Source organism: Varanus komodoensis, unplaced genomic scaffold, assembly GCF_004798865.1.
Source record: "Varanus komodoensis strain SLA01 unplaced genomic scaffold, ASM479886v1 scaffold14_1, whole genome shotgun sequence".
Classification (NCBI taxonomy): Eukaryota; Metazoa; Chordata; class Lepidosauria; order Squamata; family Varanidae; genus Varanus; species Varanus komodoensis.
In genome coordinates this window covers 11159992-11304170 of record NW_025335438.1, presented here as the reverse complement: position 1 = coordinate 11304170, position 144179 = coordinate 11159992, and the positions used below count along the sequence as shown (strand labels likewise).

Genomic DNA, 144179 nt, shown 5'->3' with positions numbered 1-144179 from the left:
TGTGGCAGACCATGTCACCTCTGAGTGTCCTCTTTGCCATTGTAGGGCTTGGAACTCCCACTGGTTCAGTGGGACTTCCAGGTGCTGAAACTGGTCAGAAGATCTCCGGTGCATAAGCAGCCTAAGGCTCATTATGAAGGTGTCTGGACACATGGAACAGTTTCTACTGCATGGTGGTAAAGGCAACAAAAACATAAAAGTGTTGGTAGGGGGAACAAATATCCCTGAAATGTCATTTTAATTTATGGAAATATTTTCAGAATATATTTACAGTTTGCCTTCTGAACCTTAATAATAGTGACTGCATAGACTAAATGCAAGAAGATGCAATTGTGCCCACAGCAATGCTATATTATGCAGATGGTAAAGGCGGGAGTTAGTGCAGTGGTCTGGTTGGCAGCTGTGTTCTGTGGAGGATGCACTGTAGAGTGCATATAAATGTGATGCCTTGGGTAGAGGGCCGCTACTCAAGAGTAGATGCTAACCTAGTCCTGATATTTCCAAGAACCATTACCAATGTAAACCACACTAAGCAATGCAGGTGTGCTACAGGAGGTAATAAACAGGGCACTGTTGACCTGACCCTTTACTGGCAGGCAATGGAATACAGCCTTGAAGCCAGCACCTCTGCAGATTGTCCTGCAGTCAACAGGACATTTTTCTCTGCTCCTCTGGTTAAGATATTGCTTCGTGGCAGTACGACTGGGGTTCTAGCCCAGCTGCCTCTTCATCTTACATCCAAATTATAACTACCAGTAGGACCCCGCTTCTTCAAAAATGTTGAGTTTCCTTCTTTTGAGACTTGACCCCTCACCTCCTTTTCCCCAAGGCATTTCGTTTCCCACATGCTGCTTCCTGTGAGCTGGTTTTTGCTGCATATATTCCTCCTTATCCACATTGCTCCCTACTAATAAGCTTTTCTGCCTCCCCAAAATATAAATCTATCATTTTTATAGATTTATAAAAATATAAATCTATCATTTTTATAGATTTATAAAAATATAAATCTAAAAATATAAATCTATCTATCATGTGCCATCCTATTAGTATTACCTGCAAAAATAATTTGCCCTCCACGACAGCTCAAATTGTTTTATTATTTATTTATTTAAAATATTTATATGCCATCCTAATCGCAAAAAAGCCTCATGATGGCTTACAATGTAATAGCATAAATAACATAAATAAAATTCCCGACCCACACTGGCTGCAATTAAAAACAGAAAAAACAATATTAAAACGTATTAAAATACCGCTGGAATAAAAAGGTCTTAACCTGGCGCTGAAAACAAATAACGATGGCACCAGGCAGACGTCTCTGAGGAGCACATTCCATAGATGGGGCGCCACCACAGAGAAAGCCCTCCTTCGGGTACTTTGCCTCCTAACATCTTTCATGGAGGGTTCCCGGAGGAGGGCCTCTGCTGCCGATCTCAAGGGGCGGGAAGGCAAATATAGAAGAAGGCGTTCCTTCAGGTATCCAGGTCCCAAGCCATTTAGGGCTTTATAGGTAATAACCAGCACCTTGAATTGAGCCCGGACTTCGATGGGAAGCCAGTGAAGCTGGTAGAAGCCTGGGGTTATGTGAGAGTAACACCCAGTCCCTGTCACTGCCTCTGATGGCACAAAGGAAGAACAAAAGGCTGAGCTGGAAGGATGGTCATCAGCTCTAGAGAGCAGTCTGTCCCTGGCTCTCTAAGGATAGGCTTGGTAAGGGTGAACAAGGATCTGGAGAGGCTATTCGAGTGCAGATTGTACAGTCAGTACAGAGGCCAGTTGTTTTGAGGTTGTCAGAGCTCTAGATAAAAAAGGTGGAGGAAGTTGGATGACTGACTCCAGAAGAGGACATGTAGGCACACTTTGGTGTTCCCCATGTCTGTACTGAAGGGAAGTTTTCCTTTGGTATTGAGAGCCATAACAAGCAATCAACAGTTAAAGAGATACTGACTGAAAGGGCAGGAACCCACCGGGAATATGCATATTACAGCATGGGGGAGGAACTGCTGTCAGAAAGATCCTCAGCTGTAGAAGCTTCCTGAAACTAGATCTGAGAAGAGATCACAAAGTAGACCTTGTACCTTTTATTTTGCAACCTATCTATTGAAAAATAAAATAAACATTTTTTTTACTTATTTGAGGATTCACATATTATTCTTCCCACAATAGTTAGATTAGATGCACTATATAATATTTTAAAAAAGAAAGTAATAATGCAACAATAGTCAATAAATCTCTATGCAAAGCATCAGAAAAGGAAAGACAAGCCAGCAACTGTTGGGAAAATTTGGATAAATCCTGTCAGAAAAACATTGCCTCTTTGTGCTTTTGCATTGTGGAATCAATCCTGTACTACTCCTCAAACCAAGCTACGTCACTGTTTAAAATGGCATTGGAATTCACAGTTTACTAGGAAGTATCTTTTGATAGCCCAGAGGGCTTCATGTGCCCTGGTCATTCAGAATGGTGCATTACTTAGAGTCTGAGTCTAGATAAGCTTATGAGTTCATGAATAGTTTCTCAGTAGCTTGAATTTACATATCTAAGCAGACCTGGAGACGGGTTCAAGTTACTCAACTAAAGTGTCAATACACTGCAATTAGAAATATTGTAATCTCTGTACGATTGACTGACATTCCTTTATCTGTTCTGTATGTGATGACCTCAGAATCTTATTGTAATGTCTGCATTCTGTCATCAATTGCCCTGTACTGGTGTACGGGGTATAAAATACCCTGTAGTTGTCTTGAAGCTTTGCAGCGAGTTTACCTCTGCGTGCCGGTAATGCATTATCTTGAGTATAGACCCACGGGGAACCTGGGCCAAACAATAAAGCCACAGATGGTCTGGATGCTTGATCTTTCCCACGAACCCAAGTTTTATTTCCTCCTCATGATCTGAAATTCCAGGATTTTCTGACACAACCAATAAAAAAAGAACTGAAAAATCTTGGGGAAATAACAAGAACTTTGTGTGCTTCTGCAGTTCTCCAGAAAGAAAATACCAAATAATTGTTCTTATTGTCATATTGTAACAATAACTAAGAATTAATCCCAAGAGAAACAAGTGAGAATCTTGATTTCTATGTCATTTTCCTGTCTTTCACATTACTTTTCAAACCACTTGGAATGCCATTGTCCCAAACAGGCAACACCTAACCAACACTCTAAAGAGCCTATTATATTTATTTTAAAAATTATGATTAATTTGTTCTTTAGTTTTAAGCATCTTAGTTTCTTTTTATATATTTATTAAATGTACCTATTACCCCAGCTGGCAGGTGCATGCAGCATACAGTGAAACTGCCAGGTGGGTTTCCCTGCAAAGGCCATTCCAAAGAAGGGGATGGACAGCAATACAAAAAGGGCTTCTTTGGCCCAAAAATGTTTACAATACAGGGAAACATTAGATTCAAAACCAAGGGCAGATCATATAAAAAACACATTTTAGTATTTCATAATGCCTTTGGCAGGTGATCTCAAGTACTACACAAACCAGGTTGTTGTTGTTTTTATGGAAGTTGTGCTGTCAGACAACTCATCTATGAATCACAAATATAAAGATATCCTAAATAAGTAGGTAATGAAATTAAAGTATGATTCAAGATCTACAATTATTACTTATATATGACTTTTACTTCTGAAGTGTTATAAATTGTGCAGCCAACTAAATCGGACAAACATCTTACCACATAAGCCAAAGACTCAGTGTGTCAGCATACAGATGTTCTTAGATGTTCATAATTAGCCATATTTACTATGATAGTAGCATCATTTCACACTCTCTGTTGCATTGTGCCACTGCTGTGATTCAGTAGTGGTATAAATATAGTGTGTTTGCAAGTCAGGCCAACCCAGTACCCACCATGGAAGGTTGATGATCCCCCAGCATTATTCCCATAGTCCTTTCCAGATACCAGAATTAACATCCTAGAATCCTTTGCTTCCTCTTGAGCAAAGCTCATGACAATCTAAAGAAAGCTTGTAAGTTATGTAGTTTCTAATTGCGCAGTTTTATTCCATGGGTAATGGCAACCTACAGATTATTTACCAATAGGGATAATGTAAACATCAGCATTTTGGAAGAGCAGTGGCTGATAGAATTATGCTTGAGAAGGATCGCCTAATGGCATTGCATCTACAGGGCTGTGAAGCCTGACCTTCTGCGTTCTACTTCCTTCATAGTTAGGAGACACATTTCCACATTCCTCTGATCTTCCTCTATAAGAAGCACCTGCTTGTCCCAAATCCAGAAGACAGCTTGTGGATCTTGCATGGTTTACACATGCCACTATTTTTAGTGTTTTAATTCTTTTATTTTTCCCCTAATTTTATATTTTATTATATTTTTATCTTCCGTTTTATAGTGCTTTGGCTTTGGGGTGATATAGAAATAAATAGTTTAGAAACCCTTTTGTTCTGATCTGCTTGAAGGAGGGGCAATAAGCTGGCTGGACTCAAGGACTGAGGTTGTTGTCAGGAATGTGGTGCCTTGTTAGCAGATGTGGGGAAGATGATCGGAACCATCGTAGAGTTGTATTCCTAACTCTACCTTTGCAGAAGAGAAGACCTAGTTGCTTAAGGAGACTTTGTACTGTGAAAAGATGACTAATCTAAATTGCATTTTTCATCTTGAGTACCTGCATGTAAAAAAGCTAGGCAGAGAAAGTCTGTTGCTGAAACTTAATAATTTATTCCCTGGTGAATCCCACAGTTGATTTCATGCTTGTTGCTTACACACGCATGTTCTGATTGATTAGTAGAGACTCTTCCACACTGTGCTACCCTGGCCTCCAGTAGTCATTATAAAACTTTTTTATTGTACAACTTATCTACATGACCTCACAAATATCCCAGAGATATAAACATATATAAATTCCAGCCGTCAGTAAGTCCCAAGCTATCCCTTCAGACAGAGGAGAACATTAGATCCAATTCCCAACAATAGTCTCTCACCACATTCCTGTTCTCACAGAAGGCTGGAAGGTTTCCAGGGTTGTAAACTGTTGTCTCTTACAAAGGCTATGAGAAAATACAGATTTATACACAAGGGAGTGACTTCTATGAAGCACTATCAGCTTTTGGTCCTTGCAGGGAAACCTGCCATTCCACCAGTGGCTACGGCTAACTCAAGGATAGATAACTGACCAGCCTGAGGTAACAAACCATGGTAAGAATCCACAGTTTGTTTGTTTGTAACATTTGTAGGCCACCCAGTTTTACCACAGCACCTCTGGTCAGCTCACAGTCACAAGATAAAACACAGGTTGACGACACGACATCAACCAAGATTTGTGTTCACGGTGAACAAACCAGGACTTGTTAGTGGAGCTGGCCTCAGACAACACAGTAATTCATGATAACAACAAATCATGATGAACCTATACTCAACCTGGGTGCAGGTTACCATATTATTATAACCAAAACTATATAAACCTAGAAAATCTGACCTTTATTCTGATCCAGTAGGACACGTTGTATGTTTTTATCCCAGCAGAACAGATGATTTACACTGCCCTCAATGCTACCAAAATCTTCCACTTAAAAATTTCACCTTCCTGGCCCCTTCCAGCAATTGCTTGGCAATGACATGGATCTAGATACCACATTAGAGAGAATTAGCTTTTTGTAAGAGTAGAAGAGGATTTAAAATACATTAAAAATGTAATCCTACACATGCTAGACAATGTCTACCATTCCCAGCATACCCCAGCCAGTGTGTATCGGTACAAGGTGCTGGAACTCTAGAGCTTTTGTCTATCTAAGCATGCCTGGGACATCCTTAACTATGTGCTAAACAGAATAACCACAACCTTTCCTGTGGATGTAGCCTGAAGTGCCAAAGCCTCTGCCTTCTCTCTGTAACTCTCTCAAAAGAAGACTTGCCCATATCCCTTGTCAATAGCAAGTATGTTGCACACTGGCTAAATTTAAATCTAGGAAACTGCATTACATAATGGCAGGCATACCAAGATGAAAAGTTTAAGTAAATACTGTGCACAAGCTACGCTTTTGTTCACAATCTCACTCGAGTGCAGGTTGAATACAGGTTTATCAGTGTACATCCACGCACAGCAGGTGAGATGGGGGTGGAGAGATGTCACTGGAAAAGAGCAGCAAGCTTCACTGCAACTGTTGTATAATACAAGCTCCAGGTGGAAGGTGCATGCTTTCTTCTCACACACAGGGAGTTGTCTATTCAAGGAGTCATTGCTATGGACACAAAGTTGTGTAATAAGGAAGTGTTTCAGATGTGAAGCTGATCAGGTTTCCTTGAAAGAACACAGGACAATCTACAAAAACAGGTATGCAGCAGTAATCTGTCTGGAACAGTGATGAGATGCATTCCTTACAAGCGAACTCCACTCACCTACTCCCACCCCAAATTGTTTTCTTGCTATTCATTGTTTTAACTGTTCATGGTTTGCTACTCTCCCTTCTGCTCCTCTTTCTTTTTATAAGATGCATGGTTGCACCAAGTAAACTGCAGGCATGCTGTTTGGAAAATAACAGTTCTTTGTTCACCTTTGAGTGCTTCCAGATAGAGGTCTATTACTGGTAACCAGTGTGGTATAGTGCAGGATTGGAAGAGCTGCTTCTAGGCCCCATGAAGCTTCCTGGATGACTTCGGGCAAATCACTGACTCTTAGCCTAATCTACCTCACAGACTTGTGATGATGACAGAATGGTGAGAAGGACTAGCACATAAGCTGGCTTGAGATCATTACAAGAAGAAAAGGAGTGGAATAAAATATAGAAATAAATACAGTTTAAAAATTAAAATGTGTTTTACAGTAAGAAATATTTTGGAAAACACTGTGAGGCATTCCTGGTAGTCTCTTCTGGACTCTACCACATTGCACAAATTTTGTTTTCTTTCTCAAAAATTGAAATGTGTCCTCTAAGGCTCAGTTATTGGAAGTAAGAGCTGTGATGTTGAAGAAGATCTCATATATATTTATAACTGAAACATATTCTTACAGACAAATGATGTGGTAGCTTTCACTCATTCCAAATACCTAGAGGTAAATAATGAATTTATTTGTCACCTATTCAGGGAGAGACCAGAGACAAGAACAGGTGATATTCAGACCTGCTTATCGCACTGAATCTGCCTTGGTTACCCTGTATGATGACCTGTGCAGGGAGAGGGACAGGGGGAGTGTGTCTCTGTTGCTTCTCCTGGACCCCTCAGCAGCTTTCAATACCATTGACCATGGTATCCTTCTGGATAGGCTGGCTGGGTTAGGAGTAGGAGGCTCTGTTTGGCAGTGGTTCTGCTCTTACCTGGCTGGCCGACTCCAGAAGGTGGTGCTGGGGGACTGTAGCTCTGTGCCATGGCAGTTGTGCCATGGGGTTCCACAGGATTCTATTTTGTCCCCAATGCTTTTCAACATCTACATGAAACTTCTGGGAGAGGTCATTAGGTTTGGGTTGCGGTGTTACCAATATGCTTTCATTTACATCTATTCCAGGTGAGGTGGTGGCTGTGCTGAACCAGTGCCTGGTCAAGGCAATGGGCTGGATGAGGGCCAATAAACTGAAGCTCAATCCAGATAAGACAGAAGTCCTGTTGGTGGGTGGATCGAGGTTACAGGTAAGTGATTTTGACCCTGCTCTGGATGGAGTAGCACTCCTCCTAAATGACAGGGTATGCAGCTTGGGAGTACTCCTTGACCCGGAGCTGTCACTGGAAATCCAGGTGGTGGCGGCGGCAAGGAGTGCTTTCCTACAGCTTCAGTTGATCCACCAACTGCATCCTTACCTGGACAAGCACTGCCTAGCAATGGCGATTCATACTCTAGTAACCTCCCAGTTGGATTACTGTAATGCGCCCTACGTGGGGCTGCCCTTGAAAACGGTCTGGGTACTTCAGCTGGTACAGAACAGAGCTGCCAGGCCAATGACGGGGACCGGTTGTTATTCCCATATAATGTTGGTCCTCAACCAGCTACACTGGGTTCCAGTTGAAGTCAGGGCCCAATTCAAGGTGCTGGTTTTAACCTATAAAGCCCTGAATGGCTTGGGACCAGAATACCTGAAGGAGTGCCTCTTCCCTTACATGCCCTCATGCCCCTTAGGATCTGCAGAAGAGGCTCTGCTCTGGGAGCCCACTTTAAAGGAGATAAAAAGAACAACTACCTGGAGCAGGGCCTTCTCTGTGGTGGCACCCACATTATGAAATGCGCTCACCGGAGAGGTGTGCCGGTGCCGAGTTTATATTCTTTTCAGCACCAGGTTAAAACCTTTTTATTTAATTGCTGTTTTAAAAACTAATATTTTATTGTTGAACAGTCGCTCTTTTTGTTTTTGATTTTTTTGTCCTTATGTAAACTTGTATTGAGTTTGTTTTTATAAAGATCATTTTATTGTTTTCATTGTATGTATTGTCAGCCGTCCCGAGATGCCAAGGCATGTGGTGCTGGCATACAAAAGTTTTAAATAAATAAATATTCATTTAAATATAGCAGAATTAGGAAGTCAATTGCCTAACAATGACTGGACAAAATGCAAAAAACAAAATGTGTTTTGGTCGGTTTAAGAAGAAATGAACAAGTGACCATCTTAGTGTAGAATGACAATTCACTAGATAGAATTAAATCATTTTTGTATGTTACCAAAGGAATGGTTGTCAATGCACAGGTAGGGCATCAGAATTTGTGAACAAAGGCTTTACTAGCCAGATATGTCATCAACCTATAAATTAATTAGCTAATGAAAATACAAAGAATGCCCATATTGTTTCTTCTACACTTGTTTACTGTTTTGTTTACTACTTTGCAGCACTGCTAACCAGTGTGAGGAGTCAGGAAGATTGGTTATTCTTATCATTCTTTTCTTGCTTGCATTTCTAAGTTTTTCTCCTGAGAGTTCTGTTGTCTGATTCTTATGATGTACTTCTTAGAAGAGAGGAAAAGGGGATTAAGGAAAATGAGGCCAGTGGTTATATGCATAAGATACAGTTTCACATTCATTTCTCATTTCAGTGGGAGAAATTTTAATTAGTGCTTCATAAAGTGCATGCTCAAGGTTAGTGTTTTAATCAAGCTCAGTACCTTGCCAAAAGCAAGTTACAAAAATAGGGCATGATTCAGAGTTTAAGCACAGAATGTTTTATTTACTTTAGTAATGCTACTGTATATGTGCATTTTCAAAATTGACTAAAGCAGGTAATCAAAGTCAGGTGTTCTGTATGTGCACAAGCAGAAACACTTAAAAGTTTACATTTATTTTGATGATACTCTCATTCACTGCTGTAGAATGAACTATGTGAACAGGCCACTAGATCAATCAGATTCAATTGGTAACTCCTGAGAAATGAATTCTCTTGATTGTTTCTTACAAATACTACATGGAGTTGCTATCCCACATCAAATTCCTTTGTTTGGGGAAGGAGTGGGGGTCAGTTTCCATGAAGAGTCCAACTCTAGCATTTTCTGAGAGCTACAATCTTCCTCCCTCCCTCCTACCCTGTGTGTGTGTGTCTTGTCCAGGTTTCCCATTTTGCTTACCTGAGGAACACAGTCATGTTTATAGGGGAATCCAGAAATTCCTCCTTGGGAATCAGAAGTGCATTGAGGGAGCTGGTGGCACAATTATATTTCTGGTGCTCCAAACCCCAACAGGTGAATGCAAGTTTCCTGCAGGAGAAAACTGACTAGGTGGGATCTAGGACCTCTCTGAGGACTTCTTAAATGAACAGTGCAAAGAAAAAGAAGAAAACAATAGAACAGGAAGGACCAGAGATCTCTTCAAGAAAATTGGAGATATGAAGGGAATGTTTCATGCAAAGATGGGCATGATAAAGGACCAAAATGGCAGGGACCTAACAGAGGCAGAAGAGATTAAGAAGAGGTGGCAAGATTACACAGAGGAACTATACAAGGAAGAGCTTAACGTCCCTGATAACCACAATGGGGTGGTCACTGACCTTGAGCCAGACATCCTGGAATGTGAAGTCAAATGGGCCTTAGGAAGTCTGAGCAACAACAAAGCTAGTGGAGGTGACAATATTCCAGCTGAGCTATTCAAAATCCTAAAAGACAATGCGCTTAAAGTGCTACACTCAATATGCCAGCAAATTTGGAAAATTCAACAGTGGCCACAGGATTGGAAAAGGTCAGTTTACATTCTGATCCCAAAGAAGGGCAATGCCAAAGAATGTTCAAACTACCACATCATTGCACTCATTTCACATGCTAGCAAAGTTATGCTCAAAATCCTACAAGCTAGGCTCCAGCAGTATGTGGACCGAGAACTACCAGAAGTACAGGCAGGATTTCCAAGAGGTAGAGGAACTAGAGATCAAATTGCCAACATATGCTGGATCATGGAGAAAGCTAGGGAGTTCCAGAAAAACATCTACTTCTGCTTCATTGACTATGCTAAAGCCTTTGATTGTGTGGATCACAACAAATTGTGGAAAGTTCTTAAAGAGATGGGAATACCAGACCATTTTATTTGTCTCTTGAGAACCTGTATGCAGGTAAAGAAGCAACAGTGAGAACTGGATATAGAACTACTGATTGGTTAAAAATTGGGAAAGGAGTACGGCAAGGCTGTATATTGTCGCTCTGCCTATTTAACTTATATGCAGAGCACATCATGAGAGAGGCTGGGCTAGATGAATCACAAGCTGGAATTAAGAGAAATATCAACAGCCTAAGATAAGCAGATGATATCACTCTAATGGCAGAAAGTGAAGAGGAACTAAAGAGCCTCTTGATGTGGGTGAAAGAGGAGAGTACACTCAACATTAAGAAAACTAATATCATGGCATCTGGTCCTATCACTCCCTGGCAAATAGATGGGGAAGAAATGGAGGTAGTGACAGATTTTATTTTCCTGGGCTCCAAGATCACCATAGATGGGGACTGCAGACAAGAAATAAAAGACGCTTGCTCCTGGGGAGGAAAGCTATGACAAATCTAGACAGCATACTAAAAAGCAGAGACATCACCCTGCCAATAAAAGTTCATATAGTAAAGGCTATGGTATTCCCAGTTGCAATGTATGGCTGTGAAAGATGGACTATAAGGAAGGCTGAGTGCTGAAGAACCGAGGCCTTTGAATTGTGGTGCTGGAGGAGACTCTTGCAAGGCCCTTGGACAGCAAGGCGATCAAACTGGTCAGTCCTAGAGGAGATCAACCCTGACTGCTCTTTAGAAGGCCAGATAGTGAAGATGAAACTCAAATACTTTGGCCACCTAATGAGAAGGAAAGACTCCCTGGAGAAGAGCCTAATGCTGAGAACAATAGATGCCAAAAGAAGAAGGGGAAGGCAGAGAATGAGGTGGATAGATGGAGTCACTGAAGCAGTTGCTGTGAGATTAGGTGGACTCTAGGGGATGGTGGAAGACAGGAGAGCCTGGAGGAATGTCATCCATGGAGTCAGGCATGGCTTTGTGACATAACATAACATTCATTTTTGGTGTATAGTTACCACTATGAGGCGTACATGCTTGTATGCTTAACACATGGTTCATCCCACCTGAACCACCAAATATTTTTATTTATTTATTTATTTTTTGGTTTATATCCTGCCTTTTTCCTACAAAGGGCTCAAGGCAGCTTACATCTCCTCCTCCATCTTATCCCCACAACAACCACCCTGTGAGGTAGGTTGGGCTGAGAGTCTGTGACTGGCCCAAAGTCACCCAGTTGGCTCCAGGGCTGAGCGGGGACTAGAACCCGGGTCGTCTGAGTCCCAGTCCCATGCTCTTAACCACTATGCCACACTGGCTCTCAGTGGCAGGCTCTCACTGGCATGCCCATTTGTTCCTTTGGGCCATTTATAGCAAAATTCATATTGCTACTGATGGTCATATCCCAATCTGGATTCTTACTGCACATGGCCTGATGGTCAGGCTGCTGGAGCTAATTGGGTTCAATGGCTTTCCCACTGTTTGTCCAGTTAATTCATGGTTCATTGCACAGAGATTTTGTTCCCTGTGATATTAAAAAACATCACCACATACACATGCACTTAATAAAGGACATTGAAATATTTAAGTTCAATTACAATAAACAAAATAAGCATAGTACTTACTATTTCTAATCCTTGAATGTGTAATAACATTTATATTTAGGATCTTCTACTGAGGTCCTTGAAGAAGGTTAGAAGTGTGGCTACCCAGAGAAAGGGCCTTTTCTGCGGTAGCACCCTGTCTCTGGAATCTGTTTCTCAGAGAGGTGTGCCTGATGCCATGCTTTATTCTTTTTGGTGCCAGGCCAAACCCTTTTTATTTTCCCAGTATTTTAAGGGTTATTGGGTTTTTTATATTGGAATTTTATTTCTGTACATGCTATTTTAATGTGCTATTATTGTTCTGTGAGCTTTCTTGAGACCTGCTGCAGGTATAAATGGAGTAAGAAAGTAAGTAAGTAAGTAAATAAAGTTAAAAAAGAGAAACAAATAAAAGGGGGGGGCACTTAATTGCCTTTTTGACAAAGATTTTATCAACCTCCCCCAAGCCACAGCCAATGCCAACAACTCCACTGATGCCCTAGGGCATGTTAGAACAACTATGATTGTGCCCAAGCATCACATTGGAGAGGATCCTAGTGGTTTACTGCCCTGTTTTTTATGAACCCCAAATTAATTTCCTTCTTTAACAAATGGTTTGCCAGAACTGCATAATTTCAGGAGTGTAGATATCTGCATTTCCAAACTGAAAATAGAAAGCTTCATTTCAACAATGCCCTGGGAGGTTTCTACTGCTAAAAATGGAACCAACCAAGATAGGCTTCAAGTTGGCTTGCTAGTTTGTTGTAAGAGGTCTAGAAGGCTCAATGCAAGACTCAAGTATCCCATCCAGATTCTAAGCAGGCCTGATCCTGCTTTCTTTCCAACATTAGGCAGGATCAAGCACTTCAAACTATCTGGAAACATTCTTTGCTTATGAAAAGTAGGTGCAGAAATTTATCCTACCTTGGCATTGGGATCTTCAAGATTGCTTGTGCTTCCCTGATAAGCTTTCAGCACCTCAAACTTTTCCACCATTTCCAGAAGCTCCAGGTGTTTAGGAAGCAGGGAAAATGCAACCCACCTCCTTTTATTGGAACCAGGAGTTTTGAAATATAATTGCTTTTTAAAAGGGCTTTAAAAACAAAAAACAAGACTTCCCATTTTCACACCAGTGGAAACACACAGAATTGCATATCCAGAATTATGCAGTTCCAGCTTTTTAAAATGAAATTTATGCACAAAGAAAAACTAAACATAGGAAACCACAGACAGCCCTTCCAATTGGCTTCTTGGGAACTTTCGAGGGGCAGTAGCTATCAAAACAGACTGAAAAACAATGTCCAGACCAAAAAAGAGGAAAAAAGGGGAAAAGCTACAGAGAAGCAAAATAGCTCCTCACTTGAGCCTGAGCCGCAAAGTCCCCTGGGATGCTGCTGGACTGAAGGAGAAGGCAGGGCATGACAATCTACAGGTGTGTCTGATCATCTGTGAGGCACACCATGGAACAACAACAAACCCACAGTGGTTTTATTGCCAAGTGGATTGATGTGGCATGCAAACCTGCTCATTGAGCTTCACAAGAATGCCAATGATTCTCCAAGTGCAAATGAAACCCATGTTCATATCTACTTCAATTCTGCCTCAATAGTTTGTAATATTGCATTCATAAGAAAGACTAGACTGACAATATGTTTTCAAAATAATATCTCACTATTCGTTATGCATTTCTTTCAACAGCAGAGGAAACATCTACTATTTTAAATGTGAGAGTCAGATAAATCTATATTCTTCCCTGAAAAAGCAAATAGACGTTTGCTGATGCTTAAAATGCATATGAAAACAACTTTTACAGCCCTGTAAACTGCTTTCATGTTTGACAACAAGCCTCCCAGTGAAAAAGTGTTTTTAATGTTACCTCAGAAACAGTCCCCCCATTTTAAATATTCATTGAACCCTATTAGAAATATGGGAGCCCCCCACCTCCCCCAGAACTGCAAACAAGTTCAGAATGATGTCAGACAAGCAAGAGAGGGAGTTTGTTTGTGAAGACAAATTGAAGCATGTATATGAGAGACAGATAGGGAAAAAGTAGTAGAGATGGGAAATGTAAAATTTGAAGCTATGGGAAAAACTGTCTTTTCCTGGGATTTTTAAAGACTTTTTCACTCTCCAAACTAATAAATTAAATAAAATTTATTATTTTCAAAACAACAAAATGTGATATTAGCACCTTTTACAGATCAGAAGTAACTTTGTTACTTAGAAACATAAAAGTACAATTTAGATGGCATAAAATTATCAAGCTTGGCATATTAAAAGCAGAGTTTATTTGGATAATAATTAAAATTGAATTTACTCTTAATTTTTTATTTATTTTGTTTGTGTCCTGAACTGTAAGGAACCTCTTTGGATTTTCCAGTTCATGAGGACCAGGCAAAACACAGAGGAAACCATCAATATTAGTAAAACAAAGAAAATTATGTTGCCCCTAGCTTCTCTTTCACATTGTTAAGCAAATATAAAGCACTAATTTTCAAAGGAGATCCCATATTTAAAACTTCAGCCTGCTGTGTTTTACTACAAAGCTTCAGTGTCACTATTTTTTTCTTTGCATTTTTCCTCTTACTTTATTTGAAGACTGAAGATATGATTTAAGTAGATTGTACATACTTTCTAACTTCTTTTGCTTGTCCATAGATCTTTTCCAGGGTGTCCAGTTTCACGATGCCATTAAAAAGCAGGTTTAGCCAATTGCACTAATATGTAGATACTTCATCTCAATGCTTCCCCATGCTGTTTTCATATTACTTGTACTGTCAGTCAGCAGAGCAAATGCTTTACTATTCAACATTTTCTGTAGGACTGCACATATTCAACAACTGATATATTCTGCAGTATATCCCTTCCCTCCCTTTTCAACATTTTTGTAAAAAAGTTGGTATTGTTACCATGAAGTTTATGGTTCTTCCTTCCTTCCATCAACCTTTAAGTGCTGAATCAGTACTTTGTTGATTTTCCCCCGTACAGATTCTATTATAGGTTCATATTCTGCCTGTAAAAGAGGTTTGCTCAAAGAATGTATGCTGGGCGAACTTTATGATAGTAATTTAATAGGTTCCTACCAATATGCATTTTCTGCTATTGATAGTGGAGTTCAGAAGATCATACTGCATATGCAAGATCTTGGTTACTTTTCTCCTGATCTTCAGCTGTCATCTTATCTACAAATGAAGTTATTAACTATTTCTTTGGATGCAGTTGTTTTCAATCTTCATTTACTTGAGAAGCTGTTGCTGATAGGGAAACTCTTTGTGATGATGTTGGTGTTACGGAAGGAACAGAAAGAGGACTTCTGGAATGAAAACATTGAGAAAAGCTAGTTGCATATTCATCACTATGCACATTCATATCAATTCATAAAGGATATTTTAAGTCTGCAGGACACTTACATGGTACAAGAATATGTTTTGTCATCCTTATAGTATTTGAAAATGCATAATTCATTTGACAGTATTTGAGTTTTTCCTCAGTAGAACTTGCAATGTGGAAATGCCTCCAATATGCTAGATGTTGGTCTTATCATTTTGCTGAGGATGGAGAAAATGGCAAGGCACTAATGTTCTGCATCTAGGAAGAATAAACCATACGAATTGTTACAAGATGGAAGACAGTTGGCTCAGCAATACTGCAGGTGAGAATGATCTTGGAATTGTTGTAGTTCACAAGCTGAATGAGTCAACGAGGTGACGTGGTTGCAAAAAAAGGCAAATGCTATTTTGGGCTATATTTATTTATTTATTTATTTATTATTTTTTCTGTTTATTAACACAAGTAGCACTTCCAAATTGCATGATATTCTAGTTCCCCTATACTCAGCACTGGTTAGGCCTCATCTGGGCATCACAGCTTAAGAAAGATGGAGGCAAAGAGGAAAGGGTTCAGAAAAGGGCAACAAAGATGATCAGAGGGTTGGAAACAAAACCCTGTAGGAGAGGTGGAAAGAAATGGACATGTTTAGCCTTGACAGAAGACTGAGGGAAGATATAACAACACTCTTCAAGTACTTGAAAGGTTGTCACAGAGGTCAGGATCTCTTCAGGATCATCCCACAGTGCAGGGTATGGAATAATGGGCTCAAGTTACAAGGAGCTACACTCCAGCTGAAGAACTTTCTGACTGTTAAAGCAATGTGATAATGCAGCTAATTACCTAGGGAGATGATGGGCTCTTTCATACAAGAGGTATTCAAGATGCAGCTGGACAGTTGTCTGAGAAGGATGGTTTAATTTGAAGTCCTGCATTGAGCAGGGGGTTGAACCTGATGGCCCTTCCAAATCTACTATTCTTTGATTTTATGAAAGAAAAAATACTGCCTAGCTTAAAAGTAAATGCTAAGTTATGAAAATGAGGGTTTGCAACTAAGTATCAGCTTAGTAGGGTTATGGAGACTAACACAGTTAAATTTAAAATCTTACCTTTTATATAAGTATACTTTTTTTTGCTCTGTACTTTCTTCCAGTCCTTTGAGGCCTAGCCAAGAGGACAGAAAGAGTCCCATAGAGAAGGAATGTATCTTGCTCTAGCATTTACAAATAGTCTCAGTTTACAACCTAGGACTTGAGTGTTCTTGTTGCACAAGACTTGAAATGAACCGATAGCATATGTAGTCTTACAGAAACAAATACTGAAAACGTTTTGGAAAATATTTTGAACTAGAGGTTTCCTTCATATAATATGTATACAAGGATACTGTCCCTCACAAAAAGACAAAAATAGAAAAAGGATCCTTCTCACTGAACTTCTGTCCAAAATATCTCAAAAGAGCTTTCCTGGATAGTGGTTTTCATCACCATGCATAGAAAAACTAAAAGGTAACAGTAGTCTGTAATATGTAAGGAATTGCATTTACCCAGCGGTATCTGCACAACAAAGGCTATTCAAATTTAGTTCTCATGCAGCCTTCCTTCCTTCCTTCCACCCACCCACCCACCCACCCACATAAGGCTCTTGCTCTGTTGCAATGTTAACACCCGTAGTCAGTTTCTTTCTTAAGCCTATTCACTGTGGAGATAACAACAACTCTTCCTCTTCTCCATTTTCCACATTGAATACTGAAAGAAAAACGCTTTATGAACTATATTTAATAGAACTTTTGGCACTGGTTTAGACATTCCTTTGCAGTGTTTGTGCTTTAAGTTGTGCAGCTGAAACATTTAAACTTTGCCCTATTATGTGGCATGGGAACTAGAAGAAAAGTGGATCATAAAATTAACCCTGACATAAACATAACTTTTAATCATTAAATGATTAAATATTTTTGTCATTAAAAGTAATGACAAATATTACTTTTAATTATACAACACAAATACTTTGCTTTAGTTTTTGTTTTAACTCAAGGAAGGTGGCAGGTTTTGGAGAAATCAGCCATTTCAGCCTATCTACATGCTATGTGTCATTGTCTCCCATATACTGATTCTCTGTTTGGAAGAGTGAAGCCATTTTAACTCTCCAGGAGACAGGTATCTGGAATTACAATGAGTGTTTACACATTTTGGACAGCGCTGGCATTGCCCTATCAGTTCTCTTAACTGTTCCAGATTTCCAAAATATAGCTCCCCTTGCCCTTTCCCAAAGTTACAGGAAAGAGTAAGAGCTAAAGAGCCAACATTTATGGAAATAATTTTGGTACATGGAAGGTGAAAAGATACTGACTTTCATATATGAAATATTATTAATTCATCTTATGTAGACTACACATTCAAGATAAATACTTATGGCCAGGATAGAAAACAGATCTCAAAGTGAAAAAAACAGCAGTTAGTTGCAGTCCCAAATTAGTTGGGTTACAGTTCCATTCATACAGTTGGGATATGCTTCCAAATCAGTGAAGTCTGACATATTTGTTTTTCTTCAGAAAACAGAATCTATTAAAATAAAAATTCTAACCCTAAAATAGGCTGCCAGTTTAGAACAAAGCAAGATTGTGCACTCTTTCTGCAGCTTTTCATAGAAAGTGGAAATGATATTTTCAGGATAACAAATTCTTATAAATTACCTGTGAAGCATATGCAAGGATATTACAAGCTGAGGTTCACAAGTAGTCTGAGAACGGATGAGCTTGTTCTTCGTTTGGGCAGCAACTATAGTGCCATCAGACAAAGAAAATCGATAGACAGGACTGAATGCTAGTCCCTGCCTCAGCACTGAAAGCAAGCACAAACAAGAAAATATTAGTAAGGAACCCACACTGCTGCAGGAATATTCACATGAAAGCCTGGACTCTGTCCATTAACATCGTCTTCCTAAGAAGCAAGAAAAATCTGCTATTCCTTTTGCAAAATCAGCAAGGGTGTGTTATAGAAAGAGCTAATGTTTGGCAAATTAAGACCAAAGAGCAAACATAGTAGAAAATAAGGGGGGCAGCTTTGGCAAAACTGGGCATTTACCTGTAGATTTTCTTCTGATTCAGGAAGGACTTCCATCCACTGCAAACACAGGAGACAGTGATTCAGAATTAAAACTAATTAGCCTGGCACAATACTAGTTGCAGCATCCAGATGAAGACTGCAAAGCACACTGACCTGTTCTGCTTCCAAAAACAAACACTGTTAAAGACACCAACAAAGATAAAAGAGGTTGACCACCACAGACCTTGATTCAATAGGTAGATTAGGATCCCCAAACACATGCCAACCTGCACCATGACATAAGCAAGAAAAGTTGCATGCTCTGCCTACATCACAGTCAGGCACTCCTAAATGAACTATAGGCAGTCATACAAATGGAAGGTGTTTATAATCACACACAGCACAAAATAATAATTAATCAGCTATAGAATCTTCCTGAATGACTCCATGCATATGTGCAGAACCCATATGTGTGATGCACAAAGATCAAGATGAAGAACTGCATTCTCCTCTATCCTAAATATACGTAGTACAGGAAAATCCAAGGATCGTACTTATGTCCAAAGACTATCAGATTAATATTAAGATGTATTGGCACTTTTGCTCTTTTGCAACACCTAACTTCTTCTGCTAGGTATATAAATGCATTCTGGAGGGATAGTGAGATACAGCAAAGGTTACTATAATGGGATCTATGCTGGGACCAATTGACGGCAAGAGAAGGGGACGGCAGAGGATGAGGTGGCTAGATGGAGTCACTGAAGCCGTCGGTGTGAGTTTAGGGGGACTCCGGGGGATGGTGGAGGACAGAAAAGCCTGGCGAAATGTTGTTCATGGGGTTGTGATGGGTCGGGCATAACTTCACGAATAACAGAACATAATGCCAAGTTGCCCCCCATTCAAATCTCACACTGACTTTGATTCCACTGAGCAGTCTTTGACAAGGCATTAACCCAGTTCTCATGTAACGATGAACCTATTCGCACATCATGTCAAAATACTTCAGCACCTTCCCCTCTCACATTTACCCAACCTCCTTCCCAGGATGTTGGGAGTAAGAAGGATGGCGGGTTTGGGCAATCATTCCCATGGACTGCTGACTGCATTCTGGACAATGATTCAAAATCAGAAAGTGAAGCACATTTCAGAGCGATTGGGCAGCTGGGGGTCACTCAAGATTTTGAGATGCAGGAAGAGGAGGAGGTTATCTCAAGGCCAGCAGTTTGCCAAAGCAGGCAGATCCTGGGAATTGCAAAGATGTACAGCAAGTGGGAGTGCTCCATGAGGAGAAATTCACAGATGCAGAACAGCTTCCTCCTACCCTGTGCTTGACCCTGTAACTAAGTGTCAGCAGAGATAGGAGACTCAATTGAATAAGCAGCATGTGGAGAGGATGTGTCCTTGCCTTCAGAGAGCCTTTCCTGAGGGAATGGGGTCCAGGCTTCATAAGCAAAGGTTCTGGAGGTAATCACTAGAATGGGTTCTACAAACTGTTCTGTGCAAACGCAGAGATCTGTTATGGATTATTTGTACTTTGGAAGCAATAAAGAAAGTTGCAAGAAAAATGCTCTGTGGTTGGTGATTGTTTGAAGAAGGAACCTTGATCTACAACACAATGTAACATTTAGACTGATGTTCATCAAGGTCCATTTATAGCCTATACAGGAATTGAAACCAGTTTTTGTACTTGCTTACAAATGCTGGATTAGAGGTGAACCTTGGCCAGCATTAACCATGCTTGGTGTTGAGGAAAACATGATTTTGAACAATGGTTATGGGCAGTAAAGAAAGGCTGGGGAAATCCAAGGTGGGACAGAAGAGAGGCGCAATCCTCACTGTTCACAAACCAAATCAAACCAGAGAAGCAGAAGTCAGAGTGGCTATTAAATTGCTTATTTCAAACTTTTTCTTCACTGTGAAACTTTATGAACTAGTTTCAATCTGAATTTTCCTGAACTGACTCAAAACTTCTTGCTTATGGCAGGGTTATCCAGTGAAAACATATTTTTGCCCTGGTCTTTCCTACCTGCAAATTCTGAAGGCATTCCAAAATGTTTATGTCAGGTAAAAAAAGGTTATTTTAACGATTTGTTTTCCACATCCTTATTTCCTCTGGTGCAAAAACACCCATTTTTATTGCTGATCTAGGACCTGCTTGCAGTTTTCCTGTATCAATCACGCAGCCTATCCAGTGACATTCAGATGCTGACAATGCCAGACTGGCTTCCCCACCCCCTCCTCCAGACTTGCGACACTGGTATGGTAGGATTCTTTCCCTGTTTCTGTCTTCAGGTTGTACTAGCACGAAAGACACTTAAAAATTATTATTTTGGCAGAAGGAAAACAGGACGCACACATTAAACCACCAGAGGAGTTTATGAAGAGTTAAGAATGTGAAGAAAAGCAAAGCCTACGTTAACTATGCAATAATATAAAGTAAAATTTCAGACTGAAGGTATGTCATTCTTTTGGCCTAACCTTTGGGCAAAACTCTGCAACAACATGCCTTTTAGTAAGGAACAGGGAATTCCAACACTCCTTTGTCAACAGCTCTGATCGCTAAAGTTTAGCCATTTTTAATACAAAAGAGGTTTCACTCTTCTACCATAGGCTTTAGAATTGTGTGTGTGTTTAAATGCTATTCTGATAAATTATTTCTATATAACATTATAACTTTCATAGTTTTATAATGTATACCAATAAAATAAAAATGAATAAATATTAAACAAACATAGGGTAATAATTTAAATTGAATCTGTTCAGAATCTGGGGTTGCAAGGTGGACAATTCCACCTGTTCTGTTTATGCCTCACAGCAGTCCTGTATAAGATTGTTGTTCCAGGATCTATTTAAAACCAAGTAGAAACAAACTTCTAAGATTACCAGGATTGAAAGCATGTTTTGGAAGACATTTCAATTCAAGTAAATTGGTCACTTCCAGCTCACCATCTTCCTTACTCTTCCAAATATTCCAATGTAGATGTCTAAAGGCTATGTACACTTCAGCCGCAGTTTAATAGAAACCTGATTTTCTGAGAGTTCAGTGCAGTAAAGCTCACTGTAATTCTATCTGCATGCCACTTTAAACAAAGACACCTCTTCCCAATTTGGAAGGGAGTTGCAACACAAATGCTAAATGATATGCATCCTGCAGAATGCAATACACTGTAATAGAGAAGGTTCCAATAAGAACCCTACAGTGTTTTGTTTTATTTCTTTTGTTCATCAGCCATGTCCTGTTTTGTTTTGTTTTATTGTATTTAGTTTATTGCATTTAATGGCTTATTTTTATTGTCATGTTATGATATGTTTTTATTAGATTGTAATCTGCTTAGAGGGCCCTCAGGCCAATTTAGTGGGAAATAAGTTAAAGAAATAAAGAAATAGAATTGAAGGGGAAAAAATTCCTCAAACTTATGCCCCAGTTCAAAGACTCCCCTGTACATGTGCATACCAAGCCCTTTCTTATTAAGCATACTGTATGTAACAGCTGTATTGTCCATGCATTCTTTTTTAGACATGCACAACAGATCTCCATGTAAATTTGCATGGCAAATGTAGTTCTTCATCTTAGCAAGTATACCATTTTATAATTAATAGGTACATGTTACTAATCTACAGTTAGGTCCTTCTTATTAAATTTCAAACTATCAATGTGTAAATGATGCTTAGAATGCATTAGATTAATTTACTTATCAATTTATTTATATATAGATAGGCAAATACATAGATGATCCAAAGCTGGCACCTGAAAATGGTGCTGTCACTTAATCCGAATAATTCCTCTTGGCAGGAAAAAATGCACCATTCATTTTTTAACATACATATACTCTCTAAACATACAGTATATCACAGGAGTACACACCTCACATTTTGTAAATATCTTATTATATCTTTTCATGTGACAACGCTGAAGAAATGACACTTGTAAAGTGGTGAGTATACAGCTTGTATAACAGTGTAAATTTGTTTTCCCCTCCAAATAACTCAACACACAGCCATTAATGTCTGAACTGCTGGCAACAAAAGTGAGTACACCCTTAAGTGAAACTGGCCAAATTGGGCATTATAAGTTATTTTCCCTCCCCGGTGTCATGTGACTCGTTAGTGTTACAAGGTCTCAGGTGTGCATAGGGAGCAGGTGTGTTAAATTTGGTGTTATCACTCTCACTCTCTCATACTGGTCACTGGAAGTTCAACATGGCACCTCATAGAAACATAGAAACAGAGCGAGTCAGAAGGGGCCTCCCGGGCCATCTAGCCTGACCTCCAGCACCAGCTGGCTCCGCTCACGACATGCCCACCATGTGGACGTCCAGCCTATCCTTGAACACCTGCACCGATGGGGCCTCAACGACCTCTCGTGGAAGCCCATTCCACACCCTCGGGGTCCTGACTGTCAGGAAGTGCCTCCTGGCATCCAAATGGAACCTTGACTCCCTGAGCTTTGCTCTGTTGGAGTGCATCCTGCCTTCCTCTGCAGGAGAGAACAGGTCTCTACCCATCTCCATGTGACATCCCCTCACATACTTGTATGTCGCCAACATATCCCCTCTGAGTCTCCTCTTCTCCAGGCTGAAGAGACCCAGTTCCCTCAGTCTCGACTCATACGGCATCCCCTGCAAACCAGCCGCCAACCTTGTGGCCCTATGCTGCACTGACTCCAACCTGACTATATCCTTTCCTGGGTAATGAGGGGCCCAAAACTGAACACAATACTCCAGTTGCAGGCGCACCAGAGTCGTGTAGAGTGGTAGTAATACCTCTCTTGATCTAGAATCCGCACTTCTGGCTATGCAACCAAGGGTGGCGTTCGCCCTCTTGACCACCACATCACACTGCTGACTCATATTTAGTCTGCAGTCAACCGGTACCCCGAGGTCCCTTTCAGCCACTTGTCACCTAACCGGTACTTATGACAGCTATTCCTATGCCCCAAGTGCAAGACCTTGCACTTATCCACATTGAACGCCATCCTGTGGTCTCCTGCCCACTTCCATAGTCTGTCCAGATCCTTTTGGATCTGGAGTACCTGCTCCTCAGTTGTGGCCACTGCTCCAGTTTTAGTGTCGCCTGCGAATTTGATCAGCAGACTGTTCACCCCTTCTTCCATGTCGTTAATGAAAAGATTAAACAGGATCGGCCCCAGGACAGAGCCCTGGGCGACCCCACTTGTCACTGGCCGCCATCCCGATGATTCCCAGCTAATGGTTACCTTCTGCTTTTGGTCAGTCAACCATGCCCTAATCCACCGGACAGTACTTTGGTGTATCCCAAAACTCCTCAGTTTCTCCACCAGGATATCATGGGGCACTTTGTCAAAGACCTTGCTGAAATCCAGGTATACCACATCCACTGCATCCCCTCCATCTAGCCATCTCGAAACCTTGTCATAGAATTCCACAAGGTTTGTCTGGCAGGACCTGTTTTTGCGGAAGTCGTGTTGTGTGGCTGTCAGCCTCCTCTCCCTATCTAGCATCACTAGATCTCTATTATGAGCCTTTCCATTGTTTTTCCTGAAATGGACGTAAGGCTAACAGGTGTATAATTCGCATGTCCTTTCTACTACCCTTTTTGAAAATTGGGACCACTGATGCCACCCTCCAGTCCTCTGGAACTTCACCCATTCTCCACATGGTCTCAAAAGTGGAGGCCAGCGGGCATGAGAGAACCCCTGCCAACTCTCTAAGTACTCTTGGGTGTAACCCGTCAGGGCCTGGCGTCTTTGTAATGTCCAATGCCCTGAGGAGCCCCTCGACTTCAAGGGGGGTGACTCTAATCTGTGCCCCTAAGTCCCCAGCCTCATCTAATCTCCTATGCGGATATCCCCCATCCTGCTTTGGGGAGAACACAGAGGCAAAATAGTCATTTAGCATCTGTGCCTGTTCCCTCATATCAGTCACTGGATCTCCTTCCTCCTTATTTAGTGGTCCCACCACTTGTCTCCCCTTCCTCTCACTCAACTCAGCAAATTCAAGTATCTCAAAAGAGCAGCGGGATTGATAGCTTTCCAACCCTAATGTAAAGCTGAAAACAAACCTTCCTGTTGCCAATTACTCTCATGCATTTGGAAAGTTTATGAAAAGGAAGCACACTCAGGGTTTTTCTTTTCTGCTTGTTCTTTCTCCCTGATCTGAGCAATTTCCAGGTCCTTCAACATGCACAAGGAATAATAGTTCCATAACCATAACCCAAATCTTAAACTGAATCCAAACCCTACTGTCACCCTATACCCACCTGCATTTGGAAAGTTTTGACAAAGGCAGCATGCTCAGGTGTTATGATGCCTGATATTTCTTTCTCATTTCAGCAAGTTCCAGGCCTTAAAATGAGCACAGGTATCAAGACTTGCCTAAGCCTAACAAGAACCTGAAGCAAAACCATAACTTTGCTCTTATTCAATACCCCATGCATTTGGAAAGGTTCAATAAAGGCAGCATGCTCAAGTTTTTCATTTCAACTCATCCTTTCCCCCTCATGTCACAAAGTTCCAGGCCCTAACACATGTACAGGGACCAATAGTTTCATAACTAAACCCTATCCTAAGGCAGAACCCAAACCCTACTATTCCCATTTATTTGTAAAGATTTGGCAAAGGAAATGCCCTCTGGGTTTTATTTATTATTTATTACATTTGTATACCACCTCATAGCCCACTGGGCTCTCTGGTTGCTTTACAGAGTAAAAACATTTACTCTGATATTAGGAGGGTGAGTACCCGGAGAAGGGCTTTCTCTGTGGTGGCGCCCCACCTATGGAATGTGCTCCCCAGAGAGGTCCGCCTGGCGCCGTCATTATTTGTTTTTCGGCGCTAGGCTAAGACCTTTTTATTTAAAACTTATTTTAAGTGTTAATTTATTATGTAGGATTTTTAAAAAATTTTAAGCCAAGATGCACCGGGTTTTAGTATTTTTAGTGTATAATTTTTGTATGATTTTGTTTGTTTTTGTTGTGAGCCACCCCGAGGCTTTGTTGTGATGGGGAAGGGCATAGAAATGTTTTAAATAAAATAAAAAATAAAATAAACATTTAACAAGAATAAAACACTGCAAATAATAAATTCAGTTAAAGCCAAATACACAACATTGACAACTTGAGATGGTTAAATAGCAATACATGGCGTAACACAATTTGCATAAAATAATAATAAAATTCATCAATATATTAAAACAATGGTGAATAAATAGGGTCTTTATCTGGTGCAGGAAACTGAACAATCACTGTGCAAGGCACACCTCCTTGGAGAGCATGTTCAAAAGGGTCAAGTCTGATTGTTTTCCTTGTTTTATGGGTCTTTCTCCCTCAACTCAGCAAGTTCTGGGCTCTTAAACATGCACAGGGACTGAGAGTTTCCTAACCCTAATGTGAAGTGTAACCTGAAACTGAACTGAAACCCAGCCATTGCCCCATATGCCCATTCATTTCAACAGTTATAGGAAAGTGACTACTGTTTCTCCATGTCAGTTTGTTTTTTCTTCCTCATCTCAGCAAGTTTGAGCTCCTTAGATGTGAACAGGGACTGATAATTCTTCACTTTGAACTCTAACATGAAGCTGAATGCTAACCCTCCCTGTTAATCTGTCCTCTGTATACAAACCCTAGATAGAGATTTTTGAAACCCTATCATATGGATCCAGAAATGCCTTGGCAGAAACAGCTCTTTTCCTTTTAAGTGGTAATAATTGGTATGTAACACATAAAGTTGCTTTGTTTGCTTTGGCAGCAAAAAGATCAGGAAAAGAGAATTAGACAAAATTGCTATAAACTGCATTGGATACTCAGAGTTAAATCAAATATGAATTTCTGTTCATACAATATTTTAATTTATTATATTTATATTGTTGGCATTCTTCATTTTGTTGTTTATGTGCATTCATTGGTTTATTTGCCAAGGCCTAGCACAATAAACTTTTTGAGTGACTGACTGATTACCCTACCTATGATCCCATGCATTTTGAAAGTTGTAGCAAAGGGAGCATGCTTGGGATTTTCCTTGTCTGATCACTTTTTCTCCTTCATCTCAGCAAGTTTATTTATTAGATTTGTTTAAAATCCTGTTAGCTTCCTGTTAGCACCACATATATGCCATTACAATATAAAACCAACAAATAAAATTAATGGAATAATAGTTAAAATATATAATAAAACAAACAGAATGAAATCACAGTAAAACGATTAAATATAGAACTTACATTAATATAATTAAAAACCCATACATTGATGTAAATAGTCTAGATGGTACCAAAGTTGTGTTTGAAAAGGAAAGGTTTTGCCAGGTGCCTTAAACTCAGTAAGGTGGGCACCTAGTGAATCTGTAGTGGTAGAGTGTTCCAGAATTGGGGTGCCACCACAGAAGTTGTCCTCCTCCTTGCGGCCTCCCCCTTAACCTCCTTGGGGAAAGGCACTCATAGGAGGGCTCAGTTGAAGATCTTAAACAACAAACAGGAATATACGGAGTAAGGTGTTTTCTAAGATACTGTGGCCCCATGCTGTTGGGGCTTTTTATATCATAGGTAAAACCTTGAATTCGGCCTGAACAAGAACAGGCATCCTGTTGGAGAACAAGTGCAGCTGATGGAGAGCAAGTGTGGTATGTTCATGAGAGCAGGTCCTCATCAGCAGCCATGTTGTCCTCTTTTGGATCATTTGAAGAGTCTGGACCATCTTTATGGGAAGCCCCACATATAGTGCATTACAGTAGTCTGGCCTGGAGGTTACCAGTGCATGATTGACCATGGCAAGGCTACTCTCATCCAAATAGGAGTGTAGTTAGTAAATCAGCCAAAGCTGATAAAAGGCACTCTTGGCAACCGAGTCCCCATGGGCAACCAGGGAAAGCTCGGAGTCCAGGAGCACTCCCAAACTATGAACCTTGTCCTTTAGGGGGAGTGCAACCCCATCAGGACAGGTTTACAATCTCCCAGTTGAAATAGGGGTTTATTTGCCAGCAGTACTTCTGCTTTATCAGGATTGTGCTTGAGTTTATTGGTCCTCATCCAACTCATTTCTGAGTTCTGATACTGATTGAGGGCAGAGACCGCCACACCTGGGTCAAAGGCAACTTAGAGACAGAGCTGAGTAGCATCAGCATACTAATGACACTTCAGCCAACATCCAAATGACCTCTCCCAGTGTTTTCATATACATGTGGAAAAGCATGGGTGATAAAACAATGAGGAGATATTCCATGACATAAATGCCATGGTGCAGAGTGATAATCCCCCAAATTGCAGTCCCTTAGATGTGTACAGGTATAGGACATTTCCTAATGCTAACCCTAAACAGAAGGTGAACCCTAATCCTACTGCTACCCTATAATTCCATGCACTTGGAAAGTCTCGGCAAAAGCACATTGCTCAAGGGTTTGCTTGTCAGTTTTCTCTTATTCTCTCATCTCAGCAAGTTCCAGATCTTTAGACATGCCCAGGCACTGATCAGTTCCTAACCTTAATCCTAAACTGAAGCTGAACCCTAACCCTACTTTTGCCCTATATTCCCATGCTTTTGCAAATGTTCAGAAAAGACAGTGCACTTGCAATTTTCTGTTTCATTTCAGCAAGTTCCGGGCATTTGAATGCACAAAGGGACTTATGCTTTTCTAATCAAAACCCTAAGCAGAAGGTAAACCCTGACACTAATGTAGTCTTATACTGCCATGTATTTAAATAATTCTGGGAAAGATTTTCTCTGCCAGCTCTCTTTTTCTCCCTCATTTCAGCAAATTCCAGACCTTTAAAAGTGCATTGGCACTTATTTTTTCTGAACCCTAACCCTGACCTAAAGCTGAAATTTAATCCCAGTATTGCCCTATGCTGCTATGCATTTGGAACAGTTCAGCAAAGGCAGCACACTAAACTATAGCTGTTGCTACAGAGTTCAAAACACAGTTCTCTGCTAGGAAGCAGTTATAACTGTTGCTGCAGTTGTTACCAAAACTTTCCCCTTTTGAACTCTGACTTGCCTTCTGTTCCTATCTATTTCAGGGATGGGAAACATTTCTCAGTCCAAGGGTCATTTTAGAGAAGCTCATTGAAAAGGGGAGTGCATTTCAGTGATTGCTCCCCTGCCCCTACCTCTTCTTCCCTGCAGAGGAAACCTCTTATCTCTGATCAGCAGCTACTGAGAAATAAGGAAGCAATGTTAGAATAAAGCTGCAGCTTTCCCTATAGTTCTTTCTTCTAGTATTTATTAAAATGTTTTTATTCTACATGTTCTATTACAAAAACTGTACTACCATTCTGTTTCAATGAGGTAGATTATTATTTCTTCAACTGGAGTCTTGGATATAAATCTGAAAAACAACTTAAGTCAGCACTTTTCCCTGCTAGGATAGAATGCTCTGATACCTATCACAGAAATGATATGACTGACAAAACAAAAACTAGCAAACATGCACGCATTTTGTTCTTTGCCTTTCAGAGACATTACTATGTCACAGAAACCTCAAAATTCACAGGAGCACACTATGTGCACAATTCTTAGTTGATCATCTGATAAAGTGGATTCTAATACACAAAAGCTTCTGTCATACTAAATGTGTTAGTTTTTAAGGTTCCACAAAGGTCTTTATCACTTTCCTAAACAGGGGCTAACCCTCTGGAGTTCAAATTTCCATAGTTCTAATCAGCAGGATCTTATCAGAACAGTGCAAATGATTCTAAATACAGAAAACTTTATGCACTTTACCTCCTTGTCGATGACACTCCAAATACTAGATGGCACTTCAGCTTTCTGTACTTTATTGGCAACAGCTGCTTCTTTTGCCCAGAAAAAAGGGCACAAGAAAATGCACGCATACACTAACTACAAGGAGAAGAAAGTAGCAGAGTTGTTTAAGAAGCTTATGTTTGCCACTAAGTATAGCAAAGAAGCATTGGAAGCTAGAGTGAATACAGTCTCACTGTCAGAAACTCTCACTATTGTGAGTCTGTCACCTTGCTATTGCAGCTATCTAGGATGTGCCATAAAGGGCCTTCTCATTAGGCTGGCAGGCAGTTAGGAGAGGGCCCTTTCTGCAATGGTTCCACATATAATATAAGCTGGTCCAATGAACTCCATTCTTATAAGTCTGCAGTGAAAGGTTCAAAGGCCCATTTATTTTGTGCCAGTATTACATATGTTTGGCTTGCCTTGTGATTCTCCTTCCCCTTGCAATGATGATGCAGATAGACAGGCACACATCATGGTTAAGTACCATCATTCTATGGACTACACAATAAACAGGTTCATTCATTGTAGAAGTCCCAGGTACAAGTAGAAATCCTAAAAGAAGTTTAACATTTGCTGTTCTGATTTAAAAATAAGATATAGTTGTAAATCCTACAATGCTATGTTATACTGAAATTCCACAAAGGTTTATTTCTTGGTGTTTGGATAAGACCTGGATAAAGAAGTTTAAAAACAAATTATTCCTATGAAAAAACAACTCCTGATTAAAAATAGATGTGAGATTTAAATGCCATTTTAAGAATAACTGAGAAATTCAAACGTATTAGCAGTGTCTTACTTGCATCAACAATTTACACTTCTTATATCTGTGGACAACCAGACGTCCCACACTGATAATTACTGAATAAAATACTTAATTTAAATCAAACATGCATAAAATGTGTTGCTGACAAAAGGCAAAGTGTTCATTATGAAACTAAAGCTATGGAACATACAAGCTATGGCTTTTAGCATATTCCATCTAATTTGAATTATATACCTCCATGATAAACTTCAGAATAAACACAAATCACAATTCTGTTATTGTACTGCAAAATAAACCAACCCGTTTCCACATTTCATGGTTTGTTAAGTTTACAGCATGCATAAAGAAAATGTTGACCTGCCAAAGAGGATGGCAGAAAACATATTCTCAATTTCCCCAACTTCTACTCTACACTGATGAAAAGAGAAATGCTGGTGTGGAAAGTGGCAACATGATTCTAGAATCAGCCACAACTGAGGACTTGGTCTATTTGGACTTGACATAAACTCTAGACTACTGTAACTGAGCAGTACCCTGCCTTCTATCCCTTGTCATGTAAGCTAGACTGACATTTGGTTTCTTTTATTTCTTCTTCATATGAATAGCTTTTTAAAATTCTCCCAAATTTGTGGTTAAACTGACAGTATCATCATAAAACTAAAACTGGAAAACAGTGCAATTAAAACTACTTGCAGGAATATTAAAATAAATTAAAGTACATAGATTTTTTACAGCATTGGCTTTTGCACCACACACACACATTTTAAGTTTCTAAACAAGGACAATTGTGGGAAATTGGTGAGCTTTTATTTCTATCATACTTGGGACTCTTTTTATCATTGGCTAGAGAAATGGGACTTCATATAGATTTAAATATGTTTTTAAGTCATCACAAATGGAAAAAAATGTGGGGGCTGACCCGATAGGTCCAATGTTTCTGATGATTGATGTTGTTTTTAGTTTTTCTTTGTTGTAGGGTTATAATTTTGAATAAAAGTTATTATAAAAAGAAAAAGCAAAGAAAGCCATATTAACTTCTTTAACTATTGCAAAAAATGCATTAAAGAGCAGGATAATGAAAGAAAGAAAATTGGTGAGCTTTTTTTCTGGTTGCAGGAGAAATAAAAGCAGTTTATTTTACCCATTAGCATTCAGGAGTACCAAGTAGCAGATTTTCAATAAATTAATCTTTCAAAAAGTGGAATGCATTTCCACTTGTGTCAAATTCATATATACTGGAAAGTATATAGAAAGATGTTGCAGTAGTACTTCTCAAAGTATTATTAGAAAGCATAAAACCAGTGAGAGACAGGCAAACTTTTGGAAAGCTCAGTCTGTATGTGAGGATTTCATGAAATGAAATCTAGTCTACTAAACTAATGACATGGTAAATATTTTAGTTTTTACAAGATGCCACAAGAGACTGTTTTTGCTGCAACAAACTAGCACACCTTGTGAGAACCTTCAAGTTGTGAAGCCCTTGCAACCTTGTTTCTGTTGTCTAAAAATTGTTACATTTCATCATTTCTTCCATTTGTCTCAGGTTAATTCAGAAGCTCCAACACCCACAGAAGTATCTTGCTAATTAGCAGATTATTGTTGAACAGCAATACAAAAATAACAGATAAGGCTGGTAATATGTGCATTAAATAAAAGACTAGGCACAAAGTCTTATTATTGTATGTACTCCTGTTTACTATCGTTTCAGTTCTTGTGTGTGCCAGTTAACTTCTTCCAGCCTGGGGAGAAAAGGTGGCAACTGCTACAATGAAATTGCTGTCCATGGGAAATCTGGTTAATCTGTTCTCATTTGTATGGGTACTAACAGCAGTATCTAGATCTGTGAAGTCCTATAGACAATAAGAGGTTATGTAAGACATGTACGGGGCAGCATTCGTTAAAAAAATTGTAATACTGAGATGTTCAACCATTGTAATAAAAGTATTTAAAAGTTATTCCCACTGTTTGTTAGCTTTAGTAAGTTTTTTAAGCTCACATGAGCCTCCGATGGCCATGTGCTGGGCCCAACTGAACAGTCATCCATCTCACATAGCAGAGCTATGAAGTTTGAATTATTTAGTATAATTGCAAGTGGCCCACATTCAAACCAGGTCTGTTGCACTACGGGAAGTATGAGTTAAAAAAAGAAAGGCATTCCCACTGAAATCAATTACTTACACTCAAGTAAGTGAGCCAATTCCACATGGCAGTATTTCAATCAGCAGGGAAGCATCAGTCACTCTCACAGGGTTTCCCCCATTTTTCAGAAGCATACTGACTATTAGCTAGCTACTGCTGCAGTGTTAAAAGCTTAGCAGGAGAGCTATGCCATCACCAGCCATGTTTACCTTACAGAAAGGGGAAAGCAAAAAGAGGAGCTCCAGCTACATTTTGCACATACCTTTGCAGATGAAGGTGCCACAAGATCAACAGGCACCTTCGCTGTTCAAAACTAAGAGATGAAGTGCAGATCACCACAGAAAGGTTTTAGGAGGCGAACTAGGAAGCAATATGCATCTGCACTGAACTAAACTTAGCAGTCTGCCATATGGTCGTGTGAGGCCAGCAGCACATTCTTATTCATTAGGAAGCATTCTGCCAGTGTAAAAGCACAAGGCCCATCCTGCGCTCGCCAAATCTGTTTATTTTTTCAACATTAATGCACAATATATCATCAGCTTGCTGAAATCTCCTGCAGTGCGTATTTGAAAAGCGCAGCTGCACTATTTCCTAGCTTGTTTACTCACTGAGACTGAATATTTGCTTCACTCCCTTCTTAACACATGGTCTGTTGTCAGCAAATGAAAGCTACTTATAACCTAGGAGGAGTGACAGCATATTAGCCAATCCAGCATTGCTAGTCGTCTCTTCCTTTTTCTATTCATTTGATGGCCAAGAAAGGAAAGCTGATTTAGTTTCATTTTTATCCCTTATCATGCCCACGTGTGTAAATTAGTTTAGTGAAGGAAAGGGTAAACCCAGACTGTTGAAACTGAACACATTAAGTTCCAAACTAAATTCAGTTCTTGTTGCAATGGCTAATATACCCCCGGCATGTATTTCATTCTATTGTGACACTTAGATTCAACACTTTCTCCCTTGTGATAGCAGAAAGTAACTTTTCCATCAGATGCAGCAGAAGCTTTTATGAGCCATAATAAACCCAGGGATAATTGGGAATGTTTTATTATAAGCATCCAGTTATTCAGAGGTTGTAGAGTGAACACACCAAAGCTCTAACCCCCTCCCCCCGATGTGTAAATATATATATGAGTATGAAAGAGAAATAGATTAGGTTAGATTAAATAAAATAAATTGTGTTTAAGCAGCCTTTGGTTCTGCCTGTATTAGTATTCATTTTGTCAAATCAGGGTTTACAAAGTCATTTCCATGGCTGACCTTCTAAATGTGATTTAGATGCAATCCCTGGACACTATCACCCATAGATGCAATCAGTGCAGAAATAGTGCTATGACATGGTCAAATATGATAAGCAAAGGCAGAAATAATATATATGTATGCATGTCAAAGGCATGAGTAAAGCTAACTGCAAATATGAGATTTATTGGGAACCAGCATTATGTTTGTGCTTGACAAATTTCTAATATTTAATCTTGTAAGATTTTTTTGGGAACTGAATTAATCAATTTTCTGTAATACTTGACTTGATAAACCTGATTCCAATGTTAATTAAACATATCAATTTTTGTTCAACCTTTTCCAAGATAAGGCTATGCGATGGGATGGCATACAAATACTCTAAATAAATAAATAAATAAATAAATAAATAAATACTAAGCAAATCTGTTTTGTCACTCTCCCATAAATTCTGTTATTTTTAAAATATGCCTTTCATTAGTATTCTTTCCCTTCAAAGTTGGTATGATTCACAAATAATTTGTTTAAAGAGATATTTTGATGTGCCTATGAAACTGTATCATACTTTTAAAATCTCACATGAAGAAGGCTTGCCATTTCAGCATAGATTTGTAATTGATTTTAACTGAGAGGACAATGCTCTGACTGAAGAAGAACCAATGGTGTGACACACTGATGCCTTGTTCTTCTAGGAGTGAAACTAATGAATGGAACCAAGATGGGATTAGCTTTCAATATGCCATCTTTCTACAATGGCACTTGATGTTTCTCATAAAATGAGAAATTTCTATTCTAAATTGAACCAAAAAGTCTCTGCTGAGTTTCCAGGAAACACTTCCAGAAACATCAACTTCCATCTTCATATATGTTCTTTGATAGTATCAGCATATATAATTTCAAGTTCTGGAGATGACTGACTTCCTTTGAAATGGCTAAAAACTAAGTCACTTCAATAAAATCCAGTTATGAACTCCAGTTGACATTGATAAAGTACTATTTTCTAGCTTTAGTCACCATCTCAGTGGCAGACACAAACAGAAAAAACATGAATTGAAAAACTCTCTTTTATCCAATTCCAACAGACTGCTTTATCACTTTTCTTTTGACAAAAATGCCTGAGCTGCTTGGAAAATAAATGCCATATCAGATAGAAAGCTATGAAAAAGCCCTTTTAATCAATGGTGCCTTGGTGCTAGTTTTCAAACAACTAGTAGAAACTCTGAGGTGTGAAGATTTTTTTAAACTTTTGCTTTAGCTTCACAGAAAGAATAGCTATTCCAACAAAACAACAGGCAACAATATGGCATGCAGCAGAGCTAACAGAAATGCACATGAAAAAATCAGACCCTACAAATTCTAAGCCCAAGGCAGGGGTAGCTCATTCCAAATGCTCCCCCTACCCTCAGGGTGTTTTAAAAAACTACACTTCAAAACAGAAGGGCTACACACACATCCTACATGGTTTTACAATACATTTATGAGTCCCATGATGCACAGCTGCTACATGCTAAATGTGCAGCTGCCCATACTTCCTTTGTGCATCACACACATAAAGAGAGTCCATGCACTGAAAAGCTGTCCATGATGTCATGTCATTTTCCTGCACACAGCCATGATGTTCACACGGCTGGCACTAAAGTTTTGTTTAGTGAATAAAGCAAGCGCAACACATGGATGTTAGATCTGGAGCACCATGTGGTGATGGGGTGGCACAGTCACAGTGTTCCTTTCAAGGGGATTCTTTTTTCAGAAGATACATGCTATCTTCAGTGAGCTGTAACAAAACAGCAGAATTTAGGCACGCTTCATAAAAAGTTCTCTAAAACGTTCTAACTGACCTGATTCCCAGTAGATCAAGACATTCCTTGCATTTTCTTGACTCAGCCTCACGTGGTTCAGAGGAATTTTCAGCAATCCCATTAATCTTAAATACATATCTGCAACTGAAAGAGAGGGAAGATAATGGAATGCTCAGAATAAAGATATATATTTTATATGCCTTGGTTCTCTCCACACTTAGTATTCCATTAGCCACTTTATTCCACCCATTTATGTAACTCAGGGGCCTTGCAGAAAACAAATATTATGTCATATTTTAATCAACCATTCTTAAGCAAAGACACTTCAGTCCATTTTGAGCAAATGTTATGCACAAAAGTAAATTTAATTACTTCCAGCTTGAGAATCAATACTTTTTCATGTAGGGTTGAAAAAAGTTTCAAAGTGTATAGCACAACAACATAGCACATGGGTGGCAATTCCTTCTTTGGAAGTTTCTTAACTGCAAACTAGGAGTAAGTCAACCCATTATCATAGTGCAGGCAGATTAACATTTGAGAATCTGGTTTTTTAACTTGTGGCTGTGAGCCACCCAGGGGCACTGTGGCATAATTGGGTGGCACACAAATGCAATAAGTAAGTAAGTAAATAAGTAAATAAATAAATAAATGAATAAATGCCAATTGCTGGAAAAGTGTAGGCCTGCAGCCAGATGGGTGACCACATGTGGAAGCAGAGCAAGGGGTTGGATCTGATGGCCTCTGGACTCCTCCCAACTCTACTTCTATTATATCACTGAAGTGCAAACCATGGCAAGTTTCCAAGAGAAGTTCCACACTTCTGGCTCAACTACCAAAAATATTTCTAAATACCATTATGGCACAGATGTGAGATATACATGGCATATTCACGGTTGAGTTACTGGCTGAGTAAAGATATCTGAAGAACAGATGGATGAAAGAAGTCTATGAAATTATATAAAAAGAGTGGGGGAGGTTGGTTGGTTTACCATTCTTCAGTGAAACTATATATGAAACTCTGGTTGGCCAGAGCTACTGACACGTTTGCTCCTAAGTGCCCTCTCCCGCCTGGCAGAGCCCGTTCATCCCCTTGGTATACACCTGAATTACGGGTGATGAAGCAGGTTGGGAGATGGCTAGAGCATTGGTGGAGGGATAAATCTGACCAAACACACTTAAGAGCTCATTATCAAGCCTATGCTGTGGTGGTGAGGGTGAAGAAGAAACGCTTCTCCACTTCCATTGCCTCCTCACAGTGCCATCCAGCGGAGCTTTTTCGGGTGGTACATCCAGGTCCTAAGAAAGATTCAGTACCACCCTCAATAACCCGCTGTGACGACATTGCCCAGCACTTTAAGGAGAAAATCCCTCAGATTTGGACTCCACTAGTGATTCATATTCCTTAGGGGAGGTGCCAATGTCACCATCTAGTCACATATTGTTGAATGAGTTTCAGTTATTGCGGCCTGATGATGTGGACAAGGTGATTGGACCTGTATGTCCCACCACCTGTTTATTTGATCCTTGCCCGTCGTGGCTACTGTCCAAAGCCAAACACGGGATTGGTGCCTGGATCCTAGAGGTTATCAACACATCTTTGAGGGATGGCCGAGTGCCTGCCCCCCTAAAGGAGGCAGTGGTCAGGCTGGCCCTAAAGAAGGCGTCCCTGGATCCAGAGATGGCCAATTATAGACTGGTGGCAAACATCCCGTTCCTGGGCAAGGTGTTAGAACGGGTGGTGGCAGGACAACTCCAAGCTCTCTTGGATGAGACTGATTATCTGGACCCATTTCAGTAGGGCTTCAGACCTGGGTATGGTACTGTATCTGCCTTGATTGCCCTGTATGATGACCTGTGCAGGGAGACAGGGGGAGTGTGTCCCTATTGGTTCTCCTGGACCTATCAGCGGCTTTCGATACCATCGACCATGGTATCCTTCTGGATAGGCTAGTGGGACTGGGAGTAGGAGGCACTGCTTGGCAGTAGTTCTGCTCCTACCTCGACAGCTGAGTCCAAAAGGTGGTGCTGGGGGACTTTGGCTCTGCACCATGGCAGCTATGCCATGGAGTACCGCAGGGGTCCATCTTGTCCCCCTTGCTATTCAACATCTACATGAAACCGCTGGGAGAGGTCATCAGGAGGTGTGGGCTGTGGAATCATCAGTACGCTGATGATACCCAGCTCTACCTCTCTTTTTCAACCGATCCATGTGAGGCAGTGGCTATACTGAACCTGTGCCTGGCCGAGGTAATGGGCTGGATGAGGGCCAATAAACTGAAACTCAATCCAGACAAGATGGAGGTCCTATTGGTGGGAGGTTCGAGCTCCTGGGTAGGTGACTTGGACCTTGCCCTGAATGGGGTTGCACTCCCTCTAAAGGACAGGGTCCACAGCTTGGGAGTGCTCCTCGATCCAGAACTGCCCAAGTAACTGCGGTGGCGAGGAGCGCTTTCCTTCAGCTTCAGCTAATCCATCAGCTGCATCCCTACCTGGAGGATGATTGCCTAGCGACAGCGACGCATGCATTGGTTACTTCCCGGTTGGATTTCTGTAACGCGCTATGTGGGGTTGCCCTTGAAGACAGTACGGATACTTCAGATGGTGCAAAATAGAGCAGCCAGGTTGCTGATGGGGGCTGGATGTTATTCTCATAAAACACCAGTCCTCTACCAGTTCCATTGGCTTCCCATCGAAGTCCGGGCTCAATTCAAGGTATTGGTAATCACCTATAAAGCCCTTAATGGCTTGGGACCCGGATACCTAAAGGAATGCCTTCTTCCATATTTGCCCTCCTGTCCCTTAAGATCGGCAGCAGAGGCCCTCCTCCGGGAGCCCTCCGTGAAAGATATTAGGAGGCAATGGACCCAGAGGAGGGCTTTCTCTGTGGTGGCGCCCCATCTGTGGAATGTGCTCCCCAGAGAGGTCCGCCTGGTGCCATCATTATTTTAGATATTTGTTTTTAAATGTTAGATAATATTTATAGGTTTTAATTGTGCAGCCAGGGTGTTTCTGGGTTTTAATTGTATTTGCATTATGTTTATTTAGTTATGTGAGCCATCCTGAGGCTATAAGCAATGGCATGGTATACAAAAATCCTAAATAAATAAATAATTTCCTCTTACATTAAACGTTTTGCTTAAAAAGAATGATAACATGCAAATGGAAAATTTTTATTCTGCCTGTTAACTGTAAGAACATATTTAGCACAAGACCAAGGTCACAATGCCATTACCTTTTTATTCATTTATAGATTCATCCATCATGCTCAAAGAGGCTTATATTTTAAAAAATGACAGAAGTAGCAGCACTAAAACAAGTTGATTTACAACCATGTATCAAAAGCCACAAATCATAATATAAAACCAGTTCAAAACAAACTCCTAACATAAATCAGAAATAAATCAAGCCAGCTGCCTTTAGAAAGAACTGTGTGAAAGGAGCAAGCCTCCAGACCCAGATATTATTATCAGTTCTTGGATTGCTTTGGAAAAAGGGGAAAGGTGCTTCCAGGAAGCGATTGCTCTCTGCCTCACTACCAAGACAAGACAGTCAAAACAGGCATATTTGTTGACTTGTAGTAGATTTTGGTTGCCTCCATTTAGATTCTTTTCCCTGGTCTGTTTTGGAATCTTCATCTCTGGATTCTTTTTCAAGGTGGACCACACTGGTTTGGACAAAGTGAAATGCATGTTAGTAAAGCAGAGAATGTACCAACTCCAGTTGTGTCAGCTAGTGAGCTATGGCATATACTTTCATGTCAGTAGCAGTTTAACATATTTTCACATGCAAAATTAACTTTATGAGGAAACCCAGATTTTAAAAGTGACAACATGTGTTTGATAGCCCTGGGCAGACAGGCTGATATTTACTTTGGATCAGGTTGCTCGTCTTATTTATACTTTTTCCACTATTTATACTTCTTCCACTTCACAGGCTATGTATAAATTGTCACCAATGGCTGCATGGCAATACATGCAACTGAAACTTCTGTTAAAATCTATGTTTGGTCTTGCTGCTTTTACAGCTTTAGAATCCCTGTTTTATTGGAAGAATTGACTGAAGCTGAAAAACCGCTTTCACCTACAATTTATGCTTATACCTATTTAGTACCAGTGAATGAATATGATAGACAGAGTCTCACACAAGAACAAACTAAAGGACTGAAATATGCCATACTTCCCAGCCAATGGAGTGCCTCACTATGATCTATTTCACAAGGGATTATTGGTACATTCATTCAGCAAAAACGGATGCTTGGAATATACTGAACAAACAATGCCTCTGTAATAAAGGTTAATAAGGCTCCCTGGAAAAGACAATAACGTTAATAAAAGCTGACAGCCGAACAAGAGGAAGAAAACCAAATATGAGATGGATTGATTCCAAGAAGCCACAGCCCGCAGGGCTGTCAAGGACAGGACACTTTGGAGACCATTCAAAGGGTCGCCATAAGCCGGAGACGACTGAACGGCACGGTCCGGAACAACAATAAACAGGCCATGCGGCGAGCCCCGCGGGACGATGGAGGCGGCCCCGCCTCCCCCGGCCAGGCGCACGCAGCAGCAATGCGGCTCCCCAGGCTGCGCTCGCACCCAGCGGCAGGCAGGCAGGCAGGCAGGCAGGCAGGCAGGCAGGCAGGCAGGGCCTGATCGGGGACCGGCAAGGGGGACTCCGAGGGCCGCGCCGCCGCCGCGCAGACACAAAGTTGCAGAAGTTAAAAAGCCTGCTCGGCCGCGGGCGCGAAGAAGCCGCCGCGCGCGCGCCCCCGCCCCGCCCCCTCCGCCCTCGTCTGACGCGATTGTCACCCAGGCAGCCCGGCTCCTCCGCTGGCTCTGCATCCGCCGCCCCTCGCCGGAGGGACCCGCTCCCCGCACGCTCGCCGGCCGCCCCCGGCTCCCAGCGACGCGACGCGCCGCTCACCCTCGCCCGCCGGAAAGAGCGCGCCGCGCCGCCCCGGCCCCATTGTCAGCCACGCAGCTGCCGCCCCCGGAGGCCTCTCTGTCGCCGAGCGGCGGGGCGCGGGGGCGCGACGCTCCCTCTCCGCCAGCAGCCCGTCCCCCGCCGACAGGCCTCGCTGCCCTCCGCCGAGCCCCTGCTCCCTCGCTCCCCCTCCCTGCCCAGCACCCCTCGACGGCCGTGCGCGCCTCCCACCCCTTCCAGCAAGACGGGCGAGGCGCCACCTTCCCCTGGAGGAGAGGCTGCGGGAGGGGGCAAACTTCAAGCGCATCACGGGTCCCTTCCTCGGACTGCATGCACGGGAGCGGGGGGCGGCCGCACCGCCGCCCTCGTGGACCGGCAGCAGGCGCCCGGGCGGCCGCTGACACCGCCGCGTCCTGCCTGCGGGCGAAGGCAAAGCCCGCAACTTGCCTCTTCCCGGAGGGGGGTGGCGGTGGCGGTGGCGGCGGCGCCGGCGCCGGCGAGGACGAGTCGCGCTGCCCCTTGCCCCCGCCCCGGTTCAGACGAGCAAGTCCCTCTCGCCGCCTCCCCAGCGCCCCGCGCGCAACCCGGACATTATCCGGCGCGCCCGGGAGGGTCCCTCGCCTACCCACCGCGGTCTGGCCCGCCAGCAGCCCCGGGGCCCGGGCGGGGGGGAGGGGGCGGGGAGGACGCGCGCCGGGCGCCTTCATTTACCGAGGTCACTCACGTCTCCGGCTCGTGTCGCCCAGGCTGCTGCCAGCGCTGACCTTCGCTTTGTAGGAGGAAGCCGGAGCTGCCGACTCTGCCGCGGCCGCCATGTTCCCGTTTTAATCACTGGCTACTTGTTTATTTCAATGGAGACCCTCCCACAGCTCACCGCCCTCCTCCTCCTCCTCCGCCGCTCCGCAAACCTACCCGGCGCGGAAGGAGGGGCTGGGAGGGCCGAGGCGCAGAGAGCAGCAGCGCCGCCGCGCCACTCCCCGCCTCCGCCAGGCGCAAAAGTGGCCGCAGCGGCGAATCCCCTCGCTCGGCAGGGAGGCGGACGGGGCGCGCGCACGCGCGCGGCTCGCTGCCGGGGGGCGTCGGCGGGGGAAGCTTCCCTCTGCACCGGCCCCCTGCGCGCCCCAAACGCTGCCCCTCCACCTTCTGGAGCAGAAAACAAACGAGCTCAGCTTCAAGCCGCGGACGGTCTCGCACTGAAAGCCAGTCCAGCCAGTCAATTTTGGGGTGCTCTGCTCATCGTGGGTACTTCTTTCGCCTTCGGCCAGAGACAGGGGAAATGAGCACTGTTTACCTTGCCGCCTCGATGCTGCGTCGCTTTCGGATCCCAACAGTTCTTTGACCTTTAAAAAAAGCAAGGCAGCCCCTTCCCCCAAGCTTTAATCTCAAAGGCATTGAGCCAGCGTGGTACAGGGGACTGGGACTCTCAGACTCTCAGTCCAACCTACCTCACAAGGTTGTTGTTTTGGGCATAATATTGGGAGGAAGAGGTGGTGGTAAGCCACTCTGAGTTCTATGTAAGAAAAAAGTGGGAAATAAATCAAATACATAAATACAGCATGTACAAAGAGAAAGTAAGAGGGCAGGATTAAATGTATCAAAGAGGGGTGGAATGGCTGCTTCTCTTCCTCATCTGAACTTGCTGGCGTGTGACAGTAGTGACAACTGAGAAGGCCTTCCACAGAGGCTGATGGGCTGGCACAGCACTCCCTCTTACCTCCTTCAGCTTGTAAAAACTCACAGCCATTCTTTACAAGCCCTTCTGCAATCCCTTGTACCTTCCTACAAGCCATACATTTTGTTGGAGTTCCTACGAGTTACACATCTTTTCTTTAGATGGATAACAAAAGAGACAGTGGCAACTCCTTGAAGAGGGCAGTATCTTCTACTCTGTGCAGGATATTCTGTTTTTTCAATGTCAAACATGTAAAAAGTGAAAGAACATGACAAGTGTTGGGAAAATTTGGGTAAATCCTGTCTGAAAAGCATTACTCCTGTGTGCCTTTGCATTGTGGGATCAAATCCTGTATTCCTCTCAAAACCAAGCTGTCACTGTTTAAAATGGCATTCCCCCGCTCCTTTCTCTCACCTTTTGCTGTAGGTTACAGCAGACAGGCCATTTTAGCCCAAATATACATTACAAATAGTCATTGTTGGAATTCAGTTTACAATAATCTTTTGACAGCCCAGAGGGCTTCATGTGCCCTGATCATGCAGAATGTTTAGAGTCGAGATAAGGGTCTGAGCTTATCATGAATAGTTTCTAGTAGCTTGAATTTGCATGTCTAAGCAGACCTGGAGATGGGTTCAAGTTACTCAACTAAAGTGTCAATACTAATCTCATTGTTACAGTGTGATTGTCAGAATCTTATTGTAATCTCTGCATTCTGTCATCAATTGCCCTGTACCTGTGTACCTATAAATGACCCGTAATGGTATTGAAGCTTTGCAGCGAGTTCATCTCTGCTAGCCCGGTAATGCGTGCATTATCGTGAGTGTACCGCGGGAACCTTGGGGTAAAACAATAATGCCTCAGATGGTCTGGACGCTTGGTCTTTCCCACGAACCCGAGTTTTATTCCCTCTTCTCAAATTGAGATTCCGGGATTCTGACACAAGTGATCTTTGCGGGATGAAATCAAGGGCAGTTTAATTTAACATTCTTTCTTTAACACTGGACAGCCAGAGATTGAAGGCCATCACACTTACTTGTTCTTTGTTTGCAACATCTGATTATGGAGATTTCGTTGGGTTATTACCAACGAAACCATTTATAGACCAGATCCTCCATGAAAATGCTTTTTAAAGCTATTATAGTAGTCCACACATTTTGTTGCAAAACCCAGATCAGAGAGGAAACATGGGCAGGGTCCTACAGCACAGCAAATCACAGTGGAACGAGCTACACAGTCTGCCTTGCTTGCTTCACAAAGCCCCCAACAGGCAAGCGGGCACATTGTGCCTGCGGAGTCAGCCTGCCTACTTCAACAGGTATTCCAGGGGTCATCTCAGGAGCACCAAGACATTTCTCTTCCCTGACACTACTTCTCAGGCTGCATGATGGCTGGTGTTGGAAAATTCAGAATAAATCCTGGTAGAAAAAGGTTGCATGTATGTGCCTCTTTGTTATAGAATCAAAACTGTGCCCCTTTCTCAGAAAACAGCAGCGTTCCAAGGCAGGTTACTGTTTAGCATTGCTGTTACTTTAAGAAATTGGAACGCATGGCTCACCTGTGAAGCTGCCCCAGGCTAACACTATCAGTGGAGAAATACCAGTGCTCCAATCAGCTGCATAAAGTATCCATTTATTTCTGAATGAACCCACTTAATCTGCTCAAGAATTCACAGCCTCAATAAAAAGTATCTGGTTAACTAGAGGCACACGCCAGGATGGGCAACCAATCAGGTGCTCAGAAAGCAAATACTAAGAGGCCAGCCTATTCCACTAGGTGCAACATAGCTGTCTAACCGGTTTTTCCAAATGGTTCCTCAATCAGACACATGTACATGTTTAAACAGACATGGAGGCTGAATAAAACTGCAAGGATTTACTGAATTGACATGCCAATAAAGCTCAATCAATAATATTTTCAATTCCATTGTTACTGCAGGTCTGATTTCAAGTATTGTTCCATGCATGAAGCAATCAAGATGTCCTTGTACTGATATTATCTTGAAACAAAATACTCTGTATTTGCATACATGACTGGCAGTTTATGAAACTCTCTGTACATGGGACCTTGTAGATCCTTTGTACATCTACCTGGTGGCACACTGAGGTTAGTGACTGCCAGAACTGGGGCACTGTTTCACTAAAGCTGCAGAAGTTCAATACAATTAGATCTTTCCTGCGAGTCTGAGAGTTCATTCCATGTTGTTGTTGTTAGTTGCAAAGTCGCATCTGACCCATCATGACCCCATGGACAACATTCCTCCAGGCCTTCCTGTCCTCCACCATCCCCTGGAGTCCACTTAAGCTCACACCAGCTGCTTCAGTGACTCCATCTAGCCACCTCATTCTCTGCCATCCTCTTCTTCTTTTGCCCTCAATTGTTCCCAGCATTAGGCTCTTCTCCAGGGAGTCCTTCCTTCTCATTAGGTGGCCAAAGTGTTTGAGTTTCATCTTCACTATCTGGCCTTCCAAGGAGCAGTCAGGGTTGATCTCCTCTAGGACTGACCGGTTTGTTCCAAGGGACTCACAGGAGTCTTCTCCAGCACCACAATTCAAAGGCCTCGGTTCTTCAGCACTCAGCCTTCCTTATGGTCCATCTTTCGCAGCCATACATTGCAACTGGGAATACCATAGCCTTTACTATATGAACTTTTATTGGCAGGGTGATGTCTCTGCTTTTGAGTATGCTGTCCAGATTTGTCATAGCTTTCCTCCCCAGGAGCAAGTGTCTTTTAATTTCTTGTCAGCAGTCCCCATCTATGGTGATCTTGGAGCCCAGGAAAATAAAATCTGTCACTACCTCCATTTCTTCCCCAGCTATTTGCCAGGAAGTGAGAGGACCAGATGCTATGATCTTAGTTTTCTTAATGCTGAGTTTCAAGACAACTTTTGTGCTCTCCTCCTTCACCAGCATCAAGAGGCTCTTTTGTTCCTCCTCACTTTCTGCCATTACAATATTCTGTCACTGGCCGCTAGCAATCTTGGCAGGGAGGGGTTGACAAGAGATCCTTTCATCTGGGATCTGAGCAGCACTCTATTTAGCATTATGTACAAGACACCAAGCACAGCACACCTCCTCCCCTGCAGCCATAATTACCCCACAACTACAGTGGTAGACTGGTGGATAGGGCCCAAGCCATGTTCTGCTTGGCTCCTCTTTGGCTAGGTGGCATGGTGAGGCTCTGACAGCCACCCTGAAATATTGTTTGGGCACCTCATAATGGCTATCACTAGTACTCAGATGGGGTTTTTTTGTTTGATGCTTTTGCCAGGTGGCTCTATATGCCAGACTTAAGCCACCTGGACAAACCACCCCTCATTTGAACAACCATCACAAGCAAAAGATTAATCTTAGGTAAAATCTTCATTTTGAATGCTGCTAATCTGCCAAATCATGACAAACCAATCTTTTGAAATTCATTCATCTTCTCTTTCACTTCATATTTTAAGTTATCAAAATTGTCCTTTTTTATGCATTGCATTTTTGTAATATTTACTCCTAAATACCTAATATTACATATCTTAACTTCTAACTTTTAATCTCATCCTTTTCCACTTTGTTACAAAAATAACATCTCTGATTTGTCCCAATTTACTTGTAAACCTATTATTTCTCCAATTTCTGTTAAATGTATTTTAATCTGATCCATAACCTTAACTGGATCCTTTATTGTTAATAATGTATCATCTGCAAATAAACTAATCTTAATTATATTCTCAAATCCTATACATTTTTTAAATTAACGTTCCTAATACTATTTGCCAGCAGTTCTGTAACTAAAGCAAACAAAATCAGAGAAAGAGCAACCCTTTCTAGTATCTCAAGCTAGGGATATTTGATCTGTTATACCATCATTTACTATAACTGTTGCAAAGTTTCTTGAATATAATTGCTTTCTAAATTGTGGACCAAATCCCATTGATTCTATTAATGCCTTTATTGTTGGCCATTCCACACAATCAAAAGCTTTAAAATATCTAATGCTATTATACCAGCTTTTTTATTTTTCTTGTATATATTTAGTTATGTTTAATACTGTTCTAGCCAAATCTGCAATCTGCTTTTATAAAACTGCTTTGATCCATGTTCACCTAATTACCAATAAAGCTTCTCATCCTCTTTGCAAATATTGCTGTAATTTTATTTTATTTTATTTTGCATCTTGGTTAATTAAGGATATAGGTCTATAAGCTCCAGGATCCATCAGCACTTTATTGGGTCTTGGGATCAAAACTATTGAAAAGTATTTCCAAGATGCTAGCATCTCATCTTCTTCCAATATAGTACTGAATAAATATTTTAATTTTGGAATCAACATCTTCTTAAAAGTTTTATAATACTTTGGACCTCAACCATCTGTCCCAGAACTTTCCCCTACTTTTAACTTATCACTAATATCTTCTATTTCCTCCTCTCTATTTGTTCCATCAACTCCCTATCCATTTGCTGTAGTTTTTTCTCCCAACATTCTTCTCTATGTAACATCTAATTTTATCCAATCACACCTTACCATTTGAATACAACTTAGAAAATAATCTAAAAAATCTTCCTAACTTGTCTTTTGTTAAATTATACCTTTTACCACTCTCATCTTTAACTGGATCAATTAAATTTTCTTTATTTCCTAATCTACACACTCACAGACACAACCCTATAATCTTATCCGAAGGCATGCAGAGTGACCCTGACCGAAAAGCACAAACTTCATTTTTATGCATGTCATGTTTTAGGACAGAATAATGTTTGATACAACTGGAAGTAAACCAAAACTTATGGGTCAGATTTAGGGGTGCACAACCTTGGCAATGATTCACACTACTATTTACTTGGCCACTGAAACAAACAGTACAAACTGACCATTTTTCTTGCTGATGCTGGTAACGATAACACTGATCTACATGGCCAGCATTCAGTAGCTATTTGTCTGTGGTTTTGCATTTGGGTTAAAAAAAGTTAAAAATGGGAACATGGATTTATTTATTACATTTATATGTCACCTGTATATGTCCCAGAACTCAGGGCAGCTTGCATGGTTTTCTTTTTCTCCATTTTATGACTCATGAACTACTGGCGGTTCTCTCACTGTGTGTTTGGTTATTTTAGTTAGTTTAGTTTGAGTTTATTTTCCATTCTATGGAATTGTCACTCAAGTCACTAACAATAATAAAAGCCAACATTTAAAACAGAAACAACAGAGACGCCTTTGCGTATAGGGCAGGGCATAAATATTTCAAATAAATAAATAAAATATAAAGCAAATATGCTATATTTTATGTTTTAAAATATAATTGTAAAAGATTTAAAACATCTTCAGTGTGTAGATGAGGGATTTAGGAAGGAAGATAACAGACCAACATACATGCTAAAGAATTTGGCCAATAGATAGGCCAAAGATCTGATTGAATAGAAAGACATATTTCCTTAATTATCTTAAAACCCCAGCAGACATGTAAACAGGAGAGGGTCTTCCCCATTTCAGATAGAACTTACTAGTCTGGAGGATTTAAACAGAGAATATATTTTATTGTATATTGTTTTGTCTTCTGCCTCATACATTTCAGAGGATTCCTGCTCATCTGCAGTCACTTCTTCCCCTTCTTGTGTTTGCATTTTACTGCTGTCACGGTTAACTCAACTGAGGCACTGCAATGATTGCTGCAGAGAAAATGACAGCTAAAAGGGCAACCTGAAACTGACAAGATTGGCATTCTGATCTTGTTAGAAGGTGGGTACTCAAAAAGATGCAATGTAACAAGTTTAGCTAATCCTGATTGACAGCTTGTTAAGAAAGGCAATAATGTAACAAGCAAGCCAGCTGACACATACCCTGTTAGGAAAAGAAAATGAGAGACATGGCATGGTTTAGTGGTTAAGAGCATGGGTTCTAGTCCCCACTTCACCATGAAGCCAAATGACTTAGGACCTGCCACAGACTCTCAGCCCAACCTGCCTTATAGGGTTGTTGTTGTGAGGATAAGATAGAGAGCAGGAGAATGAGAATGATGTGAGCTGCATTGATTTCATTGTAAGAGAAAAGAAGAATATAAATCTAATGAATGCACAAATAAACAATGTTGCAAAACTGGTTCTACTGACTCACTACCTACTAAGACAATGTCATTATTTTTTCAGACCAGTTTCCTAGGTTTCAGGACTGCATTCTGATGCAAATCCTCATCTATTGTAAAACCATTTCCTTGGTTTTCCTTTGTAATCTCTGTGTAATAAGAGTCTTGAACATACTTAATCTGCACACAATCTTACCCAACTCTTCCTCTACCTGCTTATGTGGTTATGATATTATAAAAGCATCCTGCATTGCATATAAGTTTGGCTATCTATGTGCTGATTGAATTTCGTGTTTGATTATACTGTCCCAGCATATCTGTTTCTTTGGGGTCTTAACGTAACCTATAATTCTACACTGTTCCTTTCATCTCTCCCTTCTGCTACTTTTAAATTCACTTTATCATATAAAAGATCCCCTGTCATATCCTTTTCCTCTTTAAGCCATCTTGAGATGTTTGTGAAAAGATGGGATAAAAATGTTTTATTAATTTTTTAAAAAATAATAAATTTATTCATAATTTAAACACCCATTTAAAAATAGTGGCCGTGCTCCCTGATCACCTCCCACTTCTATACCTGCCTATACACTCAAAATCATTCAGAGTCCAAATGGGATTCATCTAAGGCATGTGAGACTTAGGTCAGAATAGTCATCTTCAGGAATATGTACAGTTGACAAACTAGTCTCACTTCAGCAAACACACCTTTTATAATATTAGTGCCCATTCAATAAACCAGGGATCCTTAACCTTTCTGAACGTGTGTGCACATCTCAGAATTTGAGAAACTGCTCTGGGAAACAGAACATGCCTAATCAGTGGTTTGGTGCCTTGGGATCGACTTCCTTTATGCCTATGAATCTTAGGCAATAGCTTAATCAGAAACAAACTCCTTTGTGTCTATTGAACAGAGCAGTGTCTCTTTAATAAGGTGTTATAAAGCACTCCCAAATTCTGTTCTTTTAGGAAGAAAGGGATTACATCTGGAAGGGGCTTAGAGTGTTTTGATCTTAGAAGAACTTGTTGTTGCTGACTCTCTCAACTTTGGAGAATAGAGTTCAATGCCAGCAACTCCCTTATGCATGTGTTTGGGTTAGATATATTTAAAATACATGACCATGAAAATTAAAACATACGTTATAACAGATCAGACCAAAATGACTGTAATCACTGCAAAATAAATTCTTTTGATCATTTATCACAAGCATTGTATAGGCCAGCTGTCCTACATCCAAATACCAAACCCATTCTTATTTGTTGGTATGTTTCTTAAATGTTCAGGCAGATCTCTACTCTTGCCCCAAGAACTACTGTCTCCATATCTGAAAAAGGAGAGATACACATGTGTATAACTGACATGAATACACCAACATCATGAGCCAGAAAACAACTCAGGCAAAGCAGAGCAGCATTTTCTGAATGCTTGCCAATTAAGCTTGAAATACTATAACATCTCTAAACCATGCTAAGGGGGAGTTCACCCATCACTAATTGCTTTCAGTGGGATAAGTTCAACAGGTGATTATCCAGGCTATTACAGCTTCCTTGTCTCTAAAAAGCTAACATGGGATATCGTATCCATCTGCTGATATAGGAACTGCAAAAGACCAGGCTAGATTTTGGCCCAGGGAGGCAGCAAGGGCAATAGGTCCTGGAGCTCACTGTCAGACACTGTCTTGGGCTTCAGGCGGTGTTCCTTTGGGACAAGTACCACCTTCTCCTGCCCCTCATTGCTCAGCCTGCATGACAATAAACAAGAGCATATTATACAAATTGTATATATCTTCATTGTTCTCCCTTCTGCAACTTTCTATAGAATGGAAAAAGATGACATGCTAAAGAATATGAATCAAGAGTACAAAAACTCAAAGGAAACAAAGCCTAGTAGCTTTAGAAGGTTATTTCATTATCCATTAAGCCTTCACTGAAATACACTGAAAAGGGTACATCTGTCCATCATTTTCTTTCAAAGAAGTAGGTTTTCAGCACCCACCCCAATCAAAAACTTGGGATGTTACAAGATCAAAATGAGTGTGTGTGACTTGCATGGCCTTCCACCTGTTGCTTGACTTTAATTCCCATCATCCCCTGCTAACATGCTAACTATCATGGATCCAATATTATCTGGAAGGCAGGCCACAGTATTTATTGACAGTATTACTACCAGCACATTCTAGAAATTCCCATAAGCCCTAGCCACCATTGCAAATGTCCAGGGATTATGAGGTTTATAGTAAAAAACAACAATAGGGCACTAGATTTTCTGCCCCTAGTCTACTCTGCCTGGACTTTTCTTCCTGGACTCAAGCAAAGGGACATGCTAACCGCTTGCTCTCTTAACTAGAAATACCAATGACTCGCCTTGCATCTTCTGCAACCAGATCACTTGCTTTGTATGGTTTCTCCCATAGCTCTGCCTCCCCTCCCCCCATATATTTAAGCCTGGGGATGAAGCAATACCTTCAATGGTTTATGTTTTATGTGGCATTCTATTTATATCTGGGCAAGAATTTTTTTAAAAATGCTTTAAAAAGTTCCACTCCACCTCAAATATCTTTGAACAGGATTCAATTTTTAATTAACAAAGGTGGATTTGGCTTTATTTCATTGGTTGTACCAAATTTTGTTGACTTGTAGTAAAAGTTGATCTTTCTACTGCAGTTAGACTCCCCCACTTTCCACACATGAAGTCAGTTTTAGAATCTTCATGTTTGGATCCTTTCCCTAAAGGGCCTGCTTTGGGCCCCTGATACACCAAGATGGATAGTGTAGCCACAGTTATGCTCTTGTGTTATGCATCTCAACATCACAAGAGAGATGTTGCCCTTAGTATTATCTCAATTAGAATTAAAATCTAGTTTCCTCACACAAAATTAACCTTATGGGGAAGCCCATCTTTAAAAACTGTTCACAAACTATTTGTAAGGCTGACTGGGATGGATAAGATAATTTTTACTTTGGATCAGTTAGTGGGTCCTGATGATAATTATCTTTTGTCCTCTGCTTTGCATACTAAATATGATTCATTAGCTTCAGCTGAATGGCAGTACATGCAACTGAAATATTTGCTTGAAACTAGGTTTGGTCCTGATGCTTTTACAGCTTCAGAGTCCTCTTTACTACCAGGAGTATTGAGGCTAAGCTGCTATATTGACCCTCTATTGTAAATATTTATTTTTGGAAAATAAGTATGACACACAGGGTTTTATAATAATGAATAATGAAATAATTATTTGGATTGTCCTACAATGCCTAGTCAATGGATTGCTGTATTGGCAACTGTCTGAGAAGGTTTAAATGATCTTAGGTTATGTCTCATTCAGCAAAAATGTATGTTTGGGATATATTAGATGCCACAACAACTTTTAATAATAGTTTGTTTAAATTAGTTATCTGCTGAAGTTGTATCACAGATAATGTGTCTTCTACCCATATTTTTTGGCAATGCCCAAGCGGCTGTCTCTTTTTAGGGAGGAGATAATAATACGGATAAATGTCATGACTGAAAGCTCTTCATACTTATTGATGCATATATTCTTCTCAACTATCCACCTGCTTCCTGGAACGCAATACAAGATCAACATAAATGGATTATCTGTGCTCTTTTGAGAGCTAAAAGTTGGATATTGTAATTTTGGAAGGACAAAGGCTCAACTTCAATAATACAATGGACTGAGGATTTAATAATGTTTGTAATTTTTGAACAGGTGGTGTTTACTCATAATCTATGAAAGGACAAATATACGGACATTTGATGAAGTCTGTGCATGAGAACATTAGTATATCTCATCACATATGAAATATATAGTACAGATTATGTATCTATTTTTCTAATGATGCCTTTTCTTATGTAAGAAAACTGCAATACCTTTATTTTATTCCATATAGATTTCTTGTTTTGTTTTTGTTTTGATTTATAAGAGTCACACTAAAGATTGATACAACAACAACATCAACAACAATGATAATATCTTCATTCTAGCAGATCATGGGTCCTCACACTACGGCCCATGGGACAGATCCGGCCTGCCATGCCCATTTATCCAGCCCACGCCACTGCCCACTGCCCCTGTGTGCACTTGCCGCACGGGCAGGGAGGCGGTGGCTTGCTTGCTTGGAGATGGTTTTGGACTTGTTGGGAGATTTCTGAGTGAGTGAGCTGCCACTGTGCATGCCCAGTGCCGCCTCACTGGCCCGCACTCCCAGGCACCCCGCCTCACTGGCCCGCGCCGGTCACTGCCCCCTTTCAACTGGTCCCCTATTGAAAAAGTTTGAGGACCCCTGTAGTAGATCATTCTTCCACCTTCACATGCAGACCGTTCCCTATCCTGAAGGGTTTCCTCATCAGCAGCAATTAGCACTAAGTAGAGAGGCCAAACTATAAACTAGCGCCTGTGACAAACCCTGGTGCCAAGAATGTTGCCATATCTACTCAAGCAAGGAGATCATCAACATATTGAACCAAGACAGAGTTGTGAAGAAAGGCAATGTCCTGCAGGGCTTGTGAAAACCTCACCTGTTTTCTTCATACCTTTCTTGCCTACATGCTCCCCAGGAATTAAAATCAGAAGCCCCCTCTAGTGTTTTAAAATAGAACTATAATGCCAGTATGTTTGCAGGTTATGGTTGTATTAGATGAAATACTTCGACTCTTATTGCAGCACTGAACCCATCCTATGCAGGATCAGTAGCATTTGACATATATCTTAGTAATTTGTCTTGGGTGTTAGGGTAAAATGTTTCAAGCCTGCAATTCACTCACAGTTTGTAAGGCTGTTAATCAGAGACATGTCCAATATTTTCCATGCTTGAAGTTTTTAAAATGATCCACATTTCTGCCAAACTTCTCTTAATTTTTCACGTTGCATAAGTGTGCTCAAATTTTTCAAAAATCAGTTTTGGGTGAACTAATGACAGCAGTGTTTGATTCCTGAAAAGCATGTAGTCCATTCCACTCTGTCTTCCAAGATTCTGAAGAAACAGTAGAATGAACTTTTAATCCCTTCTGCTAAATGCAAAACAGCTGCTGGCATCAGATAGATTAGTTTCTGCACATACAGCCAGTAAACAGTTTAAAGCTTAGCAAAATAATAGACATATATAACACTGACATGTGATTCTAACTTCCACCAAAGTAGCAACCGTATGCCAATAAGCCATAAAATATGACACAGAAGTAGAGAGAAGAAAGTTACACAAATGTGGATCAGAGGGTTGAATCCAGATTTAATCATACTTAGAGTGAATGTACTGCAATAAAGGAGAATTAGTCATGATTAACTAAAGTTCCATCTATTTCCATGGGTCTCCTCTAAGTATAACTAAGTTTGGATGCGATCTATAGTAATAATTATCACATACACAATACTTTTAATGGGCAAAATTCTATCCAGTTTCTGAAGATGTTTCAGTATCACATCAGCTTTGAAATGTTACATTCATAACTTATCTAAAGCTACCCATGGAGTTGCAGCTCTCCCAACTGTTTGACCACGGTTAACGCAATCAGAAATGAATGATAGGATCCTGCTCTTTATTCCCTTCCTTTCTGGAACTTAAAGTATTCCAGATAGTCCAACTACAATTAACTATTACATTGGCAGCAGCATGGTTAGGACTAACCAGGAATAACTGTCAGGGGTAGGTTGCAATCACACTGTAATGAGGAATACACATGTTGTGCAAGCTCTGAGTATTCTTATCTTACATTACATTTTCAAGGTTAAGCCCTGCTTATTAACATTTATTTTTGAAGTCCCTAACATTGCACTGAATTATTTGCTTTCCACCAAACTAGCAACTTAATGTTGAACATTCAAGATCAGAAGTTCTGAAAAGATTATGCAAAATCAGTAACTGTGGAAGGGTTAGCATTTTGTGTCCTGAAATTTTGTGTTCTAAAAAATAAGTGAAAAGTCATCATTAGACTCAGCCCATGAAAAAGAACATAGCTTAGTTATGATTAACAGACATTTCTTTGATTTCAGTGTGTCTCCTTAAAGTATGATTAAATCTGGATCCAACCCATAGTATGAGTTTCCTTCTTCACAGCTATAATTGTCCGATTTGTCCATCCATCCATCCGAGAGTCAGTGTAGTAGTTAAGAGTTGGACTTAGACTCAGGAGATCTAGGTTCCAGTCCCTGCTCAGTTGTGGAGCCAACTGGATGACTTTCAGCCAGTCACAGACTCTCAACCCAACCTCCTCACAAGGTGGTTGTTGTGGGGATAAACCAGATGATGAGGATGTAAGCTGCTTTGAGTGCATTGTAAGAGAAAATGCAGGCTATAAATCTAATACAATACATAAATCCTATCTTTTTTAGAGGGCATATCTATGAAAGCAAGCTTTCTCAATTAGCTTGGGCAGACTGAACACCCAGCTGCCCTACATTTGAAATACTGTTGCACCCCTGAAGGCAAAATTTTCACAAGAAGTCAAGAACATAGCGCTCAGCTTTAGCAACATCTGTTTATAAATGGCTGAGGCTCAGTGGCAGGACACTTGCTTTGTACGTTTTTGATATCTGGCATCAAATCTCCATACTGGGCATTAAGGCAAGGTATGCGTTGCCTCAAATGCTAGATACCTGTTACCAGTCAGTGTAGAAAAGGGCTGAACGATCCTTTTGCCCTCATGCAAAATGCTCACATGCAGCAACAGCTTAAGCATGGCAAAAACTGCAGAGGAACCTAGGCTAGAGATGGGCATGGTCCTCAATCCTCTTATCTGTGTGCAGTCATGATTATTATGTTCATGCACTAGCTTTCTTCTTCTTGCCAGGAACCCAAGGCAGCTTACAAAGTTTTCCTCCTCTACATTTTATTCTCACAGCAACAACCCTAAGATGTTGGTTAGGCTGAGTGCATGTGACTGATGAGTCACTGGTGAGCGTGTGAGTTCCAGTCCAATGCTCTAACCACTATCCCACACGGGCTGCCCATACTAATGCATGTTCAATAGGGAGTTAGCAACTATAGCAGGAGTGGGATCTAGTTGCTCTCTGTATAGTTTGGCATGCAACTCTCACCAGCTCTCCTCAGCATAGCCAACAGTTTAGGGAGCTGATGTTCTTAACGAAAACCCCAGGGCTATAGATGACAGAGAAATAGCTTGGCTACTTTCCAAAATAATTGCATTTAAGAACCCCTGTGTCAAATACAGTGCAGCACAAGCTGTTTCTTGACACTGTAGTCTGCATGTTGGAAGGCTCTTTTTGCCCTTTTGGCTCTGGCCTCTTGGCAGAGCAGCAGAGGCAGAGGCTGGGAGAGAGCGCTGAGTGGCCAGGGGACTGGCGAAGGCAAGGTAGGAGCTGGGCAGGGGAGCAGAGGGCCAGAAGCAGCGGAGAGGAGGGGGCGGGGCCAGAGTGGCTAGAGGGGCCAGGAGGGAGCAGAGGGGTGGGGCGTCGTCCCTTGGCTGCGGCCCGGGCTGCCCGGAGACTCCCTTCCCTGGGATGCAGAGGTTTTTTGTTTATTTTGTTTGTGCTGTGCTTTGCTTTTACTTCCAATTTAAATTTAAGTTTATTTTATCCTTGTGTGTGTGTGCGAGTGAGAGGAACTGCAGGAGAGACAAGGCAGAGGACCAAGGTAAGGTCTCGGAAGGGATACCGATGGCAAACCAGGAGATGGCCTTGGCGGGAGTCACAAATGTTGCGGTCCACTGCGAGAGCTGCGACATGTTTGCCCTTCTCCCCCAGGAGAGGCAGGGATACACTTGCCCTCGGTGCAAGATGGTGACCCTGCTAGAAGAGGAGGTGAGGTGCCTGAGGGCCGAGAGAGCTCTCCAGGCCCCCCTGGAGCAGCCCCCCTCTGGACAGAGGGTTGAGGGAGAGGTCACGGGAGGAGCAGCTGCGGAGATATGGAAGTATGTCCTCCTCCTCCTGGCACCAATCTGGAGCTGGGAAACAGGTTCTCTCCACTTGGGGAGGCTGGGGCTGATGAGGCCTCGGGGAACCAGCAGGACCCCCAGCCTGGGACATCAGGCAGCAAGGGGGCCTCTGCGGGAGAGGTGAGTGCCAGGGCACGGCTGCCCACCAGCACCGGGAAGGTACGGCGGTGGGTGATTGTTGTTGGGGACTCCGTGCTGAGGGGCACTGAGGTGGCAGTGTGCTGCCCCAACCTGGAGACAAGGGAGGTTTGCTGCCTGCAAGGCGCACACATCCGGCATGTGAAGGACAGAGTGGAGTGTCTTGTTCGCTCCGGGGGTCACCAGCCACTCTTCGGGTTCCTCGACCACGGCACTCGTTTTCTTGCCAATGGACTTCTGGGGAAAAGGTCCTTTGGAGATGCTCTAGCGAGCTTCGTTCGGAAGACTTTAAACTGAGCCGGGGGGAGGGTTCAGGCTCCCCAGAAATGTGTCTGCACTGGAAAAGTGTGTGGGGAGGATCAGGGCTCTGGGAGTAGGGTTTTAGAGATACTGAAGGGACTGACAGGACTCCTACAGAGAGGGGTCAGGTATCAGGGAGGATGGAAGGAAGGAGGAGGTTGGGAACTCCAAGGAAAGGAAGTGGTGGGAAGGAGTTGAGGTGCATGTACACCAATGCTAGGAGCATGGGTAATAAGCAGGAAGAGCTTGAAGCTCTCCTGGGATAGGAGGGTATGACCTGGTGGAAATCACAGAAACTTGGTGGGATGAAAGGCAAGTCTGGAATGTGAACATAGAAGGGTATCACCTTTTTAGAAATAACAGGAAGGGAAAGAGGGGTGGGGGTGTGGCTTTATACGTCAGGGAAGGGATAGGATGCAGTGAGATTGATTGCAGCACAGATGGGTATTCGGTAGAGGCAGTCTGGGTGAAACTTAGGAGTTTTGACAGGGAAAGAGACCTGACAGTGGGGGTATGTTATTGCTCTGCAGGTCAACTTGAGACCCTGGATGATGTCCTGACAGGCCAGATTCTAAGGATATCTCGGGGGAGAGACACAGTAATTATGTGAGATTTCAATCTCTCGGATATTACTTGGGAGACTCACTCGGCGGTGACAGCCAGGTCACATCGCTTCCTAGAAGCTATAGAGGGAGGGTTTTTCACACAGAGGGTCCGAGAGGCGACGAGGGGGGGAAACATCCTTGACTTGGTCTTGACCAATAGGGAGGAGCTGATAGATAAAGTACAGATTAGGGGAGCTCTGGATGCGAGTGATCACTCCATCCTTTGCTTTGAGATCAGGGGACTGCGGACATGCAGCAGGTCGAGCACTAGAAGCTGGGACTTCAAGAGGGCCAACTTTGGCCAACTGAAGGCCAGACTCGGGAAAGTCTCCTGGGCTAGGTTACTGGAAGGTAAGCTAGTTGAGGAGGGGTGGATAGCACTCAAAAGGGAGGCGCAAGCCTTGACGATACCTCTAGTCAGTAAGGTGGGGAGGCGGAGGAGAGTGCCGCCACGGATGCGAAAGGAGGAGGTTAAAGGAATGAGACGAAAGAGGAACCTTTGTAGGAAATGGGTACTGGGGGAAATAGACAAAAGGGAGGAGGAGGCCTGTTGCAGAAGGATTCTTCGCAAGGCTAAGGCTGATTACAAGCTGAGAATTGTCAAGAATATCAAGAGCAACAAAAAGGGCTTCTTTCAGCATGTAAATAGGAAGAGGAAGGGGAGACAAGTGGTGGGACCACTAAATAAGGAGGAAGGAGATCCAGTGACTGATATGAGGGAACAGGTACAGATGCTAAATGACTATTTTGCCTCTGTGTTCTCCCCAAAGCAGGACGGGGGATATCCGCATAGGAGATTAGATGAGGCTGGGGACTTAGGGGCACAGATGAGAGTCACCCCCCTTGAAGTCGAGGGGCTCCTCAGGGCATTGGACATTACAAAGGCGCCAGGCCCTGACGGGTTATACCTGAGAGTACTTAGAGAGTTGGCAGGGGTTCTCTCACGCCCGCTGGCCTCCATTTTTGAGGCCTCGTGGAGAACGGGTGAAGTTCCAGAGGACTGGAGGGTGGCATCAGTGGTCCCAATTTTCAAAAAGGGTAGTAGAAGGGTCATGGGGAATTATAGACCGGTTAGCCTTACGTCCATTGTAGGAAAAACAATGGAAAGGCTCATAATAGAGAGAGATCTAGTGATGCTAGATAGGGAGGGGAGGTTGACAGGCACACAACATGGCTTCCACAAAAACAGTTCCTGCCAGACAAACCTTGTGGGATTCTTTGACAATGTTTTGAGATGGCTAGATGGAGGGGATGCAGTGGATGTGATATACCTGGATTTCAGCAAGGCCTTTGACAAAGTGCCCCATGATATCCTGGTGGAGAAACTGAGGAGTTTTGGGATACACCAAAGCACTGTCCGGTGGATTAGGGCATGGTTGACTGACCAAAAGCAGAAGGTAACCATTAGTGGAGAATCATCGGGATGGCGCCCAGTGACAAGCGGGGTCCCCCAGGGCTCTGTCCTGGGGCCGATCCTGTTTAATCTTTTCATTAACAACATGGAAGAAGGGGTGAACAGTCTGCTGATCAAATTCGCAGACGACACTAAAACTGGAGCAGTGGCCACAACTGAGGAGCAGGTACTCCAGATCCAAAAGGATCTGGACAGACTATGGAAGTGGGCAGGAGACCACAGGATGGTGTTCAATGTGGATAAGTGCAAGGTCTTGCACTTGGGGCATAGGAATAGCTGTCATAAGTACAGGTTAGGTGACAAGTGGCTGGAGAGCAGCACTTGTGAAAGGGACCTTGGTGTACAGGTTGACTGCTGGCTAAATATGAGCCAGCAGTGTGATGCGGTGGTCAAGAGGGTGAACACCACCCTTGGTTGCATAGCCAGAAGTGCGGCTTCTAGATCAAGAGAGGTATTACTTCCATTCTATGCGACTCTGGTGCGCCCGCAACTGGAGTATTGTGCTCAGTTTTGGGCCCCTCATTACAGAAAGGATATAGCCAGGTTGGAGTCAGTGCAGCGTAGGGCCACAAGGTTGGTGGCCGGTTTGCAGGGGATGCCGTATGAGGCGAGACTGAGGGAACTGGGTCTCTTCAGCCTGGAGAAGAGGAGACTCAGAGGGGATATGTTGGCGACATACAGGTATGTGAGGGGATGTCACATGGAGATGGGTAGAGACCCGTTCTCCCCTGCAGAGGAAGGCAGAACGCGCTCCAACGGAGCAAAGCTCAGGGAGCCAAGGTTCCATTTGGATGCCAGGAAGCACTTCCTGACAGTCAGGACCCCGAGGGTGTGGAATGGGCTTTCACGAGAGGTCGTTGAGGCCCCATTGGTGCGGGTGTTCAAGGATAGGCTGGAAGTGCACATGGTGGGCATGTCGTGAGGGAGCTGGCTGGTGCCGGAGGTCAGACTAGATGGCCCGGGAGACCCCTTCTGACTCGCTCTGTTTCTATGTTTCTATGAAGGGCTCCACTACTACTATGTAGGAAGGGTCCCACTACTAGCTCTTGCAGCAGTCCTCCTCCTCTGCCATTTGAGACAGAGAATTGCACAACAAAAGACACCATGGCAACTGAAATTCTTCCAAGAGGGCCTGTAAATGGGCCTTCTTCAATCCTGCCTATTGTATCTTTTTGTCTCATCTGTGCCAAATGTGATGCTGCCAAGCATTTTTGGCTCTCATGCATGGCACAACATATCTAGTGTTCATGCAACAACTATTGCACTTTGGAACCTAGATTATCTGTGATATTCTCCACCTCCCAACACAAAATCATACTACTGTGACCCACAATTAATCTGGAATTAATTGCAACCCATTCCCTAGTTTTGTATTTACAGTGGATTATGTCTCTCACAAGCACCCAAGGATGGAGGAAATCTAGTCACATGTCAAGGCAGTTTTCCAGTACAGTCCTATGCACATTTACTCAACGCATTCCCGTCTTCAACAGAACGTGCTGCCTAGTAAGCGTGTTTAGCTTTGCAGCCTCAGATTACTATTTGGCAGCCTGAAAAGGAGTAGAAACATGTACATGAATCTGCTTGCTCCACTGTGCTGGCTTATATCAGCTTTTTTGCATTATAGAGCTACGTTTTTTTTAATTTTTTTAATAAAGAAAATTGTGGCAGAACCAGGAAGACACCCTTTTCCTTTCATTCCTCATCCTCATGCTGTATTTGTCTCCATCTTTTTTTCAAAGTTGTTTTAACAGCAGTATATTAATGTACTATTGTGTTAATGGGTTTATGGATTTAGAGGTATGCCCCTGGAAAAAGATGATCACCTTTTAGAAAATAAAAGCCAATATTGCAGGTGGTGATCAAGGCTTTTACCACTACCTTAGTGTGAACTCATTAGATAACAACAGGAAACAAACAGCTGTATCAACAAAAAGTATAGCTATCCTTGGCTAAAAAAACGTTAAAGTACTGGAAGGCTCTTTTTTCGATTGAAGGAATCGCTACCTCACCCTCAGAGTTCCTCTGCTGTTGGTCTTCTTAGTCACACAAAGGCTCCTAAAATTAACATGCTAGGAGACAGAATATGGCTAGTGTGCATTCAGTAAACTTACAGCCTGCAAAGAGCCCCTCTAACAGCCTACAGAATAAAAATATCTTCAAATATTTCAAAGCAGAAGTAGACAATCTGCTTCCATCCAGATGCATTGCACTACCAACATCTATCAGCACGCCCAACACGGCCAATAGAGACAATAAGAATTGTAGTCCAAAACATCTGGAGGGCATCATGTTGGGGAAGGCTGTACTACACAGCATACAAACATGCTCCATGAGGAGGACAAACAGACTTCTCAGCAGCTGTATTGAGATTCTCCAACAGTTCACTGTAGGAGATCTGGATGACATCCCTCCTAGTGAATATAGCATGTAACTGGCAGAATAAAAGCAAGAAAAAGGCATCTTTTCAGTGGCTTCTAGGAGGCTAGCCATATTGCTATTTGCTGTGTTTATTGTAGCTTAATTTCATTTTGTTTTAAATATTTTAATTGCATATGAAAACTGTTAATTACAAACATTAAAAATATAGGAATTTCTTATCTTTGTTTCATCTCAGTTTCTCCAGGTTGCCAGATTTTCAACAGTGACTGTTACTCTTCCTTCCCATATATTAACATTTATTATTCCTGAATTAGTAAACAGATTTTAATCAAGCATTTTAATTGAGCCAGAGCAACTTTTGTCCTGCATGATCTTATGACTATAAGATTGTATTTTACATCTTTAATTGTAAAAATTAAAGTGATTATTGGTATTTGCTTAAACTTTTGAAGAACTGGTATAACACATTGGAAAAAGAGTTATCATAAACAGTCATTGCTCTGAATGGTTTAATACAAGTTAAATGATCTTCTCAAGGTCATTTTTCCTAGTAAGAATACTATGCAAAATTACTCTGACATCTGAGTAAAATTTAAATTAAGCAGAGCACAGTGAATAGAAAATTTTCACTTTGGACATTTGAATTTGAAGGCTCTATGGGAATTTCTACTAACTTTGAAATTTCAGTGTGACTCCTGCAATTACTTAAATTACACATAAATAGAAGGACAAGAATAATTGCTAGCTTTGTTAGGAGCTACAAAAGTGGGTATGGCTATTTCTTCTTTCCCTTCAGGACACCTCTTTTCCTCTTGCCTTAGCCAGTAAGCTGCTAGGGGAGGTACAGAAAGTTTGCTGCCAGTCTGAACCTACCACCTGCAGAGGGTTATGATATTAAGCTCAGTGTTCTGAATTAGTTTGACTGGAAACTGGAGAAACTGCAAAGCCACCCCACTGGCTGACAGGTTTGACACCACTGGCCTGCTTCTCCAGCTACAACTTACCTGTTCCCAGCGACTGAGCTGAGCTTTCAGAGTCACTGGTATCCTTATTGATAGCTGTTGTTAGTCTGAGCACCCCAAAATCTTGTTAGGCCAACTATTATGAGCTGGCATCCATAGTGTGAAAGTACAGAGAAGTAACATTTTTAGTTTTTTCCAAAGACTGGGGTTTTGAGCAGAACCTGACAGCTATGCTTTCATGAACACTATAAACAGCTGTTACAGTACTTCCACATTGATATGGAAGTATGAAAGCTTGGAAATACTCCCATTAACTGTAGCCTAAATATAGATGTTTGAACAGAAAAAGAGATACTGATTGTTGAACATGAGACATTAGGGCACTAGCAAGTAAAAAGCAGCGGCAGCAGCGAAGTTTGTTCAGTCAGTTCCAAGCAACCTGTTTCTTACCTTTCTCCCTGATATCAGCTTTTTAGATACAGCCCCCAAGTTATCTGCTGGATCAACTTTCTCCAAAGCATCATAATGGCTATTGCGTTAGGCTAGGATATCCAAGTTTAAATTCCATCTAGGCTGTGAAGTTTGCCAGACAACTCATTATAATAGCTCAACCTAACCTATCTCATAAGATAGTTTGACAGATGAAATATCATCCACCAGTTAGCAGTTTACCACCAACTACTGCATAGATTTTTACTTCAAGTGTGTAAGATCCTAGTCATATAGTACCAGATCATCAAAAATGATGTGTAGTCAAATTCTGCTTGGAAGATACTGTAGGTAAAGACACAAGAAAACAAGAAGCACTCCTTCCCTTCTCAGGTAAAATAAATAAGCGAACACACACAGAAGTTAGCAATAGAGCGAAGCACAGTTGGCCAGAAGCACCTTTTTTCTGTATATTTGCGAAAAATGCTCTTGAGATTTCCTTGGGGGTACTTCAGAATTCTCAGCCAGCTGGGACTGACATGCATACAGACATATAACCAAGGGAACATTCTGAAATGTGTCCTCCTTGTCCATCACACTCGAAGCATATGCCATTTTTCATTTTCAAGCAAATATTTTCAGAACTTGTAAAGAGAGCCCTTGGTCTATGGGATGACATACAACTACAATAAATAAATACTAAAATCTGAGGGGATATTGAAATTTGTGTTTGGGCTCTTCTTTAAAATGACAAATTTACATTTTAAAAGGTACAATAGTTACAACATTCACTTCCAATCATCTTGAAAATTTCATTCAGAAGCATAAACTGACATGACCTTCATTTTGTTTTGTGGTACTAAACTAAGTCATTACAATTTCTTAGAATCATTATTCAAGCTATGAAGATCTGGATCTTCACAAAACTCCACTTTGATTTAAGCTTACAGGAAATGCAAGTGAATAAAATAATCCAATTATCCCAGGTAAGGAATCATTCAAAGAATGGACTCCTAATCCTGATATAAAGTATTGCTTTAAGAGCTTTGTGTGTGATTATATGGGCCATAATCACACATAACAAGGGAGACACATGATGCATATGTGGTGGGTATTCTAAAAACCCATCCACACATTATCCTCCAGTCTGACATACTCATCCGGTTTCTGTGCCCCTCACCCTTCATCCACAAAGTCACAGATAGTCAGATAAGAATGCCCACTGGCATATTGGTAAGAAGTGGCAGTAAAAATACAAGAACACTTTTTCCCACATCCAGCTTGTGGTTCAGATTCAAGAAGTAATAGCCTTCAATTCATCCAATTATTCTTTGGAACATGCACTTGGGTATTTCATGAGCTGCTTCTAATTGTGTGCTACATCAGTAATGTCAGGAGATATTGAATTCAGAATGCTAATTTGTTCTAGCTGTCCTACACTCAGCTAAAACAAATAGAAGAATACAAGACAGAGAAACACTACAGAAGAGAAATATGATGCTCAGTGAAGAAATTATAAGGCTGTGCTTTCGATCCAGACTTGCCTGGACCAGCAACTGGACGCTACCATGGGAAGGGAGGAAGTAATTTTTGCCAGTTATCATAACTTTCCTCCACTGTCAGAATCTATTCTGAAAAGTTAGGGGAGCCTCTAAAACAGCATGTTTGGTAGCACCAGGGATACTGGGGAAATCAGGGAAACACAGGGACAATGACTCTCTCTAGCAGCAGTCGCAAGTAGATCAAATTTCCTTCCATGAACAGGAGGAAACCCTGCATTTGCAGAACAGCACTTCTGGATCCAATCTATATGTGCATGAGCCCTAATCATTTATCATTGGTTATAAAGACATGATATCCTACATCAAAAGGGTATAGTCAACAAAATCCAACAATATGCACTGGAGATTCTTAGATAACATATGCATAAAGCAACAGTTTAATCAGTCCAACTGTGTTTTAATAAGGGAATGTCTTGAATCATTGTAGATACTGCCTACAAGTTAATGAGTATTTGGTAGTTTACAACTTCTGTTATGAGCCATAAAATCAAAATATACACCTGTTTTAGCAAATATCTAAAAAAAAGGATTAACTTTAATTTTCATGTTCTTCTTAAAAACAGAACTTCATATCATTTTTGGAATGGACTTTATTCACCACTGTAAAGCTAGAAGGAATGCCAGATTGTGTCACTGATTTTGACAAGTGGATTTCAATCAGTACTCAAAAACATTTCCAAAGATATAAAAAAAAATGTGGCCCCCACTTTTGAGTTAAAACATTTTTAAAAGTTGCATAAAACATTATGGTAGCAATAATCAAAAAAAGCATTATTTTTATTTTATTTTTGTTAACATTAGGAACTCTGGTGCTGAAGGACTTTCCAAAGTAAAAAGTTCTCTTTGGGGATATTAGTCAATTAACTTAATAAAATTCTGTTTTAAGATGATTTTTCTTTCCTGCTGCGAGGTGAGTCTGCTCCATTTGAGGTTAATGTTCCATTTATTCCATTTTCTAAAAATAAAAAATACACATCATTAACACTTTCTTCTCAATACAAAACCTAGGAAATTACACAGAAACTTAGATCCTCTTAACATACATTTCTTAGACTTTATTTGGTAGAAAAACAAACTTTAAGGACACAGAACTGTCCTGCTGCATCAGAAAAATGTATAGTTAGCTGAACACCCTGATTCTTACAATGACTTTAAAATAAATTCCATGTATAGTTATGTCCAAAATTTTATAATGACTGTGTGTGCATGCATGAACATATGGAGGCTCCAAAATTATAAGAGAAATCTGAGCAGCCAATTTTGGAATGATTTAGCAAAGAGGGAGCAGAACTACTACCAGCTCTGCTGAGAAGCCAGATCTGTTAGGCACCCATTCTGTCAAGCTCCAGTTGATAAAAAGGGTGCATCCTTAATTCCACCTTGCAGGAAAAGTGGGATAGAAATGTACAAAATGGGGAAAAAAGGCTGGGATGCCAAATAGGTAAAAGCCCCATAAGGTATTTGTCATTTAGGGTATCATCCAATGTGGTCTGCTCATAACTGTCTGAAGTCAGGGAAATGCTGGCACCCAATCAAGTGTAGGAAGGAATGTGGAGCAATGGAAAGTCTCTGTGCTTGTCCCATCTTGCAAAAGAAATTGATAGCCAGATTTGTTATGTCATTTGCCCCTGCCTCTGAGGAGAAGACACTAGGAACTGACAGGATTCCTTATCCTCCAGTAGAGCTTCACACCTCCTTTCCCCCACAGTCTGGAAAACCTCCCAAATTGAAGTCACAGCTGGGGTGGAAAGAACCACATAGGTTGTGAGGGTACAGGGCGGGTGCTCTGCAATCAGAGTCCTGGCTCTGGCCCTGGAATGCAGGAATACGGAAGTCTCCTTCTGATCACTTCAGTCTAAAGTGGAGTAAGAATGTACTGTATTCCTGCAATTGTGCAATTCTTGCACAAGACCCTTAGCTCTTAAGTAACAGGTTGCCACTAGAAACTTGACATTACCTCTAGCCAACAAGATGGTGACTCAGCGGTCCTGTTCTTTAGCACTTTTACCAGTGCAGGCTTAAAAAAATATATATATATATACACACATTGGGCATGCTCAGTGCTGCTACTCTCTTGGCAATTTAAACAGTATTGTATCTGTTTTACAATGATCAAGATACAATAAATTCAGGTCCAACCAGTGCAATGTCTATACTCTTTCAAGATGTGGTCAATGCATCTTGAGAAAATGTGTGTGTGAGGATTTTTAAATTCCTTTCTTAGTTGTTTATTTATCACATTTCTATACCATCCAATAGCCAAAGTTCTCTTTCTGAACCTGTGCTCTACCCCTCCTGAATCTCCTTTGTGGATGCATTTCTATTTTTAATGGAGCTGTCACATTTTACAAATGCTACAAACAACCTGTGGACTGTCCTCAAAAAGTAAGACACTAATCTAATAAAATATGTAGAAGTATTTCAAATACAATATAGGCATTTAAGTTGTAGCATCAAGCTTTGCTATCTGAAAGGTAGCTATTCATTGAGATAGGCCAAGAATAGTGTATACATACTCAAAGCTCATTTATCAGTTTAGAAAACTATTTGACTGATAACTGGATGCACAGTCAATCATGACAATCTTCCTGAAATTCAGGGAACTTGGTATTGGGTTAAATCATGCAGGTTACAGCTTCATAAATGCATGCAGCAACTATTTTCCTCCCAACCCTACCCTGAAATCTAACAAACAGGTTTTGAAAAATACTGATGTACACACCTCTTTCTTTTCTGGAGGGCTTGCCTTTAGCCGTTACAAACTTCTTTTTCACTGGCTGGGGAGGCAAAGAATGTTCTCTCCACCTTCTCAGTTGGAAATTAATGAACTTCCACATCATAAAGGCCTGTGTTAAACAGATGGAAGCCAGCACACTGATTCTACAAATAAGAGACACACTGTAAGGATTCCTGAAGATCCAGAGATGATAAACGTCAGGAAAACTGTCTTTTCTGGGACAAAGTCTCTTGAAAGGCCACTGATGCAGGTCCTGTTATGTGGGAAAGCTATAACAGAAGCCTCAAGTTTAGTGCTAGCATTGATCAACTATAGGGCTCTAACAAGGGTAGTCAGAATGTGCACACTGAAAATGCAATACTGACAAGCTCTTCCTTTCCTGTGCAGTAACCAAACTATGTTGTTATGACAGGAAAGATAACATTTAACCCTCTAACCAGGAATACACATCCAGTTTTACATTCTGAGGGCTGCGTCTTACTGTACATTTTGAACCAAAATAGGTCACTGAATATCTTCACTATATCGTAATGACATACACTATTTGCAGAATGTAGAATGCTGTGACGGTACAAAAAAACATTTCTGGTAAACCAGTGGCAGTGTAAACTAGGCTTTTTGATGTAATGTTTTAAAGCAAATTAAAAACTATTCAAACATGTGTAGGTAGGCCAAAATCATGGTTTTACAGCACTGTAAGAATGAAAACAAAGGCTTTGTCAAATCTGGCCAATGGTCCACCTAATTCAGCATCTCCTTCTAAGCAGCAGCCCATCACATGCACCAATTAATTTACTGGGTCTTTGTTTGCCAGATACCATGGATGTTTGAGTTTCTGTTTTAATGCATGGATTATAATGCATCCTTCATGGATGTGTATCTGCATCATACCTGATTGGTAGCACATTGAAATTTCCAGTACTAAGATCCAGTGTTTGATTCTCTGCTCTCGTAAGGCCAAATCCAACAGTAAGGACAGAAAGGATCAATGTTAGGAGTCTTCCCAGAACAAAGAGAACGGCCCACAGTGAAAACCTAGGAGGAAGAGAGGAGATGTTCATATCTCATTATGATACTGTAAAAGATTTACAGCCACAATCTTAGAAGTTGGTATGTCAATTATCTTTAGTCTACTGTCCACTAATGTGCCAGAGGCCTTCACACATACATTAAGAAACAAATCAGGTGGCATGCCTGCTGATGAGAGCTGGCACACAAACACATCACACCAGTCCTGCACAGGCTACACTGGCTGTTAGTTGCCATCTGGGGCCCAATTCAAGGTGTTCACAATAACATATAAAGCCCTAAACAGCTGGGGGCCAGGTTGCCTGAAGGAATGCCTATCTGCATATATACTAACCCAGTCACTGAGATCATTATCTGTGGTCCTTCTTGGCATTTTTCCTCTTAATGTAGTAAAGGAGGAGATGGTGAGGAGAGGGCCTTTTTCACAATAGAGTTCCAGTTATGGAACTCTCTTACATCAGAGATGTGGATGGTGCCACCTTTTCATTTTTTTTTTTAGGCACCAATTAAAAACTTCTTTTTTTGCCATTACTTGGGTGGGTGAGCCCTTTGTCTATGGTTCTACTAATTTCACGTTGTTAATTTCTGCTGTCTGCACCAGCTTTTACCTTTTGTATTTTTATTTAATTTTGCTTAAATTTACTAATATTTTGAAAAATTATTTAATGTACTGATTAATTTAACTTATTATTTAATTGTATGCCTATTTTAATTATTGATTTTAGTTTTACTGGGGTTTTTTACATTATATACTCTTTTAAATGTATTATGCATATTATGTACCATTTTAATTGCTGCTGAAATATGTGTGAGTCACTCAGAGCCTTATGACTAATGGGGCAGCATACACATATAATAAATATATAATAAATAAATTTTAAAGCTCTGCCTGGTAAGACACAGCCTCACTCTTTCTGGGACACCCAAATAAGTCCCTACAGTGGTGGTGGTAAGACCTTTATCTCTGTAGAAAGGAAACAAGTCTGAAAGAGAAAGGAGAAAACTGGATAGATAAGATGGGATGAAGTTTATATAGTGATCTGAAAAAAACAAGCCAAATATTTGGCTATAGGCTGCTAGTTTAAGTTCACCATTTAAAATAAAAATAAAACAGGCAAATCACTACAAAGCTTATATCAAGATGTTTGTTTAGGTTTATATAAAGCCAGGTATTCGCTGAAGGGTCCTTTACTGCATGCAACTGTTAACTGGAAATATTCATGTGGTATTTCTAGATGCACTAGAAGGAGCAAACACAGTGAAGTACTTACCCTTTCTGATATTTTTCGTCACTGAAGTAGAATAGTCTGGAAATGTGGAACAGAAATTCCACAACGTAATGTAACACAAGAAGGACAAGCCCAAGGTGAGTCAAACTATTAAAACAAAAAGAAACAAAAGTTTGTTAATTAGTAAAGTGACACAAAATATCAATTCAGCTAGCATTTCATTTGTAATGAAATAAGAGTTGATTGCATGGAATGAAATATGGTACATTCATTCATGGCACAACACCGGAAGTTCAGTTCCCCATGTCTCCTTTAAAGCGGGTTTGGAAATGAAGCACACCCCAACATATTAAAGGTGACTGAAGGGTAAAAATAATTGGAATGAAAAAAATAATTGAACTTATTTTTATTACATTGCATCTTGTGAGGAATCAAAAGCAGCTTACTTAGTTCTCCTCTAGTCCATTTTTATCCTCACAAAGATAACCCTGTGACCTCACAGGTTAAGCTGAGAATCCATGAAATGCCCAAAGTCACCTAGTGAACTTCATGGCTAAGTAGGGACTAGAACCTGGATCTCTCAGTTCAACATTCTAACTACCACATCACACTGAAAAGTGAAAAGCTTCTTATGGTTTCCCTGCCATTTGAGTTACTGCTAATGGGCATGGGGTGGGTGCTCCTGGTTGTGGTGCCACAGTTCTGAAACACTACCCCGATGCAGGTCCATCCACCTCTGATGTTATTGGCCTTTTGAAAATAAGAGAAATGGGCAGAGCATTTGGGGAAGAGGACTTGTTTGATGGCAATTGTATGCCAACTGTGAATTCTACTCTTCTTGCCAATAGTACTTTTCATAGAGGGCATTTTAATGCATTACTATTGATTTTTAAACTGACAATCAGGTGCCTTGAGGGTCCGACATAAAAGTAGATACAAGTCAAAGTAAAAATGTAAAAAAAGTTAGCTTTAGCTATGATGCAGAAATTCTATTGGGTTAGGGTTCTGAGTGAACGCTTTCAATATGTATTTCCCAGAGTAATGTGTGGGTCATAGTGGTGTTCGGCTTTGAACTTTGCAATGCAGCAACAACAAAAAGCCCACATTTTCCTTTAACTTATAATGAATTGCTCAAAGGACTGCCTTTAACTCCCTGCACCTGTTTTCTACCCCTTCAAGTGCCTTGAAATGACTGGATACCTTGCTAATGAAGCCAGCAAAACAACTAGAGGAATGGGACTTGAACACAGGTGGCGTGAGCTTATGTGGACTCCGGGGGATGGTGGAGGACAGGAATGTTGTCCATGGGGTCACAATGGGTTGGACACGTCTTCGCGACTAGCAACATTTTTAAAGGTGGGAAAACGGCATAACATACAAAAGGTACTGTATCTCCTTTTATACTGAGCTGGAGTACCCATTCAAGGCACATTCTATAGTCCAAACTCAAAAATGAGCTCATTGCCTTCATTTGTTTTTAAAAGGGAAAGAAAAACACGAGGCAAATAACATAAGAGGAAGATAACATGAGGTAATGGGGCACAATCTGAAACACTATCTTATTATTACACTTTTTATTGTTATTGCACTCCTTCCCTCTATGGAGATATACGATAGCAGCAAAATAAGTGTGTCACTTACTTCAACAGATAAGCTCCAGTAATATGGAAAAGATAAAGTCCAATGTAGACAAGTTGGCGAGGAATGTCCTCCTATGAAAAAGCCACACATTATCTATTTAACAATTCTACAATGAAACTCTATCACCTTAAACATATTTATCACTTTTTGGTATTACCCAATCATGACAATTTTTGTCTTCTGTGCTGCAGATCCTAATAGCTAAATCTGGAGGTTCTTAAAGCTATAACATCTATTCTAGAATAGCATAGCTATTCTATCATAGAAACCCTAGAAGATAACTGTCTCTTTAAATAATATATGTCCAATTTCATTAATCTAAACTTGAAGCACACACAAAACCAACCTTCTATTCCTGCAACAAAAAAGAAATGAAGATTTCATATGCTAGCAAGATTTCTAGAACCTACTACATAAAGATCCAGATTGCAACAGCTCAATGTTTCTCTACACATGAAGTGACTGCATGTATTACTGTTGCTCCAACTATTAAGTGGATACAGTATTTATAGTCAAATGGTACTTAAGAGTGTTTCATAAACACTGATGTATCTTTCATACAAATTCCTCTTCAGTATTTGCTGCTCTGCCATCTTTAAAACTTTAATGTCCTAGTTACTTATGTTATACTGTTCAACCGAGCAGAAAATTCAATTTGGTTTGTAGGCAAAGAGATTTCTGGATAGTAATATGAATTACTGCAATGGTGCAAATATCAGTGTTTGTACTGCTGTTCCAGTTTGCACTGAGATCCTCAAAAGCCAGAGCTGACCAATACTGCAATGTCACTTCATTTAGTCCTACCCCATCCTCCTCTGACTAAAAATAAAAACAGAAGCCACACAATCACCTCTACACTATGGAGAGGTACTGATTTTTTAAGAATGGGTTTATGCTTAGGGAAAACTATGGACAGTTTAGCGCTATGTGGGGAGACTGGAAGCTTTTACTTCATTAATTTAAATATTAATAAGGAGCTTCTCATTATTTCCAAATACGGAGAGGCAGTTAGGTGGGAGAGGGAAGAGAACTGTGAATGGATTCATATTCTATTTAAGCTCCTCCTCATAACCATGCTAGAGGATGTGAACAACATCCTCACATCCAGTTCATGTAATACTTATCCAAGTTTTTCAGCTATCTTAGTTGGGTCCTTCCTTCCCTAAATATATCTTAGATTTGCAGGGCAAAAGAATTAGTTGCCGAACTGCAGTTAGCTTACAATTCAATCTTAGTTTGTCTACTTACACCACCCACTGAATTCAATGGGACTTACTCTCATGTTAGTAGGTACAGGATGACACCTAAAGTTGTTAAGAAGAACAACATGTGACCACCCAACCCTCCATCACAACATGAAAGTAAGGTAATATTACAAAGAATTCAAGACAGGGGCCTTGGAAAGGCAACTTATGAAAGTCTTCTTTCCTATCTCAAAAGCCGCACATGATGTGTCAAAGAACGCTGATAACTTTCAAAGCCAGGCAACAGTCACATAAAATAGATTCTCAATGTATGTGGATAAAACATACAATAAGTTTACTTAAAGCTCTACTACTTGCCTTTTAGATAAGCTAAATTTTTGTACCTACTGTCCGGTTAATTAAATAATTGTTTTCATTTCATAGGCTTCAAAATAGGAAAGTAAAGCTACACTTACTTTCTTTGTCTTCTGGAAATAAAGTTCTGGAAAAGCATGGAACCAGTAAGCTAGTTGAGAGATGTAAAAAAACTTCATCTGAAACCTGCGTAAGGCAGCAAAGGAAAATAACAATTGAAAAATATTGAAATACCTCTTCAAAAAGACCTGCTTGGTTTTATATTACAAAGGAGTATATCTGACACTTTACAAAAAGTATGTTTAGAGCGATTAACAAAAACTATGGGCCACATGCCACTAGCAGAAACATTTCTGGAAATTATGTAAGAACATCAGGACAGCACACTTTTAGCTCATGTAAACATGGGGTCATTTTAATACTCGGAGGCAAGTTATTATGTTAATATGAAAAGCAAGATACCTTAAAGGAACTACTGGATATACACCATCCCACTAATCCTATGACATAAACTTACGGCATTGATGTATGCGGATAGTCCCTCCAGAGAGAGGTTGGATCAGATACATAGTTTTCCTGAAAACAAATGTATCCTGTTAGTATTTCTCCTGGAGATACAGAGCAATCTAATGGCTCCTAGACAGCATTAGGGGCACCATAAGATGCTATGGATATTCTCTTCTGCATCCACAGGCAGCTCTAAGTGTTGAGGAAGAGATCCCATCATGGTTCCTCCCCCATCTCCTCGCAGTTGCCATGGAAAGGGTTTCTTATGAAGCTGCAAAAACAACTCGTAAGAGAAGGAGATGCTGGAGTGTGGAGAGGAAGAGAACTGGGTACACAGGATCTTAGGGGCTCTCCAGTACCCAACCTGCCCACCAAAGGGTAAGTCAGTTAGATGAACGTACAGACCAGTCTAGCTGCTTTCTGTAATCTAAGCTGAGGAAAGGACATAAAATTAGTTCCATCCTCTTCTTTTCTTGCCTGCCTCTTGTCAGCAGGATTTTTAGCTCAGAAAATAAATAAGTGTGTGTGTGTTGTGCGAAAATTTGAAAGGCAATTTACTACATTGCCATTTATGTCAACCAACACAGGTCAACTACAGCTAAAATGATGTTCATATCCACAAAAGCTTATGTTAAAATATGTGTGTTATCTTTTAAGGTGCCACATGACTTTTAAAGATTAGTTTGAAATTTTTCACTACTTCTGATATAATAAGTAACTGCTGTCCATAAAACTCCAAACATTATGGATTATGGGCATTCGGCGAAGGTCAGAAGGGGTGTAGAGGCAAAGACTGCCTTAGTGCTCCTCCCACCCCTCAAACACTTGGATGGCTGATTTTGGCCATCTACCAGCTTGTGAGAATTGCTGGACGCACTGCCTGGGTTTCTCATAGGATTCCAGTCCTTGATGCTTCCCCTCCTCCTGGAATGTCCTGCTCACTCGTTCCACAGCCAGAGCTGTAGCAGCATGGAAAGAATCATGCTGACAGCAAAGACAAAGGGAAGGTGCTCTGAAGTTGGAGCCCCAGGTTCAACACTGGAGCACTTTTCTGAAGTCAGAGCTGAGTCTCTCAACTTTTTCCATGGCTGGCCAGACAGTGTTTACTGACCACAGAACTGCCCCAATGCTAATAAGGCAGTCCAGACTTTCAAATATCTTTTTATGCTAATTGTATAAAGTAAGATACTCACAGACACAAGAATGCTTGTCCCCCACACACAGGAGAAAAGGTAGAATGCACTTAGTTGTCCAGATTCATTGAACTTGCTGTGTTTTGTTTTGGAAAAGTGCATTTTCCTGTTAATTTTCTAAAGGAAAATACTTCTATTATTTATCTGTACAACAACTAAAGTTATCAAGTCAACCAAAATCTAAAATTCAAATCTACAATACATGCATGCAGTCAATTAAGTTTTACTAGTAACAGTGAATGTTGCCCTAATGGATAATACTTACATCTAATACGTATTCTTGAATAATAGCATGTATGATTATTGCCACCAGCATGTAGAAGAAAACAGTAGCCAGATCTTTGATACCATAGTGATACAACGTGACTGTGTCTGTAGATGGTTCTTCTAACAAAGAAAAGACAGCAATATTCAAATATATTTATTTTAAGCACACTTCCCTCCAATTTACAACTGTTACTAAAAACCAATTACATGGTTAAGAGTGTGGGTCTGGTGTTAGTCCCTGCTCATCCATGGAGCCAACTGGGTGAATGTGGACCAGTCACAGATTCTTAGTCCAACCTACCTACAGGGCTGTTACTGTGGGGATAAGAGTAAAAGCAGGAGAATCAGAAGAATGATGAAAACCCCTTTGAGTTCTTTAAAAAAGAAAAGGCAGGATATAAGCCTAATTAATCATCATCATCCACACAGGAACTTAAAATAGTCAACACTTTGCGATTTCTATCTGATTAGTTTTAATCTGAAGAAAGAAGTTATTGTTAGTTTCCATTGCAGGATCCAAGTTATATTTGGTATAGGCAGTGTCAGACCTAATGCAAAATCGTGGTTGGAAAAATATGAACAAACTCTCCTAGATTAGATTTCTATGCTCTAGCAAACCATGGTTCCTTCCTGAGTTTACAGCAACCACTATTTATCATTTTATTAGATTATTGTTTGTGCTTACTAGAAATGCAAACCCCCCAAAACTGGGAATATTTAGGAGAGAAATGATCTACTTCCTTTCTTCTAATTACTATTCCTCCCCCTGCCCCCCCAAAAAAACCCAACCCTGAAAAAAGAACAGCTTTGGATTAGGAAATATTTTCTTTTAGAATGCTGAATAAAATAGTTAAAACAACGTGTTTATGCATCGTAATCTATCTGCAAAGTTTTTTTTTCTGAAAAATAAATCTTTTACAAAGATGAGAACTATAACATTTCTGAAATGAATGAAGACATGAAGAAAATTGTTTTAATTCTCTCTGTAATATTACCAGAATATTTATTTAATTCCTTATTAAAATTTCCCAATATGTGAATACCAACACTGCATTCTGACAGTTTCAGTTTTGTTCTACAGAGTCCTCTGCTTCTGGGCTTGTTCTGGTTAGATGCTAATAGCAGTCAATTAATACAGTAGTTCTAATATAAAACTCAATGTGAAAGAAATCCGTAGGTTATTCTGCCACTAGATGTGGAAAACATCATGTAGGTTATCCCACTATTGTTTCTTTTTTCATAATTACTTGGGTCTATACAACTTACTGCCACAATTTTAAAGTTCTTAATTAGAATTCACCACCAGGGAATGTTGCTTCAGCTATAAAACCTTTAACAAATGACACCAGATTAAAACCTCTCTAGCTAAAAGAAACCCAGTAGCCTTTGGCATAGGCACGAAACTGACATCATACATAGAGACAAACTTTCAAAATAAAAAAAAATGGAAATTATTTTCAAACAATACAATGTCAGCCTTCAAATTATAGGCTCAGATTGTTTACAGATTCTAAGTTTAATATGGTTTCTTCCTATTCCTTTTTCAGCTAAATAAACTCTGAATAGCTTTTCTTTCAGGACACACTTTTCTTAAACTCCACCACATGAACAGGAACAGGATTAGGAATATTCCTATAATGCCTTTCAAACATGAACAGATACTGTATATTAGTCTTCTCTGGCCTCCACTTCTTAATCCTCCTTTTGCCTTCAAGCATGATTCATATGTTTTATAGATTAATTACTAAAGTTTCCCCTAATAGAAACCTAAAATATACTATGTGTAACTTGCTTAGCTCATAAAACTATGAAGTCTGATATAATAAATTTAGCTTGGGTTAAAAAAATTAATTGTTATGATCATTTTGTTAGCAAACCAGGGGAATATTCCTAAAGCAGCTTTCCCTGACCTGGTGTCCTCCAGGTGTTTTGGACTACAATCTTGGCATTCCTGACCATTGGACCAAATTATCTGGAGGCCAGTGGATTGGGGAAGGAGAAAACTGAGGGCTAAAAAAATATAAAGCACTGCTATTTCATCAAATCTCCCCCTCTGCTTTTCCTCAAGATTTCAAAATGTCTAGAAAGTTTACATCTCAAGTGCTTGCACAGTAAACCAAAAGGGGGAAAAAACCCAAATCATAATTTGTAATTCTTATTCGCAGGGTATGTGCAAACTATATGGGACAGCGCAACATGGGATGAAGTAGAAAAGTACTGTTTGCTGCAAATCAGGAAAGAAGGGATGAAATAACAATCTACCCAAAAAGAGGGAACAAAGGAAGAAAAAAGTGGACAGTTCTAGCATCTTTCAAGGTTTGTTCATGTAACAGACTAAACGCTCAGCTGTACATCTTAAGGTAGTAATTGCTAAGCAAATCTTAGAACTGTCCAATTAGATGGCAATATATTAGCACACGTGCATGGTGTTTACCACACAAAACACAAGCTTCAACATCTCTTAGAACATTACCTGTGGCAGGAATAGTAACATTGTACTGAAGAGTAACAAAGACAACAGCTACTTTTGCTGTGACCTGAAACAAAAACAAAGCCAAATAAAAAACATACTGCAAACAGCACAGCAAGCAGAAATGCTGCACATTTACTGCTTATCAATCTCCATTAAATTTGGTGAGATTTATGCCTGAATATATACATATAGGACTGTGCTGGAAATCAGAGAGATAGCAGGGCAGCATTTACCAATAGTGCTTCAGAATACTCAACTAGGCTGAATGGAAGATAATCAAACTACACATAATTGCTGCTACAGCTAGTTTCAAAACACATTATAGTCCAAGAACACAAATAAATGCCCAGACATTTCTTTCTAGACTACTTGCCTAGATATTCCTATTGTTAACTGAAGCCAAAAGAACCAACATCTGTAAATGTCCTTATCTGGCACATGGAAGCAATTTTTCTTGCCACAGCAGCCCAGGAGAGCAGCTACTAACAAGACTGTTTCCAGAGGGGTTACTGTGCTAGTCTATTTCAGGGAAAACAACAGAGAGTTTTGCAGCACCTTAAAACTAACAGATTTATATGGGCATAAGCTTGGACAATGTCCACAAATGCTTATACTAAACCAAATGTGCTATTCTTACTAAACTGGGGCTGTTCGAATAATGAAAGCAACGGCACCATTTTTTTTTCTCAGTCAAAATGCCACAACAGTCATATTCAAATTGGTTTGATTTTTATTAAATCTGCACTGTTCATGGACAAGTAGTATGGGATAAAAGTGTAGTTTCTTCAATTTCTTGTTTCAAAAAGCAAAGGGTACACTTAGCAAAATGATAAAAGCCATGCAACCAACTAAATTAATGCCATGAAAATTAAATTTTTTAAAAAAGACATTTGAGTGTTTGACCCCACCCCACCCCAAAACCCCCTGAGCTGCTACTCTTACTTGGAATTCTAACTGGAGTTCCTTTTAAAGTGCATCATTCTTATGTATTACTTTCTTAATAACTACAGTTACTTTTGAAATGCCTTTATGGGGTCTTAAAATTGATATCTTTATTCCAAAGCAGAGGTAGGCAGGCTACTGCTCTGCAGATGGCTTGGACTACAACTCTTATCAGACACAACTAGCATGGGCTAACAGACAAGACATTCTGGGAGCTGTAATTCAAAACTTCTGCAAAGTGCCAAGTTGCTATCCTTGCTTAGAGCAGCCCCACTTAAATCCTGCAGTTGAGCAAATGATTTGGAAGGCTGAGGTCAGCCACGGCCCGTTTCCCCACACAAACTAGCAAATAAGCAGTGGGGAGAAGGCAAATGAGCAGTTTTCCCTTTCTGCTTGCAATCGTGGGAGCCATGACAGGCACACTTTAGTACGTGTCACACTGTCTGGAGGGGCGTGGGGCAAGCCCGTCCCCCTCCTCCTGCTGTGCATAATTATTGCAAGCGACCAGCACGTCCAGAACTACTAGCGCCGGCTGCGGGTTCACGAGGTGCACGTCACTATCGTCCCCTTCACCTTCCCTGGAGCCGAGGGGAGGGGCCCTGTGCCGCAGCGCCCCATGGGCTTTGTAGTCCTGCCCGTACCACACAAAGGATAGGGCGCACTTCCCCCTCCCATCGCAGCCTTGACAACCAGTTCTGCTCGACACCGCCGCCGCCGCCGCTCCGCCCGGTCCTTCCCGCCCCCAGAATTGTAGTGGCGGCCAAGTCTCCCCGCCCTCCCCACTGCGCTCGCGCTCCGAGTGCCACGTAACCTTGCCGAGACCAGGAACTATCGGCAGGCAGGCAGGCAGGCGAGCAAGCGCGCACACTCTGGAGCTGGGCGTGCGCGGCGGAGCCCCCTGTCCAAATACACGACTGCTCCCTCCCCCGTCACACAACTGCGGGGGTCGCTCCCGCTTTCTCCGAACCTGCAATCCAGTGCACGCCTTCCTCGGAAGCAAGCCCCGCTGTGCAGAATGGGGCTTATTCCCGCGAAGGGTGCCAAGCGTCGTGCCAGTTCGCAGGGGAAACTACATTGCGAGGGGGTGGGGAGAAGTGGGGGGGGGGAGTGAGAAAAGGCAGGCAGGCAGGACAGAGCCGGAGTGGGTGTGAAACCCACCTGGGATTGGGAGAAAGGAGAGAGGAAGAATTTCAGGCCCGATCGGCTCAGGGCGAGGCGGTCATCGCTGTCGGTGGGGGGGATGCCCAGCGCGAACTGCCGCCAGCTATTCCTCGCGTAAAGCCACCATAGTAATTGCTGAGCCGACGGAGACACATCCGCCTCTTTCCAGCCCCCTCCGTTAACACGAGGGGCCCACTGACTCCAGTGCGCCCTCTCTCTTCCACCCTCCCGGTCTGATTTCCCCAACCTGATGCCCTCCAGAAGTTCTGAGTTGCAGAGTTTAGACATCTGGGGGGCACCGGATTGGCATAAGGCATGCTAAGACACTCAAACAATCCGCCAGATGTCTGCAGGGTATACTGTGGAAACGCAGCCTTGCACTCCGCCTGAAGCTGTTCTCTCCACGCGGGACACACCAGTGCTTTCTAATCCCCCTCCCCAAAGCACATTGATAGATTTGCCACCAGAAAGCTCACACTCTTCCCCTCGCTACGAGCTGTGCCAAGCTGCATTTGAAGAAAAATCGATGCATCTATTGGTGCATCTATCTGTATAGGCATTTTACACAAATACTAGCTAGAGCCGTTTTCTCCTGTCGAGCACTACGGGAAGAAAGGCGAGGACAAGCAAAGGCATTCTTCACGGCGACCGCAGGGACTAAAAACTCGACCACCTCTTGCTTCTAGAAACGATTTTTGTCTCGCTCGGGAGAGGCAAGCAGATATCCTCTGCCGCCCCGGTCCCCGACTCACTTTTTACCTACTTAGCTCCCCACCCACCCACCGGCTGCAGTTCACCCCCACACTCCCCCAGCCGTTCTGGGCTCTTCGCCTCATTCACTGTTCCCGTCCCAGCTGGGAGGCCTTACCTCGAACATGAGCCCCAGCAGAAAGATCATAGCCATGCAGGAGACAATGTCCGCATGGTTCTGCACGACGAACTCGTGGCTGAACACGGGCGGGTTCTTGTTGCTCTTCTTGCGGATCGCCATGGCGGGCACAGCGCGGCGACAAGCCCCGCCTCAGCCCGTGCTCCAGCTACCACCACCACTGCCCCGCTCGCGCTCTCTGCGGCGGGGCCTGCGGAGGGAGAGGAAGAAGCCCGGGCGGCCTCTCCGCCTCTTCCCTTCTCTAGTAGCAGCGCTCGAAACCGCAGCTAGTTGTCCCCGCTCCCCCGCCCCCCTCCCCCGCCCGGAAAGAGGGGCCTCGCTCCATTCTGGCAGGCTCTGAAGCGTCGCAACACCACCACCTTCCGGCTAGGAAGACCAAATCTGTAACTCTCTGGTGATTGGCTAGGAGAGGCCACAAAGGTGGAGACTAAAAAGTCGCTAGGCCTGCTCTGCCAACAAAAACGGTACTGAAAAGCGAGGCTCCTGCACTGTTCGAAAGGGACATAGAGCTAGGAAAGGACTATTAGAACGAAGTCTACTGTCTGAGATTATTCCGAGTTTATTAAGTGCCTCCCTGTTAAAGAGTGGTGAAAGTGCAACGTGTCTGCAGAGCAGAAGCAGAGAAAGCGATTTAATGGGATTCACCTTCACTGAATTTGGAGGGATTGCTGTCGGTCTGCTCTTTAGTCTCTCTTGCAATGCAGATGTGTAAAGACTGCAAATGGTTTCAGCATATGAACGTTGTGACTGTTTACTTGAAATATGCTGGAATATATTATATTGAATCTATAATATCTTTCTCTAAGACTTCCATATACTTTAAATATTTAGTCGTCCCTCCAAATAACTCAAATATTCTGTTGTCCCTCTGTTCGGCGCTATGGGGACATGCGCTGCTTATGCTGCAAACCTTTTGTTATTTTGCTGGCACAGACAGGCACAGCCATCTCCCAATATTAGCACTTGCATACCCTGAAGTGGAAAACAACTCCATGAGTTGGAAAGCAAAATTTTCCATCTAACCTTCCTCATCCGTAACCTTAAAAAAGAGAAAAGTCATTATGCTTCAGTTAGACCTCGAAAACCCACTTTTTAAGAACTCCCTTATCTTCATTCTGTGAGGAAGATTGGTTTACTGCTTGCTGCAGGCTTGCTTGTTTTATTAGGTAACCCAGCTGAGCTCTTTTTAGCAATGGAACTACTTAGGAGTAAGGACACAAAATTTGGAGTTCCTAAAGCATGGGATGGCAGCAGTTGGGAGGCTGCAGGTCAATACCGGCTATTGATAGCCCACCCACAAAGCCATAAAACGACAAAATCAACTTATTTTGGTAACAGAGAGCATTTTTGGGCAAGCTATTTACTATGGTTCCTACTGTTTGGTCTCATTCATGGGATTTTACAGACAATCTCAGCTAAGGTCATCTTCAACAAGTTACCTCTTACATTTTCTATGGGTTTTGCATTGTTTTTCTTAGGGTGAAAAATGCATTGAGAAAAGACCAAACAGCTGTACAAGGCTTCCAGGTGATAAACTAGGAGCCCATCAGCAGAGAGCCATCTAGCAGGAAACAGGGTTCAGATGGGGTAGAAACAGAAAGCAGTCATGTCATCTGCTTCAATGGTAGGATCCCTCTGTTTCTTGAAAAAGCAGGAATATTAAGAAAGCAAAAATCAAGACCACGGAGAATTTCACATCTTTAATGTCAACAGTGAAGAAATTAAAACAGAATACAGGACTGGGCAAAATGTAAGACAAAACATTTTGTTGACCACAACTGTATTGGCTCCAGGTATCATAATCTATGATGAGGAAGGGTGGGGCTTGTAGGCTAGAACAAGTGAAGGACCAGAAGTTAGCTACTCCTAAAGAAGCATGAGGAGGACCCTTCCAAAATGCTGCATCCATTTTCTCTACTACCTTGACTTTACACATGCCTACTTAGATGTCCTTACTTAGATGTTCAGCAGAACATATATGCAGGTGATAGTGATAATGCTGCAGCTGTAGAAATATGGGTTTAAGTGACTGGGACAGTACGGATATTTTCCCACCAGCTTCTAGCCCCATGTTTGGAGTAGAATGAGCATATGACTCTCCTCCCTAGTCACTCAGCCCACTTTCCCCACCCCTGCCACTCCAGATGGTGATTTGTACTGATGTAAGATCCTACTTATAAGTAAGGCTACATTTAACAATCCAGCTTTGGGTGGTAAAATGGACTCTTGAGTCACTGCTAACACTTGGAGTATCTTCAAACAGCATGCCATATCCATTTTTTCATACACAGGATTATCTTTTCCAAAACCTGTTGCAAACCTCCATCTAGGCCAGTCTTCCATCTTGTCAGGTTTATGTTTCTGTTTGTTTGCTCAGTCATACATCCAAGAACTATCTCTAAACACCTGTTTCAATTGTTATCTATATACAGTTGAAATCTTATTCCAAACCTTCAGATGTTTATTTCAGTGGTTTGATGTAGAACCCACATATATATCACTTACATTAGTAAAATAGGTGAACATTTTAAATCAGCTGATTTGGAGGGTTTTGGTTCTTTTTATTTTCTTACTCAAAACCTTGTAAAATATATTTAAGTATTTTAGAATAATGATAAAATAGAGTAGAATCACAAAATCAATATAAAACTAATAAATGTGTCAAAACAACATAATATACAATTCACCTATTAAAAAAGTTATGTTTTCAATGCTGCTTCAAGGATTTAATTTACATTTAATTTAATTAAAACATTTCTATGCTGTTCTTTGCAAGAAGCCTAAGGACAGTTTATGGAAGATAAAATAACAATATAAAATACCATTAAACAATCAACAATAATACAAGAAACTACAATTCATAACTAAAAAAGAAGAAAAGAAAATGTGACTTTTAGGGCTTTATTGGTTAATACCTGCACCTTGAATTGGGCCTGGACTTCAATTGGGAGCCAGTGAAGATGGTAGAGGACCGATGTTATATGAGAATAATGGCTGGCCCCTGTCAGCAACCTGGCACCTCTATTTTGTGTCAAATGAAGTATCTGGACCGTTTTCAAGGGCAGCCCCATGTAGAGCCCATTACAATAATCCAACCAGTAAATTACCAGTGCTTATGTCACGGTTGCTAGGCAGTGCTCGTCTAGGTAAGAATGCAGCTGTTGGATCAGCCAAAGCTGAAGGAAGGCGCTCCTGGCCACTGCCGTCACCTGGGCCTCCAGGGACAGCTCCGGGTCAAGGAGCACTCCTAAGCTGCGGACCCTGTCCTTTAGAGGGAGTGCAACCCTGTCCAGGACAGGACCAAAATCACTTACCCAATAGCCCAAACCGCCCACCAAAAGTACCTCCGTCTTATCTGGATTGAGGCTCAGTTTATTGGCCCTCATCCAACCTATTACCTCAGCCAGGCACTGGTTCAGGACAGCCACTGCCTCATCTGGATTAGATGTAAATGAGAGGTAGAGCTGGGTGTCATCAGCATACTGATGACTTCGCAGTCCAAATCTCCTGATGACCTCTCCCAGTGGTTTCATGTAAATGTTAAAGATCATGGGGGACAAAATAGAGCCCTGTGGTACTCCATGACAAAACTGCCATGGCACAGAACTGTAGTCCCCCAGCACTACCTTCTGAAATCTACTGGCCAGATAGGAGCGGAACCACTGCCATGCAGAGCTGCCAGTTCCCAACCCGGCCAGCCTATCCAGAAGGATACCATGATCGATGGTATCGAAAGCCACTGAGAGGTCCAGGAGAACCAACAGGGACACACTCCCCCATCCCTCTCCCTGCATAGGTCATCATACAGGGCAACTAAGGCAGATTCAGTACCGTAACCAGGTCTGAAAACGGACTAAAATGGGTCCAGATAATTTTATCCAAGAGTGCGTGGAGTTGTCCCACCACCACCCACTCCAACACCTTGCCCAAGAATGGGATGTTGGTCACCAGTCTATAATTGATGGCCACCTCTGGGTTCAGAGGTGCCTTCTTCAGGATGGGCCTAATCATCGCTTCCTTTAAAGGGGCAGGGACCCGACCCTTCTTCAGTGAGGTGTTGATAACCTCCTGGACTCAGGGACCAATCCTGTGGCTGGCTTTCGAAAGTAGCCAGGAAGGGCAAGGGTCAAGTAAACAGGTGGTTAGGTATACCAGCCCAAGCATCATGTCCACTTCCTCAGGCCGCAATAACTGAAACTCATCCAACTATGATGGACCAGACGGCGCTCTGGATGCCTCCCATTCTGGAATCAGATCAGTTGTGGAGTTCAGCTCATGGTGAATCTGAGCGATCTTCTCCTTAAAGTGCTGGGCAAAGTTCTCACGGTGGGCTGCTGAGGGTGTCACCACATCTTTATTTTGGCCAGTGTGTGTAAGGCCATGCACCACTCGAAAAAGCTCCACTGGACGGCATTGTGAGGAGGCAATGGAAGCGGAGAATTGCCTCTTCACCTTCACTGCCACAGCATAGGCTGGATAATGAGCACATAAGCATGTTCGGTCAGATTCGCCCTGTGATTTCCTCCACCTGCACTCTAATCGTCTCCCAGCCTGCTTCAAGGATATGGCGCATGGAATCAGTTCACCTAGTATTACTGAAATGACTTTGCTCAAACAAGTCAGGCAGCAACATGGCAATATACAGGAAAGATATATGAAAGTTCACAGACCTTGGCATTTTGGTAAAAGCATTTAAGACTAGCAAATTCTACAAGTTCTTAGGTTGGAGTAAACACACTCCTAACTATAAACAGATTAAAGAAAATTCTACAAGACTAGGAAATATGAGCCAACAAAGGAACAGTTATTACATTGGGCTGCTTAATGTTAACAAGGTGAAAAGACATCTTACAGATCCATGCACTTTTTATAACCACAAACATTAAAAGCAATCATCCTATGTCTCCCATCATGCAATCCACGTATGTGTCAAAATTTGTTATTTATGTGGAAGAATGGAAGCTGTTTTATAGCAAGTCAGGACACTAATTCTTTTAGCCCAATATGACACTGACTGGCAGCAGTTGCCCAGGATTTCAGTTGGGATTTTCTCCAAGCCCTTCCCATGGACTGATCCATGGATGTTCTACAAGCAAAGCATGTGTAGTATCACTGTGCTTCAGTTCATTCTGTGTGTACACAGGAGAGGACAGAGGGGATGTGGTAGATGGCATCAGGTCTTGTGTTCCAAAGAAAATCCAGTCCTTCTGTGTTCCACACTGGAGGTCTATTCTAATACCTCACTGATTCAGTAATCTTCAGTAATCCAAATAGTAGAAAATAGTAGTAACTTGGGTATGTGATTAAAAAATAGAGCTTCTTTGTAATGTTTATGAAGCACCAGCATATTTTTTTCTGTTTAGGGTTCATGGACATAAGAACATATGACATTCATGGTCATATTGATTCTTAAAAGAAAAACACAAACAGCAATTGTATTTAAGCAACAGTACTTTAATTCATTGTGATGAACAGCAAGACTAGGTGGAATTTGGTGGATTCACCCTCACAGTAAATTATTTCCAAACATCTTTTTCAAAAAGGTCAATTTCAGTGCTGCCAAGTTCACAAAATACAGAGCATCACCAGCTCCCATTTGTTTCAAATTTATAAATTGCTTTTCCATCTGAAGTCAGGAGACTTTTCATATACTGTAACAGAAGCACAACAAAAGTAAGAAAGATGACATCTGAAAATGTTATCATTTAAAACACGAGCCCCAAAGAATAATTTATGACTCCTAGACAAAGACTGTGATGTCATAAGATATTAAGGACTTGAATTTTAAGCTGAAGGCAGAACTATGGCCTTGGACTGGAAAATTCCCACTTGGATTTCCATTCCTCACAGCTACCACTCAAAGCTCTGTGGCAGCTCCTCTCCCCAGGAACATGTCACAACCTTGGAAGATGATGCAAAAGAAGGAAAGGGGGCATGCTAGTGGACAGAGAAGGGTGAAGCCATGGATTTGCTGAACAAGTCTTTCAAGAAACAAGCTTTTCAACTTCTGACTTCTCCCTGCCCCTGTCCAAGTCGGTAAGCTAGATCAGTTCAAAGGCCTGCCTAGCTCTCATTATATCATAGAGAAAGATGAAGGGGCTGTAAAGGTTCTGTTGCTCCTCTTCCCTTCTTAGCTCTTCCTGGCACGCCTTCTGATAAACAGAAGGCTCTGCCTCCATCTTCGGAATGTTAATCCTGTAGAGCTGTGCTCCAAAGTTTTATCATAAGCCTTAAGCAGCTAATGATTAAAAAGCACAACTTGAACCTCATATGTTCCTGTTAGTGTGTTGCATCTCAAATATTATCAACATGAGGATACAAACTTCTAAAAAGGCCATTAGGACATTCATTTGGATATCAGATGATCTCTCAGATAATTATGGCTGAGAAGATTTTGACAGCTGACTTGCTCATAGGTCCCAAATAGGGAGCTTCCTGGGAACCATTGATGTGACCACAGACACTGTGTTAGGAAATCCTACTCTATTTCTACTTAGTTTGGCTGTTTCTGCTCATGGGAAGAGTCAAGAGGGAGCAAACTATCCATGTACATCTAATAAAATATCTTTGCTTTCAGGATGCAACACCTATATGTTAATGATACTTACGCACTTTTCTTTCTTTTTCTAGTTTCTTCAAGTGATGCATCAGGTTAATTTCTGCAGCTTTATGCAAATGTTCAGGTGTGTCCTAGATTTAAATGATTCAAAACATGCACATTTTAAAATGGCAACATTTTACATATCCAGTTAATTGTTGGATATTTAATGTGTTTAATCAGAATTTCTTAAACAAGTTACACTACCATAGGTGTGCCAAGACAAACAACAGAAATAGACTAAAGGGCAACAGTTCTGTCAATTTCAACCTCAGTGATAGAAAGCCCCCAAACTCAAGGCTTCAGATAATCCAGTATAGGGTAGAAGGAACAACAGATACAACTTACTTCTGACACCAATTTTCTGAACTTAAAGGTTGCAAAGGTGGGATCAGATGTCCAACATGCCCTTCCAATGTCAAAGAACTGTCTCTGATGTAGGAAGAAAATGTCCAGTATCCTATGGTCCCTCAGGGAATGTCTAGGGGCCATAGGATTGCTTCTGAAAGCATTCTTACAGATTTTCATTTTCTTAACCAAAAAGGGTAGCATTATTATAGTGCCTATTCCTATATTCATTTGCAAGGCTATAAAAATTGCTTGGGCTCATATAAGGACCATTCACTGAAAGGACTGTAACACTTTTTCTTTCAATAACTCATTCCCACTGCAGATAATGAACTAAAGAGTCTTCTCAGTTGTGGAAACAGTGACCCAGCACTGAGAAGTGCAAGAGTATGAAGGAAAAAACGCTAGAAGTATAATCTTATGCATGTTCAGACAGAAAAAATATCCTACAACCTGCCATATGCTGGAAATTTCAGGACTTTCTTTTGTCTAAACATGCATTGGGCCCTAAAGCTCTGTGATGCTCACAAAACTAGTTTGATACTTGTTTGGTTTCTGGTTATTTTCATTATATATTCTTTTCCCCAATATATCCTATAATTAAATGCATTTTTACAATTAGGCATCTCACAGGTTTGTGCACAGTTGTTTTATGATGTTAACACAATTGGCCTTATGCTGCCTCCTTTCAGGCACATATGTGTATTGAAACCTGATGTATGCAAATTTAGTCTTCCTGTTTTTACAGTCATGGCATGAAGACAAAAATGTACTTCTGGTTTTCTTCACTCAGCCTTTAACTGGGACTGCTTCTGTATTTGCTTAGTATTGTTCTGATGGCATGTTAATATTCCATCCTGCAGTCTATACACTGCATGAACATGCCAGAACAACACATTTTGGGATCAGATTGTATGGCATGAGCTGCAGCGATCTCTAGAGTCTTTGCTTTCCAGGCTTTATCCAGTATGTTGAGTAGTAGTTTAGCTTCTTTTGACAGATAGAAGTAGACCATATGAGGATCAGTTAGGGCAAAATGTTAATTGTATTTGTCTAGAACAGGACTAACTATACATTGCCTGAATTTCAGTTTCGTGCCCTAAGCTCTAAGGATGTGACATACTTCCATTGCTTTGCATCTTTAGCTTTTTAAAAACATTAGTGAAATTGAAAACTTTTCCTTAGTGAATTTTGGCCAAAATTTATTTTGGTACTACAAGAGTTATTAAAGTCCTTATATTCAAATGAAATGACATTGGACAACTGATGTGCCTTTCTACACTAAGAACAACCATACATACACTACTTTTCTTGTCCAAGAAACTGTTCAACATCAACCACTAATTCAGAACTTGATAGTTAGCTAGAGAGCTACCTGGTAGACAATTTTCACAAGTTCTCCTGCTGTAAAAGATTTTCCAGCATTCTTTTGAAAAACATTTAATATTTGCTGTTCACGAGCATTTCTATGCAGAATGTATTCTTGAATTTTAGCTCTTGCTTCTTTTATTACTGGACCATGTCCTGTAAGAGAAAGTAGTCATAGCTATAAGAAAAATACTTGGAAAAAAGGACACTCACAAATATTATTGCAGAAAGGATAAGATTGTCAATCAGATAGATGTTTAAAGTAAGTGACAAGGCTATTAGATATTCATCTGACCACTTCTACTTATCTGAAGTGTTTTAGCGTAACTGAGTTCAGAGGAATTAATTGCCTCAAACACTATTGTTTGCACTAGACATTTACAATAAATGCAAAACTTTAAAGCAGTTTTAGAACAGAAAAGGTCTTCACACCATCTCTCTGCTATTACTGTGATTTCCCTAGATGCGTATTTCACACCATGCTCTGGCCAGCTTGATACCTGCAGAACTTCTTTTGGCCTAAACATGCATAGGACTTCACCTAATACATTAATTTTAATGTAATGGGTACTTAGTAGAAATAAACGTTTTGTTTAATGTGATAACAAGCATGCCCTCTACTGGTCTTCTACAACTCGAATTCTTAGTCTATGTACTATTTGCTAGAAAGAAAGGAGCAAACTACATCTCATACATACAAGTATAAGGAAATCCTAAGGTTGTTTTGTTTTAAATGAACAGCAGCTTTGGGAGAATTGGAATGTGTATGAACTTTTCCCCATCATTTCATCTGTGCATGATTTCCTGTGAAGGTGAACATGAGTCTTGGAAACAAAGATAGTGTGTATGTATGTATGTGCTTGTAAAAGAGAAATAGCCAGCAGAATGTTAAATCAGCTCTTCTTCACTAAAAATTGCCTCTTTTTCCAGAGTTACCTTACAGCTGTTTGAAAATTGACATTTAAACTTTTCCCCTTTATCCACTGAAAGTATTGGGAATGATATTTTATGTAATTCCATATTATCTGCCCAAAAGTCTGTGAGGTAGCCTAAACAGATAAAAAGATGTGAAACTTGATTTTTTGTCATCACAAAATAACTTCCTAGCTTTATGCACTAAAGAGGTTCTAATGGTATACTATTTGAGGATGTTCACCTTCAAAGACCAAAAAGTTCAGCAAAATGTTATCCAAATGAGCCTAGTCCAGGGGTCCTCAAACTTTTTAACCAGGAAGCCAGGTGAAAGGTGCTGGCGATGACAAGTAAGGTGTCGGGACAAGACAGATGTGATTAACGAATCTCCGTTATCGCGCTGGTAACTGTCCGGTGGTGGGCTGTGGGGGCCCAATCTAAGCCCCGTAGGGGTGAAGATAGATTGCTTGGCAAAGTTCCCAGCAGGTGTCTGAATGGCAATTCTGCGCTTACTGGGAGAAAATCAAGCTTTTCTCAGCTGGTTGAGAAAAGTTCAGCTCTCTGTAAGTCCTCAGCATACTTTTTTTGTTTAGTCTACTTTAGCTATTAGCATCAGATCTACTGGGAACTATATTTTATTTTATTTTTTTGCAATGATACCCGTGGAAAAAGCTGCATCGTTTGCTAATTGATATAAAAGAAGAAACTGAAAGCCCTTCGGATGGAGGAGGGAAAGAATTCCCCCCCCCCCCACGGAACTGAAAGGCGGCGAATTACATGAGAGAGAGAGAGAGAGAGAGAGACAGAGCTCTTTGTAAGTAAGGAAAAGATCTTTTTTTTCTTTAATCTCTCCAAGGGCAAAGAACTAAAATAACAAATTAATGTTTAATTGAACTATAGAAGTATCTTTCTTGTGTGTTGGACTACTTCCAAGAAATAACAGCCATCTTTGCTCCATTGTTCCTGGGACTCTTGGACCCCTGCCAAGGCTGCAAAATCACTCCCAATATGGAAGAAATTAAAGAATAAATACAGGCGTCTTTAGCAGCCTTGCAACTATCCCAACAGGTGATAATAATACAACAGAAGACTGTTTTAATTAAGTAACTTGACTCTTTCCTAATTGAACAAAAAGCTGGTTTTGATAAGTTAGATTTTTCTATTAATCAGGCTTTGATCAAACGATTTGTACCTGAGCAGAATATGCAAAATATCCAGCAAGCACAGGAAAATTTGAAACTGAGAAGATAACAAGTGAATTATTATGGGATGGGCCTATAAATAGACAAGCAGATGGTTATTTGGAAGCATCAGGAAAGTCAATACAACCAGTAAATTTAATAAATAAGCCTCCACATGATCTTCTTGTTATGCTGGATAGTTGGGCTACAGTCTAAGACACATGATCTACTGCAGACACCACATCATTCTAATTAAACAAAGAAGCAATGGGCAGACATGATTTATTACATGATTTATTACAGGCATCTTTTTTTGTACAGGTATTACAACATTATAATGTAAAAAAAACCAGAAAGGTTTGGTAGAGGTGTAAAAAAAAGAAAAAGGGAAAAAAAAGGAGAAAAGAATCAGAGGGAAGATAAGAACTTTCTTTCTTGTCATTTCAAAAAGGAATGATGTATATAGGTTGGTATGCTTTATATGTAACGTAGAAAAGCTAAGCTACTGTGGTTTGTGAAGCATTAGTAATTTAGTTTAATGAAATTTTGGCTAAAAGATATTATAGATATTAGTTATCATCAAATAGACCAATTAATGATGCTTTTAAAGATGTTAAGTGGATACTTCTGATTTTATTTGTATCTGAAAATAAGAGAATTTATATAGGTATTAATAATCACCAAACAGAGTTGCTAAACCACTTTTAGAGATAAAAAGGGATGATTAGGCTAATTCAATATGGTTGGTGAAAACTTAACAATCTAGTTTAATGAAACATTGTTAAATGGATATCTCTGACTATATCTGTAATTGAAAATAGGAGAATCTACTATCTTAAAAAGCAATGACTCATATGGGTTGGCAAGTTTATATGTGATATTGCATGGAGTTAACTATATTTGATTAAATGGTGTGTAAGTTTAGATGCAACATTAGTGAGCTTAAAGAAAACTGGTTTAAAGTTATCACCAAACAGAGTAGTTAGGATGACTTTTGAGATGTTAAATAGTTTTTTTTTGATGTTACGTGTAATTGTGGGTTTGGATGAACTTATCACTGCAGAAGAAAGATGCAATTTCACTCAACTTAGAGAAGCTTCCCTTAAAAAATGGTCAAGAGAAACAGGACTTTGTAAGAAAGGATGGGGTTGATTTCACCGAAGGAGGAGGAAGAAAAAGGAAGATAGTGACTTCTATCAAATTTGGATTTACTTTTTTATTTGGCTGGAGAAACGGGACTTGGTTTTGATCTAAGATGTTTTCATGTTTTAATAGATGGATTTCTGTATGATCATAGAATGTTAAAAGATATCTTGTAGGGGACTGACCCAGTAAATCTGATGTGTGTGATGATTGATATTTGTAGTTTTAGCTTAAAATCTTAATAAAAATTTCAAAAAAAAAAAAAAAGGAAGGAAGGAAGGAAGGAAGGTAGGTAGGTGCTGGCGATGTGTGGGGGCTGGCGCGGCATGTGTGGGTGCACGTGCTGAGGCGGGGGCGAGGTGTGCAGCGAGGGGAGGCGAGACGGGGCGGGCACGCACTGCAAGGCAGGCGCATGAGGCAGCGGTTTGCTCTTTTGGAGATCAATTTTTCCGATTGAGCAAACTGCTGCCTCCCCGCGTGCGGGGCAAGGTGGGCGGCAGTGGGCGCATGCACAGTGGGTCCAAATGGGCATGACTGGCTGAATCTGGCCCCCGGGCCATAGTTTGAGGACCCATGGCCTAGTCCATCTGCAGTGGGTACATCTCATTCAAATAGGTTTTACATAGATGGCACCGCAATGCATTCCTTGCTTTTGACATTTTCCTTCAGAGATATGTTCAATAATTTGCAACAGATGTTAAAATGGTAAATAATTTCTAGTAGAACATAAAACTCATAAATCAAAGATGTAATCCATCTCAACATGAAACCTTTTTCAGTGAGTCCAATGCAGTGCAAGCGCAGGCTGCAGCCCCAGGAAAGCACTGCAAAAATCACCAAGTCAACAGGAGCCTTCTCCTATCTTTGCTGTAATGTGCCATGAAAGCACAAAGATCAAGAAAGGAATCGTGGTCCTCTGGCTATGAGCAGCAAGACATTAAGGATTTTAAACAGCAACCCTGGCAGTGGGAATTATACAAGTAGTGCATGAGAACTCATATGGTAATCATCTGAATCAAATGTGGAACTAACCAGGGTATATTAAATCCAATTTCATTTCTAAGAGCTTTTCCAGTGATTTCATGTAATCATAAAGGTCTTCAAATACAGCTGTTCCTTCTCCTAAAATACAGTCACCAGAAAATATAGCATTCTCCTCTAGAAGATGTAAAACCATATGATCATCTGTATGTCCTGGAGTATATAAAACTCTGTAAAATTATAGGAAAAAGTAAACTTCATTAGATTTATAACCATGCTTTTAACAGTAAAGCACCCAACATATAAGAGATAGTGAGTGTGCATGTATTGATATAATAAAAGCATAAAACGTTCTAATTATTTTTCTAATTATTAAAGTAGATACAAGCTGTAACAACAGAAATATTATTTTTAAAAGAAGCTTTTAAAATTTCACAGATCACTTTTAGTGATGGCAAAGGCATGTCTTTGATAGGTTAACAGAGATGGCATTACAAGATCTTCCAGTGGGCTTCCATTGTAAGGTAATTCTAAAGCCTGGGTGCAACCACTGAGAAGACCCTCTCTCCTGTCCCTACAAAATACATCACTGATATAGGTGGCATCAGAGAAAGCCTTTTCTAGGCAGATTCATAAAGGGAAAGGAGCTCCTTCAGGTAACCTGGTCCAAAGCCATTTAAGGATGTACAGGTAACTATGTTGCACTGTGCCTAAAAAAGGCACATACCCCCTAGAAAGGGTATCAAGAACCAGTCCAGTGAAACCCTATTACTAGAACCCTATAACCAACTCTTTTCAGAAGTCTGGCTGTACTCTGGATCAGCTGAAGTTGCTGGACACTTTCAAATGGCTGCCCCATACAAAATGTATTATAGCAAACCAGGCAAATTGTAACCAAGGCAAATGTGTGTCAGTTCTGATGTTTCAAGGTACAGCTACAGAATTCTCAATTGTGCAAAAGTTCTCTTTTATCCACAGCTACTACACATACAACCTCATACACCAAAAGTTCAGGCAAGTTGCAGAAGGGGAAGAGCAGGAAGACTGAATTTGAGCAGAGAGGTACATAGAAAGACTGGAATAAAATATAAATGTAGCTCATATATTTTTCTCTGCACTCAGATTGTATGAACTAGATAGCACTATAACAACATACCCACAAAGGTTTTGAACTCTCTGTAAGCTCTGCTGACCATACAAAACATATGTTTAAGTTAAAGCCCCAATTCAGTCTCTGCATGGGCTTAAGAGTCTTTGTAATAGTTAAACATACAAGGCAATATTAATAATCTTGCCCATATATACAAACAATGTGTTAAACTTTCTACTTACCTTAGAGTAGCTCCCTCTGCCTTTAAAACATCCCCATCTTTCAAATATGAGTATTTTTGCTTTCCTTCTCCTATTACTTCTTCACGATGTGGGTTTCGTGGAAGTTTACTTATGGAATATTCAGAAGCTAGTATGAAAAGTAAACAATATTTCATATCACATCTAGTCATTTAGATACACACCAGTCAAAAGTCCCCTACCACAAAATCACTATCTTAAGTTTATAAACATGGATTTTTTAAAAAAAATGGCATGAATTTCCTTTTTGTAGAAGTATATTGTTTGCAGAAAAAATCATTTTTCATATTAACAGAGTTTTATATAGATCTGTTTTATAAGCTCTTGGACAATAACAAAAACTGTCCAAGTAGAATAAAGAAGCAGAATAAGCAGAATAAGAAGAACTGCACACCAGCAAATGTTTTTAGCAAGGGAAGGAAATGGATAAGTAACTTAACTGATTCTCATGCTAGCATCAGCACAAACATGGGAATCAGTTGATATGTTGGGCTAGTTCTGGCTTTGGCCAGGGCGACTTAATTTATACTGTTAATTTATATTATTTTAAGGAAGTTTATGTTTGTGAGCCGCCCTGAGGCTTCAGCGAATGGGGTGGCATAGAAGTTTCCTAAATAAATAAATAAAATAAATAATTAGTGCCATTGTTTAAATACATGGGTCCAAAATTCAGAGTCTCATCTGTTCAGTCAGTTCTTTATTTTTTAAACAAACACAAATATGTGTTTCAAGATGTAGAAACTTTTCACAGTTGTATTCATTGTTTCCCCAGCATGGTGTCAACATGAGTCAGAACACAGGTTAAAAGATAATTTTGAAGTTTTGTAAACAAATACACATTTTCTGTTCCAGGAAAAAGCCCTACAACTGCCCAGTTCTGCATGCTTTTTTTTTTAAAGTGGTTTGGCTTGACTAAGGAAAATGTGGCTGTGGCTAATAGCTATTGCTACTGCATTTGAGATCCATAATCCCAGGCAAATTTGCAACTTAAATAAAAAGTTAGAACATACATATTCAATGGGGTTGGAGATCCTTCGGGACTTTGGCAATTTGGGAAATTGTCCTGGGCACCACCTGAAAATGACTGCTGTGGCAGGCATAGCAAAGGACAAGTGACCTACCCCTAAGGTCAAGTACAAGGCAGAGGTGATGGCCTGAGCTCTAACACTTGGAGGCCAAGAAACTTCTATTGGGTATATTGGTGCCCATAAGCCCCACACCGACTATCTCTGAATAACCCTTTTGGTTTAAGAGAAGTGTTCAGTTTTGTATGTATTCATTCATGCTCTAAGATGGATAGGTATTTTCACCTATGCTCATGCATAAGCAGTGAAAACAAAGAAGAGTCTTCCCTGCAACTTAGCCTCCATGCAATCATACTTGCCCTTAGTCTTTTAGCCCTAACCCTTGTCCTCTGTATAGTGGAGACAAAACTAAGCTGCTGACAGCAATACATGGGCAGAGGCCAGCAAGCTGTGCACTGGATTCAGCTTTCCCAGTATGCATTATAGGGTTATGGGTTGAAAAGAATGGCATACATTAATAGTGACAGCCTGTTTATGGGGCAAATGAGGTTGATGGAGGCGAGACAGAGACACATACAAAGACTGGATGCAATGAAGAATTGTCTGTATCTAGTCAACAAGAGAAAGGTCATGAATGAGTTCTACTTTTATGAGTAAACAGAAGACTGTCTTTGTAAGAGGTCAGATCTGTTTCAGATGACTTAAAATGTCAGAAATTACAAACACAGCAAAGCAAGTCCAGTGTACCTCTAAGTCTTGACTAGATTGGCACCTGGAGCAAAATATAAGCTCTGCTAGAAATTGGTTGTCAGTATTAAGAGTTCAACAGCTTATTACTAATGTCTAATAGAATACAATGCTTCTAATATTCTTCCTTTTTACCTTTTTGCTATATGACAGAAGTAACATCAGATTAAGTACTGATAACTCACTTTATATATACTTTATTTTAAAGTAGTATTCATATATTTTAATTTTTTTTAATGAAGGGAATTACTTACCTGCAGGAATGTTTTTACAAATATCAGGTATGCCTCCAGTGTGATCATGGTGCCAGTGTGTTACCAGAATTTCTTGGATTGAGATGCTGAAGTCACTGAGCGCTTGTTTCAAGCAGCTAATATATTCAGGGACAGAGGGTTCTCCTGTATCTATAAGGATCCTTCTGTATTAAAGATAGGACCATCCCCCACACAGCAAAAAAAGACATGAATAACTGCAAAAGCTAGGGCATGGTTAATGGAAGAACATGTTAACATTTTACAATGACTAAGCTTTGGATCTTGGTACAAATCTCACATGACATGGAAAACAAATTCTAGAGCTATGGTGTCCTTGTACAACATTAGAATTCCGAAAGAGACTACAGAGAGAAATCCAACTTCTCTTTCTTCCCTTCCCATTCTCCTTTTAAATTTAAATGAAGCATCTAATAAGCTCCAATGAAAGGACTCACTACAGCATGCGTAGATGGCTAAAACACTTCTATAGAGCAGGAATACACAATCTTGTTAACAGAAAACCAGAACATAATAGAACTGGGAAAGATGAAAAACTTTGTAGGACCTACAAGGTAGCAAAAAAAAAGTAGCAAGTAAGAGACCAATAGCCACATAGGCAAGAGAACAAGCTGGACTCCATATGGCAGGGATGGGAAACCTATGGCACCCCAGGTGTTTTGTGGCGATGTCTTCCACCATCTCTGGTCACTGACCACGGTGGTCAGGGCTGATAAAGTTGGAGTCTGGCAACATCTGCAAAGCCATGGGTTCCTCAGGTCTGCCTTGCAATAATTTGCAAGAGAGAAAGGAGGAAATCTTAAGTTAAATATGTTTCCAGGGAAACCTGACATTGTGCAGGGAAAAAGAAAACAGGACTCAGATACCAGATGTATATGGAGCAGGGCCCTTGATATGTAAAATATCAGTATTTCACATTAATACTTCCCAAATGGTATATTAAGACTGCCATTTTTGCTCACATATCTGGAAACACAGAAGAACATAAAATCTGTGCTGGATCAGACCAAGCTCCATCTACTCCAGCATTTTGTGGCCAAATAGCTGCCTGCAGGAAAACTACAAATAGGACAATTGTGACATCATCTTCCTGTTTGTGTTTCTCAGCAACCAGTATACATAGGCATACTCCCTACATAGGGGGCATTCTAATCAACTCCCCTATGAAAGGGGTAGACAGTCTTCAGGACTAGATAGCTACCATGAATTATCCTTTACAAGTTGTCCAAATTTGTGGCCATCACTCTCTCTTGTGATCATGAATCCCATAGTTTAAATATGTGTTTTGTGAAAAAGTATTTCCTTTTATATTTCAATCTCCCACGGAGCAAATTTATAGGATGACCCCAATGGGTTCTAGTATTGTAAGAAAGGCAGAAAAGTCTCTCCATATCTACTTTTCCACAGCATGCATAATTTTGCACACCTCTATTATGAACTCAATAGAACATTTAACAGCTCTATATAGGAGTGTACTGTTAGACTGCAATTTTATAAACACAGACTGCACTGTTACAGATGTGAAAAATTACAACAAAATGAAAAAGTAAAATTTCAGAATGTTACCTGGACTCTCCCATCTTACTCTTTCATGATGGGAGATGCTAGAAGCTATAGTCCAATGCATCTGGAAAGCCCCAGGATGGGCAAAGCTGGTCTAGGCAACTCATTTTTCTCCCCTTCTCCCTAAGAGCCATTCTGATGATCAGACCAAGGTCATGTGGTTCAGCATGTTGTTCAAACAGCAGCCAAAAGCTTCCAACAGCAAACCCACAAGCATTCTTCTGACCAGTTTCCCCAGCAACTGGTGTCCATAGGCACTGATACTGAAGGTAGCATATAGCCAACAGGATTAGTAGCCATGAAAAGGGTTTAGACAACACAATATCCCACACTCAAGTGCAAACTTGGTTGAGTCTGGCTTGTTGAACTATGGGCTATTGTGCTGTCTGAACCCATCTTCAGTAACAAGCTACAGCTTATTAGCCACAACACAGGAGAAAAACCCATGGTTTGTTGTTGTGTTGTAAACTGTGGGTTTCTCACCATGGCTTGTTCTCTCAGATACTGTCAGACAACATTACCCACATTTCAACAACCCACACTCAACCCTTGAATATGGGTTATGTTGTCTGAACCTAGTTGCTGAAGCCATTTTTATCCATGAAGAGCAAGGAATAACAAGCTGCCTTTGCATGACCTTTTCACAGGGATGGTCTTTTCCCTCTTCCTGGCAGAAAACTTTTCTGTGCCTTTCAAAGCAGCCAAGCAGCTAGCCACCTTGAATATATTTTTATGGGAAAACAGGCAGGGTCAAAACAAGCAAGCCACCACGGGAGCTTAGGATAAGCTTCTCCGACTGGGAAGATGATCCACCTGTGGAATTACTGCCTGCTCATATAGATGTTACGAGAAGCAGCGAAGCCTTGCTTAGGAAAGGTTGCAGCAAGGACGAAGGGTGCCCCTCGCTGCAAACACCGCGGATTATGCGGGCGAGGAAGAAAGCAGGGCACCCGCGGCTTCTCCTCGTCTTTCTTGGAGGCCAGCATGGCTGTACCTGGGCCCGGTGCCCACCAAGTAGGTATTGGTGCCCTGTAGGGTCATGGGCCCCGGGTTGCAGCCCAGCACACGAACCACACTCGACGAGAGCCGTTCCACTCGCGGAAGCACCGACGCCATCTCCGGGGCTCCCCAGACAGCTGCGAAGAAGGACGAATCCGGCAGCCGAAGTGACCATAGAGGTAGGAAACGATAGACTGACAATGCTGGAAGCAGAACTTCCTGTTTTCGTTTGATTTTCGCTCTCGCTTTTAGAGTAGCTGTGAACGAACACGGAGCTTGCCCATCCAGTTTTGAAAGACTGCCAGGTTTATTCTGTCATAAGCTTTCCTCGATATTGTCCGCTTCATCACTTTGCGATGGGATTTGAGGCTGCAGCAGACTGAAGAAAAGGAAAAAGAGAAAGACAGAGAAAGAAAAAGAGAGAGAAAGAGCTGCCCGGAGTTAGCCTGGAAGCTGCCACTGTGTGTGTTTCTCCACCCAAGGCACCCCCAGCCCCGAGCTTTGCTTTCTTTAGTTTTAGTTTTGACGGTAGAGATGGTCGAGCTGAGGCATTGTACTGGTTAAAACTTGAAATAATGAAAACATTTATAACAGGCCATTGTTTTGGATTGTTACTGTTGTTGACTGTGTCCCTCTTATTTCAACAAAACTTCTCTCCAATGAATAAACATTCAGAGGGAGGTGTTCCCTGTACCTCCCACAACCTGTTTTCATTTTATACTCTTTGGCTACTTAATTTCTGTGCTAACGTTTCTCCAGGAAACTTTCAGAATCTAGGATCAGTTCTGTTTCGCAAGAGAGAGCAATTGATTTTGCAGACAGTGAATGTTCAGGAAATAGGTAGCAAACTACTTTCATATTGATAAAAAAGCCAAGCATTTATCTAGTGAGATAACTAGAAAAGTTTTCTGTGAACCATTTTCTTCCTTTATCTCTATATGACTGGCAGCTGAGGAGTTCTGAGCCCCAAATGCCAAATCAAGATAGCACTTCACAGAAGGCCAATTGGCAATCTCAGAGAAACCCACATTTAATCACGCGTAACATCTAGAAAACGCCCCCCACCCACCGACCGCTAAACTCATGCTTAGAAAAGTATCCAGGAAAAACACCATAACAAAGCAACATAAACATACCAGCTAATACACATCATACTAGACCAGGAAAACTACACAGGCAGAACAGAAAACAAGCAACACACACAGTGTAGACAGAATATCCCTACTTGCTCATGGTACCTCCTTAGCTTCCACAGATGCTCCATCATCCCAGCTTCCCTTTCCTGTTTTTTCTGAGTGGCTGGGTTTACTCGCAAACAGAGTGCTAGGTTGCAACTGCCTGCCTTATTTGTTTTCTAAGAACACCACTGGACACTCCATGAGGTGGAGGCCAGGGCATCACTCTGCAGCACACCAGCCTCCCAGCTGTTGCTTAAATGAATTGCCAGGTCAGCTGACGGTGGCATTGTAATGCAGAGGACCTGGGTGAACTCATTGGTAGGCCTTAGCTAGTTTATTCAATATTAAACTGTCCAGATACAGAATCTTCTAATATTCATCTCAGAACTGGGGATAATCCATTACCAGACTGTCAGACAAAATCAAGAGATTCTTCTAGAAATGGGGAGGGACAAGGGCAGATCTATTCCAATGGAGAAAGAAGTTGGAGATCTCTCTTCCATCACATGTGCCAGGAGCTCCCATACAATCAAAGGGAGTATGGGAGCCTAAAGCAGGCACAAGCCAAGATTGCCCACGGTTTCTTTGGCAAAGATACCCAGGTGTAGTTTTTTTCCCAACCAAATGGGATGACCTGATACAAGCACCAGGAGAACTTTGACACAGACATAATAGGTCTTTAAGGAATCAGGCAGGCGACTTAACTTAGGGCTGTGCTAGATTGATGCCATTTTCCCCTTTGTTTGTTCTTTGCCACTGCTTTGCTATTTTGAACTGCTTATTATTTTCTGCACTGAAATGAATTTGCCTTTTAAAATTGCTTATTTGTGTGTGCTCAGAATCTGACCAGCCTTTTTCTCCAACCAAGGAGCATATAAATAAAAATAAGGTTTTGGCCACGTGAAAATAACTTTATTGCCAGAATGCTAGTAAATTATGTTTTCCGAGAAGACTGTGAAGATCAGTTTGGTCTGTAGATGGCAGTAACAACATTTCTTGAAGGTTATACGTCCTGCCATTACCAAATTGGTGCATAATTCTTTGCTCAAATCACCAGGTATAGCTATTATTGATTGGGCTTCCATGGCACAACAAGCAAACTATGATAAAAAAAACCCCAAAAACATGGTTGCTCACATGGTTGTTGAGCATTGTAATTTATCATGATTCTCAATTGCAATAATATGCAGCAAGAAAGGCACTTGACAACTACCATTCTTGCCAAGTAGCTAGCATGAGAGTGCTGCTGAGAGCTGGCCCAGTTTGGTGGTGTTGGCAGAGGTGTTCCTGCTCCTTCTGCCCCAGAGCTCCCAGGGCAAGAGCTGGGCCAATCAGTTATGCACAACTGCCCTGAATGGGATGGCAGGACCCGGCCGACTGCCTTCCCCATGCCTGATAATAAACTTTTCAGACACAAGCAAGGGAGAGGGATCTGCTCCATGATACTGCCCCATTCTTGGAATAGCCCTGCATGTTTCCAGTTCCTGCTTGTGCACCGTAATTCCAGGCAGGAGCTGGGAGCCAGGGGTGCTCTTGATGGAGCTGTCCTTTGAATGGGAAATTGCTAGTGAATCCATGGTCCCTCTCCCAGTTTTTGCCTGGAAACAATCTGTTCAGGCGACTGTCATAGCTGTTAAACAGTCTCTGTGCAGACATGACTCACTCCTTGAACTGCAGCAGAGAGGATGAGGCAGTTGATAATTCTTTCCTCCTGCTCTTGAGGGACTGCTCTGTACTACAATGGGCTGCATTTTCTTGGTTCAGATAAGACAACAAGCTGTTGTGCTATGAAGAAACCATAGAGCAGACTATTGTTTTTGTCTACCATCTCTAAAGACCAAGCAAACTGATGAAATACCAGGATGACGATTCAAACAATAGAACCAACCAGCAGTGGTAAAAAAACCCCACAATTTCTTGCCATGTCGTGCAAACCCAGCCATGTGTGTTTACAAAGCAAACTATGTAATCTGTCAAGTCTATTCACATATACAATCCTCAGCACCATTTCCTTTGCCTCCCATTGAAATTAGTGGGCTTAATGCAGTCTCAGCTAAATGTTTGAAGAGATTTTGCAGTTTGCATTTTTTGCTCTGCATAGCAAAAATTGTCACCTGATACTCTGATAGTTCTCAAATATTACTAATTGTGTCAGCTCATCTATTTTGTTATGTGCCATCCAACTTATGGAGACCCTATGATGAAAGCCCTTCAGATTGTCCTGTCCATGATAGCTCCATTCAGCTCTTCTAAGTTCAAGTCTGTGGCTTTCTTTATGGATTCAATCCTTCTCATATTGTGGTTGAAGTCATTTCCTTCTACATTCTCACTGAAAGAGTGGTTCTCTACAGGGTGGCCCAAAAGTAGGTATGTAGTACTGATATGGCCATGTTTTGGCTCTAGGTGCTCAAAATGTCCTCCATCAGCATTGCAACCTGTCCCCAACACTGTGACACAAATTCAAGTTAGCATTGATGTCGATAAATGCTTGTGAGATGAACTCCTTTAGTTCATCCACTGTGTGCGGTTCTCCATGACCTGTAATTTTTATTCAGAGTGTGTGGAAGATTATTTATTTTGGGCAAAAATAACTTGAGACATATAAAAAAATATAAGCACTCTAAGGTTTCTCTGATTGTTTCTCAATGCCACCCCCAAAGGGAAGATTTACATTCATTACAGCTAGATAGCAGTGGCTTCTTTTTGTGTCAATCTGTTTCAACTCCCAGTAATCAAGTCAGTATTATCATTATTTAATTAGTTCTTTAGACAATGGCAGCCACTGCTCCCAACATTCTGGTGACATCCAGTAGCCCTTCCAAAGAATGTGTCTTCAGCATTTCTTTGAATTTCTTTGGCTGTTCTGTCAAATGGGAAACCATATTAAGTATTACAGTGTATGCTACCTTGATCACTGTTTCCCACAAGGGAACCATTTCTAGCACAGAAGACTTTATCCATAACTCTTTTCCTTGTGAAACCCTCTACCAAGCTGTTCTACCCTCTACCACTTATATCTATACTCACAGAGGACACAACTTAATGGTGGGGGGGCTCCAGAGGAAAACAGGTTTCCAGGGAAAGGACTAACTCTCACTCTCCTCCTCCTTGTTCTTCAGTGCATGGAAGAAAAGCTCTCAAGGTGAAGTTACAAAAGATCATGCTATAATATTTGGCTTAATTCCTAAAAACTGATACATCAAGATGTGCTCAATGAGGCACTCAGCAACAGATCTGAGTAGTTTGTTAACCACCAGATTCAGAGGTCACAAAAACCCTCACTCAGTAAGATTTCCTAGGTAACCAGCATGTATGGGATAGTTAATGAGCCACCGTGACTAATTAACCACCATCATGTCATGTGGACTGGTTACAAACTCAAGGCTCTTTCCAGCTAACCAGACTCCATTGCTTTAGGAACCAGGTTCCTTCAGGGGGCAGTGATGGTCACCTATTTTGGGAGGCTACTGGGTTCCAGGCATAAATGGGGATCAAGGGTCTTCCAAATAATAACGTAAGAGCAATTGAAGGAGACTCCAGAAACACTAGACTGATCCAATACTCTGTCAGAAAACTTGAGCTCAAAAGCTAGAACTGTTGCAGGTTTAAATATATGGCTATTTCATGACTTCCCACATCCACAGGTCAAAGAGACTTAAATTTATTCTAGTGTCAGACAGTTTCATAACAACTTTCTGTTGCTGAGACAACATGAAATAGGTCTCTCTCTGTGTGTGAGAGAGTGTGCATGCATGCATGTGTGTGCATAGGAGCAGTATTTAACCATGTGCAACAAAATGTTTGCAGTAATTTACCCTGCGGGAATGTAAAAAACAAACAAAAACCCAACAACCTGTCACAGGTAACTGAAAGCAAATAAAACTTACTCAGCCCAAGCAATGACAATCCATATAGCTAGAAGATTATTAACTAGATCATATTGCCCACAGTAGGCTGAGTTTCAGTTTACTTTGTGCTCCGCCCCTTTTGCCTTTTTCAAAGAGCAAAACTCGCGGAGCAATGAAACTTTAAAGCTCCTTCGTGGATTTTCTGTTGAAACTTTTGTATTTTAAGGCAAATTTTAAGATAAGGTTTTTTATGATGGTACTACTGCCAGGAATTAAATATCCAGCAATGCTGGACTGTGTTAGACTAGCAATCCAGAAACCATTATAGTTATGCTAAAAGTGAAGTTCTCCTATTGACTTTACTAGGTTTAAGGGAGGTGAAGATAAAGTATTATGGCATATTTGTAGGACATGGAATAATCAATTCAAGTTGTGACAGCCAAGATTCAGGCTGGACATCAGGAAAAGCTTCCTCACTGTCACAGCAATATGACAGTGGAACCAGATGCCTAGCAAGATGATGGGCGTCCCCACACTAGAGACATTAAAAAAAGAAACTGGACAGTCATCTGAGTGGGATGGAATAACTTGGTGTCCTGCAATAGCAGGGGGTTAGACCCGATGGCCTTCATGGCCCCTTCCAACTCTACTATTCTATGATTACAGAATGCATATATTAATAAAATATGTATCCTGAAGACTAAACTGTATTTGTCATTTTGGTGGTCAGGCATGTTTCCTTCAATCACAGGATTAAAAACAGTGGGTTAGATCATACTTATTTAGTTTGGTTCCCAGTGGTGATATGGCTAGATAATTTTGGATCTGGGATTTAATGGTCTTATAGGCCTCTCATTTGGTTGGTTTGGTTGTGAAATTCACAACATTTCTTTTTAAATCCATCCCATATTCACCATTTCAGTGGTTTCTATATCCCTGATGTGTTAGAACAATCACAACACCACTTCTGAACCACCCTGAATTTTAAAACCCCACTCCAACCATGTAAAGTTTTGCATTTTTAACTAACTTGAATTACAGCACCATCATGACTACAGGCATAAATGGAGCTTGCTTCTGCATTTGCTGCTTTTTGGGCAATTATTCGAACACTTCTTTTAACTGTGAAGTCTTGGACTTCAGCCTTAAGTTCTAGAACTAGCTATACCACTAGTTCTCACTAAACACGCACCACACTATTGAAGACATTTATGAAGGTGGGATATTGAAAAACAACACTAAGGTCATTTTCAAAGTATCTGTTTCACATTGTACATTAATATAATGCTTATGTAAATGTTTGGTAGAATAGTATACCTTCAGTTTCAAAATGACATATTTCCATTTTCTATTCTGCACTAGTTACACTTATATCGAGTAAACGCCCAGTGGTAGTGAGATTTTTAGATATATGTTCTGTAACATCCTGGTTAAAATCAAACTGCCTATCAGAGAAACCTCCAGGATAGAGGAGCTGCAAAAATGGCAGTATCTCTTTAGCGCAGATGGAGATTCAGGCAAACCTTTTTTAGGACATCTCTTAGAATGACATATAGTACCACACAAGTGTTAGGACACTGCAGCTGTCCAGTCCACTGAGTAGGGCAGACACATTGCTAATAAAAATAGCTACATTCATCAGGAAATAAGTGTTTCTGGCAATATGGTCCTACCATTAGTGAAGCAGCTGCCTCTAGGCAGCAGATTTTGGGTATTACAAAAGGGTACCAAGTTATTTTTGAGTTTGTTTTTATTGTGAAATATTCTTGGCAATAAAAATGCAGGCAGAGGTCAAAGGACAGTTAAGTAATTAAATATATTACACAGTCCAGAAACAGAATCAAGCAGGGATCAAAGAGTTAGTAGTGTGAAGCATCAGCAGACAAAGTGCAAGAAACAAGGCATTAAACACAGTATTTCTTCCAGCATGGACCAGGCACAAGGCTAGACTGAAGGTTTTGGACACCAGAGTTGGCTAAGCCCCAACCAAAGCTCAGCTGCAGTATATTAGAGCTTTGTGGTCACAGTCCTATTCCTGAGGTGTCATTTCCTTCCAATGAGTTATTTTCTGCAAGTGAGCACCTCTTCTCATGGGAGTCCTACTGCTTCAGGCGGTGATGCTACTGGGGTCAGGAAAATGTCACCTTCTCTTGGTAGTATTCTGCTTTTGTGTCAGCAGGTACCAACTCTTAGAATATCTTTGAGAAGCAAGTAAATGGAAAACCAAGTCCAGTAAAACTGCATAGAATTCATTATGCCAAGCATCCAGCTGAGAACAGCATAGAATTCATTGTGAGAAGCATCCAGGTTTCAAAGAGAGGAGTCCAGGTGGGTAGTTGAAGAGCAAGGCAAACACTGGTTTAAAATGTTTTTTTGCAACAGGAGGATGCTCCAGCTGGGTTAATGTATAGCTTCCTGTAAATTAGCACAGTTGAATTATTAGGTTAGAATGTTGTTTTAAGGGGAGGAGGGTTCTTAGGGTGTGTCTTCTGGTTGGACTCGTACTTCCACTTGATTATCCTTCTCTCTGAAAAGTAAAGTTGCTCTGTTTCCTTCCATTGAGGAATTCTAGGAATGACCTAGGCTGTTCTAAAGGAAGTCTGTTAGCTGCAGCATCAACCTTACTGTCTAGTTCTGTTTGGGGCCTGCTGTGCTGGCTTCTCCCTACTTCTTTGTCTGATGAATCCTTCAGATAGGGTAAGACAGACAGGAATTGATCTGTGGTCATCTCCTTCAAAGACCAAGGCTCCTCCTGGTCTTCTGGCATGGATGATTCAGTAGCATCTTTCTCTGGAAGTTCAAGTTTCTGTTCAGTGAAGTCATCTTCTGGCAGGGACCTGATACCAAGAATAAGGAGAGATGGTTGTGGCATTTTGTGTCTCATGTACCCAAATAACACAATCAGCCTTGGATGCAATGCACCCTAACTTGGTTTAGTTAGGCGGAAAGGTTTATTAACCTTAAAAATATGCTGATGTATTACTGTGAAAATCTTCATTAGTCAATTTTAATAGGTTTTCATTGATGGAGGGAGCAATCTTATGGCCCTAGACAGGACCTAAGGGGCCACAGGTTCCTTAAGATTTCCAGCTTCAAGGTTGGAACTCAGCTGGTCTGCAATCTGTTCTCCCATCCCCATGTAGCTGGCATGCAATTAACACTTAAAGACAGGGAACATGATTTGAGAGAGAGGAAAAAGGAGATGTTTCAGTAGGTTGGACTGTGGGGTTGGAAGGGGATTAGAGACACCAGGATATGAACTACCCTGCAGCCTTCTTTGCTCCTGCTCCAATATGCCTTTGTTATATAGATAAAAAGACAGATGTTTTTGGTGCAATAGACTAGCAGGGCCATCCTTTGTACAAAGTTAAAAATAGGATTGGATAGTACAGGTTGTCCTCCTACTAATTACTTGTGTTTCTGATAAGAGGTTTTTGATGATGTTCTGAATTATCTACTTATTATTTATTTTTTCCAAGGTTCATCAGAAACAATCTTGCCAATACCTTTTAAATTGCACACAGATGTTTTCCCTAATGAAACCTCACAGACCTGTAATTTCAGTTTGATTTGCCATTTAAACAAATACACAGCTCTGAAAGAACAAATTACAGTAAGAAATGTGTTTTTCACTTCTCACCATTGAAACAAAATGGCCATTCATGAAAACAGATAATGAGATTTACTAAGCAAGATTTTGCTTTGATGGCTGTTGGAGTGCTGTTTTTTGTAGCTGATATCGTAGCAGATATTTGGCAAGCAACAGAATATTTTTATGAGGAACATTATTTGTGGGGTACCTTGTTATTGGCCATAGGACTTATTTCATCAGTAATTATCCAGTTTTTCAGTCATGCCTGGTTTAAAGAAGATACTAGTGGGAATCTGAAATGGATTTTTCTTCTATTGCATTTCTTACATGGTGGATTACTTACCTGGTAAGCACAGAATTTTGAACATAGAACAAAGTATTATATGTGCAATAATGCTCTAAATAATGTTTCATGTGGGTGGTGAAGCTTTGAATGGGGATTAGTTGAATCGTCTGATTTGCACAAAGGTTAAGACAAGTCCTGGGCTGCTTTTGGCTAAGTTGGTAGAAAGTGAAGTCAGAAAAGAATGTTGGGCTGGATAAACAGGGTCTAGAAAGGAAAGTTAGAAATGGTACCTTCATAATGGTTTGTTAAAATAACCAGCCATATCTTCAGCTGTAGGTTTCTGTTTTCTATGATTTTCATACTTAGAAACCTCATGCCTGTTCCTTATGCCATGTTAATAGTCACTCAACTGTTAAAAGCAACTATAACAAATTAAGTAAAAAATTAAGAAATGCATTCAGTTTTTACCAAGTGAAATTAACTGAAATCTGATCTGTATAAAAATTTCTCTAAAATTAATAATGTCTGAAAGGTGTTAAAGTTTGGAGAATGGTGTGAATTGGAGACATTAGTGGTATTTAATGTTCTGTAATGGTAGAGATTTCCATTTGATCACATTTTATTTACTGTACTGCCAGTAACCAAAAATTTCTAGTGGTGTACATTTGTACATATGGGCAACTATGTATAATAATGTATGAATCAGATAGCACTAGTGTCTAGGATCTGTCAAGCTTGGTAGGTTAGGATAGAACAGGGGTAGGCAATCTGTGGTTTTCCGGAACTTTGGGCCTACAATTTCCACTCAGCCTTGGCTAACAGTTAATATGGAAGCTGGAGTGCAACACATCTGGAAGGTACTAGGTGCAATAAACTGGTTTAAGGCCTAGTGGGACCATGGTAAGAAAGGAAACGTCAACTTGAACATAAATAAAAGAGAAAATAAAATCATTTGGTGAAAAGAAAGCAGGTTACAGTGGCTTCAAAATGAAATTGCCCTGGGAGAGAATGGATGGCTCTCATTGCACAAATTAAAGTATTGATTTAATACTGATTAAAGTATTTGGTTAAGTAAAGACTTAACCAAATTAACAGTCAAATGCTAAACTTTAAAACTACTTATCTTTATTTCTAGTCAATGCTTTATATATCCATTCCAAATATAAATTGAACAAGCTTTAAAAAGGAATAAAAACAATAAAATAGATGTAGTTAAACCAGTATTTATGCAAGGACCGAAGAACAGGTACATATTTAATCTAGTATGTTATTGCTGCATTTTACAGCAGTCTAGGCTTCTGTGGGGTACTCTTCAAGTGAATGCTGTGAGTTGTTGCTCACACCAGTGCAGGGCTCATAGTAGAGAGGCTTTCAGTCCAGCAGCAGCATCTGAAAGCTCAGGAGACTGTACAACATCATTTGCTTTCCTGGGCTTTCCAGGAAGCAATGTCAGGTTGAAAACCCTGTGCTGAAAGCCTTCTGCAACAGCATATTGGGTATTTTTACAGTAAAAACAAACAGCATATATAGGGCTGTTTATGGTGTATGGTTGGTGAAAGGAGATAGCCTGTAGCCACACTATCTCTTACAACTCAGCAGGTGGGACTCAGTGGTCTGTGTTCAGCTCCCCTAGTATTTCTGGGGGCCCATGCTAGTTGCATTTGCCACCTCTTTGAGTCTTCTCCTAAAGTCTGCTGTAGTGAAGGATCAATGGAGAGGTGTGCAAGCATGTGAGTGGTTGCACCTGGGAGCTGTGCAATGACGCTACATGGTGCCCCACTGATGCTGTGCTCCCTTGATATCCCAGTGGTGTGGCAATGACACACACAGTGGACTCAGGAAAGCTAGTGCTTCAGGATGATGACAACAACTGGCAAAAGTGGAAGAGAACTTCACATGCACAGAATCACTTTGTAATGCATATCCAAAGGGTGAAAGATTCTGGGCTGCTCTTTCTGCTTGTGGATAGGGAAGAGGCCCAGGAGGTTTTCAGTGCTTATCAGTTTACCGAAGAAGCTTGTCAGCAAAAGATCACACTTATTATGAGCAAATGTGAAGCCTACTCTACTCCAAGACAGAATGTGACTTGCATAACATGCACTTCTTTATCAGAACCCTATGCCACAGATTTGGAAAAGCTGGCATGGACATGTGAGTTTGGAAACTTGTGTGAATTCTTCATTCAGGATCATGTTATCTGAGGAGTGAACTCAGACTGAGACAGGCCCCACTGCTCAGAGAGCATGATTTAACTTTGGATCCCTAGGCATTTCCAGAACTGAAACAGCAACAATGTAGGACCTTCAAGGGCTTGAATTTGCAGAGGCAAATTTACTATCCATCCATCCATTCATTCAAGACATGTATACCCCATGTATACCAAAATAGGTCTCAAAATGGCTCACATCAGTAACAGCACAGTTAAAATGCAATTTAAAACTATGTAATAAAAATAGCATCAAATCGTCAAATATTTCTCATCCTAGTGGCCCCAGTCTCCTTCCTTCCCTTGCCTCTGAGCAAGCTCTCTGGATCTTCCCTGAGGTTTATTTTCCAGCCTGGGTGAAGCAGCCAGCACACTGTCTGTGGGCAGGGGAAGGAGGTTTGAGTGCTGATTTCTCTAGCTCTGAAGTTGAAGCTTTGTTTCCAGTCTTGGAATGGGAATCCAAAGAATCCTATGGCCCCTTAGATGCTGTCTTACAAAGTAAATGGAACCCCTGCTTTTCTCTCCCATAAGAAAAAGACAGAAAAAATAATGGCAGTACCACAAGGAGGGCACAATTTCACAGAAGTAGGTAGCAGGGCTGAGCACAGCACTAGCTCAGATGGCAAAGGAGCATGGCAGAATGTTGAGGTGACTCTCCTGTCCATTGCTGGAGACTGCAGAGGTATGAGTAGGATCAGACCTAGATGTTTGTCCTTCATCTCTCACAAGCCATCAGGCAGACATAGAACATGTACAGAGGAAAAGGTGCTGCCCATCCCTTAGTGCCATGCCAAGACCTAGGAGAGTGGCTGTATGTGCTGTTTTATTGAGGAGTGTTCTCTGTTTGAAGGGCTGCCAAAGGACTTACTTGAAGGCATTTCCTGTTTGAAATGTCTGCCTTGTTCAATTGCCTTTTAATTTACAGAGCCTAAGAACTGTTGCCCATCAATGTCTGTCACCTGGAGAGCCCACAGATCACCTGGCCACAGTATTCTGCACTGTAGTAGACTACAGCATATTTCTATGAAAATTATAAGTCTAATAAAATTATAGCGATTCAATCTGAATTTGCATTTCTGTACATTTACTGTACATAGTCGGGTGGGAATCTCCATTGGACCAATTTAATTTCCCCAACTTTTAAAGTTACTATTTTTTGACTCTGTGTGGAGAATTTTGAAGGAAAAAAAAATGGTAGGATGGAAAGGTCAGGCTTCCCTTGCAGACTCATGGTGGTCCATCTAAATCACATTCTGTCAAGCTTATTACTTCCGCTCGGTCCTACTATAAGGAATGCAAGCGTATTTTCAAAAGTAGACATGCATATCCCAAGACCCCTGTGCTTCAGGGAGTTCCAATATTGGATGTAACAGATGGAGCTCCATGGGTACATAGATCATTTTGATTTGCCACTGCCAACAACTCCAAGGCCTCTTTTGTGAAGAAGGGATTACATTACTAGATTGTGGTTGTACTAGGTGCAGAAAGGAAAGAAGTATGAATGTGCTATTTTCTGTGGGTTTATAAAAGCAAGGACTGAATCTAGGACATTGTGATATACATATTAAACCTATTATTTATTTATTATTATTTAATATGTGATATACATATTAAACCCATTAATAATATGTTTAATATTAAACATATTAAATCCTAGAATTGGATGGTACTTCAAAAGTCATCTAGTCCTCTCTTCCCCACTCACTGCAGGATGGGTAATGCTGGGATACTGCTTCAACATCCCAGACAGATGGCCACAAAGCCTCTTCTTAACACCTCAAGCAAAGTAGAGCCCACCATGTCCTGGGGTAGTCTGTTGAAATATTGTCATTTTAATATTAGTGTACAGCACCTCAGATTTTCTAAAATTGAAAAGCAGGTTATACCGTATTTTTTGCTCTATAAGACACACTTTTCCCCCCCTCAAGAGTAAGGGGAAATGTCTGTGCGTCTTACTGAGTGAATGTGTGTGTGCCCGACGCCCGGGACGCTGCTGGCCCGCCTGCACCACGTGGCACCACCTGGCCGGCACGCGCTCGGTGCGCCCTGCTCCGCCCCCCACCTCCGGCGCAGGTGAGAGCTGTGCCGCTCAGGGGGAGGCGTGCGGAGGAGGAGGAGCCGCATGGAGAGATGGACTGCTCACCCTCACCGCCCGGGAAGACCTGCCGTGGAGGAGGAGGAGCTGCGGGCTTTAACCCACTGGCCAAACGGAGAGACGGACTGCTCACCCCCACCACCCGGGAAGACCTGCCACCGCTGCACCGCCCGGAAGACCACCGCTGGCACGCTGCCGGCCCGGTTGCACCACGTGGCACCACCTGGCCAGCACGTGCTCAGCGCACCCTGCTCCGCCCCCCTCCTCCGGCGCAGGTGAGAGCTGTTAATCACAGGTCGGTGTGAGTTTTCAAATGGCAACCCGTCTTTTAATGAAGCCCATGGGGAAGTGATGGGGAATGTGCCTGTGATTATCAGGAAGCTTTCCATGGATCCCTCCTCTAAAAACTAGGTGCGTCTTATGGTCAGGTGTGTCTTATAGAGCGAAAAATATGGTAATTTCAAAACAAAGGTCTGATTTTAAGGAGGCATAGCTTGGCAGTCTGAATTAGGGGCTGACAATGTAGGGTATGCCTGGACTCCCGAGTAGACCTGCTGAACCCCACCAGCAGAACCCTGGCTGTTCTGTTTGCTGTCCTCACCTTCCCCTCATCTCTGCAGCCACGAAGCAGGCAGTCTCCCAATAGGCTACTTCGTACTTTCTTGTAGCTGAGTTGGGCCATAAGAGGCAGTGGTGGCAGAAGGGGTGGTGCTGCCTGGCTGACAGATGAAGTGACAGCAGTAGCACACACGGGTGGCAGGGGGAAGAGGAAGAGGAAGGGGTTTCACGAGGAGATGGAATCCCAGCTTGCCATTCTTTCTCTATATGTGTTTGTGGTTCTGCTCATGTTTTGTATTCTCAGCAGTTTTGTTTTTGTTTTTTGCTGATGTTTGGTTTTGTTGAAAGATTGTAAAAATAAAATAAGAATACAAATATTTAAAAAGAAAGGGTCCAAAATATTGTCCCATGTGTCTGTGGTCCTGAAAAATTTGACTGCCTCTGCTCTACACGGAATTGTGGGTGCTTCCAGCTCCTCAATGGGCCAGCCCTGTTATCTTGTATAAACTGGAACTTTAAACAGAAAAGGAAGTTGGCATCGGTCGAGAAACAGGAAATCTTCACTTGTGCATTGGAGACTTCAAGATCCGACACAGAAAAACACAGTTTTAGCAAGGGTTTTTGAATAAAGATAGTGGGCAAATCAAATGCTAGGAACGCTATCATTTCCAGTGGCTCTGCAGCATTTCATTTAGATGTCTCGTAAATGTATACATTTTTAGACTGAGCATCTCTCACTCCTATTAGGAGTTGCAATGGCTGTTAAGGCAAGTGATGACAAGAAGGTTTGGCCAGGACGTCCATTTCCTCATCCCCTTAAATGAGCAATCCATTTATGGGGAATGGAATTGAATGGAGAAAACCAAGAGAGAGTGCTATTATTTGAATGGAGATTGGAGCATCTCTCTTTTAACAGCTGTGGATATTTGCTCAATATGCAGCTCTGATGAAAAAGAAGATAAAAGATATGCTGGGATATAGAAAATGGAGTAGGTAATTGCAGGGAAATAACTTTGCTGAATGGATGATAACACCATTCGGTATGCAAGCATGTTTCATCTAGCATTGTCATTTTTATTTTGCAAAGGAGACTGAGGAATTTGAATCAGCTGAGCCATGAGATCTATCAAAGATGAATGTATTTAAAAAACTCCCTTAGGAGGAGAGATAATTTATATGTATCAAATGCCGGAACTCAAAGGGAAGCTAGCAAGCTAACCCGAGGGAGAAAGCACTCCCCCCCCACACACACACCCTGCATCTTCCTCTGCTTTTATAGGATATGTGGAAGCTTCCCAGAGTCTTCCATCCAGGTCTGCATAGCTTTACAGGTGAGATTATATTGGAGTCCTTCAACAGGCCCTAAAATGCACTGAAAACCCCATCTAGATGCCATAAGGCTGAACTGGATGTCACATAACACACACAGCATGTGACAATCCCACTCTCCCAGTTCAGGTGTTTATATAATAGGAACAGGAGCCATGGGTGGCTTTGTGGCTGGGCAGAGGAATGGCTGAGACAGAGTATGCCTCCCACAAATGGAAAGAAGCTGAGCTAGGAGAACAGAAAATTGGAAAGATGACAGCGAGTTATGCAGCTCCTACCTAAATTCACAGCCTGCCATGGCCGCTTTTCATTTTAGAACAAGCAAATGTAGAAGGTCTTTGCATGCATTTGTTGGCTAATGCTTAGCTTGGCCCAACATCTCAACAAAATGTGTCATTCTATCTCTGTTTTTAGGTATTGGTTTATACTGAACTCTGGCTACAAGGCTGCATTTCAATCAAACAGCTCAGGCTGCACCATCATCATTCATGCAAAAGTAATTGGTGAAATGGCTGATATAAGCATGCTCCGGCTATTTAAGACCTTCTTGGAAAGTACACCCCAGCTTATTCTTCAGGTATATATCCTTATGATATCTGATAACTGTACCTTCAGTCAATGTAAGTCTGATGTATAGTTATGCAAAGCCAAGAAGAGCCATGCTGGATCATATTAAGCCCTGTCTATTCTAACAGTGACCAACAACCCAATTCCTTGTAGGGTGTTGCCCATGAACAAACCACACTGTGGTTCTCACAGCATGGCAATTACCCATGGCTTATAAAGTACAGTGGATTAAGGTCTCATGTGAACAGATACTAACAGCCTTGGACCATTAGATCCAACTCACATATCCTGCTCAAATGTCTTGGATGCTCTCAGTACATCATTCAAGAGATGCTTAAAATAAAGTCACATTCAAATTTAGTATAAGTTCAGAAAGTTCATGCTGTGTCTAAAGGAAAGGGATTATTCAGGCAAATTTCCCCTTCCCGCTCCTCTCCTATATCCAACAGCAACTCATGCAAAAATTCTCTGGGGCAAGGAAGGGGCACTGAGCAGCTGGTGATTGCTCAGCCCAGGTAGAAGCAGGTTTTCCTTTCTGACAGTTGGCAATGGCCAAGCAGCAGCCTCCACCTCGTAAGAGGTGGAGGTCATATTTCACATACTGATATGGACTAACCAGCCAGTTGTTTGAGTGGACCTGCCAACATCTGGAAAAGTGCTTTAGAACATAAGGTGACATGTCTCCATCAATGTCATCAGCTGCTATTGCTCCCCATCCTCTTTCTCATGATTGCTACTAATTGCTTGCTTGAGAGGCAGTGAGTCAGTGAACAAGTAAGGTGTGGAAAATGCACCTTCTTACCACCACTATTATCTGGGCCAGAGAAAGAGATGAACAAGCAGGCAATGGTAAAGAAAGGAACAACCCCAGGAGACATCAGTAAGCCCCTGTTGGGGTATGGGCCCTTGGTAGGTGCCCAAGCGTGCCTACCTTTGATGCCAGCCCGGACAGCCACCCATATTCTGTTAGTTGTGCAACATTCTGTCATTTTGGAGTATAGTATAGTCCTAGGCAAGGTGAAAGTTTGAAGACAGCTGCTTGAATGCGTTCAGACCATTATAGACAGCTGGTGAAGGTTTTAATTAGATACCAGGTCCACAGGGATACTGGGGGCTGTCTGCCTGTCCACATCCTTCTTCATATTTTATTTTTTCACTATTTATTTGCAATATTTCTATTTTTAATTAAATTAGGTTTAAAACATGAATTTGAAAACAAGACAGAGCTCAGTAATGTAGAACATCATTCAGTTATGGTTCAGGGAAAAATGGGGTAAGTTTGTTGTTGTTTTTAAAGGACAAGTTTTAAAGACACAATTCTGCTTCCTGAATTTCATAAGGGAGTTCTTTCCACAGAGTGGGGGTCCCATCTGAGAAGGCCCACTGCTGAGGTATTGTATAGCAAATTCCAATAATTTTGAAATGGCCAGTAAGGCCTCCTCAGATAACCTTAGCAGTAAATTGGATATATATAAGGGAAGGCAATATACTAGGTATTCTGGTCCTAAGTTGTTTAGGGATTTATTTGACAGTAGCGTAACTTTGAACATGGGTTACTAGCAAATGTAAGTTCAGAAATGGTTGAGAATAGAGCTGCCCAGTTGTTAACAGAGACAGGCAGATATGAACATATAACACCGGTCCTTTACCACCCAAACTGGCTACCAGTTGAAGACCAGGCCCTATATAAGATCCCAGTGATGACCTCTAAAGCCTTAAATGGCTTGGGACCTGGTTACCTGAAGGAGGATCTCCTTCTATATGTGCCTGCCCGCTCCTTAAGATCTGGGTCGGGTGCCCTTCTCCAGGAACCCTCCTTGAAGGAGATTAGGAGGGTGGTTACCCAGTGAAGGACCTTCTCTGTGGTGGCACCCTGCTTGTGGAGTAGACTCCCCAGAGAGGTTTGCCTGGTGCCATCACTTTATTCTTTTTGGTGGAGGGCTAAAACCTTTTTGTTTTCCCAATATTTAAAGTTTGACTGTTATTTTAGTATGGGTTTAATACGGTAGAATTTGATTAGGATGCTGTGTTTTATTTTATTTTTGTCTTACTGTTAAACCTTCCTGAGACTTCAGTAAGGGATCGTTTAAAAAAAAGTTTTAAATAAACAAACAATATTTTATTAGCTTTTATTTTTGTAGTGTTTGTTGTATTTTAATAGATTTTATTATCTGTAGTGTTTTTATTCTTGTTGATATATTTTTATTCTGTAAACTGCTCAGAATGTCCCATGGGCTCTATGGTTGTATACAAATGTAATAAATAAATAATAGGTAGACATTGTAGTTCTTTAAGCACAGGTCTTATGTGAGCATAACTGAATGTCATTTAGCCTGAAATCCTCTAGCAGTTAGTAAATGCAATTTATATGAACTAAAATTATGTCTACTTAGTTATTCTGCCTTATTCTTTTAGTGAAGATTTAATATAGCAATATGGAAGTTCTTTTTCTAACAGACCTAATGTTTTTCTTTTCTTTCTTATTTTAGATGTTTTCATTGCCATCACATTTGGCAGCATTTCATGTGCAACTTTGGACTATATGATAGCTTTATGGAAATCCTTGCCTGATAAAAATAAATTTACTAAGATATCTTCCAAAATAATGTATCTTTTGTATTAACTGTTGACTTTGACATCTGGGATACTTAGCATTGTGCTGATTGCGGGGCTCAGCACTGCATGTGCCATCATTCTAGTGGTTCTCCTTTGGTTCAGTATAATTTGGGTATTGAAACAGCACACTGCATTTTGCAAAACCAAAGCTGCAGAAATTGTTTACAGGACTGTTGTGGGAATCATTCTTGTTTTCACCTTTTTTAATATTAAGGGAGAAAGGACAAAAATTCCCATGTCTGTTTATTTTGTCAGTCGGGTGTTTTTAACCCTAGCAATAATGTGTATCTGTATATTCTCAAAATCAATGTTTAGTGTGCAAGTATACTTGTCAGCTGTGATTATTACAGTTGTTATCACCCTAGTATTAGGTATTGCTTTTCTTTGTGTTTATTATGGACTTTTTCATCCTACTATTTATTACACTCAAGATGTAGTTGATGGACCAGATGCAGTTGATGGACCAAGAGGTGAAAGACAAGAAACCTGTAGAATAAGGACATTCCTGATGCAATAAATCAAATGGAACCAATAGTTGCTTCTTCGTTTTGTTTCTGAAATGGTCTGTCTTTTATTTTTTTATCTTTAAAGCAAAGTAAAACAAAATGTAAATAGTGTTCATAAACTGTATTTATATGTTCTAAAAATAGATGGGAAATAACATACGTTCATTTCACATGAACTGAACCAACATAGATTTTCAGGTTTGCTTCGCTACTGAAGATTTGGGTAGGAACAGCAACTCCATGTATCTGTAGTAGTGGCGGCAGCGGTGGGGTATGTGTGTGTGTGTGTGTAATCATGTATCTCAGCTTCAGAGCTGACAACTGTCACTCGTGCCTTTTTATGCCAAGGCTTGATTGCAGGAATGTGTTCTTCATGGTGTTTCTCTTGAACAACGCAGCTGATGCAGAGTGCTTTGGACGCATTCATTTGTCAGTGGCTTATTGTGACACTTATCTAGGATGTGTCCTGCTTTCTGATAGTCTCATAGCACAACTTATAGTGCTAGATTTGATAGAAGATTGTATTTGTGGCAAGCTGCCATTCCTGGCTGGAATTCTGAATACCGAGCAGTGATATAATATGCCGGGAGTTGGTGGGGGAATGGGGGGGGGGGAGGAATAATTTATATTATGTGTTGCACTTTGTTTTCCTTTTTAGGCTTTGCTTTTTTGTACAATCTGTATAGGCAAATATTGCCATGAATATTAATTTTCATGTAATGTACATGAAATTACAGTTGCATTTCTTTCTCATCATTTGATGTCACACATTTTACCAGTGTGCCTCCCTATGGTGAGATTGAAGCAATGCTACATGGGCTATGTACTGATGTTTGAACCTCCTCCTCCATGGTCAAAAATGTCACAACTGCAAATGGTTTATTATGTAAACAAAAGGGGATGTTTTATACATCTTGAAGAGAAGTAATCTCCTTAGTAGAGCAGAGCCCATAGGATTTTTCCAAATGTTGCTTTTATATAGGCCAGAAGCATGGAATTGAAGGTACCTCTTAAAGAGCCACTTCTTGTTTGGTTAGTTTAAGCCTACAAAAGCTGTCCTGACACAAGATTCTGCCTGGCTGATGAGTGACTAAAATAGGAACCACTCCTCTTAACTTGTGGCATGTATCCTGTTTCAGATACTAATCATCTGCAAATTACCTTACTGTGGTAGTGGCATTGGTGGAATTATTAGTATGTGACTAAAAAAGTCATCTATAGCAAATTTTAGAGTGAACTGATGGAACTGGTACCATCCCAATATCAAGGTTGGCCCTCCCATGAGGCAGGGCTTAGCCTCCAACTCAACTAGCAGAGCAGGAGAAGTGGCAAATTGCTCTGCTTTGCTCATCTTGCTCTCCCAGGAGGGCCCACTGCCACCTCTGGTAGGTGCCCTGGAGAGCCCTGGAAGCTGCATTTATCAGAGTGGCTGGCAAGAGGTTCTGAAGCAGTGACTCTCCCAAGCTTGTATCTGATGAAGCGTTTTGGCCTGGCTGGCTCTCTGAAAAGCCACACTGGCTGCTTCTTCAGCAGCACGGCTGGGTGAAGCAAAAGTAATGGGGTGGTAAGAACAGAAGTAAAAGAGAAGGAATGTGAGTTGCCACATGGTGATGGCACATAAGCTCTCTTGCTCGAGGCAACAGCAGAGGTGGTTTTGAAGCCAGACATTTCATACATTGTGGAGAGCATCCTTCCTTCCTCTTCAAATGGACCACTTAAAGCACTTTCTGAACCTGGACCATAATAGAACATTAAATAGAATGGCCTCAGCATTTTAAATTGATGTGGGAACATGAGTTTACCACAGATTCTAACCTTCTTGCTTTTTTGTGCTAGCTGCAAACAAATGTGATTTATTTGAAGTACATTTTTGGTTCTCTATGCATTATGTTTTTCCATGGCTTTTGGCTGTGTACAGAAGTGGGCACAATTTATTTAACTATCTCTCCACATCTTGGTCACCTATGAAATAGTCAGGAAAATGATCAGATGTACTGATATTTTTTGTTTGCCTTTAAAGACACTTTCTTTAACAGGAAAGATACAATAAGCATCTGTAGAACTGACAAGGGTCGACAAGGGTTGAAGAATTGACAAGTTGACTACCCAACTTAGTCAATTTCATGAAGTTCAGAGGCTTCTCCTGGTAAAATAGAACTTATGTCCAGTTATAAATGTTCATTAACAGATGATGTAGAAGGTTATTGAATGATCATTAAAGTCCTTGAAAATGCATGTGTGATTTCAGTTCACCTCTCCAGCCATCTTGAAGGACAACTGTTTTGTCATGTTATTTCTTGATTTCTCCACATGAGGGCTCCTTTGTAAGAAATAAGAACGAGTGACTGTAGAATTACACTGAAATGTAATGCTGGGATTTTCCTGTAAACATTGCCTAGAAGAACAAACCCTAAGGCTCTACCAGTCAGGTGAGTTTAAACCATTTAGTGTCAATTGAATGTGCTGTGTTAGTTCTAATGAATCTGAGGTTATGCCGTAACATAGAAATATGGACATAATCAATTGCTGTACTTCAAATAACAACTGGTTACCTCAAAAATAAAATGATAAAGTCATCTAGGATTTCAGCCCATTGCATATGCATGAACACTTCCACCTTCTTTTCTGGGCAGCCCTTAAAATTCAGCTGCCAGTCAGCCTGTGGATTGTGCTTGACCTTGTCATTTTAATCTAACTGCAAATTGAAAGCAAATGTTATTTTTCCCTCCGCTCCAGGATGGCCATGACATCTTGCAACAAGTATTTTAATAAGTTAAATGAAAGATAATAAACAATTTCTTCCTGTTTTGACTACTGTCAGTGCTGTGGATGAGGGACAGGATTCCACCAAATCATTTTAATTACCCTGCTGGTCTCAGTTGTGACATCTGGTGGCACTGGTGAGCTTACCCAATGTGCCACAGAGAGTCGTGATTTATGAAGCTGTAATTGGCTTTCCAATAAACATTTGTCAAAATAATGTACTCATTCAAACCAAAGCCTGCTTTATATGTTCATATAAAAGAGCACTTAACTTTCAGCAAAGAATTGTCTGCCATCAAAAACACTCCATAAATGGGGAAAATTTATGAAGACTAAGTACTGCATGGTGATCAGTAGAGGACTAAAGTTCACTTTGAACCACTGGACTGTTGAATTCTGCTTTGTGCTGACTGATGCTATATGTATCTCTCGCTATCTCCCCAAGACTTCTACTCAAAACTCCATTTTTGTTCATATTCTGGCATAAAAATGGAAATCTATTTTTCAGCACTAATTATTTCCTGAGCAATTTGTAGGTAATTAGAAACACAAGACAGTCAGGACACAGAAAACCAGGATAGGATGCAATAAAGAGCAAATGCGATTAGCTGGAAGATTTTTCCAAAATTACTAAGCTCATTTAAATGTTTGTGGTGGAACTTCAAATAAAACTATATAAATTAGGACTTGAATGGTTGCCATAGTTGCTCTTGAAAATTACTACCAGTTAGCTACAAGACTATTGCTAATTCATTGCAATGGATAGACTTGGGAATGACACACACGTATTGAAGGCCATGGGTCAGACATGGTCTCTGTCATATGCCTCTTCTGAGATAGTCATACAATCAAAAACAGTATGAAGTGTTGAGCAGTTTGATGTTCATACGCTGGGAACAGTGTCATGGACAATCTGTTCTAGGTTATATAAAATGGGTAAAAGTGGTAGCATACTGAAAAGTAGAATCCTCAATGCAGAACTAGAATTTCCTTGAATGTTCCTTTATGGAACATTTCCAGTGAATGAGAGTCTACAAACTCCCTAGTCAGTATCTTCCAAACTGTTTTTGTATGCGGAAATAACTTAAATCCTAACATAGAGATAGTGCACATTTGACTGTCCTAATGGTGTTGCACTACGACCCCTGTTATTCCCCACCTTTGGTTATGCTGACTAGGGCTGATGGGAGTTGCAGTCCACCAAAATCTGGCGGTTAACAGATTCTCCATCCCTTTCCTAAGACATCTGATGCTGAAAAGGCATATGCAAGTACATATATGCAGCTTGCATATGATTGATGGCGCATTTATGGCTTTGGTCTCTAGATATGGAGCTCCAGATAGGGAAGTTTTGATTAGCTCACTGGCATTAATCTAGAGCACAGGGACATTGTTATTTACAAAGAAACTAAATATTTAATCAGGCATAGGAAAGCTGTTTATCATTTAGTGTGAAGAAGCAGCCGTAAGGCTGATCTCACTTGTTTGCTGTCATGAATGTTTACCTGAACAACCACTGGGACCTTGGCCTTGCTTTCAACTTTACTTGTATGGTTATATAAACTGGGCAGAGCAGACATGGCAATAGTTTGTGAAAAACAGTTCCCTGAATGACAAGTAGAACATGATTTGGATTGACCTTTTCAGACTTGCTATCACAAAATGTGGCTACAATTTGAGCAAATGCAGCAGTAATATTGTTACTATTGCATTTTCTGCTGAACACTGCTATTTGTTAAAAATGAGCATTTTGTAAAATTTGTAGAATTATTTCAGAAAGAATAACTATTTGGTCTTCATGGTTAGACACTTTAAAAATAAGATTCAGTTCTGTACATGTTTAAAACCTTTGTTGCTGTTGTTAGTTGCAAAGTCGTGTCCGACCCATCGCGACCCCATGGACCACATTCCTCCAGGTCTTCCTGTCCTCCACCATCCCCTGGAGTCCACTTAAGCTCACACCAACTGCTTCAGTGACTCCATCTAGCCACCTCATCCTCTGCCGTCCCCTTCTTCTTTTGCCCTCAATTGTTCCCAGCATTAGGCTCTTCTCCAGGGAGTCCTTCCTTCTCATTAGGTGGTCAAAGTAATTGAGTTTCATCTTTAGTATCTGACCTTCTAAAGAGCAGTCAGGGTTGATCTCCTCTAGGACTGACCGGTTTTATCACCTTGCAGTCCAAGGGACTCGCAGGAGTCTCCTCCAGCACCACAATTCAAAGGCCTCAATCCTTTGGCGCTCAGCCTTCCTTATGGTCCAGCTTTCACAGCCATACATTGCAACTGGGAAAACCATAGCCTTGAATTTGTGCACTTTTGTTGGCAGGGTGATGTCTCTGCTTTTTAGTATGCTGTCTAGATTTGCCATAGCTTTCCTCCCCAGGAGCAAGTGTCTCTTAATTTCTTGGCTGCAGTTCCCATCTGCGGTGATCTTGGAGCCCAGGAAAATAAAATCTGTCACTACCTCCATTTCTTCCCCATTTATTTGCCAGGAAGTGAGAGGACCGGATGCCATGATCTTAGTTTTCTTAATGTTGAGTTTTAAGCCAACTTTTGCACTCTCCTCCTTCACCCGCATCAAGAGACTCTTTAGTTCCTCTTCACTTTCTGCCATTAGAGTGGTATCATCTGCATATCCATATCTGCATATACACCTTCCGACCTGAGGGACTCATCTTCCAGTGTCATATCTTTTTGCCTTTTGGCACTGTCCATGGGGTTTTCATGGCAAAGATACTGGAGTGGGTGCCATTTCCTTCTCCAGTGGATCATGTTTTGTCAGAGCATTCTGCTATGACCTGTCCGTCTTGGGTGGCCCTGCATGACACAGCTCATAGCTTCATTGAGATACGCAAGCCCCTTAGCCACGACAAGGCATTGATCCGTGAAGGAGTTAAAACCTTTACAATGCATTTATTACCATTGCATTATATATATAACCCACCTTTCTTCTTCTTACAAGGAAACCAAGAAAGGTTACAGGTTTTTCCCCTCTTCTTGTTATCCCTGTGACAACTCTGTGAGGTAGATTAGGCTGAGAGTTTGTTATCACAGTCACCCAGTGAGCTTCATGGGTGTGTGGGGACTAGAACCTGCATTGTCCAGGTTCCCAGTCCAACACTCTAAAAAGCACACCACACTGACCTCTATGCTTATAGAAAACATAAAATCTTTTTGTGCACTGCTGCTGTTAAATGGTCTGTCTGCATTTCAGGTCCAGCATAGTTTCTCATCTTTGCATAGAATAGAGGTCCTTTGCCTTCTGCTCTTGTTAGGATGTCTTCCTCAGTTCCAGTATCTTCTTATGAGGCAAGACAGTACAAGGTAATAACAGCTTCCCATATGGTGAGGCCTGTTCTGTTCCCATCCCAAGGAGAAGCCCATGGTAGGCCAAACAGCTCAAAGGTCACAGCACCAAGGACAGCTCCTAGTGATCCACTTCCGACAAAGACTAAGACCAGATTGAAGCACTTTATGCCTTAGCATCCTTTCAGGCTTCACTCCTTCCTTGAAAATTGAGAGGACTCATCAAGGCAGACCTCCAACCTTGAGCTTAGCATTAGTTTGTCTCTTCAAGCACTCATGCTGGGTGCACTGCCGTTTTTGGTGCACTGGCTACATGGAGGGCAGAATGTCTTGGAATAGGATGTGTTGGAACTGAGCTTGGTGGATTCAGTTTTTGGTGTGGATCTGAAGGTATGTAATGGCCCAGGGGTCTCCAGTTGTGCAGTGATCCAGGTGACTTCTGGACTCCAGGAACATGAAAAAGCCAAAAGTGTTGATCCTGATCCAATGTTGCACTGCTAAACCTAACTTATTACCTAACACACATATGAACAGACTAAAACTGCAGTTTACTCCATAGGGAAAACTTAGAGGCTCCTGACTTTTACCTCTTTCCCTACAGTTTGTGTCATGGTTCTCCTATATCCCATCTCATCTGAGCCAACAAATCAGCTTCATGTCTGTATGCATGTGTGTGTGCACTTTTGCTAATACAGAGCAATCTAGCCATCTTAGACTTTTTAAACATAAAAATAATGTTCTTCTGTTGTGGTGGGCTGAAAGAAAATTAAGGAAAATATAATACAGCACAAGAGGAATTGCTTTCATAACCCAATTTCTCAACAAACAGTATAAAGAAATGTGATTTATTCAACACTGCTGTATTTAGTAACTGTGAAATACAAATGCACAACTTCCAGCTTATCCCCTCCTGAGTCTGACTACTAGTCAGCGCATATAGGTAGGACCTATGGGCCTATGTTGCATTGTAAGTTGTGGTTGCCCTGGTTACAGAAAGTAAACACAAGTCATTTCCTGTCCCTTCCAGTTACAGCTGTGAAGCCCTTTCCTCTCCAGATTGCTATAAAGCAAGTGTGAGAAATATTGTGCCAGAAGTGGGTCAGCAGAGACACCCCTCTTGAATCCCCACTTCAGGTCTTGCATGGTTTGCATCTCCTGTCCATAGAGACAATGAGTGGAGCCAGAACATCTCATGGTCCATATATGTAAGTATCTCTGGGCAGTGGGTTTCTGTGGCTTCTCCATGTCAGTCTGCATATATGTGAAGACCTCTGCCCAGTGGGCTAGTGATTAATTTTGGACTATAAGCACTCATCAGAACTGTTCTCAAAGCCATGCCCAAGGAGAGTCCAAAAATGCAGGCAGTGGTTTCCATACATCTCGACAAGTCAGTTCTAGCAGTTTTCATCTCCACCAAGAGCTGAAAACTGCTGGAAAGGATGTCCCTTAATGTCCCCCTCCAGACCAAGTCAACCTACAGGGATAGTACATAGCATTTTTTAAAAATTGCTGGGAAAATTCATTTTCCTCCAGAAACTATGAAGATTGTGACTAAGGACAGAGGAAACAGGAAATTGTTAAAATGGGTGTTGGGAATATGACAGCCACATTTCTGTTAATCAAGTATATAAGTCAGCACTCACAGTGTCCCTCTGACCCCCTGGAACAGTCACACCACTGCTTCTGTCTTAGTGTACTTTGGATTGCCTTGGGCAATGCTTGGCCCTGTCAGAGGACTATCAGCTCAAGAGCTCTGCAGGATCAGACCAAGGGTCCATCTTAAAGCTTGTTATTCCCCAGTGACCACCCAGATGCTCCAAGGAAGCTCACCTGCAGGATCTGAAGGCTGCTAGATCTCCTGCAGTGTTTTGTTTCATCACCAGCTCTTCAGTGGTACACTGCTTGTGAACACTAAAAGGGGTTAGTGCTGTGCTTAAATGGCTGTGCTGAAATTTTTTTCAGCCATCCTTATTCAGATTGAGAGAAATCAAATAGCTTTCAAAAAGGAATTCAAAGAGAAGAATTTTTGGCAATTTTTAGTGGGTTTTTTGTTCTACCTTAGGAAGTGGCTGAAAAGTGTGCACAATAGAAGCAATTCCTTCTACAATCATCTCTTTGTCAACTTGTAGCCCCCTCAGCTTCCCACACTTCAGTTAAAGCCCTTTGGAGGGCACCATGAGGCAATTCCTCTCCTTGGTCTTCCTTTCAGATCAGTATGTTTAGGCAGACTGAGGCTGCAGAGCAATGGGAATAGAAAGAAGCACACTGATAACACTCTTGGCAGTCTCACAGTGCTCAGGTTAGCTCAGAAACACACCCAAATTAAAGTATAAAACAGCTGGTGTTAGGCCACTATAAACCTGGTTTATAGTAGTGGCTAAAGTATCAGGCTACTTGTGTTTGACAACACTGTTTTATCTCTAAACTTACTGGGTGATCTTAACAAGGTGGACAAGGTGTGTGGAGAGACACACTATCAGTGCCTGGGAGAGTCAACCTGGTACCCTCCAGGTATTTTGGACTGTAATTCCCATCTAGAACAGCATGGTTTATGGCTAGGGATTATGGAGGCTGCAGTTCAAAACTTCTGGTGGATAATAGGTTGCCTATCTCTGCTGTGATTTCATTGGAAGAAGGACAGTATAAAATATAATTAATTAAAAGTAAATGCAATTCATCTGATAGTAACTGATACTATCAGATGAATGATAGACCCTTTTGGCTCTGGCCTCTTGGCAGAGCAGCAGAGCAGCAGAGGCACAGGCTGGGAGAGAGTGCTGAGTGGCCAGGGGACTGGCAAAGGAAAGGTAGGAGCTGGGCAGGGGAGCAGAGGGCCAGGAGCAGCGGAGAGGAAGGGGGCGGGGCCAGAGAGGCTAGAGGGGCCAGGAGGAAGCGGACAGGCGGGGCCACCGGCCGGAGGGACTGATAAGGCTGCACTCAGTCACTGCAAGCCCTTCTGGCTCTGGCCTCTTGGCAGAGCAGCAGAGGCACAGGCTGGGAGTGTGAGTGGCCAGGGGACTGGCGAAGGCAAGGTAGGAGCTGGGCAAGGGAGCAGAGGGCCAGGAGCAGCAGAGAGGAAGGGGGGTGGGCCAGAGAGGCTAGAGCAGCCTGGAGGAAGCGTACAGGCGGGGCCACCAGCCTGAGGGACTGATAAGGCTGCACTCAGTCACTGCAAGCCCTTCTGGCTCTGGCCTCTTGGCAGAGCAGCAGAGGCACAGGCTGGGAGTGTGAGTGGCCAGGGGACTGGCGAAGGCAAGGTAGGAGCTGGGCAGCGGAGCAGAGGGCCAGGAGCAGCGGAGAGGAAGCGGTCGGGGCCAGAGAGGCTAGAGGGGCCAGGAGGAAGCGTACAGGCGGGGCCACCAGCCAGAGGGACTGATAAGGCGTCACCCCTTGTCTGCGTCCCTTAGCTGTGGTCCGGAGACTCCCTTCCCTGGGACACAGAGGTTTGTTTGTTTTTGTTTGTTTGTTTGTGCTGTGCTTTGCTTTGCTTTGTTTTTCTTCCAATTTAAGTTTATTTTATCCGTGTGTGTGTGTGTGCAAGTGGGTTTTTGTCTGGGAGAACTGGGCGAGTGAGAGGAACTGCAGGAGAAACAAGGCAGGGGACCAAGGTAAGGTCTCGGAAGGGATACCGATGGCAGGCCAGGAGATGGCCTTGGCGGGAGTCACGGGTGTTGCTGTCCTCTGCGTCAGCTGCGACATGTTCGTCCTTCTCCCCCAGGAGAGGCAGGGATACACTTGCCCTCAGTGCAAGATGGTGACCCTGCTAGAAGAGGAGGTGAGGTGCCTGAGGGCCAAGAGAGCTCTCCAGGCCCCCCCGGAGCAGCCCCCCTCTGGACAGAGGGTTGAGGGAGAGACCACGGGAGGAGCAGCTGAGGAGACATGGAGGTATGTCACCCACAGGAGGAGGAGGCCAGCACAGCCTCCTCCTTCTCCTGGCACCAGTCTGGAGCTGGGAAACAGGTTCTCTCCATTTGGGGAGGCTGGGGCTGATGACGCCTCTGGGGACCAGCAGGACCCCCAGCCTGGGATGTCAGGTGGCAAGGGGGCCGCTGCGGGAGAGGCGAGGGCCAGGGCACGGCCGCCCACCAGCACCGGGAAGGTACGGCGGCAGGTAATTGTTGTTGGGGACTCCCTGCTGAGGGGCACTGAGGTGGCGGTGTGCTGCCCCAACCTGGAGACAAGGGAGGTTTGCTACCTGTCGGGTGCACTCATCCAGCATGTGATGGACAGAGTGGAGCATCTTGTTCGCTCCAGGGGTCACTAGCCACTCCTGGTGATCCATGTGGGCACAAACAATGTGACTAGGCAGGGTGTGGTTGGGACCACCAGGGACTGTGAGGCCTTGGGGAAGAAACTCAGGGAGCTGAAGGACCAAGTGGCCTTCTCGTCAATCTTACCTGTCCGAGGATTTGGGCCAGGAAGGGACAGGAGGGCCTCCGAGGTGAACGACTGGCTTAGGGTGTGGTGCCAGAAGGAATGCTTCTGGTTCCTCAACCACGGCACTTGGTTTTTTGCCAATGGACTTCTGGCAAGGGACGGGTTACACCTCACAAGAATGGGGAAAAGGTCCTTTGCAGATGCTCTAGCGAGCTTCATCCAGAAGACTTTAAACTGAGCTGGGGGGGGGGGTTCAGGCCCCCCAGTAACGTGTCTGCACTGGGAAAGTGAGGGGAGAGGATCAGGGCTCTGGGAGCAGGGTTTTAGAGATACTGCAGGGACTGACAGGACACCTACAGAGAGGGGCCCGGTATCAGGGAGGATGGAAGGAAAGAGGAGGCTGGGAACTCCAGGGAAAGGAAGTGGTGGGAAGGAGTTCAGGTACATAAACACCAATGCTAGGAGCATGGGTAATAAGCAGGAAGAGCTTGAAGCTCTCCTGGGATAGGAGGGTATGACCTGATAAGAATCACAGAAACTTGGTGGGATGAAAGGCAAGTCTGGAACGTGAACATAGAAGGGTATCACCTTTTTAGAAAGAACAGGAAGGGAAAGAGGGGTGGGGGCGTGGCTTTATACGTCAGGGAAGGGATAGGATGCAGTGAGATAGAATGCAGCACAGATGGGGATTTGGTAGAGGCAGTCTGGGTGAAACTTAGGGGTTTTGACAGGGAAAGAGACCTGACAGTGGGGGTATGTTATCGCCCTCCAGGTCAACTTGAGACCCTGGATGATGTCCTGACAGGCCAGATTCTAAGGATATCTTGGGGGAGAGACACAGTAATTATGGGAGATTTCAATCTCCCGGATATTACTTGGGAGACTCACTCGGCGGTGACAGTCAGGTCACGTCGCTTCCTAGAAGCTATAGAGGGAGGGTTTTTCACACAGAGGGTCCGAGAGGCGACGAGGGGGGGAAACATCCTTGACTTGGTCTTGACCAATAGGGAGGAGCTGATAGATGAAGTACAGATTAGGGGAGCTCTGGATGCGAGTGATCACTCCATCCTTTGCTTTGAGATCAGGGGACTGCGGACGGGCAGCAGGTCGAGCACTAGAATCTGGGACTTCAAGAGGGCCAACTGAAGGCCACACTGGGGAAAGTCTCCTGGGCTAGGTTACTGGAAGGTAAGCGAGTTGAGGAGGGGTGGATAGTACTCAAAAGGGAGGTTTTGGAGGCGCAAGCCTTGACGATACCTCTAGTCAGTAAGGTGGGGAGGCGGAGGAGAGTGCCGCCACGGATGCGAAAGGAGGAGGTTAAAGGAATGAGACGAAAGAGGAACCTTTGTAGGAAATGGGTACTGGGGGAAATAGACAAAAGGGAGGAGGAGGCCTGTTGCAGAAGGATTCTTCGCAAGGCTAAGGCTGATTACAAGCTGAGAATTGTCAAGAATATCAAGAGCAACAAAAAGGGCTTCTTTCAGCATGTAAATAGGAAGAGGAAGGGGAGACAAGTGGTGGGACCACTAAATAAGGAGGAAGGAGATCCAGTGACTGATATGAGGGAACAGGCACAGATGCTAAATGACTATTTTGCCTCTGTGTTCTCCCCAAAGCAGGACGGGGGAGATCCACATAGGAGATTAGATGAGGCTGGGGACTTAGGGGCACAGATTAGAGTCACCCCCCTTGAAGTCGAGTTGCTCCTCAGGGCATTGGACATTACAAAGGCGCCAGGCCCTGACGGGTTACACCCGAGAGTACTTAGAGAGTTGGCAGGGGTTCTCTCACACCCGCTGGCCTCCATTTTTGAGGCCTCGTGGAGAACGGGTGAAGTTCCAGAGGACTGGAGGGTGGCATCAGTGGTCCCAATTTTCAAAAAGGGTAGTAGAAAGGACATGGGGAATTATAGACCGGTTAGCCTTATGTCCATTGTAGGAAAAACAATGGAAAGGCTCATAATAGAGAGAGATCTAGTGATGCTAGATAGGGAAGGGAGGTTGACAGCCACACAACACGGCTTCCGCAAAAACAGGTCCTGCCAGACAAACCTTGTGGAATTCTATGACAAGGTTTCGAGATGGCTAGATGGAGGGGATGCAGTGGATGTGGTATACCTGGATTTCAGCAAGGCCTTTGACAAAGTGCCCCATGATATCCTGGTGGAGAAACTGAGGAGTTTTGGGATACACCAAAGGACTGTCCAGTGGATTAGGGCATGGTTGATTGACCGAAAGCAGAGGGTAACCATTAGCCGGGAATCATCGGGATGGCGGCCAGTAACAAGCGGGGTCCCCCAGGGCTCTGTCCTGGGGCCGATCCTGTTTAATTGTTTCATTAACAACATGGAAGAAGGGGTGAACAGTCTGCTGATCAAATTCGCAGACAACGCTAAAACTGGAGCAGTGGCCACAACTGAGGAGCAGGTACTCCAGATCCAAAAGGATCTGGACAGACTATGGAAGTGGGCAGGAGACCACAGGATGGTGTTCAATGTGGATAAGTGCAAGGTCTTGCACTTGGGGCATAGGAATAGCTGTCATAAGCAAAGGTTAGGTGACAAGTGGCTGGAGAGCAGCACTTGTGAAAGGGACCTCGGGGTGCTGGTTGACTGCAGGCTAAACATGAGTTAGCAGTGTGATGCGGTGGTCAAGAGGGCGAACGCCACCCTTGGTTGCATAGCCAGAAGTGTGGCTTCTAGATCAAGTGGGGTATTACTACCACTCTACACGACTCTGGTGCGCCCGCAATTGGAGTATTGTGTTCAGTTTTGGGCCCCTCATTACAGAAAGGATATAGCCAGGTTGGAGTCAGGGCAGCATAGGGTCACAAGGTTGGTGGCCGGTTTGCAGGGGATGGGGTATGAGGCGAGACTGAGGGAACTGGGTCTCTTCAGCCTGGAGAAGAGGAGACTCAGAGGGGATATGTTGGCGACATACAGGTATATGAGGGGATGTCACATGGAGATGGGTAGACCTGTTCTCCCCTGCAGAGGAAGGCAGGACGCGCTCCAACGGAGCAAAGCTCAGGGAGCCAAGGTTCCATTTGGATTCCAGGAAGCACTTCCTGACAGTCAGGACCCCGAGGGTGTGGAATGGGCTTCCACGAGAGGTCGTTGAGGCCCCATCGGTGCGGGTGTTCAGGGATAGGCTGGACGTTCACATGGTGGGCATGTTGTGAGTGGAGCCATCTGGTGCCAGAGGTCAGACTAGATGGCCCAGGAGACCCCTTCTGACTTGCTCTGTTTCTATGTTTCTATGTTTCTAACTGTTGATGTTACCTATTTTTGACCTTGAAGCAATCTACACTATCTCACTTAAAACCATCCTGTGTGCATTATTTCTGTCATGATATTCCAGTTTTATTCAGCCAAGTTACATCTCTGTGTTCTGATATGTTGTGGTTTTTCTGAGATTTGTATTCCAGTAAATACTAAACTTGCAATACTATTCTGTGGGGTGATGAAAGGTAGGGTTAGTTTTAGCAAGCTCATGAGGAGTGGCACTGCAAGAGGTTTTGCCAAAACAGTAGCAATTCTGAGAAGGAGATAAGTTCAGGACAGACAGTTCCTGTCTCCATGGCACCCTACGGCTACTCTCTCTCTCTCTCCCTGATTTACCAGAGAGTAAATGCACCTGCTCCTCCCCTTCTCTCCCCTGTAAGGAGCAACCAGCTGAAAACGCATCATTTTCATGTTTACTAAGAACAAAACACTTCAATGGTGCTTATTCATATTGATTTCCTTGGTGATTACTCTATCACATCACCTTTCCAAATTCTACTTCTCCCACAATTGGATTGTGTGTTTTTAGCACAGTGGAAGATGCACTGTATTGATTAGCATGTGTCCCAGCAGTGGTTCATGTGTTTTGCATAATTTTCCTGAAAAGCAGATGAGGTTCCAGAGAGATCCCCCATATTTGCTTTATGACAACACTACCAGATGCCTATATCTATATATACATATACATGAGGTGGACTTGCTGACAGAGGCTTCTTGTAACACTTACTTCTTGTCACATTTATTTTTAATTACATTTTTCAATCCTCCTAACAAAGGTTTCATGCTCACAGGGAGGCATAATGGTACTGAGTCATTTACAATGGTCAAAACATCAAAGAAGTCTTGTTAGTATCAATAAGTACCCTTGCCAAAAAGATGACTCAGAATTTAGCTGTATCCAAATACTTAATGGAAACCTCTTGTTCACACATGCACACCTATCCCCGAAACTCTAATCAGGATTTGTGTGACAAGCAGTATAAATTAGGAAATCATCAGTTTCAGCTAGCGCTGTACCAAAACCATGCCTGTACTTTCTCAGCCCTTTAATTTCCATGATGATGTTTTCCTGCCTGTTTCTTAGCTATGTTTCCCACAATTTGCAGGTGCAATATCTTTTCACTCCTCCCTCTAATGACTGGATAAATATAAACAGATAGCAATATTTGGTCCAGCACTAATTTCAGGTTCATTTTCATTTGTATGTCCACAGAGATGAAGGAGCGATAATTCACTGACAAAGGGGTTTTGGCACTTGGAATGAATAATACTCTAAGCTAGAATGTGTCTATATGTAAAACTGAATTACTGTTATTATTCAAACAAGTTGATACATAGGTAATGTGATGTGCCTGGCAGAGCGCTCTGGAAAGAAAAGACCAACAATGGTCAATCTGGTTTGTAAAATGTATAGATTAAAAATGATAAACAGATTCTAAAAATGTGAAATGTTTACATAAAATATACTACCTTCATCTCAGCCTGAAGTGTACAATGTATCTGAGGTTAGATTTTTATGCTGAAATGTTTCACTTTTAAACAAAAGTTTGTATATATTTTCTTTAAGAAAATGTATAAACTGGATGCTCGGTCACTGGTCATTTGTTTTACTTTTGTGATCTTTAAAATGATATCAGTCATAGGAAACAGAAAGATGCCTTCAACTTGCTTAGACTCTTGGTTGAACTTGCTAGTACTGTTGGCAAAATCATTCAGTGTCTCTCCAGGTTTTCAGGAGTCTTTCCTTTCCCTGCCTGGAAATGCTGGGGACTGAACCAGGAATCTTGTGCCTTCACAGTATGTGAACTACCACTGAATTATGGTCCCTGCCGCTCTATTAAACAGAACAACCACCACTATGTTAAGCTTCTCTAACTGTTGATAACAAGGCATTAAAGATGTGCTGCTTTAGAGTGGCAGAATCAGTGATGCACAATATGCCTGCCAGTTTTGTAGCAGGGCCTAGCAGAAAGGACATGCATGGCCAATTTTACATTAATATCATTAGATGGCAATTTATTTCAGGACTAAGCATGAGTTGTTTTCAGAAAGTTGATTTCAGAAACAAAACTGTTAACTGTTAAAAGTTGTTTACTTGAAAAAGCAAACACGAACATCACAAGTTTCTTTACTGTTACATGCAACTTTCTTAATTGTTTCCATCTTTTAAAGGCTTGCAGACATAAAAGCAGCACTAATCTGATTAGTAACTGTGATAGGGTAAATCTGTAAAAACGGATCATACCACAGGTTTTGAACATGATATCAAACAAGTCATTTGAAACTTGTCACGGTGAAATATAGAAGTCTCTTTGATGGAATATTTATTTCAGAAGTGTTGTTGTTGTTGTTTTAAAGCCATAGTAAATGGAATTGCTCGCTTTTTAAAATTAACCTGTAAATTTTTATTAGAAAACAAAACAAAAATATTCCAAACACGAATTAATACATTCTTCAGTGTATTAAGAGGGAGAGGTAAGTTCAGAAAAATGTAATTACCTTGAATAAAATTTTATTTTATTGAATAACTACCTTGAATAAAATTTTCAAAACTTCTTTTTATGGCAGCTGCACAGGAGTTTTAAAATGGAAGAAATCATTTGGAATCAGTGTTTAAGTGAGGAAAAATCAGCACACTCCCTGAAGTGGAAGTTGGACATGCTCCACAGTCTTTCTGTCCACCTCTTTCCCTCTACTTATATTTTTGCATGTCACTCGGGCACTCATGGTACTCATTTTAAACCACTGAAGCCTCTTCATTCCTCAGAGTGTGCGTGCATTTCTATGAGATTTATTATAAAATGACAAAAACTCTCTGGCAGCTGCAGCAAGGGCCAGAGAGATGTCAGCATCAATGATGAATGGATTTGCTGAGAGGAAATGGAGAAAATCCTGAGCATCATAGCTCTGGACCTACGTGTGGAAAGCCCCAACTGGGTGTGCTATTCTGAACAACCGAAGACACAGAAAACGTTTCTAAATTTGGACTCTTTTATATTTAGCTGGTAGATTCTGTGTTTTGTGTATTTTGCTTTCCCAGAAATCCATCACATCATAAAGATGGAAGGGACTGGTTATTCCTCCAGTGTGATCTGAAGCATGAGCCCATTTCTACCTCCCTGGCCAATGCAGAATCAGATAGGTGAGTATAAGGACCCAAGTAGAAATTGCTTTAGATCTGTGTCTAGTAGCTCTTCCTCACTTTAAAGTTGATCCTGAGTGATCTTCTGCCCGCCACTAGTCTGCTATGATTGGTGGCCTGAAACTTGAAGCCTCAGTCTGCAAAACATGAACCTCTCCCTCAGGCATGACCCTCTCTAAGCCAACAGGGGACAATGCTAGTGATATGAGGAGTGGATAATTTCTGACTTACATGTCATGTGGCTCACCTCAGAATACATGCATACCTATAGACATACATAGATGTTTTAAAAATATTGTCAAGTATTGAAGCTGATTTTCCCACTAACTTGGAGTCAACTTTGCAGCTTAGCAGTTTAGCACAAAGCCAATACCAAGATTAATATTTATTTTCTGGGTTCTGAAATGTCAGCATTTGTTTTTCCATGCACAATTTGTGCCCAGATGCAGTTTGCCTAAAGTGCACATGAGGGCACGCATGCACCACTGTGTGTGGCTGGATGTACAACCCAGGTAGCATTTGAGTCTAAGCTAAGTGGCCTTAAACACTTAAGCAATAAAATTAAATACCAAGGTGCAAGCAAGCAAGCAAGCAAGCAAGCAAGCAAGCAAGCAAGCTCTACATCAGATTCATTTCCCAGAAACTACAGTGCAACTTTGGCTAGAATCAAATGCTCTGTGGTTAACATTTTTATTTTACTGCCAACCACATATATGTGATGAGAACAGCAAAATTATATATAAATCATTAGCAGGACTCCATTCTTATGATGTATATTCTTGGAAACAAAACTAATTTTAACTGGTGACATAGTAAATTCAGATCGTATCTGATACAATAGTAATTTTGAAGGGGAAAAATGAAAGCAGACACACAAGCAGAGGCTCGTTTATTGTATACAAAGTACTGTGCGTTGATATTGGACAACATGGGTGGTGTTTTTTTCTTTCTTTCCAGGAGAAACACAGGGAATTGGCATCCCAGATGACACTGGAAATAGCTTTGTATCATTTCTGAGGCTCTGTGCCTGGTGACTTGAAAGGCAGGCCAAGAAAAGAACAGGAGAATGGCAGTTCTCTCCCCTCCTTCCATAACAGATTTGAAATCAAAAGCTGAGGCCAGGCTTACAAGGAGGAATCACAGCACAACTACTCACAGAGTTTTATTCTGGTAAAACTCTCTTTTGATAATTAACAAATCCACCCCTGCCCCAACAGCTTCCTGCATCTTCTAAAAGCAGTAGACAGGTTTGAGAGGACCCTGTGCTACCTGGGTACCTCCAGTCATCCTAATGATTGGCTTGCATAATCCTGTTGGGTTGCAGTGATCAGGGTACCCTTTTTCTTCTTTTAAAAAATTCTCTTTACCAGGAAACACAACTAAGCATCATCCAAGAGAGCTGCAAGCCACCTTTCTTCCTAGAATGCATCTAGCTCCTGATTTAGTGGGACCCAGAAGCACTCTGAGTAAAGAAAGATGGGGGACAACTGTAGCTTTGGTAGGGACATCACTTCTCAGTGCACTTGCCATCCTTGTACAAATACAACAAGAAAGGAGAATGTCTCAAAGCACTTGTGGGTCCCCTCAGGCCTGTGAGCTCTGCATTTACCTGACCATGCTGATGGTGACACCAGGCCTGGCAGTAGATTGACACAAGTTGCCACAGGCATAAAATTGAGGTGAGCTTGTGTTTTGCTCTGTGAGAGTGGTGCTAGGTTTCTTTCATTTGTAAAATTATGCAACCATACTGGAGACAAGTGAGACATTCATCCAGTTCATATGTAAATTCCAACGTACCAAATTTCGCACTTCCAGAATGTAAATTGAAACTCAGTTTTATTTCAAAATTTTCACTTTTCTCACTTCTCTGTATTTTGTGCTAAGTGCTGATTCTTCAATCAAAAGATGCATAAAGCCCACATAGGGGAACATAACATGCAAAAATGTGTATGTTAAGCAAAATGAATGCAAAAATGAATTTATTACAAGAAATGTGAACAAAAATACTAAGGAATTTTCATGGAACTGAAATAAGTAAGAAAACAAACTAAAAGTTTGGGACAATCTTTATATAAAGTTGGCAATATGAGACACTGAGAGAAAGTGAAATTGACAGATGTGTCCTTATTACTATACAGGATTGGTCCCAGCAGCAAATTTCCTTGCTACACTTGGGCTCTTGACAATACTTGAGGTCTGTGGCCTTTAAAGCACTGTATACCATATGAGAGTTCTTTGCACAACTGTACACTTAAACAATTCTAAGGAGCTAAATTTCTTTTCTTTAAAAAAAAATGGTTTATTTTTAAGCAGAAAACCATCCTTGGGGATAGGGTGGTTCATCATATTATGGGTGCTTAACAATTAGTACTCATCACAGTCCCTTCTACTTCAACCTTGTGGAACCTCTTCTCCATTCCAGATCATCAGATCACCATTTCAGGAACTGTTTTAACTTTAGACACATGTAATTGGACCTTCATGCAACCCTCCTTTCACTTCTAGATTGGATCCAGAAATTTGCCCATGGAAGGGGGCAGTCAGAAACTGACTTTCATTTTTCATAACCCATCTGAATCAGCAGGGTCCTCACTGGTTCTTGGGAAAGACTTTGGATGGGAAATGGAGCTCTGAAGACAGCTGGGGTCAGGAAAGAATGCATGCTTAGATCTAACCAGAGCTGTTTGTCTTAATTGCTGATGATCTGTCCTGTTTTCTACATTAAGTTGAATGTTGCAGTGTGTGTGTGTCTGCACATGTGTTCGTGTGTGTGTGTGTGTGTGTGTGTGTAAACAAATACTCTAGTCTAAACAGATCTGGCCTTCTGCATTAAAAGCTGCTGCCCACAGACTTGAGTAGTATTCCACATTTCATCTAAAGAATGAACAAGTAATAACCAAGAGGATTTTTTAACGTGTACTGTTAATAGAGAAAACAAATGCTTTGGGGAAGCAAAGCAAACCACTGTCCCATGTTAAAGCAGTTGAATGACAGACCTTCAAGAGACTGCCAGCAGAGGGCACTGGGCCTGCGTGCATTTCCAGTCCATAAACAAACACCAGTGCGCACAAAAGAAACTGATATCCCAGTGAGGTCACATGCCATTTCAAAGAAACCTGATCGTTTTAGCATACTGGGAACCCATTTAACATTATCTCCCTGACTATTATCTCATCTCTATATTTTATCTGACAGTTTTCTAACTCAGCATTTTATATACATGCACTATGCCATCCTAAAGGTCAAACATTGCTATGAGCATTCCTAGCTTTCTTTTATACCAAGCTGAACAAACCACGTCAGCTTTTAGGAGTGGGTTATATTGTTTAGTGCTTTCTCCTGTGACCTTGACAAGACAGGTTGCCTTTACCTTCATTTTTTAAAATAATACAAGAAAAAAAATCAGTTTTATTGTTCCTGCTAGCCTGTGCACATTCATGTAGCCTGAATATGAAAATACAGACAGTGGACACCATGTTATGCATCTGAACATTGTATTTATTATTATAAGGAACTAAATTCAGATCCCATCAGCCCAAACCCAAATACAATACTCTATTGTATTTAGGTAACCAACTAGTGCAAATGAAGGAACACATACCATAGCACATGAACTTTACACAGAAATAATGAAAATAAGGCTTGTTTCCCATTATATAGGGAACAGTTGATAAATGTAGGGAAATTAATAGACTGGATCAGACCAGTGTTCATCCACTTGGTAGAAATAATACTGCTTCAAGGAAGGGCCATCAATATTCAGACAGGCTGCGATGCTCTAATGAGAACAGTCAGTGGTAAAGCAGAGGGTGAAATGGCATGACCCAAACCACATGACAAATTCCATGGTGAAATAATTTGTATGCTCTTGTTGTTGGAGCTTCCAGCATCATGCTGCACCAGGAAATGGAGGTCCCTTCACTTATACAATCTGTTCATGGCATGTAGGGGTATGTAGATTTTATTAAATCCATCTAAGCTGTGTTTGTGGATCATCTGGTATCTTTTGTGCCATTATCTACTCTCAATTCATTGGTAGAATCATATTTCTTGCATAATAATTTCATTGTGTACAAGTGTGCACTTGTGCTAATGTGAGTTACTACGAAATACACATGAACAAGTGCATAGTTGTGTGGATGCATGCTGCTGCTAATGTATACTTGCACAAATTTGCATTCACCCAAATCTCCCACAAATATTTTAAAATGGTATTCAAATCTGTATAACTTGGAAGAAACTCATTGGCTGCAATATCTGCTGGTCTCATTTGGAGCAATCCAAATTCATTTGAATCCATTGCAGATTCCTTCAACATCTCTCCCCACTGAAAAAGGAGAAGTCCAAAACTTTAACATTTGGGAAGAAACATATGAGACTTAGCACCATGTACATGAGATCTAATACACAAACTTTGTTGCAAAATACCATGGAAGGAAACTTTTTTTCTTGCATGCTGTGGAACTAATATTCAGACGTCATTAGAACTGATATTTGTCAGATATTCTTGGTCTCTAGGAGTTTAAAGGTTTGGAATAATATCCTCTTGAAGATGTTCCAAAGGTTTGCAGAATGAAAGTCCTGGACAATAGGAAGCGTCAGTTCGCCACTCCGTTTCTCTTTCCAAAGCCATTAGCAGAAATTGTCCATAGAATAAAAGCACAGAATGGAACAGAAAAGAACCTGATGTCACTCAAGAAGCATGGATCAAGAATCCATTGTGATATGATTGCTGCTTGCGTTCCTTCCTGTAACCCAAGCTCATTGTCCACATGTCTTGTTCAGACTCACCATATATACAGTCATTTAAACTTGTCTGAGGCTACTGGCCTTCCTTTCATCAATATATGCATGTACAGTAGGTACCCTTCCATGATGCTTTGCAACTCTTACCTTGCTCTGAGTATCTGCATGCCATGCTTCAAATTTGATCATACTCGTGCACTGTCCTTTTCAAAGATTATTACTGCATGGGGGGAGGCAACGTGGCTCTACATGAGTGATTAGAAATACCTAATGTGAAGCAACAGCTCACAAGATGGCTCGCTCGACCTTGCATGCATTAGACAGGGTGACCATGTGTCTCCTTTTATAAAGGACAGCCTATTTGAAGGCCTGCCAGAGGACTGCCCTTTAATACGAAGATGCACTCTGTCTGAAGGGCTGTACAGTAACAGTTCAGTTTAAAGAATGAAGTCGTCCATCAGTAACCTTGGGCAGCTGGCTGAGGTGACCTGAATAAAGTTCTTGGTCTCTAGAGCTAAGGCAAGCTTTCTTTTTGAAATATAATTGTTTCTAAATGAGTACCTATACATATACATCATTGGCAAATGCCAGTCATTGCTCTCTTTTGTCCTTTTTTTGTGATGCATATCCAATATTTGGCAATTTATAAATGTCAGTCTCCCAGGTCAAACTAGGGGTGATGTTGAATACACCTTTTCATTTAGCATACTTTAAAAAATGCAGATAAGAACTGCTCCGAGGGTGCAGAAAGGTTGATTATCAGGTTGGCTGCAGCTGGCAAGAGGCAGTTTAAGCCTCACCTTCCCTGTGGTGGTGATGAAAATTACTCCTTTGAAGATCCTATGTTTATGGAGATGAAACCCCAGTTGGCATCTTTGGAAGGTTTCTTCCTAATACGAAGAGCAAGGATTTTCATCAAAGCACGGCAGAGAGGAAAGGGTTGAATACCACTACCCTGTCTACTGCAGTCCTGGTAAGTATCAGTTTTCCCTACCTAAGTGCTGCTATTTGCAATGGAAACCACACACGCCCTGCATGTGAAATGCAAAGAAGCCCTGAGCACTTTTGCATAAGGAAGGGCAACCCCCACTCTTTGCTGGAGGGCACCACGAAGCAGTGGAGGTAGCAGCAGGGCCGTTCCTTTGGCACTGTGCAGGCATGCAGCTTCTCAGTGGGGAGACTGACAAGCACCATGCTGCCAGGTGACATGAAGGTCTGGGATCCCACAGCACAGCCCACTCCCACAGATGATGGGGGGCAGCCTGAGGAGTTTTGCCAGAGGGAGGCCTTGCCTAGGACCCCATAGAGCCCTTTGCCCCATCCTGAGTCCTGCCTTGGGCCTTGGCTCACTTCCCTCAAGCCTGCTATCTCCAGAGCACAGTGAGCAACAGAGACCAGGTGGGAAGCATAATGTCAAGGGCAGTGCCGGGCATAGAAAAGATCTGGTGCTCAGCCTGCCAGACCACCCCAGCACACGTTCATATATGACATTTAAGATATGCTCTGAAGTTCCTTGCTCATTGTGTCTTCTCCTGAGAACATCTCTATTTGTAAAAAGGAAAAATATTCTCAGGCAGAAAGATTCAAGGTGGCAGGTGAGAGGGTGGGGCAGAGAACAGGAGGTGATACATACATGAATAAAAAGTGGGAGATCAGACACAACAGAGAGCATCTGGGCCCCTGTACTGTCAGCAAGTTTAGCAAATTAGTGGGTCAGGTGGACTTCCAGAGATTCAGGCTCTAAATGAAAGATGGTTCCATCCCAGTGGGCCTTCCCCTAATACTTCCTTTGCTCAGAATTGTCATTGCCTGCTTTCCCACCACCAGAAGCCCTTTTTGGCCCAGGGTAAAGCTCTCCTGGAGAGATGCGAAAGATCTACATGGGAACAGGGAAACTCCCTGATGCAGACAGGAAGAAAGTAAACCAATTTTTTGTGTCCCAAGTGGGCAGCACGTGACCCACACCTTCCCATGAGGTATCCCATTTCCTGAACTGTCTCCATTAAAAATACCTTCCCCTCAACAACTGACACTAGGAGTGGCCAGGGGTGCCTAAAGATCCAGATGTAGTTTGCTACAAAGCTACATTTGACCTGTTTGGTGTTTGGTATCTTCTACGACTTACCAGAAAAGGTAAATGTAGCTTGAAATCAAGCTCAGTTGTAGCACCCCATAGCATTATGGAGTGGTTTCTCCCCAAATTTCAGGAGCCCACAGTAGGGATCCAAGCAGCAAAAATGGTCTTGGGACTTCTGGAATTTGTCCACTCTTAAAGTTTATAACACCTTAGCCTGTTCCTAAAGCTTTGGTGGGTTAACAACTCCCCTTTTGCTCCTAATTAATGGTGTGTTTAGCTGTCAGATACTGGTAGTATGCAGTGAGCAGTGTTATGAGTCAGGCAGGAAGTTATGGCATACATTGTCAGAGTGTCTCTGCAGAGGTATTTAAGGATAGAAGGCACTGAGCTTTTCCACAAGACACTTTTGTTGGGCACTTATCATTCTGTACTTATGGTTGTTTATAAGGTTCCATGGATGAGGCTGTGATCCTCCAATTTCATTTCTGTTTTTAAGAGTGGAAAAAAGGTAGTAGTATCTGTAAAGTTGAAAGGAAACATATTTTCCTACCTGTGTAATTGCAATATTTCTCTAAAGTTTATGTAACGGAAGCTCTTTGTGCAAAGTTCAGATTTCACTTCTTGGATGAAACTACATCAACAGTTGTGTGTAAAAAAGCTCATTGGTAGCAATGTTGCATCACTCCCTATAATCTCAACTTTTAAAATTACTATGAATTACCACTGTGTTGGCTTCTCACCAGCCAAAAGCAAACCACTGGCAGAAGAGATTTCCACTTCCCAACACCTCACTGAATTTGATCCAGAGGATTGTGGACCCTCCGGGGCAATTCTGTTGAGGGCTGCAGTGGGAAGTGAGCAAGGTGGGGTGGGGTCCCATTTTGCAAGTGGAAGTCTGCTTGCATAGTAGTGGACTTCAGAAAGTATTTCTACACTGTCTTCAAAACAAAGCCCTCCTAAGGCAGCTTACATAAGAAGTTAAAACAGCATGCAGATGAAATAAATTTGTTAAGAGTATAAAACTGAGGCAGCGCTCTGGGGTGCTGCTTAGGTCAGCTCACCAATCCCTGGGAAACAATTGAAAACAATGTGGAGTGGAACTTTGGCTCCTTTAGCTTCAGATTAAGATATTAGAATACAAATGTTGTGATCAGCATAGATCAGAGATGTGGAATTCTCTCTTTCTGTCTTAAAGATCATAATTATCCTAGATTATTGTATAATAGCTTTGATTGAGTTTGGGTTGTTATGCCGTATCTGTGGTTCTGTTACACCTTGTTTTACTGTTTTATTAGAATGTTACTGTGTTTTATAGGTTTGTTCCTTGTTTTCATTTTTAATAATGAAAAATAGGTAATAGCTTATATTAAAAAAAACCAATGGCTTTTGGAATGATTTGGTAAGGACGGTGATATGGAGGATGTAGGATGAGATGATCACATTAGGACAAATTAGGTGTGTGGGACAGAGGAAGTTAACTGTAGCAGTGAGGAAGTGCAGAGTCCAGAAAGTTTATTTCCTGAGACTGGACACCCTGAAGACCTCCTTGAGATTCTTACTCTAAATCAGTAGTAGTAACAGCTCCTGTGTTTACACATATGTCTCTTGTATATACATAATCACCCACTCATTTCCATGGAGTGAGCAATTCTGTACCTTCCCGAGATCTGAATGAAAAAGCCAACTCAGAAGCTCCAGGAGTGCACTGCAGTGATTGTCCAGCTTTTGAACAGAGGCTCATTATTTTACTTTATGGATTTATACTGCATCCTTTAGAGAGTTTTCTTAGCAGATGTAACACATGCATATTCATAGAACTATTGGGTCCAACTTCCTGTTCAGTACAGGACTCCAAGTTAAACCATCCCTCTCAGATGACCGTCCAGTTGCATCCTGAAATGTCCCTAGTGTGGGAGAGTCCACAACTTCCCTGGGTTGTTGGTTCCATTGTCATACTGCTCTGACAGTCATGATCCTCCCCTGATTTCTATCTGGAATCTAGTTTCCTATAACTTTAATCCCGGGGTCCTCAAACTTTTTCACCAGGGGGCCAGCTGAAAGCTGCCAGTGCAGTGCTTGCCTCGCATGTGGTGAGGCAAGGTGAGGTGAGGCACGTGTGAATGTGTGCAGCGAGGGGAGGCGAGGCGGGGGCAGGGGTGGGCATGCGCCATGAGGCGGGCGCACGAGGCAGCGGCTCGCTCACTTGGAGATTGTTTTCTCTGAGCAAGCAAACCACTGCCTCCCCATGCGCAGGGTGAGGTGGGCAGTGGGGGGTGTGCACACGGGCACGGGCGTGCGCGCGGCAGGTCCAAATGGGCATGGTGGGCCGGATCCAGAGCCTGGGCCGTAGTTTGAGGACCCATGCTTTAATCTGTTATTCCATGTCCTGTACTCTGGATGATCAAGAAGAGATCCTGACTTTCTTCTTTGTGACAGCCTTTCAAGTACTTGTACAATTTCTCAAAGATAATAGGCAGTGGTTCTGAGAGTTCTTCTGCCAGCTCCTTTATGACAGAGTTCATCAGGCCATGGAAATTTGAAATTCAACCCAATTAGATGATCCTTGACCATTTCAATCCTGAGTTTCCATCCTGCTCCTTCAGCTTGCCCATGCCCTTCATCATGAAGGTCATAGATCTTTTGGAGAAGACGGAGCCAAAGTAGGAATTGAGCACTTCTATATTTTCTTTGTCACCTGCTATCATTTTGCCATCCACATTGAATAGCTGAACCCCTATTTCTTTCTTCTGTCTTTTACTTTCGACATATCGGCAGAAGGCTTGGTTCCTTCCTAGCTTTAGGATGGCCTTCCTGATGCCATTTCCACAATTACATGCTACCTTCCTGTTTTTCCTTTGAAGCCTAGCCTTCTTTCCACCTCCAATACATGTACTTTTTTCCAGATAATCTTCTGTTGTCTTCTATCCTTTTTCCTTGTTGGAATTGTTTTTAATCGTCACTTTAGAACTTCAATTTTTAAAAAAATTCTCACCCGTCTTGGACTCCTTTTCTCATTAGAATCACTTGCCATGGGACTTAACTTATAGTTGTTCTGACTTTATCAAAACTGATGTTCCTAAAATCCAGGGTGCATCTTTGGTTACATTTGGTTTCTGCCTCCTTTAGAATCAAGAATTCAAGTATGACATGGTAACTTTCCTCCAGAATTCCCATATCTGCCACTTTATCTGCTAGGTCTCCCCTGTTGGCTAGTATTAAGTAATGGGTAGCCATTTCTCTTCTTCCTTCCTCCACATTATATTGAAGGAAGTAATCAACAACACATGTTGGAATCTTGGAGAGGTTGTCCTCTGTAGAATTTGTCTCCCATCAGTTATCAGAGAAATTGAAGTCCTCCACAACTACAGTATTATGCCTCCTTGAAACACCAGCAATTTGCTTTTCAAAACTGTCATCCCGATCTTCTCCTTGACAGGGGAGTCTGTAATAGACACTGACCACTGTGTGCCTTTCATCTCTTACTCCATTCATATTAGTTCAGAAGCTCTTGATGGGGCTACTAAGCTCATCATCATGTATTGCTATGCAGAGATATGTATCTTCAGCATATAGTGCGACTGCAGCTCCATTTCTATTCTTTCTGTTCTTCTTTAACAGATTATATCGTTCAATTGTTGAATTCCAGTCATGGGAGTCATCTCAGTAAGGTTCAGTTATACCTATCAGATCATATTCACCCTCTTGTATTAAGCTTTCAAGTTCATACTGTTTCTTTCCTACACTTTCCCAGCCATTAATGTATAGACATTGAAGGCCATGTAATCAAGCCTTCTTCCTACTTTCTTTGGAAGGCTATTACTGGACACTGTTAGAAATGCTCCCTCTGCTGTAGTGCGTAAGACTTTGTCTGTTGTTACACCCAGGTGTTCTTCTCCTTCCCCTGTAGGATTCAGTTTAAAGCCCTCCTCATAAGCTTCTTCATGCTGTGACCAAACACATTCTTTCCAATTCTTGTAACCTGCAACTCATCCCTTGCCAGCAGCTCATCTTCTAGGAAGTGTAGCGCATGGTTCCAGAATCCAAATCTCTCATGTTGGCACCACCTTCATAGCCAGACAATCACTTGGAGTATTTCTCTTTCCCTGTCTATTCCTCTTCCAAGAACTGGAAGGATTGAAGAGAAAACTATCTGCACTCCAAAGTTCTTGACTTTCCTCTTCAAAGCTTTTAAAGTCTGACATTTTTTCAAAGCTTTGCTTGGCAGTGCCATTTAT

The 144179-nt window shown here is 41.6% G+C and overlaps 4 protein-coding genes across 15 annotated transcripts; 1 reads left to right on the top strand and 3 right to left on the bottom strand.

Annotated features, from left to right (window-relative positions):
- Nucleotides 1-14139: 14139 nt before the first annotated feature.
- LOC123020395 (nuclear receptor coactivator 2-like) lies at nt 14140-40879 on the bottom strand. 9 transcript variants are annotated; one of them, XR_006414083.1, is made up of 6 exons: nt 40706-40855; nt 35061-35165; nt 18411-18449; nt 18020-18167; nt 15414-15591; nt 14140-15316 (listed from the first exon to the last, which is right to left on the bottom strand). XR_006414083.1 is itself a non-coding variant. In XM_044424081.1 (6 exons), the coding sequence occupies exons 1-4, from the start codon at nt 40754-40756 to the stop codon at nt 18430-18432; spliced, it is 372 nt and encodes a 123-aa protein (XP_044280016.1). In that variant the 5' UTR covers nt 40757-40879; the 3' UTR covers nt 14140-15316; nt 15414-15591; nt 18411-18429. The 9 variants fall into 9 exon arrangements, 4 of the variants coding, with proteins under 4 accessions (XP_044280016.1, XP_044280015.1, XP_044280012.1 ...); XR_006414081.1 differs by having other exon boundaries at nt 40653-40853; XM_044424081.1 differs by lacking the exon at nt 18020-18167 and adding an exon at nt 38530-38685 and having other exon boundaries at nt 40666-40879.
- Nucleotides 40880-63930: 23051 nt separating this feature from the next.
- TRAM1 (translocation associated membrane protein 1) lies at nt 63931-79351 on the bottom strand. Its single transcript, XM_044424265.1, has 11 exons — nt 78965-79351; nt 75994-76057; nt 73519-73640; nt 73254-73370; nt 72071-72129; nt 71655-71739; nt 69995-70065; nt 68396-68500; nt 66987-67130; nt 66081-66238; nt 63931-64313 (listed from the first exon to the last, which is right to left on the bottom strand). Exons 1-11 carry the CDS (start codon nt 79085-79087, stop codon nt 64240-64242), a joined length of 1122 nt encoding a protein of 373 aa, XP_044280200.1. The 5' UTR covers nt 79088-79351; the 3' UTR covers nt 63931-64239.
- A 5067-nt stretch (nt 79352-84418) lies between these two features.
- Nucleotides 84419-97863, bottom strand: LACTB2 (lactamase beta 2). Of its 4 annotated transcripts, none has more exons than XM_044424255.1 (8): nt 97468-97590; nt 96477-96608; nt 94893-95056; nt 92849-92975; nt 91568-91746; nt 87307-87455; nt 85598-85675; nt 84419-84636 (listed from the first exon to the last, which is right to left on the bottom strand). In XM_044424255.1, the coding sequence occupies exons 2-8, from the start codon at nt 96488-96490 to the stop codon at nt 84568-84570; spliced, it is 780 nt and encodes a 259-aa protein (XP_044280190.1). In that variant the 5' UTR covers nt 96491-96608; nt 97468-97590; the 3' UTR covers nt 84419-84567. The 4 variants fall into 4 exon arrangements, with proteins under 4 accessions (XP_044280190.1, XP_044280191.1, XP_044280189.1 ...); XM_044424256.1 differs by having other exon boundaries at nt 96477-96596; nt 97468-97522; XM_044424254.1 differs by lacking the exon at nt 96477-96608 and having other exon boundaries at nt 85594-85675; nt 97468-97863.
- Nucleotides 97864-106173: 8310 nt separating this feature from the next.
- On the top strand, nt 106174-116264 carry XKR9 (XK related 9). The gene is given in 3 exon segments (XM_044423749.1): nt 106174-106436; nt 112979-113184; nt 115621-116264. Coding segments are annotated over 3 exon segments (1113 nt in total).
- The last annotated feature ends 27915 nt before the right edge of the window (nt 116265-144179 follow it).

What these genes read in the sequence shown, in the direction of transcription:
- LOC123020395 (XM_044424077.1), bottom strand. Translation starts at nt 40,756, where the DNA reads ATGGCGGCCGCGGCAGAGTCGGCAGCTCCGGCTTCCTCCTACAAAGCG. An exon ending in GCAGAGAGCAATCGCTTCCT is followed by an intron (nt 35,166 to 38,529) that starts GGAAGCACCTTT and finishes CCTCTCTTTCAG; the next exon opens with TTGCAGATATGTATTTAAGA. An exon ending in CTTGATCTACTGGGAATCAG is followed by an intron (nt 18,168 to 35,060) that starts GTCAGTTAGAAC and finishes GCTTGCTTTCAG; the next exon opens with TGCTGAGGCAGGGACTAGCA.
- TRAM1 (XM_044424265.1), bottom strand. Translation starts at nt 79,087, where the DNA reads ATGGCGATCCGCAAGAAGAGCAACAAGAACCCGCCCGTGTTCAGCCAC. An exon ending in TGCTGGGGCTCATGTTCGAG is followed by an intron (nt 76,058 to 78,964) that starts GTAAGGCCTCCC and finishes TTTTTGTTTCAG; the next exon opens with GTCACAGCAAAAGTAGCTGT. An exon ending in ATTTCCAGAAGACAAAGAAA is followed by an intron (nt 70,066 to 71,654) that starts GTAAGTGTAGCT and finishes GCTTTTTCATAG; the next exon opens with GAGGACATTCCTCGCCAACT.
- LACTB2 (XM_044424253.1), bottom strand. Translation starts at nt 97,589, where the DNA reads ATGGCGTCGGTGCTTCCGCGAGTGGAACGGCTCTCGTCGAGTGTGGTT. An exon ending in TTGTGAAAATTGTCTACCAG is followed by an intron (nt 85,676 to 87,306) that starts GTAGCTCTCTAG and finishes ATTTAAATCTAG; the next exon opens with GACACACCTGAACATTTGCA. An exon ending in AACTAGAAAAAGAAAGAAAA is followed by an intron (nt 84,637 to 85,597) that starts GTGCGTAAGTAT and finishes CTTCTGTTACAG; the next exon opens with TATATGAAAAGTCTCCTGAC.